This window comes from Balaenoptera acutorostrata, chromosome 6, assembly GCF_949987535.1.
Source record: "Balaenoptera acutorostrata chromosome 6, mBalAcu1.1, whole genome shotgun sequence".
In the NCBI taxonomy this organism is placed as follows: Eukaryota; Metazoa; Chordata; class Mammalia; order Artiodactyla; family Balaenopteridae; genus Balaenoptera; species Balaenoptera acutorostrata.
In genome coordinates, this window is record NC_080069.1 from 18,512,154 (window position 1) to 18,656,332 (window position 144,179).

Sequence of the window (144,179 nt, forward strand, 5' to 3'; positions counted from 1 at the left end):
AAATTGCAGAGCCAACCCAGATTCAAGATGTGAATACCAGGAGGTGTAATTCAGTGGGAGGGTCGTCTTTGAAGACTAGGTGCCATACAGCTGAAGGATTTTAAGTGATGAGTGATGTAGTCAGATGGTTGCTGTATCGAATGGATCGGTGGAAAGGAAGATAAAATAGGGAGACCAGTGAAGTGGCTTTCGAGGATTGTGATTGACTCCAATATCCATTCTGTTCCTCCCATTGTGTATCAGCAAATCATCCCTTCTCTCCTTTACACTGACTGATTCAGGTGTGGACAGATCCAAGTCATGCAGACCAGGGAGACTTGAGCAGAACTCTCAGGGTCTCTTAGAAAATTCGTTCCTTGCCCTTAAGAAAAAAACCTCTTGAAACCAGTCTCTCTCTTTGCCTGGACGTGAACATGGAATCATGCAGAACTGATTACCATCAGCTGCTGTCTTATAGCCAGTGAGGAGTACTGGTCTTAAAATTATCTTGATATTGGTCTTACAAAGAAGTTGATACTGTGGGTAGTGGAACAAAGATCTCAGAAGAACCAGAGGCTTCAATAGCTTTGTTGAGCCACAGGCCTGGAGTTATCCAGGGATGACCTGAACCTCACTTTTTAAATTTTTCACAAATTATTTGATTGATTGATTATCACTGCATATTTTGCAAGGCTACAGGTATAATTAAAGACATTAGAGCAGGTGTCCAGAAGGACAAGGGATGAGAATGGGAGTGGGGACTGGAGACAAAGTGGGGGGAAACGAAAGGATGGATGAATAAAGAGACTACAAGTGATTTATAAACTTAGCAGTCTGAATAACTCAACTTTATACCCCTACAATAATAAAAATAATAATAATGAATTGAGAGCCCTTAAGAAATATTATCTAAGAAAGGGTTGCAGGAATGGATTCAAGGGTGTGTATACAAAACTACCTGTTTGATATACTGCAGGGTAATGGGAGATTTAAGGGATTTTCAGTTAATTTTAATATTATACCAACAAATCTATTTGATTTTAGATCCAAACAGAAATTTTTCTACATCCCACAATAAGATATTTTTCCACTGTTCAATACACATAAATCACTGATAACAGTGACTGACACATAATGCTAAATACGTTAGGTAAAATACTATAAAGAACAATTAAAGATACAACTTTGCTTAATTTTGATTTTTTTCCCATTTAGTACATATACTATATACACATATACATATATACTTATGTATATTATAGCTTAAGAATTCAGATAAAAGCACGAGGTTTATAAAAATAAAAATCTGTCCTGGCCCACCCTTCCCCACCCCAGATTCCCATTTCCAAAAGGCAACTACATCTTTTAGTTACTTCTAGAAATTTCTTTATATTTTTAAGCAGCTTGCTCTTCTTGTATTTATGATGTTTTCATTTTGCTGTTATTCATTAACAACATGTTATAGAAGATGAAGATTCAGGTGTCTTAACATTATCCCTCACACACATTTCAACATTTCACCAACTCCCATCTTCTCAATATAGTTGAACCCATTTTTCAGTTAAGTTCATTCACAGTGTTTCTATTATTAAATGACTTTAAACGTTGTTCACTGTCAAGCCAAATAGTGATTCCTCTCTGTAACATTTTTCTTCTGGGTTTAATTGCCTCTTTTTGTTAATTTTCTTGATGTTGGACCCACTTAGATCCATTCCTTCTGTTCTCCATCCCGTTAATCCAATTTGGCCTAGTCACACTTAGGCCTGCCCACAGCTGTCATCCTGGAATCTCCTTCCCTTCTTTTCTGTGTGAGGTGTCCCATGCCATCTTCTTTCTTGTTTTGCTACTCATTTGGGAGTGGCATATCACCCAGGAGTTTCTTGAGAAAGAGTACCAAGGTGGATCGGTTATTAAGAACTTGTGTGCAGGCATCAGTGCTGTTCTGTTTTCCAGACATGGAGTAACATCACACCTCCTCGCCACATGAGTAGAAGTGGCATGTCACCTTCATGCCACAGCACTAATTGCTAGTGTGAAACTGGCAGTAACACAATGATAGGTGATGTCCAGGATGGTGGCTGTTGTGTTGGCCTGGATCATGAAAAAGGGCAGTGTTGCAGAAACTCCCCTACTCTCAGATTTACAAAGGGGTGTAGCATAAGCAAGAAATAAACTTGTCATAATAAGCCACAAAGATTTGGGGGATGGTTGTTACTGTAGCATCACCTAACTGATGCTAATTGATATACACTGTATGTCTTCATTCTACTTTTATTATTGAGTAATAGTTAATGATAGACTCCTTTGTTGGAAATCATTTCCTTCAGAAGTTTGAAGGCATTGAGGACTTCCCTGGTGGCGCAGTGGTTAAGAATCTGCCTGCCAATGCAGGGGACAGGGGTCCCATCCCTGGTCCGGGAGGATCCCACATGCTGCGGAGCAACTAAGCGCATGTGCCCAACTATTGAGCCTGCGCTCTAGAGCCCACGAGCCACAGCTACTGAGACCGTGTGCCACCACTACTGAAGCCTGCATGCCTGGAGCTGGTGCTCCGCAACAAGGGAAGCCACTGAAATAAGAAGCCTGCGCACCGCAAGGAAGAGTAGCCCCTGCTCACAGCAGTGAAGACCCAACACAGCCAAACATAAATAAAATTAATTAATTAAAAAAAAAAGTTTGGGGCTTCCCTGGTGGCGCATTGGTTAAGAATCTGCCTGCCAATGCAGGGAACACGGGTTCGAGCCCTGGTCTGGGAAGATCCCACATGCCACGGAGCGACTAAGCCCGTGAGCCACAACTATTGAGCCTGCATGTCTGGAGCCTGTGCTCCGCAACAAGAGAGGCCTGCGCACCGCGATAGAGTGGCCCCCGCTTGCCGCAACTGGAGAAAGCCCTCGCACAGAAACGAAGACCCAACACAGCCAAAAATAAGTATAAATAAATAAATAAATTTAAAAAAACAAAAAACAAAACAAACAAACAAACAAACAAACAAACAAAGTTTGAAGACATTGGTCTATGCTGTCTGGCTTCTAATATTGCTAATGAGAAGTCTGACCCTATATTTACACTTGATCCTTTTTATATGACCTGTCCTCCTATCCCCCCCTTTTAGAAGATTTAGAAGCTTTCTTTATTTTCATTTTTCTTTAACTTTACAATGGTATAAGTAGTTGTGGGACTTCTGATAATCAGTATGTTGGGCACTTGAGGGAGCCTTTCAATCTGTAAACTCATGTCCTTTGGGGAATTTTCTTCTATTATGTCTTAGATTGTTTCCTCTCCATCTTTTCCTATGTGCTGTCTTTCTGGAACTCAAGTATATGAATCTTGCAATTCCTAAACTGTTTCTCTCATCTGTGTGTCTTTTGTCCCTAATTTCTATCTCTTTGTTTTTTGGTTATATTTTCTGGGACATTTCTTTAACTTTATCTTTCAATACTTTTAACACATTCTTTCATTTCTGCTTCCATGTTTTTAATTCCCAAGAGCTCTTCCTTATTACCTAGATGTTCCTTTTTATGACATATGGCTCTTGCCTCATGGTTGCATTATATTCTTCTTCTTTCCATGAAACTATATTTTTTCCTTCTTCATTTCACATTAACCCTGTTTCCCCAAGTTCCTTTTTTGTAAAATAAGCTTTTTATTTTACAATAGTTTTAGATTTACAGAAAAAATTGTGATGATAGTAGAGTTCCTATATAACTCACAACTAGTTCCCCTATAATTAAACAGCTTATACTAGTATGGTGCATTTGTCACAACTGCAAAGCCAGTTGTGCCAAGCTCTTTTTATTCTTTGTTTTGGTGTTTTTCTTTCATGTTAAATTATTTTTTCAACTCTGCAGTGACTCTTGGATGACCATTAATATTTAAGAGTTAGGAAAATCCTGATATATAAAGTAAATGGGCGGAGATTAACCAAGATGGCGGAGTAGAAGGACGTGCTCTCACTCCCTCTTGCGAGAGCACCAGAATCACAACTGGCTGCTGGACAATCATTGACAGGAAGACCCTGGACTTCACCAAGGAGGACACCCCACGTCCAAGGACAGAGGAGAAGCCACAGTGAGACGGTAGGAGGGGCGCAATCAGAGTAAAATCAAATCCCATAACTGCTGGGTGGGTGACTCACAGACTGGCGAACACTTATACCACAGAAGTCCACCCACTGGAGTGAAGGTTCTGAGCCCCACCTCAGGCTTCCCAACCTGGGGGTCCGGCAAAGGGAGGAGGAATTCCTAGAGAATCAGACTTTGAAGTCTAGTGGGAATTGATTGCAGGACTGTGACAGGACTGGGGGAAACAGAGACCCCACTCTTGGAGGGCACACACAAAGTAATGTGTGCATCGGGACCCAGGGGAAGGAGCAGTGACCCTGGGGGAGACTGAACCAGACGTACCTGCTGGTGTTGGGGGGTCTCCTGCAGAGGCGAGTGGTGGCTCTGTTTCACCGTGGGGATAAGGACACTGGCAGCAGAGGTCCTGGGAAGTTCTCCTTGGCGTGAGCCCTCCCAGAGTCTGCCATTAACCCCACCAAAGAGCACGGGTAGGCTCCAGTGTTGGGTTGCCTCAGGCAAAACAACCAACAGGGAGGGAACCCAGCCCCACCCATCAACAGTCAAGTGGATTAAGGTTTTACTGGGCTCTGATCGCCACAGCAACAGGGAGGGAACCCAGCCCCACCCATCAACAGTCAAGTGGATTAAGGTTTTACTGAGCTCTGACCGCCACAGCAACAGTCAGCTCTACCCACCACCAGAGCCTCCCATCAAGCCTCTTAGATAGCCTCAACCACCAGAGGGCAGACAACAGAAGCAAGAAAAACTACAATCCTGCAGCCTGTGGACCAAAACCCACAGTTACAGAAAGACAGAGAAGATGAAAAGGCAGAGGGCTATGTACCAGATGAAGGAACAAGAAAAAACCCCAGAAAAACAACTAAATGAAGTGGAGATAGGCAACCTTCCAGAAAAAGAATTCAGAATAATGATAGTGAAGATGATCCAGGACCTCGGAATAAGAATGGAGGCAAAGATTGAGAAGATGCAAGAAATGATTAACAAAGACCTAGAAGAATTAAAGAACAAACAAGCAGAGATGACCAATACAATAACTGAAATGAAAACTACACTAGAAGGAATCAATAGCAGAATAACTGAGGCAGAAGAACGGATAAGTGACCTGGAAGACAGAATGGTGGAATTCACTGCTGCGGAACAGACTAAAGAAAAAAGAATAAAAAGAAATGAAGACAGCCTAAGAGACCTCTGGGACAACATTAAACGCAACAACATTCGCATTATAGGGGTCCCAGAAGGAGAAGAGAGAGAGAAAGGACCAGAGAAAATATTTGAAGAGATTATAGTCGAAAACTTCCCTAACATGGGAAAGGAAATAGCCACCCAAGTCCAGGAAGCGCAGAGAGTCCCATACAGAATAAACCCAAGGAGAAACACGCCGAGACACATAGTAATCAAAGTGGCAAAAATTAAAGACAAAGAAAAATTATTGAAAGCAGCAAGGGAAAAACGACAAATAACATACAAGGGAACCCCCATAAGGTTAACAGCTGATTTCTCAGCAGAAACTCTGCAAGCCAGAAGGGAGTGGCATGAAATACTTAAAGTGATGAAAGGGAAGAACCTACAACCAAGATTACTCTACCCAGCAAGGATCTCATTTAGATTTGATGGAGAAATCAAAAGCTTTACAGACAAGCAAAAGCTAAGAGAATTCAGCACCACCAAACCAGCTCTACAACAAATGCTAAAGGAACTTCTCTAAGTGGGAAACACAAGAGAAGAAAAGGACCTACAAAAACAAACCCAAAACAATTAAGAAAATGGTCATAGGAACATACATATCGATAATTACCTTAAACGTGAATGGATTAAATGCCCCAACCAAAAGACATAGACTGGCTGAATGGATACAAAAACAAGACCCATATATATGCTGTCTACAAGAGACCCACTTCAGACCTAGGGACACATACAGACTGAAAGTGAGGGGATGGAAAAAGATATTCCATGCAAATGGAAATCAAAAGAAAGCTGGAGTAGCTATACTCATATCAGATAAAATAGACTTTAAAATAAAGAATGTTACAAGAGACAAGGAAGGACACTACATAATGATCCAGGGATCAATCCAAGAAGAAGATATAACAATTATAAATATATATGCACCCAACATAGGAGCACCTCAATACATAAGGCAACTGCTAACAGCTATAAAAGAGGAAATCGACAGTAACACAATAATAGTGGGGGACTTTAACACCTCACTTACACCAATGGACAGATCATCCAAAATGAAAATAAATAAGGAAACACAAGCTTTAAATGACACAATAGACCAGATAGATTTAATTGATATATATAGGACATTCCATCCAAAAACGGCAGATTACACGTTCTTCTCAAGTGCACACGGAACATTCTCCAGGATAGATCACATCTTGGGTCACAAATCAAGCCTCAGTAAATTTAAGAAAATTGAAATCATATCAAGCATCTTTTCTGACCACAACGCTATGAGATTAGAAATGAATTACAGGGAAAAAAACGTAAAAAAGACAAACACATGGAGGCTAAACAATACGTTACTAAATAACCAAGAGATCACTGAAGAAATCAAACAGGAAATAAAAAAATACCTAGAGACAAATGACAATGAAAACACGACGACCCAAAACCTATGGGATGCAGCAAAAGCGGTTCTAAGAGGGAAGTTTATAGCTATACAAGCCTACCTAAAGAAACAAGAAAAATCTCAAGTAAACAATCTAACTTTACACCTAAAGAAACTAGAGAAAGAAGAACAAACAAAACCCAAAGTTAGCAGAAGGAAAGAAATCATAAAGATCAGAGCAGAAATAAATGAAATAGAAACAAAGAAAACAATAGCAAAGATCAATAAAACTAAAAGTTGGTTCTTTGAGAAGATAAACAAAATTGATAAGCCATTAGCCAGACTCATCAAGAAAAAGAGGGAGAGGACTCAAATCAATAAAATCAGAAATGAAAAAGGAGAAGTTACAACAGACACCGCAGAAATACAAAACATCCTAAGAGACTACTACAAGCAACTTTATGCCAATAAAATGGACAACCTGGAAGAAATGGACAAATTCTTAGAAAGGTATAACCTTCCAAGACTGAATCAGGAAGAAACAGAAAATATCAACAGACCAATCACAAGTAATGAAATTGAAACTGTGATTAAAAACCTTCCAACAAACAAAAGTCCAGGACCAGATGGCTTCACAGGTGAATTCTATCAAACATTTAGAGAAGAGCTAACACCCATCCTTCTCAAACTCTTCCAAAAAATTGCAGAGGAAGGAACTCTCCCAAACTCATTCTATGAGGCCACCATCACCCTGATACCAAAACCAGACAAAGACACTACAAAAAAAGAAAATTACAGACCAATATCACTGATGAATATAGATGCAAAAATCCTCAACAAAATACTAGCAAACAGAATCCAACAACACATTAAAAGGATCATACACCACGATCAAGTGGGATTTATCCCAGGGATGCAAGGATTCTTCAATATACGCAAATCAATCAATGTGATACACCATATTAACAAATTGAAGAAGAAAAACCATATGATCATCTCAATAGATGCAGAAAAAGCTTTTGACAAAATTCAACACCCATTTCTGATAAAAACTCTCCAGAAAGTGGGCATAGAGGGAACCTACCTCAACATAATAAAGGCCATATATGACAAACCCACAGCAAACATCATTCTCAATGGTGAAAAACTGAAAGCATTTCCTCTAAGATCAGGAACGAGACAAGGATGTCCACTCTCACCACTATTATTCAACATAGTTCTGGAAGTCCTAGCCACGGCAATCAGAGAAGAAAAAGAAATAAAAGGAATCCAAATTGGAAAAGAAGAAGTAAAACTGTCACTGTTTGCGGATGACATGATACTATACATAGAGAATCCTAAAACTGCCATCAGAAAACTGCTAGAGCTAATTAATGAATATGGTAAAGTTGCAGGTTACAAAATTAATGCACAGAAATCTCTTGCATTCCTATACACTAATGATGAAAAATCTGAAAGAGAAATTATGGAAACACTCCCATTTACCATTGCAACAAAAAGAATAAAATACCTAGGAATAAACCTACCTAGGGAGACAAAAGACCTGTATGCAGAAAACTATAAGACACTGATGAAAGAAATTAAAGATGATACCAACAGATGGAGAGATATACCATGTTCTTGGATTGGAAGAATCAACATTGTGAAAATGAGTATACTACCCAAAGCAATCTACAGATTCAATGCAATCCCTATCAAATTACCAATGGCATTTTTTACGGAGCTAGAACAAATCATCTTAAAATTTGTATGGAGACACAAAAGACCCCGAATAGCCAAAGCAGTCTTGAGGCAAAAAAATGGAGCTGGAGGAATCAGACTCCCTGACTTCAGACTATACTACAAAGCTACAGTAATCAAGACAATATGGTACTGGCACAAAAACAGAAACATAGATCAATGGAACAAGATCGAAAGCCCAGAGATTAACCCACGCACCTATGGTCAACTAATCTATGACAAAGGAGGCAAAGATATACAATGGAGAAAAGACAGTCTCTTCAATAAGTGGTGCTGGGAAAACTGGACAGCCACATGTAAAAGAATGAAATTAGAATACTCCCTAACACCATGCACAAAAATAAACTCAAAATGGATTAGAGACCTAAATATAAGACTGGACACTATAAAACTCTTAGAGGAAAACATAGGAAGAACACTCTTTGACATAAATCACAGCAAGATCTTTTTCGATCCACCTCCTAGAGTAATGGAAATAAAAACAAAAATAAACAAGTGGGACCTAATGAAACTTCAAAGCTTTTGCACAGCAAAGGAAACCATAAACAAGACGAAAAGACAACCCTCAGAATGGGAGAAAATATTTGCAAATGAATCAACGGACAAAGGATTAATCTCCAAAATATATAAACAGCTCATTCAGCTCAATATCAAAGAAACAAACACCCCAATCCAAAAATGGGCAGAAGACCTACATAGACATTTCTCCAAAGAAGACATACAGACGGCCACGAAGCACATGAAAAGATGCTCAACATCACTAATTATTAGAGAAATGCAAATCAAAACTACAATGAGGTATCACCTCACTCCTGTTAGAATGGGCATCATCAGAAAATCTACAAACAACAAATGCTGGAGAGGGTGTGGAGAAAAGGGAACCCTCTTGCACTGTTGGTGGGAATGTAAATTGATACAGCCACTATGGAGAACAATATGGAGGTTCCTTAAAAAACTAAAAATAGAATTACCATATGACCCAGCAATCCCACTACTGGGCATATACCCAGAGAAAACCGTAATTCAAAAAGACACGTGCACCCGAATGTTCATTGCAGCACTATTTACAATAGCCAGGTCATGGAAGCAACCTAAATGCCCATCAACAGACGAATGGATAAAGAAGTTGTGGTACATATATACGATGGAATATTATTCAGCCATAAAAAGGAACGAAATTGAGTCATTTGTTGAGAAGTGGATGGATCTAGAGACTGTCATACAGAGTGAAGTAAGTCAGAAAGAGAAAAACAAATATCGTATGTTAATGCATGTATGTGGAACGTAGAAAAATGGTACAGATGAGCCAGTTTGCAGGGCAGAAGTTGAGACACAGATGTAGAGAATGGACATATGGACACCAAGGGGGGAAAACTGCGATGAGGTGGGGATGGTGATGTGCTGAATTGGGCGATTGGGATTGACATGTATACACTGATGTGTATAAAACTGATGCCTAATAAGAACCTGCAGTATAAAAAAACAAACAAAACAACTAATACTAAACTTTCATTGGGTTATTTGTATGGAAATATGTTAATATAAATGTTTCAGACATTACATGAAATTTCTAAAAATCTTATATTTGCATTTGTATGGAAATATGTATGGAAATATGTTAATATAAATGTTTCAGACATTACATGAAATTTCTAAAAATCTTATATTTGTATTTGTATGGAAATATGTATGGAAATATGTTAATATAAATGTTTCAGACATTACATGAAATTTCTAAAAATCTTGTATTTGTATGGAAATATGTATGGAAATATGTTAATATAAATGTTTCAGACATTACATGAAATTTCTAAAAATCTTATATTTGTATTTGTATGGAAATATGTATGGAAATATGTTAATATAAATGTTTCAGACATTACAGGAAACGTCTAAAAATCTTATATGTTCTGGTATAATGTTATAAGTAATAATCCTAGTTATTACTTTAAAATGTATATCTCAGAAATAACTAATTTTCTTGTCAACTGCATTATTATGAACTTTCATCAAATCTTTAACCATGGTCATTTTTAAGTCTTTTGTCATTTACAGACAGTTCTGGGTGTACTCTGATGATTTTGCAAATATGTTCCTATAAAAGAGTTTCATCTTCAAGAAATTCATGGAAAAGACTCTGACAAGTACAGGTTTCTGGTAACTGACTGTACTGCTGAACTGAATGAATAAGCATTTTCAGAACTCTAATGAAAAACTGATGAACTCATAAAAGTGCTAACAAAAGATCAAGATGAAAAAAAAAGAAATTAATTACATGGGACTGAGTGAACTGATGAGGATGAGTATAATTTTTGTGACTTTCTGTCTGAATTAAAAAAAAAAAATCCCACAAGGACTCAGAGGCAAAGAATATACAAATCAATTTTCACTGCAAAGTAAAGGAGCTGTTACAGTGGAGGATTACTGGACTGAATGTCAATATTATGACATAGTATAAGTGTGTTTCATGTTTGGTAATTGCAATCATTGTTGCTTTTGTTGTGGTCATCCATGTACAATGCTTGGTGTCAGTCTATCTCTTGTAAAAATAAAATACAGTGTGTGTGTGTGTGGAACAAAAAAAAAAAAAAAAAAAAAAAAAAAAAAAAGTAAATGGGATTTTACTGGGCTTTAATAAAAAAGTCTTTTCAGTGACTATGGTAAAGTCTGTCACTATATTAACATTCACTTTATTCAGTGTCTGAGTGGGCAGCAGTCCAAGGTAGGAAAAAATTAAAATTTTAGAAAAATTTTTTAAATTTTAGAAATTTTTTCAAATGTACTGGAAACTAATACCTAATATGACCAAATAGAAGTAATATCTGAGGAAATATGGTTAATAGGGAAAACAGGAGGCCATCTTAAAGTAAATGTAGTTAATATACCCAGAAAGTGGTGCTTTAAGGCAGAGCCTTTATACCTCTTTTCTCCTGTATCTACACTCATTTCCATTTCTATTCCTTACCTCTCTTCTGAACTTCAGATCCAAACATCCACCTGCCTATGGGACATCTCCATGTAGATGTCTAACATCTGCTTTCAAACTTGCTCACCTTCAGTCTTCCCCATCTCAGAAAATGGTAATGCCATTCACTCAGTGATTCAGGCTAAAGACCTTGGAGAATCCTAGATCTACTTTTCTCTCCCATCCCACAGTGGCAAATCTTATCAGTTCTATCTTGAAACTGTCTCTGGTATGATGACTTCTCACCTCATCCAACTCTACCACCAGCGTCTAACTAAGTCAGGACCTTTGCAGTAGCTCCCCTCACCCTACACCAGCCACACTCTCGTCTTTGGTATTTCTTGAACTCCCAAAGTATTTTCTCATCACTTGGTCTTTCCCCTACCTATAACACTCTTTCACCAAACATTCATAAATTTCATTCCTTTATTAAAAGTTCTGCCCAAACAACAACTCTTTAGAGAGCCTTCCCTGTCCACTTTCTGTAATTCTTTATCTCTATACATACTTTCCCTTTCTTCATAGCATTTCATGACATTAAGCCATATATTTTGTTGTTTATCTGTTTATTACCTGTCTACCCACTAGAGCGTAAGCACCAGGAGGGCAGGGATGTGACATTTTTTGTGCATTTCTATGCTCCAGTGCCTTAGGAAGTAAGTGCTCAATAAATAAATGTTGATGAATTCCACATCTAGAATTTTAAATAATTTACTTCTCTAGAAATTAAAAATGATCACTGAAATTAGATTTTAAATCAATGACCTGATGGGCTGAATAGGCACAACTAAAGACAAAATGGTGGACTAGAATATTGACACCAGGAATTTTACCAAAATGAAGCTTAAAAGGACAAAAATTGGAAATTTTGGGAAAAAAGTTAATCTATATAAAATTTAAATACATACATATAAAGAAAAAGGAGTTCTTTATTGTGGTAAAACATACATACATAACAAAATTTACCATTTTAACCACTTTTAAGTGTATAATTCAGCACCATTAAGCATCCTTTTATGTGCTTAGTGACTATTTGTATACCTTCTTTGGTGAAATATCTGTTCAAATCCTTTGCCCATTTTTTAACTTGGTTGTTTGTTTTGTTGTTTTTGTTCAGTTGCAGGAGTTCTTTATACATTCTGGATATTAATCTCTTATCACTTATGTAGTTTGCAAATATTTCCTCCCATAAATAAAAAACTGTTTTAAAGGTAACATAAATAATGAGGTAGAAATAGTCAAAAAAATTGTTCTAGAACTGAAGAAAGACATAATGCTTCAGCTTGAAAGAAACCACCTAGTACCCAGCAAAATAAATGAAAAATGTTTAACATTACTACATATAATACTTGTGTGTATGTGTGTTGTGTTAGTCTCAGACTCTTGATAGTGATGCTTATGGTTAGGAATGCCTGAGACACTTGCCCAGGGCCTATATTACAAGCAGCCAGTCCCCACAGACATTTCCCTGACCTGAGCCAATGTTGTGGCTGGTCTGGTCCTTGCAGTACTTATTATGATTGCAGGATGCACTTCAGCAAAAACCATTAGGGAAATTTAAGGAACAAAGTTTGTTACTCACAGGTCTTGGAGGGTACATGGCAAGCTCCAGGGCCACACTGTGAGGTCATGGAGAGGGAGGGAGGGAGGGAGGGAGGGAGGGATGGCAGGGGGAGAGAGAGAGAGAGAGAGAGAGAGAGAGAACCTAGCAAGAATCAGGGGCTCTGCCTTTGTTAGGGTCCAAGGTTGGGGTGTGTAGGGTTTTGCAGGTTCACTCTGTCAGGAGGAAGAAATTTTTCTCTACCCTTCTAGGTTCTTCTGGCTGGTCTAAGAATTAAATTGACATGAAACAGATTAACAGGAGAAAATCACACAAAATTTTAATAACATGTATACATTGGAGAGACCCAGGAAAACCGGATAACTCACCAAAATGGCAGGAACCCTCACCTTACATATCATCTTCAGCTAAAGACAAAATAGGATGTTGGGGATAGCAGTTTGGGACTTCAAAGAGGGGGAAGGCAATTTACATGGAGATGGAAAAGCAACTGTTTGGTAAACAAATGTTTGCTGGCCATGCAGAGACAGTGAGACAGAGGAATTTTAAAAAACACACTGTTAGGTTCCTCCCTGTGTACACACCCAGTTCATACCATAGTTATCTATGGTGATAGCTCCCTTTCTGAAACAGGTCCTCTATCTACATTCTTTAGGCAGTTAGAAGGAAGGTCAAAGGTTCTTCCTGAGTCTTTTGGGCTTTGATTTTTTTCAGCTCAAAATAATCTGCATGCCAAAGAAACATTTTGGGGTGAGAAATTTTGCTCCTCTGTCGTCCCACTTTTGAAACTTAAGTTTCACAGTCCAGAAGTTAAGTTGATAGATAGCTTTATATCTCACTGAACCAGTGTCTTAGTCCTGATCAGTTCAGTTACTCATTTCAGGAAGCAGAGATGCAGGTGGGCTCCCAAAGCTAGGCCTATAGGGTGTGAGAAGTTGGGTATTTAATAAGAGGCATTTCTACGGAGACAAAAGAAAAACAATGGTTAATGATTGGAGCAAGTTATAAACTCACTGTCTGAGTGAGTTCTGATTGCCGCCAGTGCAGAAGATTTCTCGATGTCAGGATTGAAGCATCTTTTGCAGTTTGAAATGTCTCTGAGGATGTCATCAGGTGTTCAGGTAAACTTTCTGAGTGCCTTACACAGCAATAAGCACAGAGATGGTCTAAACATGGGCTATTGAGGTAACCTCTCTTAAGTTTATATCAAGTTGTTCAGTTTCAGTTCACAGGGCTTCAGGAAAAGGGCAGTTTTAGTTCTCAACGATTCCAAGTCCAAAGTGGGAGAAAAATTGGAAACATTAGTTTGAAAAGTTGTAGTAAAAGATTTGAGTAAACTAGAAGAATTCAGGATCCAGACCAGCTAATGAGTAGAAAAGCAAAACCTTGAAGACAATTAACAGAACTAGAATCTAATACCCATGACTGTGTATTAAGGTTCTACTGAAAAACAACTTTTTTCTCTAAAGTCATCCTCATTTCTAACAAAGATAGCTGAATTAACATTTAATTTGTTTGCCAAATAACTTTAGTTTCATTAAACCTAGCCTGATTACTTAAATCCAGAAAGAATAGTGATTGACCATAAAGACTATTTTAAATTTGCTTCGCTGGAACTTTTCACAAGGAATCCCAGATTAAATTTTTATTAGCCTGTGGAGGCCAGGAAGTCATGAAGCCACACCAAGGACTTGCCATCTGACTTGCCTGTAATACCTATATATTTGGGTGAATTCCTCTCTTCTTGAGGTCCCCAAAATATTCTGAGATTCTTGTGCCTGCCAGGAAGTGACCTTCCTTACTCACCTGGTAAGGCCACTGAGAACCTGTTAGCAGGGGTACCAGGCTAACTTTCCAAGGGATTTTATGGCTCCCTAAAGTCAGCCTCAGTTCCTTAAGGCTGTCTGGTTGTATCTGATTCTATGCACATTCTCAAATATGACTTTCCAGCCAAAGCCATAGCCAAAGTTTCCAATTGGGTCCTGTTATAAGGGGAACATATTCTCAGTGAACTTATACAAATAACTATATTGCCATGAAAATAAGAATACTCACTAAGAGTCTCCAAATTCTGGAGCAATCAGGTAGGGAGAAAAAAAGATAAATGTTTCAATGCTACTTACAAATGTATAATTTACCAAGTAGCTATAATATTGTCAGCTTAAGAGGAAAGATTTCCTTATATCTGGAAAGCAAAGATTAAAAAGCCTGTAATAGTTCAGATGAAAAATCATAAAACTTATGATCATGTTCATCAGTTCATTCAGTTTGGTATAATTAATTCTTATTGATCTTGATCTTTGTTAGCAGTTTTATGAAGCCATCAGGGTTTTCATTAGAGTTCTGTAATTTCTTACTCAGTTAAGTATATGATTTGAAAGTTATCAGAAAGGTATGTATGTCAAAAAATTCTTTCTATAAATCTTCTTGAACATGAAGCATTTTTGTAAAAGCATCAGAGTAAAACAGTAACTGTCTATAAATGACAAAATACTTAAAATGGTGTGGTTTAAGATCTTATTATAATGCAATTGACAAGGAAATTTGGTTATTTCTGTGACATACAACATTATAAAATAGTAACTAGAATTGTGATTGATATTATACCAGGACATATCTGAGTTTTAAGAATTTTATATAATTTCTATAACATTTATATTAGTAACATTCATTCATACAATATAACCTAAGGTTTATCTCAAATTATCACTCATTTGACAATGCTTTCCATGTAATTTAACATACCAAATAAGCCTAATAAGTTTAATATCTCTGTTTGAGATTTTTCAGGGGCCCTCTGAAAACCTCAAAGTTAGCTAGAGGTCAAAAAGACTTCATCTAGAATTTGATTTGGGGAAATTTGTCAAAGATATCAAAAGGTTTAAAACACTTGGTCAAATAGGATCATAGGTCACTGTGAAAGAATACTTATTCACTTAACCAAAGTGACAATAAGATATTTCAAAGGCAAATACAGAAACTTACAACAGATTATTTAAAAGGTAAAGAAATTTTACAATCTGCTATCAAAAAAAACAGATCAATATTGCAAGATAACTTTGTCCACTTAACAGAGAGAAAAATTCAAATTCTAGTTTTGCAACAGCTTAGTTTTGTTTTTTTTTTTTTTTTTATTATTATTATTTTTATTTATTTATTTATTTATTTATTTTTGGCTGTGTTGGGTCTTCGGTTCGTGCGAGGGCTTTCTCCAGTTGCGGCAAGCGGGGGCCACTCTTCATCGCGGTGCGGGGACCGCTCTTCATCGCGGTGCGGGGACCGCTCTTCATCGCGGTGCGCGGGCCTTTCTCTATCGCGGCCCCTCCCGTCGCGGGGCACAGGCTCCAGACGCGCAGGCTCAGCAATTGTGGCTCACGGGCCCAGCTGCTCCGTGGCATGTGGGATCTTCCCAGACCAGGGCTCGAACCCGTGTCCCCTGCATTAGCAGGCAGATTCTCAACCACTGCGCCACCAGGGAAGCCCCAACAGCTTAGTTTTAATATTAAAATTCATTCACTCAATTAAATTTATTATATTTATTCAAAATTTATTCTATTTTATTCTTAGCCAGTCCTAACCACGCACAAAAATTTTTCTCAGGGTTTCTTTTCCATAAACCTCTATAAAACCTTTCTTTTGTATATTCAAATTTTGTCCTATGCTTTCCCTTTCTCTCTCTCTCTCCTTTTTTTTTTAACTTCTTTTTAGGACAAAATTACTTGTTTTCCCCTTAACAAAATGCATTTCCATTCCTTATACTTTTTTCCCCTTACATATAAAGATGTTTTCCTTATTAATTTTAATAATTTTAATTATTTATATTAATTAGAGTTCTTAACCCTTAGAAACCTTAATTTCTAGTGAAAACTAAGGAGTAAGCAATTGTGACCTGTTTGTTATACCAGTATTTTTTGGTTGGCAAACATGTGAATACATTTCATAATTTCTAGAAACATACATTTCCTCATAACATAATAATTTTTTTTCAATGTGGTACATGACATGTTTCTAATAAATCTAAACATATTTAGCTTTTCTGTAATAAGAAGACAAAAAGTAGGTATATTTATACTTGTTTAGCAATTAATATTTCAGCAATTTATCATATTTGTAAATGATCTAGACATTCGATGAATTTTCATCATTTAATTTAACTTAGCAAAACTGTACAGTTTTGTTACCAAATTATTTTGGAAGCTGTTTTTAAGATTTAGCTTACTTACATTTATCTGCATCACTTGTTCCCAAAAATCATGTTTAGATCACCCTTGAAAACTTCAGGAGACATTAGACAAAGTCGATCAACATCCCAAGCTATTTTTCTTGCTGGCAAATTTTGTATCAGAGATAACATAAACTTATATGACTTTTAATACATTTTTTGGGGGAATTATTTATTTATTTATTTATGGCTGTGTTGGGTCTTCGTTTCTGTGCGAGGGCTTTCTCTAGTTGCGGCAAGTGTGGGCCACTCTTCATCGCGGTGCGCGGGCCTCTCACTATCGCGGTCTCTCCTGTTGCGGACCACAGGCTCCAGACGCGCAGGCTCAGTAGTTGTGGCTCACGGGCCCAGCTGCTCCGCGGCATGTGGGATCTTCCCAGACCAGGGCTCGAACCGTGTCCCCTGCATTGGCAGGCAGACTCTCAACCACTGCGCCACCAGGGAAGCCCCCTTGACTTTTAATAAACCTAGGCTGAATAAAAGTTTTACATTTAATGCTGACAACTCTAAACACATGCCTATTTTAATTGAACTGATAACCTTAAATTTACTTTTATTTGTTAAAGATTAATCCTGGATCACATGAACTTGAAAAATATTTGGGTTTGTTTCTATTACATTTAAAAATATTTAATTTGTAAGCACTTTTAAGCAAAGTAAACAGAGCTCTTTTACAAATTAATTTCAATAATACTATCAGAGGTAGAAAAAAATACCGTATCTCCAACATACACCACAGACATACAGACACAACCAGTGATCTCATAGCTTCATTTTAAAACTTTAGTCATGAATCTTTTACAAATTAATTTCAAAAATACCATCAGAGGTAGAAAAAATACCGTCCAACATACACCACAGACATACAGACACAACCAGTGATCTCATAGCTTCATTTTAAAACTTTAGTCATGAATCAGGTAGTACAACATAAAACTCACTAGTTTCTAAATAACAGTTGGAATAAGTTGTTTATCTGCTCAGAAGACTAAGGTTTTTTACTATTTGTGGAAGAGACTTTTAAGATTTGCATTTGTCCTTGAAAAATCTTTACAGAGAGTATGAATTAGATTTTGGGGCAAGGAAGTCTTTCCAACAGGTTGTACTTTTTTAAAGCTCTCTTTCCCTCTTTTTTCCCCCTTTGGTTTCAGGTACTACCTGACTGAGGTCACAGGGCCCAGTCTTAGGCAATAATGAGCTGTGTTTACATTTCTGATTAGGCAGAGATTACAAGACAATGTTTTCAATTTCCCCAAAGAACTGGGTTGCTGCCTAAATGATATGAAAAGGCTGACTTGCTGGTCCAATTACATTTTCTTTCACTTGCTTCTTTATATCAAGGAGATTTCCAACAACTAAAATGGAAATCAAAATATTTCTATGTTCTAGAATTTCGGGGTTTATGTACCACATCTTTAAAAAATCTGCACAAGGCATTCAACAAAGGCCCTCTATCTGAGTGCATAAGTTAACCCTAAACCAGTTCACCCTAGGGATAAAAATCCTCCGCTACTACTCCTGTCAACCCCCAGTTTCCACCTTACACTACGTGGGATCAGGCAACCCTATTGACTTCTTTTATATGTTCAATTCACGTACGACGTTGCCCAAAAGGTGGATTTATATGGCCTGTCTTACAATACCAGGCAGGGGAAGCATTCCACAGTGAGACACAAAGTTCACTCCCACAAAACAATCAGGCAAAAGAGACACAACCATTTTACATAAAGCCCATTCAAATATTCCCATGTTCTCCAAACTGAGGTAAAGAGAGCAGACTTGTTTGGGGCCCTTTAATGTTGGGGGGATGAGTAGGGGAGTAAGTACCCATATCAGTGTTTGTTTTATATATCCCACTTCTTAATAATTATCAAAAGATTTTCATTCCTCTGTGATGAATCCCATGATTCTTCCTTTTTTGATTCCTCTTTATTCTGCCTCTAGCAATATTTGTTAGACGTAGGTTGTTGTGAGGTTGCCCCTGAGCAGAGCTATTTACTTAGGTGGCAGCTGCCATTAAAAGTGCTAAAGAACTTCAGGCAGGGCAAGCTTGACTCAGAGCAAAGTGTCAGGTTTGCTTTCTCACCACTCAAGTGGTTTATTTTTCCTTGTTAGATCCTAGCTGATACATTGCTTCTAAAATGATCCCATCAATCAATTTTCAAAGAGCTGGCAGAGAAATCCTGGCAAATGCAAGCCAGAGCATGTCTCTCTTCTGTTCAGAACCCTCCAACAGCCCCCATGTCATCTGGGAAATGGCAGAGTCCTGAGAGCGACCTACAATCCCCATAAGACCAGGCTTCTTCCTCACTCCTAACCTCACCTCCTACTCTTCTGTCCTCTGGCTCAACCCAATCCAGCCAGATTGGCCCCTCATTCTGCCTTGAGCATTCTGAGAATGCTCCAACCTTAGGGCCTTGCACCTGTTAGTCTCTCTACCTGCAAAGTTCATAGGAGCTGAGAAATTTTTGTAGTGTGTAGCACAAAAGACAATAGTATTGACTAGGTATCTGCATGGCTAGCTCTTTCATTTGCAACTAGGATTTAAGTCAAAAGTTAACTTCTCAGTAAGCCTTCCCTGGTCATCCGATCTAAAATATCAACCTCGCAAACAATTTATAACCCCCTTTCCTGCTTTATTACTTTCTCTCTAGCATTTATCACTATCTAAGACACTATATATTTTCCTTGTCTGTCTTGTTTCTTTCTGGTTCCCTTAGTAGGATATAAGCTCCAGGAAGAAAAAGATCTTTGAAGATTTTGTTCACTTCTTTGTCCCTATCTCCTTAGGCTTATAGTGGGTACTGGTTAAATATCAGTTGAAAGAGTAAATGAAAAGGAAATGTAACCTCATGAAAGAAGAACTGACTGTTATGAATAAGAAATAATGAGCCAACTGAATTGTTACATTCACCAGAACAAAATACCACAAAACTACAGTGAATTAAAAAAAACATGGTGCAAACTACTTAATGGCAAAGGAATAGTATCTAGATTACACAAAGAACTCCTAAAACTGAACAGTTAACATAAAATCCAGTTGGAAAATGGGCAAAAGACATAAATAGACATTTTACCAAGGTTGATATACAGACCTCTCTCATCCTTATTTAATAACAAATAAACATGTGAAAATTGGAAAATGCAAATTAAAACTACAGTGAGATATAATTACATACCTATCAGAAAGGCCAAAGTAAAAAATTGTGACAACACCTGGTGAGGATGTAGAGAAACTAGATCACTGATACGTTGCTGATGGTAAAGCAAAATGGTACAGGCACTCTGCAAAATAGTTTGGCAGGTTTTGTAAAACTAAACATAAAATTACCATATGACCCACCAATTTCACTCCTGGGTATGAATCCCAGAGAAATGAAAGTTGATGTCCACACAAAAATCTGTACACAAATCTTAATAGGAGCTCTAAAACTGGAAACTACTCAAGTGTCCTTCAACATGTGAATGGCCTAACAATGAGCAGAGCTAACAATGGCCTAACAATGACCTAACATCTATATCACAGAATACCACTCAGTAATGAAAAGGGAAACACGATTGATACATGCAACTTCCTGGATGAATCTTAGGGAATTACGCTGAAATTTAAATGCCAATCTTAAAATTTCCCCTATGGCATGATTCCATTTATACAAAATTCTAAAATGCAAAATTATAGAAATGGAGAACAGATTAGGGGGTGTCAGGGGACAGAGACTGAGGAGGGAGAAGGGGAAGTTGGTGTAGCCATAAAAAGGCAAAATGAGGGATCCTTGTGGCAAGGGAATGCTTCTGTATCCTGACTGTATCAATGTCAGTACTCTGGTTTTAATATTGTACCATAGTTTTTCAAGATGTTATGATTGAAGAAAACTGGGTAAAGGGGACATGAGATCTCTCTGATTTATTTCTTACAACGCCATATGGACCTGAAAATATTTCAAAATAAGTAATTTATTTTTTTAAGTAATATTGTATCAGAATGGGCACAAATAAAATAGATTAATGGAATCAAATAGATGCTCCAGATACAAACTCTATCAAGTATGGTTTTCCAGAAGCAGACTACGAGGCAAGGATATGTGTGAAAATGATTTGTTAAGAAGCATTCTCGGGAAAAACTGGTGGGAGAGATTGGTGGTAGGATCAGAAAAGAAAGGAGGCTGTAGTAAATTGAATAGTGGCCCCCAAAGACATGGTCTTATCCCAATCCTAATCCTACATTGTAAATGTCACCTTATTTGGAAAAAGGGCTGTAACAGTTGTAATTAAGGATTCTAAGATGAGATCATCCTAGATTATCCAGATGGGTCCTAAATCCGGTGACAGTATCTTTATAAGAAACACAGAGGAGACATACACAGAGAAAGAGGAGAAGACCATGTGAAGATGGAGATAGAAATTAGAGTGATGCAGCCACAAGCCAGGGAATGAATAGAGCCACCAGAACCTGGAAGAAGAAAGGACACATTCTCCCCTAAAGCCTTCAAAGTGAGTACAGCCCTGCAAACAGCTTGATTTTGGATTTTTGACCTCTCAGAATATAAGAAAATAAATTTCTCTTTTTTTTTCTCCCACCCCATTCGTGGTAATTTGTTATGACAGCCCTAGGAAACTAATACAGATTTTGGTACTAGGAAGTGAAGTGCTGCTGTAACAAATACCTAAAACTATGGAAGTGGCTTTGGAATTAGGTAATGGATAGAGGTTGGAAGAATCTTGAGGTGCATGAGAGAAAAAGATTTGAAGAGTCTACAAGTAGAAATATGGGCTTTAAGGATAATCCTGGTGAGATCTCAGAAGAAAGTGAAGAGCATGGTAGAGAAAATGTCTATCATCTTAGAGAATGGGGATCCCATCATGACCAGAATGTTAGTAAATATGGATGTTAAAGTCCTTTCTGTTGAGGGCTCAGAAGGAAATGTGGAACATGTTATTAGAAACTAGAGGAAAGGCAATCGTGGTGATACAGTGGCAAAGAACCTAACTGAATTGTGTCCTGTAGCTACGGTGGAAAGCAGAACTTTTAAGTAATGAACTTGGATAATTAGCTGAGGAAATTTCTAAGCAAAGTGTTGAAAGTGTGGTCTGGTTCCTTCATGCTGTTTCTTCAAAAATATGAGAGGAAAGAGGTAAATTGAGGAAGGAACTGTCAGGCAAAAAAGAACACAGCACTTGATGACTTGGGAGGTTCTTGGGTTATCCATATTGCAAAGGATGAAAAAATTAGTAGAGTCACTGTTGGGAAAGTATGCTCTGGAGAGAGGGCCAAGGATGCAGCTGGACAAACTTTTTGTAAAGAGATTAACTATGTGACTCATGGATCCACTCAATCATCTCAGCAGAGCCAGAAGTAGAGACGGGGTTATTCAGACAAGATCTCTGGAGGACTCTCTGTTTATGGCACAGTCTCATGACGTACATGGGAGACCCACAAGGTTTCTGAGAATGTTGTATCAGCAGAAACACGGTCAGGTTGGCCTGAAGGGACAGAGACAGGACAAAGTGAAAGAGTGCTGTTGAATTTCCAGAATTCTGTTGAATTTCCAGAGTTCTACAGGGCTGTTAGAGCTTCTTAGCTATAAGCATATGCTCCCCTTCAAGAAAAATGAAGAATGACTATAAGGGCAGAGCCATGGACTCAAGAGGTAGAAACTGGAGGTGTAGGAGCAGAGGCCTATGGAGCTGTGTGCCCAGATGATGTAGCTTCATAACACAGAATTATTCTCAGGTCTTGAAACAAAATGAAACTGGCCCTGCTGGATTGCTAACTTTCTTGGGACTGAAGACTCCTTTATTCCTTGCATTTTCTCCCTTTTGGAATGGAAATGTCTATCCTATTCCTGTCCCACCCTTGTATTTTGTATGTGATCTTCTGGCTTTACAGGTCAATAGATGGAGAATTTTGCCGTTGGATGGGTTATACCTAGAGATTCATTCATATTTGATTTAGATGACTTAGATGATGAGATTTTGGACTTTTTGAACTGATTTAGATGAGGGTTGAAACTTTTGGAAATGTTGGAACGGAGCAAATGTATTTTGCATGTGGGACAGATGTGAATTGTGGGCCAGAGATTGGACTGTAGCTGAGTTGAATGGTGGGCCCCCAAAGTACATGTCCATGTCATAATCTCTGGAACCTGTGAATATGGTCTTATTTGGAAAAAGTTTCTTTGCAGATGTAATTAAATTAAGGCTCTTGAGATGACATCAGCCTGGATTATCAGGATGGGTCCTAAATCCAATGACAAGTGTGTGTAAAGAGACACATATAGGACAGAGAAGATCATGTGAATACAGAGGCAGAGATTGTAGTTGTGCAGTCACAAGCGAAAGAATGCCAGGAGCCACCAGAAGCTGGAAGAGACAAGGAAGGATTATTCCCCAGAGTCTTTGGAGGGAGTGCAGCCCTGTCGACAACTTGATTTTGGACTTCTGGCCTCCAGAACTGTGAGAGAATAAATTTTTGTTGTTTCAAGCCACCCAGTTTCTGATAATTTGTTATGGCAACCTTAGGAAAATAATACAGGGACCATGCAAGAGTGCAAAAGCCTGCAAGGTTCCACAGGGTACCCATTCCAGTGATCTATTGTAGCAGATAACTTCTACATAGCAACCAATCCCAAAGCAGTGGCTTAGGACAATAACAATCATTTGTTTTGCTCACAAATTTTGGGGTTGTCTGAGCTTAGCTAGACATTTTTCACTCAAAGTCTCTCAGGTGGTTGAACCAGAGGGTGATTAGAGCCAGGGTCATCTTGAAGGCAACTTCCCTTACATGTCTGGCACCTGGACTGGTAAGACTCAAACAGCAGGGGGCTGGAGCAGGTGGGGTCACTTCGCCATCTCTTTTCCTGTGTATGAGGTACCCACATGATCTCTCCACATGGCAGCAGCAATCTACTGTAGAAGTTGTCACAAGGTACACCCAGATTCAAGCAAAGAGAACATAGACTCTACCTCTTGATGGGTGTGTCAAAGAATTTGCACACAGTACCCTTGACTCAATCTAGAGGAGATGGTGAGGTTCACCCCTTTGAATCGTCTTGCTCTGTGCGGCCAGGAAGCTCCAATATTTTACACCCCAGCAACCATCAGTCACCCACCCAGTAAAGGGCTGCCTGAGAAAACATGTTCTCAGATCCTTCCAGTTCTCCATGAGAGTAGGAAACATGGGTTCTGGCAGCCTGAAGGTAGGCCTCTGAAAATTGCAGGAGCTGGCTGTTGGGAGTGAATGCACCTGGGCGAGGCAGCGTGCGCAAGCATGGTACTGGATCCCAGGGCACCAACATCATCGGGTACATAGTGGCAACTTCATGTGCAGTGCATAGTGCTGGTGCCATTTCACAGAATTTGGGAAAATCAGGATTACTCAGATAAATGGCACTGAGAAAAATGGTTATTCCTTTAGGAAAAAATAAAGGCCCATACCTCTCATCATACAAAAATATAATTTCCAGAATAATTAAAGAGCTAACTATAAACAACAAACTGAAGCATGGGAGGAAAACCTAAGTGTGGTGAAGATGGTCTTTCTAAGCAAGATACAAACCCACAGGCAATAAAGGAACAGACTGACACATTACATAAAAATTAAAATATAGGTATGACAAAAGACAATGTAAACAACTATACAGAAATTGGGCAAAAATAATTGTCACATATGAAATAGGAAAATATAAGATATTCAGAATGCATAAAGAACTTCCATACATCCATTAGAAAGTGAAAAATAACTAATAGAAAACTGGGCAAAGAATATGAATTGATGATTCACAAACGGACTACAAATGCCAATAAACATATAAGAATAACCAGCAGCATGGAAAGTAAAATTCAGTGGAGACATTTTATCTCCATTAAATTAAATTGGCCAAAAATTTTAAAAGATTGATAATATCCGTCATGAGATAGAGTGTGAATACACTTTCAAACATTTAAAATTGGTTGAGCCATTCTGGAGAGCAGTATGGCAGTATTTATCGACATTAGCGTGCATATTGAGTAAAATTCGACTTTGAGGAAACTTGTCAGATATACCCCAACACGCACAGAAAGACAATAGGGCACATCAATGTTTACTGTAGCATTGTTTGTAACAGGTGAAAAAGTAGAAAAAACCTAAGTGTTCACCAATAGGAAAATGTTTAAATAAAACGGAAAGAGAAATACACATAACAAATTATTCCAATAAATAGGCTTCTTCGTTGATTAAAAACACAAGATTTATAGCCAAAAAAAGAATGGAAGAAAAGCAAATTGTAGAACAATATTGTCCCTATGCTCCCGGTTATATTTAAGAAATCCAACCGAAGTGTGTGTGCACACCACGTTGGGATACAGAGGCTCTTGAAGGTTCCACACCAAACTCCTATATGGCTTAATACCTGCAAAGCCTTAGGCTAGGCTTTATACACAGTAAGTGCTATATAAGAGTTTTCTATTTTTTTTTACGATAATGCATTCCTGCATTACTTATGTAATTTAAAAGTAAAGAATATGTTTGCGATTGCATTAATAACTCCCTGCACCCAACTGCCTAACAAGCGCGAGGGCCATTTATTAAAATCTCTCCATCCTGAGAGCCTAGCACGGGGTCTGGCACAAAATGGCCACGTTGTGAACACCTGCTGCGGGGACCAGCTTGCCGCTTCCCACCCCTCCCCGCACCCAAGCGAGACCTCAAGTTGACCTTCCACCCCGAAACTTTGCTCAGCCAGCGCAGCCACCGGCCGCCCAGTACGCAGGCGCGAGAAGGCGGGGCCCAACTCACGGCAGCCCCGCCTTCCGGGCGTGTAGACGTCACTGGACCGCGCCGCGCAATATCTGACGTGCGCGGCCCGCCTTCCGGAAGGAAACCCTGGCGGCTAACTATGGCGACGGTGGCGGAGCAGTGGGTGCTGGTGGAGATGGTACAGGCGCTCTACGAGGTGAGCTTGGCGGCCCCAGGGGTCCACGACCACACCCAGCCCTGGGGAGGTGGGACGGTTTGTGTGGATTTTTGGTCTGAGGCCTGGGCAGGGCTGGCCCGGTTACGCCCGGACCCCCGGCGTCCCTCGCTTGCAAGGCTCATAGGCGCACACATTTCCCAGTGGCGGAATGTAGGGAGGCACGGGCGGGAGCCGGAGCCGGGGGTCTCGTATTGCGCTGCTGCGAGCGCGGAGCCCTCTCCAGGTCCTGCCCGGATACAGGAGAGAGGCTAGTCAAAAACAAGAGTTGGGACTGATGGTAAAACGGAGTGATGAAAGTAGAGTGGAAAATCTTAGTCTGGAGAGGTCCCAGGGAAGACAGGTTCTCGGAACTGTGGAGCAGGGAATAGGGGAAAGAATTGTAATAAGTTGGACTTTGTTTTTGTTGGGACGTGGGGTTAGAAAGGAAGCCGAATGATTTAGGTATGTGAAATAGTTTGTCATTCTTCCCGCCTACGTCCCATTTTCTGTCTTGTAAAGATAAAATTATTTTAGTAAAAATTTAAAGAAAGACCAGTTAGGAGCTTTTTTGAAAGGCCAGAATGTTCATTCATTTGACATTTAGTGAGTTTCCATGCACTGTGCAATGGAACTTTCTGCGTGTTCTCTGAGCTGTTCAGTACAGTAGCCCACTAACCACATGTGGCTGTTAAGCACTTGAAACGTGGCTAGTGCAACTGAGGGGCTGAATTTTTCATTTAATTTAATTTAGATGTGTATTTAAATAGTTGAATGATGCTAGTGACTACAGTATTGGACAGCAGAGATCTAGATGCTAGGAATAGTGCAATGAGGGAACAGGTAGAAGTCCCTGTGCTTACAGAGCTTACGTTCACTTAAAGTGAATCTGTTTCCTTTTGATAATTTTCTTAAAACTTAATATAGCGTTTACTGGTAAGGGTGATGATGCAAGATGTATTATTGCAAAACCCATCAGGACTTTTTGAAAAAAAACAGGAGAGCAAATAGAGCTTAGGTGATGTCCAGCCTTAGGTAGATTATAGTGACTAAGAAGAACCACTAAAATCTAAGATTTCTTTTTTAGAAATTAATAATTTCTACTATATGTTGTTGCTGCCTTTTTGAAGACTGCCCTTTGACTATGTAACTTCTCATACCCTGGTATTGACCGTGAGTGAGACTTGAGAGAAGGTCTCCTTGATGTAACATTTCCTAGGGAAGAAAAGAAGCCACATTTGTGATTTTTATTAATTCAGTAGACATTTCAACTTTTCTTAGGATTTCTTTGTGGAGTGGAATGTTTAGTGACTTGGACTTATGTTTGTCAACTATAATCCAATTATTGATAAAACCAAAAGGATTTTTTTAGTAGAGTCCTCATTCTTAAATGAATTATAGTCAGGAGGGATCAGCAAATTTTAAAAATAGTCTTAGATTTCTGGTTTTGCTTCTAATTTCTGTGCACGGTGTATGCAGAATTTGAGGAGTCTTGCTGTGTACCCATACGTATGTAACATGTATGTAGTTTTAAAGTTATTTGTCCAATGACCTGAAAGTTTATTTATGAAATAGTCAGCAGTTTCCCTGGTCCCCGCTTCTGAACTTTTTTAACTATTGTGAATCATCATTGCTTTTTTTTGTCTAATATTTGAAAATAATTTGTATTTACGTTTCTAAATACCTCTTTTTTTTAACATCTTTATTGGAGTATAATTGCTTTACAATGGTGTGTTAGTTTCTGGTTTATAACAAAGTGAATCAGCTGTACATGTACATATATCCCCATATCTCTTCCCTCTTGCATAAATACCTCTTTTAAATGACTTTTCAGTGACAACCTATTGGAATGTAGCACCCGATAACTGACTTATGGAGGTTTAGTTGATATCTGGAATCTTTTATATGCACTTACTGTATCTAGTTGTGTAAGACATAGAAGTCAGCCTGGCTTTTATCCTGGAAATGTTCAGTTGAAAAGAAGACCTGATGTGGATAATTTCATTAAGGTACCTTTGTGGATGTTGACATGGAGCACACTACATAATTTTGGAGAACTGTGGGAGAAAAGAGACCTGCTATTTCTTTAAGCACTTATAAAGTCTTTTTTTCTCTGCCACGTTCCAAGGAGAATTTAAAGAGGCCTATTGGGGATACTGGAAGTATAATAAGTTGTGCAAAAGTCTTTGAGAATTATGGAAACTGGTGTCCAAATAATTCTCAATTTATCCATGGTATGTGGGGGTTGTAGAAGGCTTGTGAAGCTGTGAAATGTTTGTTACAGTCATTTCCCACCAGTAAAAATATAAATTACCTGAAGGATCTGATAGTTGATATTGTTTGACTGTTGGAATTCTGGGTCAGATTTAATTTTAAAAATTAATTTTGTGGCTTCCCTGGTGGCACAGTGGTTGGGAGTCCGCCTGCCAATGCGGGGGACGCGGGTTCGGGCCCTGGTCTGGGAGGATCCTACATGCCGCGGAGCGACTAGGCCCATGAGCCACAATTGCTGAGCCTGCGCGTCTGGAGCCTGTGCTCCGCAACGGGAGAGGCCGCGATGGTGAGAGGCCCGCGCACCGCGATGAAGAGTGGCCCCCACTTGCCGCGGCTGGAGAGAGCCCTCGCACAGAGACGAGGACCCAATACAGCCATAAATAAATAAAATTAAAAAAAAAATAATACCATTTCATAAAAAAGAAGTAATTAATTTTATTCCTAAAGATGTTTTTATTCCTAACACTGCAGTTTTAGAGATTTTTCATGTAGGAGAAATTGCCTTCTGTTAGAAATGGGAAAAGGAATGAGTAGAAGTGAAGTGAGCTTTGAAAGTAAATTTTAAGAAGTAATAAATAGGTTAAAGGTCATGGGAACAGTATATGCAAGTGAATTAAATTTTATGTGCAGGTTTTGGAAATGTTTATTTCACTTCTTGTTTTGCTTCTGTTTTTGACTGACTCCTAGGCTCCTGCTTATCATCTTATTTTGGAAGGAATTTTAATACTCTGGATAATCAGACTTCTTTTCTCTAAAACTTACAAGTTACAAGAACGATCTGATCTTACAGTCAAGGTAAGAAGTTAAATCTCTATTTTATTATTTGGTGTATGATTATAGTTGCTACATCTTTCGAAAAAGGACCTGTGGTGGCTCAACTATAAATGTTAAAATATTTTCTGGAATGTAAGGAAATCAGGGTAAGCAAAATATGGGGAAGCCAGGGATAAAGTGAATACACAAAGGAGTACCATGTTACAGGCCTTTATACTTTGCTAGGAGTAAACAGCAGCCTGGGAACGTACTAGATGCTGGACGGGAAGCATGGATGCGTGCTGCATTTCAAATGTCCGTATACAAGAAAGATTACATGAGTTGCTCGGGAAAAGCACCACTATTTCTGAAGCCTCAATGAAAGTTTTCCCTGTGGTCTTTATAAAGGAAATTCAGAGTTAGAAAGAATCCTCCCCATCCCACTGCTCTCCACCTTCCCACCCCAAATCAAATTTTGATGTGTTCTGTATGGTAAGGGACCCAGCTCCAGCCCAAGCTAGGCAAACCTTAGGAAGCAGAAGTGTCGAGAGGACTTGCAGTCCTGCCCACTTCGAGTCTGTTAGTATGAGGGACCAAGGGGTTTGTGGAATCCCCTACCTTCTCACGCAGGTAGGAACACTTAGTAACTGTGCCCCAGGTGTGAGAGGAAGAGCAGTTTTGACTGCAGTGTGGTTTCTGTAGCTTGGATTGTTTCCTTATCCGGCCTCTGTAGCAGTGTGCCAGAATACTACTTAGGGATACAGAGACGGTGAGAGATCTTTTCCCACAAAAATGCCTGAAACTTTGGTTCACAAGGCAGCATTGAGTGCGGCACAATGATGGAGCACTGCTCTCTTCTGGAGCATTCACAGAAGGAAGTGCAAGTGGAATGGAATTACAGCAATGTGGCAGTTGTTTCCCTGGTTTCACTGGCTGCCCCTGCTGTCCTGATCGTTCATATTTGTCATGAGATGGTCAGGCAGTATCCCCCCTAGGGGACAAGGGATATGCAGCAAATGGTTCTTAGGGCAAATAAGTTTTGGAAACCTGGGTAAAGAAGACTAAAGAGGTGTCTCATTGCATGATTTCTTGTAACCTTTAATATGACGGTGGCTATCTGAACTGCTGTTTGGAGAACTGCCCTAAACTTGACCGTAGATCCGCAGCCCCGCCTGTGTTTTATGAATACCGTGTGAGGCGAGTGTGCCATAGAACACACCTCTGATGGTGTCGCAGCAGGATCGGGCTCTCCGGGCCAGAAGTCCTGTCGCTGCTCTTTTCCCTTGGTATTCAGGAACTCCACGTGAATGACCGTGAGGCCATGGAATAGATTTCTAGCCCAGCTTTTTAAGGGGTTGATCATTCCTAATATTCTTAGTTTAAGTTTAAACAAGTCAGTCCACACAAATATGCATTTTAAAAGAAGGATACTGAAACATAATTTTAGGATAACCCTCTAAAAGCAGAACTTACCTAGAGCAAGATTCAGTAATCACTGACATCTTACCCTAAAAGCTGTGGAAGAAAAAAAAACGATATGAGTGTTTCTAAAGCTTAACTTATGGCAGCAAAGAAGAAATGCCCTTCTCAGTTTTATAGGTCTGCAGAGTCTCTTTTTTTATTATTAATTAATTAATTTATTTTATTTTTGGCTGCGTTGGGTCTTCGTTGCTGCGCGTGGGCTTGCTCTAGTTGCAGCGAGCGGGGGCTACTCTTCGTTGAGGTGCGCAGGCTTCTCATTATGGTGGCTTCCGTTGTTGCGGAGCACGGGCTCTAGGTGTGCGGGCTTCAGTAGTTGTGGCAGGCAGGCTCAGTAGCTGTGGCTCACGCGCTATAGGGTACAGCCTCAGTAGTTGTGGTGCACGGGCTTAGTTGCTCTGCAGCATGTGGAATCTTCCCAGACCAGGGCTTGAACCCATATCCCCTGCATTGGCAAGCGGATTCTTAACCACGGCACCGCCAAGGAAGTCCCCTGCAGAGACTCTTGAATACCAGGCAATCTTGAGTTGATTCTCAAATCTGTCTCTGTGGTAGCAAGTGGACAGTATGATACATACTTCAGGCTTGTTCAGGCTGCTGTTCTGTGCAGTCATTGGCAGAAATAGATGAGGAATTTATTGGCTGATTTATTCAGCCAGCATTTTTGAGTGCCTGAGCATCAGGTGAATATGCTCCTAGCCATGCCCTAGAATTGCCTATTAGGAGAAAAGTGCACAGAAGCATTTAACAGGAGTGTGAAAATAGAAGTATTGAGAGTGGGCCTATGTAAGGCAAGAATTGCTGTGGCTGTCATGTTCATCAGGTGCCTCATCTCATCCTGTACATCCAGACTACATTTTCAAAATTACATTGTTTTCTAGTTCAAGGAAGGATAAGAAACTCAAAATAGTCAAAATACTTGGAATGCATGAAATAACAGGTAAAAAGAATAAAGTGGTTTTTTATGAGAAATTTCCAAACAACTAAATCCTATTACAATAATTATAAGAGAGTCTTTTGGTATATTTCAGTTACTTCTGAATCCTTGCCAATGGCTTGTAGAAACAGTGCTTTGTAGTCTAGTTGATCCCTTCCTGTGACAGTCATGCCTGTAAGAACTTAAGGCATGGCTGTCTGTCATATCTTGCAGTAGAGGCTGAGCTCCCTTACCTGCAGTCATGCCTCTCACCTTTGTGTTACAGACTTTTTGTTTTATCATCAGTAGCAGTTATACTTCCTACTTCCCACAGTGAAGAATCCTGAACATAGAAATACAGTTTTTAAGAAATTTCCAGTCAGCCACAAAGCTTCATGGAAAAAGAGCCTTTAGCCTGAGATAAGGAAAGAGGTGAGGGGTTAAGTGCACAAAACTCAGTAGTGATTCTGTGTCATTTCCAGGCACAGCAGCTGGACGTGTGTGTCTAGCAGTGTGTTCATTATGATGGTTCCATTACAACGAACAGCTTAGATACCGCTAGAGTTGCTGTCCAGTAATTAGCACTGCACTGTATTTTAACTGCTTTTCTCCTGTAGGAAAAGGAAGAATTGATTGAAGAGTGGCAACCAGAACCTCTTGTTCCTCCTGTCTCAAAAGACCATCCTGCTCTCAACTACAACATCGTTTCAGGGTAAATTGTTTTTGCTAGTCAAGGGCTTATATTTGGTTTCCTGTAGGTAAACTCAACAAAGTATACAGTGGTTTATATAGTATTCCTTTTTTAACTGAAATAAGATTTTTAGAAATTTCTGGAGATCAGAAACTGCTTTTTTTTTTTTTTTTTTTTTTTTTTAGGATTTTCTTTATTTCTTTATTTATTTATTTATTTGTTTATTATTTTTGTCTGTATTGGGTCTTCGGTTCGTGCGAGGGCTTTCTCCAGTTGCGGCAAGCGGGGGCCACTCTTCATCGCGGTGCGGGGACCGCTCTTCATCGCGGTGCGCGGGCCTTTCTCTATCGCGGCCCCTCCCGTTGCGGGGCACAGGCTCCAGACGCGCAGGCTCAGCAATTGTGGCTCACGGGCCCAGTTGCTCCGTGGCATGTGGGATCTTCCCAGACCAGGGCTCGAACCCGTGTCCCCTGCATTAGCAGGCAGATTCTCAACCACTGCGCCACCAGGGAAGCCCAGAAACTGCTTTTTAATAGTCTCCAATTTGGGTTTCTGAGTTTGTCCCTTTTTAAAAATATATATATATATATATATTTTTTTTTTTTTAAAGTAATACACACATGTAATATTTCAAATGGGAAGACAGTTAAAATGAAAAACAGCATTCCTACTTTTTCCCACCTGGATTGTTTCTGATTTTAGATCTGTTGAAGGTTAGCTTCATAACTAGATATTAGCAGTATGCTTACACTACTGTTTCTTGATTGATTAATGATAGGCAGTGCCTGTTGACTTTCACAATATGAATTATGAAACTTCAGCTCACTTATGCTACCTACCTCCTGGCTTCCAATGTTTTATTTATTTTTATTTTTATTTCTTAAATTTAAGTATACAGAAAATATCAGGCACATATGTATCTACCACCCAGAAGTAATAGGTATTAACATTTTGCTCTCTTTACTTTAAATCTATTTTTTAAAAGAAAACATTAGAAATGCAGTTGACCCTTGAACAGTATGGGGGTTAGGGGCCCTGACCCTCTGGGCAGTCAAAAACCTGCATATAAATTAGAGTCAGCCCTCCAGATACGCAGTTCCTCCAGATATGTGGTTCTACATCCATGGATTCAACCAACTGTGGATCATGTAGTACAGTAGTATCTACTGTTGAAAAAATCTGTGTATAAGTGGACCTGCACAGTTCAAACCCATGTTGTTCAGGGGTCAAGTGTATCACTAAAGAAATCCCTTCCCATCTATCACTTACTCTTGCCTCCCAGGCAAGATAACCACCATCTTGAAGTTGGTAGATGTTTTTCCTTTGCTTATATTTATACTTTTGCCACAGCATGCCTGTTGCCATGAAAGTGTTTAGTATTCTATTTAAAAATATGTTGTAGGATATTCTCCTGAGTATGTCCTTCTACTTCTGGTCTGATCTGAGAGAGGCTTGTATTCTTCACTTTCGTGAATTTCTTTGGTCTCGTGAAAGTTTTACTTGTCCTGAAATCAGACTTACCAATCATTAATGTTATGGTTATAAAATCCTTCCTACCACAAAGGTCTAATTTGCCTGTTTTCCGTATGACAGTTAGTTGTCCCAACATTATTAGTTGAATAGTCCATTTTTTACCTACTGATTGGAAATTTCCCTTCTTTGATATGTCAAGTTCCCTTATAAAGGATCTGTTTCTGGCTTTATTTCTATTCTTTTGGTATATTTATCTCTCCCTGTGCCAAAACCTCGCTTATACCACAGCTTAATAATAGGCCTTGACTAGAGTGAGTCCTTCACCTCCTTGTTCTTCACAATTGTCTAGACTATCCTTGACTCTTCACTATGAGTTTAGGTTTAGCTGCTCAGATTTGACCAGAAAATGGGTTTGGGTTTGTGACTAGTAATGCATTGAATTTATGGATTAATTTGGAGAGAATTGGTATATTGCTAATACTGAATCTCTTCACCACGTACCTTGTGTGTCACTTGTATACTTAGGTCTTTTATGTCTCTGAGAGAAGTTACATAACGTTCTTCATAAAGATTTTGCTTAACTTTTTTTTCCCTACTTTTTATTTGGAAATAATAGTAGATTCACATGCAGTTGTAAGAAATAATACAGAGAGATTTCATATACCCTTCATCAGTTTCCCCCAATGGTAACATCTTGCTTAACTATAGTACAGTATCACAACCAGGAAATTAACATTGCATATCTTTTAATAGCTTCGTCTCTGGGTTCCAGAGAGTTTTCACTTCTGTCATGAGGCATCATTTTCTTCTTGTTTCTGTGTTATTGCATTTGCTAGGATACCTACCATGCAGTGTTGAATAGGAGTGGTAACAAGGGCCTCTGTATCCTGTTCCGGATGGCTTTTAAGGGATAACCTGTATGGTGTTATAGGCCTTCCTTTCTCTTCCTAGTTTGCTAAGGGAACTTTTTGTTAGTTTTAAAGTCAGTGTTAAATTTTATTAAATTTTTTTTTTTATCTATTGAGATGGTTGTGACTTTTCTCCGCTAATCCATTGCTATATTAAATTGTACTGATCGATTTTTTTTACATTAATTAAGCATATACATAAATTTTTATGAGAAAAATTGCAAGCAACCATGCCACTCATCCTCACCCCAGATCTCAGCTCTGTAGACTTGCAGAAAGATGGGAGATTTACTCTCCGGAAAGGCTAAGTATCAATTGAAAGTCCTAAGAATGTGTGAGGAGGCGGGTGCCATTCTAGAACAGAAAGCAAGTATATAGTGAATAATGGGATGCTAATCCCGTTTCCTCCAACTCAGCTTTCAGAACGTTGGCAACCAGATTTATATCCTCATATACACCTCACTGGAGGATTCCTCTCTGGTGAAACTCAAAGTCAAGAGAATAAAAACAGAAAATTTTGAGTTTGGGGTCTCCACAGATGAATAAACAAGTCTGTGTCTCATTATCATAGAGTGAAGCCCACCATTTACAAAGAAGCCAAGCCCATTTACACAGTGCTTGCAATTAGCATTTCAGTGTCTTATTCTTAAAAATGTGTGGACAACCTTAAATTATGGTCCATTGATTTTCAACAGAATGCTGAGACAATTCAGTAGGGAAAGAATACTCTTTTCAACAGATTGTGATGGGACAACGGGATATACACATGTAAAAGAATGATGATGGACCCTGACCTCACACCATGTGTAAAAATTAGCTCAAAATTAATCATGGGCTTAAATTTAAGAGCAAAAACTATAAGTTCTTAGTTTAGAAGAAAGAAAACAAAAGAGTAAATCTTCATAATCTTGGATTGGCCAGAGATTTTTAGATACCACACAAAAGCACAAGCAGCAAAAGAAAAAATAGACAAACTGGACTTCATTAAAATTAAAAACATTTGTGCTTCAAAGTCCACTACTAGAGAAATGATACAAAACCCCACAAAATGGAAGAAAATATTTTCAAGTCATATATTTGCTAAGGGGCTAGTATCCAAAATATTAAATATATAAAAAGAACTCTTACAACTCAGTGATAAACCCTATTTAAGCATGACTATTTGGTTAATTTTTATTAATTTTTTTTTTTTTGCGAATATTTGGTATTTTTAGCATCAGTATTGAAAAATGAGTTTAGTCTTTTTCTTTTCCCTTACTGTGCTGGCCCAGCTTTGGTATCAGAGGTATATTAGTCTTATAGTTTTCGTGGCAACACTATTTGTGTTTGTTCTGTTGAGCATAGATTTTTAATCATGAATTTAATGTCTTCAGTGAGTTTTTAAAGCTGTTCATATTTCCTTTTTGAGTAAGTTTTGGTTACTGCCATTTAGTAATTGTTCATTTCTTCTTTTGTTTTCAAATGCATTGGCATGAAGTAGTTCATAGAAGTAGTTCATGAAGTAGTTCATAGTAGCTCCTTTCGTATTACTTCTTCTGCCCTGGGTCCTGGAGTGTTTGAGATTTTGTGTGCAGTCTCTGTTTCCCACAGCACTCTGGCTCTCCCTAGAGAAAGCTCCACTGACCTTCAAAACCAAATGTTTGGGACTTCCCTGGTGGCCCAGTACGAATCCACCTTACAGTGCAGGGGACCCGGGTTCAATCTCTGGTCAGGGAACTAAGATCCCACATGCAGTGTTGCAACTAAGCCCACGCACCACAACTACACCGAGCCCACGTGCCTCAACTAGAGAGCCCATGTGCTGCCAACTACAGAGCCCATGCGCTCTGGAACCCCTGCGCCACAACTACAGAGCCCACACACCCCAGAGCCTGCACGCCACAACTAGAGAAGAGAAAACCTGCACACCACAACTAGAGAGAAGCCCACGTGCCACAACGAAAAATCCCGCATGCCTCAATGAAGATCCCACATGCCTCAACTAAGACCCGGTGCAGCCAAAAATAAATAAAATAAGTAAATAAATAATAAAATTTTTAAAAAAACGCAAATGTTCTGGGGGTTCATCTTCCTGGTGCAGGACATCCAGGCTGGGGAACCTCTTGTCGGGCTCAGACCCCTCACTCCTTGGGAAGGGCTTCTGCAATTGTAATTATTCTCCCATTTGTGGATCACCTACCTGCGGGTATTGGTCTTGACTATACCATGTCTGCACCTCGCCTGCCCATCTCATTGTGATTCCTTCTTTATATCTTTTGTTGTGGAAGATCTTGTCTGCTAGTCTTCAGGTCATTCTCATTGATAGCTGCTCTGTAAATAGTTGTAATTTTGGTGTGCCCATGGGAGGAGGTGAGCTCAGGGTCTTCCTAGTCTGCCATCTTGGCCACTCCCAATGCAATAAATTATTATTTATTTATTTATTTTTGGCTGCGTTGGGCCTTCGTTGGTGCACGCGGGCTTTCTCTAGTCGTGGCAAGCAGGGACTACTCTTTGTTGTGGTGCACAGGCTTCTTGCTGTGGTGGCTTCTCTTGTTGAGAGCTCTAGGCGCACAGGCTTCAGTAGTTGCAGCATGTGGGCTCAGTAGTTGCAGCACACGGGCCCTAGAGCGTGCAGCTTCAGTAGTTGCAGTGCGTGGGCTCAGTAGTTGTGGCTCGAAGGCTCTAGAGCGCAGGCTCAGTAGTTGTGGAGCACGGGCTTAGTTGTTCTGTGGCATGTGGGATCTTCCCTGACCAGGGATCAAACCTGTGTCCTCTGCATTGGCAGGTACATTCTTAACCACTACACCACCAGGGAAGTCCCAATAAATTATTTTTTAATTAAGGTGTGTACATTGTTTTTTAGACATAATGCTGCTGTACACTTAATAGACTACAGTATGGAGTAAACATAACTTTTACATGCACTGGGAAACCAAAAAATTCATGTGGTTCTCTTGATTGCTATACTTGCTTCATTGCGGTGGTCTGGAACCGACCCCGCAGTATCTCTGAGGTGTTCCTGTATGCACAATTTTCTTGAGTTCTGGATTCTTTCATTCGTCCGGTTGTCTGTTCTCCCTCAAGTGCCAAACCTGTTGTTAATGGGGGTCTGTAGTATTTGTTTCTTTCTGGTAAAGCACCATTGTCTTATTTCTAAGTTCACTTATGTAATTACTGACTCTCACTAATAGTGTGGTTGTGGGTTTTGGCTGGGAAGGGTTTTATTTTCCCTCCTTTGACTCTTCTGAAGCCTTGTTGTGGAGATGTCTTTCTGTATTGGTTTTATTTGCTTCTGTGAGGAACTTTGAAGTGTCTTCAGCTCCAGTATTCCTGTGTTAAGTGCCCTGTCTGGCTTGCTGCTGCAAGCCTGCATGGGGCACAGGTGTTAGCCTTCCACTTCTCATGGAAACTGTTCTCCTTTCCTGCCCCATGTGCTAGGCAGAAACAAGGTGTCTGCATCCCTACGTCATGCTGGCAGCTTATCGACTCTGGTCAGGGGCTCTGGGTGTACTTATTCCTGATAGTTTGATTTCTCTGTGTGTCACAGTTTTTGTAGAATGGCTTCAACTTTCACAGCAGCAACTGTTAGTACAGACTTGTCTATGTGGATATTTTGTTTTTTCATCTTTTTGTGGGTGCCAACACCTCCACATCAGGGAGGACTTACAAAACTAAAGAAGTCCTGGGAAGTGGGAAACTAAATAACAGTGGATTATTTGAAAGAGAAGAAGCTCTTGAAGCAATAGGAAAAAAGAAGAAAATATGTAATGAACACCTCTTATAATGACAAGTTGAGAGATGAAGTAATTGAGGCTTATGCAGGCCAGGTAACATCCCTGAGTTTCTGAAGTGGTCAGTAGCCATAATACTGATGGGATCTGCCTGACTCCACAACCATGTTCTTTTCACCGAGTCTTGTGTGAGTTCATCTGCTTTTGTGAATTTACTTCAAGTAGTCATTCTTTTCCTTCCCTGGTTTCCCAGCATCTTTCGTTATTTTTCTCATAGAAAACCAGTTCTGTTAAAACATACCAGTGAGAGTGGTGTTCCCCCGTCTTTTCTGACCACAGTGCATTTCACAGAGCAGCCCAGTGCACAGAGCAATGCATGTGTAGAACAGTTCCGTGCCACCGTCCTTTCCCTGGCCCTGTTGGTGCATTTCCATTCCGTTCTATTCTTATGGTTTACTTTAGGTGAAATAGGCTGGCTGTGACTAAGTGAATTGATCTCACAACCCTTTAATAGCTCATGTCCCATAGTTTGGCCAGTGTTTTTGAAGCATGACTTAAAGCTAGAGTATTTGTCAGCAGAGGACATAATAGGTTGTCTCCTCAAGAGCCCATCTCTTGTCTCAGCTGAACTCAATCCATGCTTCTCCTATGCAACTGGCCACTCTGTTTTCCCCCCTTTTTGGATGAGGGGGATTCCTTTTAAATGGTATTCCAGCATTAACTTTAGAAATTGGGAACAGTGCTTACTTATTTTGGTGGCTTCCTGTAGGTAACATGTAAATTTTTTTTTAATATTTATTTATTTTTATTTATTTATTTATTTTGGCTACGCCGGGTCTTAGTTGCTGCATGCGGACTTCTTAGTTGCCGCATGCAGACTTCTTAGTTGCAGCGTGCATGCGTGATCTAGTTCCCCACCAGGGATCAAACCCAGGCCCCCTGCATCGCGAACGCAGAGTCTTACCCACTGGACCACCGGGGACGTCCTAGTAACATGTATTTTTAAACCACTTAACTGTAAGATTGTTGCTTGCTCTGCCTCTTCATACCTTTGATCTTGATCTTTTTATGTTTCCTCCCTGTGTGTCTCATTCCAGGTACTTTATTTAGCAGCTTCTTTCTTAAGTGAGTTTTAGAGCTAAAGCAGCGGTGTGCCAGTAATCTAGTCGCCGTGGACTTCTAGCTCACTTCTTTATCTGAGTAGTGCGGGGCGACCTATTAAGAGTAGAGCTGATGACCGAGTGTCTGACTTTTAATATGCTACTGTCTAATTCTACTTCTTAAGAATAAAAAGAGAGAGAGGAGGCTAGAGTGCAAACAGAGTAGAATGGCAACACTTGGGTGTCCTGTCGCCTTCCCTCTTCTGGACAGCTGATAATGTGTGTCCTGTAACAAGAATGACTGCTGAAGTATACCACTCTTGTCTCTTTCCCCAGCCCTCCAAGCCATAACATTGTGGTGAATGGAAAAGAATGTATAAACTTTGCCTCATTCAATTTTCTTGGACTGTTGGATAACCCTAGGCTCAAGGTAAGTAGCACATATGCTGAACTGGACAGATAACATGACTGACATAAGCATCTGGACATAAAATAAGAGACAAATGCAGAATATCAGAAAGGGCTGTGTAAGTACTTACTCTTGACTCTTTAGTGACAGAGCTGTAACCTAGTTTTCAACAAAGGGAGGCAAGGGTGTCCTAATGTGGCTTAGTGTTGGGTGACAACCAGAGAACTATATGAACCAGACCCAGGTAATAGTTGGAGACGTATCTAGGAAATTGCTTCATCTCCTGTTGGGATTGTGGGCCAGTAAACATTTTTTGAGGAAAGACCTATGCCCACAAATGCCAGAAAGTGCGAATGCATTGAGTTAACCAGGTTTTAATGATCAAGCTAATATAACTTTTCCATGTTTTAAGTCGTATACCTAAGTCTTCCCACCCCTCTTTTCTTTATATCCTGTTAGAATGGTCTTAGTACTAAGAAAGGAAAAGCCAGGGTACTGGGGAGCTGTGTGGGTTAAAGAATAGGAAATGTCATTTTTAAACTGTTGAAGATATATTATTACAGTCTAATTTTTTTTTTTACTTTCACAAAGGCGGCAGCTTTGGCATCTCTGAAGAAGTGTGGTGTGGGGACTTGTGGACCTAGAGGATTTTACGGCACATTTGGTATGTTTTCTGTCATATTTTTCAGACTCCTGCTTTCAAGAATTAAGATTCAGTTTGATTTCAGAACTCCTTGGAAAAGGTACCCTTAATGAGTTGTGGTAATAAGCTGGCGAACTTTCTAGATTTTGTGTTTGAGATCATTGGTAGGAGCTGCACTGGTCTGGGGCTGACTGTCCCTGTGGAGAAGAGCCATAGGTACCTAAGGCACACTGTCTCAGTAGGGCGGAGCCCGAGCTCTTGCTGCATTTGCCCCAGGAGACAGTGGTGTGAGGAAACTGTTTCTGCCGGGCATGACAGTTGTAAGGGGAGGCGTCCGGCTGTGAGTGGCTCTGCTCTTGGTAGTCGTGCAGGAGCCCAGATTCTCCCTGTCTCGTTGCTCTAGGCCTGAGGGCACCATCTTTGTCTGTGTGGCCGAAGCCAGGTGATGAGTATGGGGGAGCAGGCGTGCAGGGCATGGGTACCTGTTCAGGTGGGCGGGTGGGGTTGCTCATCATTCTGCCCACATTCTGTTGGTGAGAACATAACCCAGGTCACGTCTCCCAGCAGAGGGGCTGGAAAGTTGCTCTAGCTGGGCAGCCACCACGTGCCGGGAGGAAAGTGAGAACGGATTTGGGGGATGGGGCAGGTCATACACTGTGTAGCCCTTTTCTTTCTGGAATGAAGACAAAGGATCATTGATTTCCTTGTGTGTGAATGACCTGGAGATGGGCTAACTACATATTAGGATGAGAGTGTGATTTCAAACACTATGAACTCCCTAAATCAGAGTCATCAAAGAAGACCCTGGAATTTTATGGTGGTTTTTTATTAAACGTATATTGTTCTTTGATTCTGAAAATTTCAAAATGTTGTTAAATAATTTTCCAAATGAGTGTATTACTGGAAATAACATTCTGGTTTACAAAATGTCAGAGGGTAGGGACAATGGGGCCAGGGAAGTCTCTTTTGTCTTCTCTACTTATTTTCATTTCTGGGTCTTTGTTGTTTTCACTTTAACAGTTAAGATTGTTTTTATTTAAGGGAGCACCTTTCTTTATCCCTTAGCTAATTTAGTGGTTAAATTATTTTTATTGGAAACAGATGATGGGAGTTGGTGTCCAAGAATCCTATAGCTGGAAAGGATCTTTAAAATCTTGTATTCCAGCATCCCAGCTAGTCAGAAGAATAGAAAGCTCAGAGAGGTTAAGTGACTTCCTCATGGTCACATAGCTAATTAATTTCAGCCCTAAAACTAGAAAATAAGTATTCTGATTTGCAATATTAATGGCAAGCTCAAAGACTTAAAAGAGCTCAGATCAGAGGCTCCCTCTTTCCTCTAGCCTAGTGCAAACATGATTTGTTTGCCTGCTTTTTATTGGTAGGGTATTATTTCCTTCATAAGAATTAGAAAACTAGAAAAGGCATTTTTTTTTACAGGGTTGTTTGTTGTAATCTGATCAACAAGGCTTTCTTTCCATGATCTGCTTGTGGGGTAAAGAAATTTTTTCTTGAAAGCCTCTCTTTCTAGTAGATTTTATTTGCATGTGTGGCCTTGGCTCTTGCTCGGGAGTTAAATCTGAGAAGACGGATAAGAGATTTATTGCTAAATTTAGTGGAAAAAAAGTTTCAAATCTTCAAGACCAGTTTTCCCAGAGCTATGGAAATATGTTGTTTTAATTGCCCAGTCAATTTTTCATTTGGATCACCTGAAATATGTGTAATAGGATGCTGTGTGCCTCTAAACTTGGGGGGGTCGTTAAATTAATGATTTAAAAATTTTTTAAGTTAAATATAGTTGACATACAATATTATGTTAGTTTCAGGTATACTATATAGTGATTTGACATGCATACATTATGAAATGATCACCATGGTAAGTCTAGTAACTGTCTGTCCCCAAAGTTATTACAATATTTTTGGCCATATTCCTTATGCTGTATGTTACATCACCATTGCTTATTTATTTTATAACTGGAGCTTTGTACCTCTTAATCCCCTACACCTAATTTTCCCCACCCCTGATCCCCTTTCCCTCTGGCAACCACCCCTTTGTTCTGTGTATCTATGAGTCTGTTTTCATTTTGTTTTATTTTGTTTGTTTGTTTTGTTTTTTAGATTCCACATATTAGTGAGATCATATGCTATTTGTCTTTCTCTGTCCAACTTATTTCACTTTTCATAAAACCCTCTTGATCCATCCTAAATTAATTTTCTTGATTGAATAATTCAATCCATGATATAAACCTCAAAGATTTAAAGAGATAGTGAAGTCTTCTCCCCACTGCCATTCCACCCCCAAAAAAGCCAGCTGCTATCAGTAGTTTCTTGTTATTCTTCCAGGCTTTTTTCAGTGTGTGCAAACCACTTCCATACATTTTCCCCCCCGTTTTACAAAAATGGTAGCATACCACATACATGTGGTGTGCTGTTCAAGTGTGTTTTAAATTTAAATTGGATTTCATCTTTCAAGTGTCTGAATAGGCCACCAGAGTCAATATAATGAACACATAATTGTGTATTAGCTACTCTGAACTACTTATTGGTCACTGTGTCATCCTTATCCTAATGTAGTTGAAGGTTCAAACAGACTGTGGTATCTGGACAAAGGTTGAAGGTTAATTGGCAGTGTGATGGTTTTGTAATAAGACACCAAACCTACAGCTTGGAGTAATGTGTATTGTTTTTTGAGTACATTGTCCTTCCTGTAAACTTGTTTTGTTCCTTTTCAGCAGTTGCCCATGCTTGCTTATCATCTTTTTTCCTTTCTTTATGTGTATATCGTATGTATTTTTACTTGGTTTTCCAACAGGGTTATTTTCTATGTTTTTCCTTATTCTGGAACTAATCACTTAAATTACTGTAGTTATGTTAAATTACCTTGAAATTTCAGTGTTAGATAAGTTCAAGAAGCTACTTGAGGTCAGCTAAGGCTATATTTTAAATCTCTAAAATACCCTTGGGACTTCCCTGGTGGCGCAGTGGTTAAGAATCTGCCTGCCAATGCAGGGGACACAGGTTCGAGCCCTGGTCCAGGAAGATCCCACATGCCACGGAGCAACTAAGCCTGTGTGCCATGACTACTGAAGCCCGTGCACCACAACTACTGAAGCCCGCGTGCCTAGAGCCTGTGCTCTGCAACAAAGAGTAGCCCCCACTCGCCACAACTAGAGAAAGCCTGCGCACAGCAACGAAGACCCAACGCAGCCAAAAATAAATAAATAAATTTATTTTAAAAATAAAAAAAATAAAATACCCTCTATAATTAAAGTATTCTGAATATTTAGGGTACATTTGCCCTTTGTACTGAGCATTAAAGCAGAAGTGAACTTCCCTTTCCTCTCATTTTAGTAGCTTACATGTGAGGCTAGAGTCTCTTTCCCAGGCCCACCAAAAGGTTGCTTTTGATTTTGGCTTTTTCTTTTCCTGGAAGTACTAATATCACTCAGGCATCTGTTTTCAGTGATGAAAATGCTCCCTCTTTTAGCTCTTTTCTCAACTTTTCAGATAGTGAATGAAAATCACTTATTGGAAAAGTAAATTTCCTTATTAAAACATTTTCTGTTTATTATTTCATAGTAACATATTAGATGATGCTAGATGATTAACACAGAAAAAGAAAATTGACAGTTGAATTAAAATTCTTCTAGTTTCTTAGGCTAAATGTTCTCCTGCCTCCTGAAGGCCCGGCAGGTTCTTAAAATAGTCTTGTGAGGACTGTGTGGATCCGAAGTTTTCCACCTTCTCATCTTATTGTTTTAATGTGTAGTTTAGAATCAGTCAAGTGATTTTATCAGGTTGTGGAGCCTTCCTTTCCTCTAAGGCTAATGGGGCCCCTGTGCACTTTGATAGTTTCTCTTGTTGAACCTCTCTGATTGTTTTGTTTGTAATGCATTCAGATCTCATTTACATGTGGTCTATCCCTGTGCTTAGGATCTGCTTTGCATACATGATGCCTTCTTGACTCTTTGGTCTTACACTAAATCAAAAGACAATTAGTGGCATAGTTTCATGGTGAGAGATAGTGGCATGTAATTGTGTTCTAGAGCCAATAGTAAACAATTGTTCATTTGTTTATTTTAAAAAATATTTTCTCTCTGTTGTAGGACCATGACTGCATGTTTTAGTAGGAAGGGCATTTGGTCATAAAATTCCTAGATCTGCCACTTCTTCCTACCAGTCATGGAATTGTAGTTTTCGCAGTGTAGGCAGGGAATGATCTTAGTTGCACAACTTAGAACATTTTGGTAAGAATCACATAAGATACCGTATGTGAAAACATTCTGGAAAACATTCAGCACTGTTTTTAATGTTCTAATGAGTACATAGGTGATATTTGTACTTTTAAGAAAATTGTCCAAGTCTCAAGGGATTTAAAAAAAGTATGTAACACAAAAATATGGAGATTTTAAGAGAAAATATAGTTGGTTGTTTTTAAACTGTTCTAAAGTTGGGTATTTCATAGTCTTTCCTCTGAAAAACAATCAAGAAGGCCATAACACCTCCTTTTATTCTGATAAATAGGAACTTGAACAAGTGGCTTTAATATAAGATAGTCCTTAAATATCCAGGATTTGGATAACTTAATCAGCAGATAGCGTACCTTTTTTCCTTCTAAAAGATTACTTTTTTTTATTCTACAAATATTGAGTTAATTGAACAAACACCAGCATGTTGCTTTTTCGATGCCAGACATTGTTCTGAGTGTTTTATAAGCATTCTCTTGCGGTTCTCCTAACAATCCTTTGAGGCAGGTAGAACTGTTAACCATTTGACAGGGGAAGGACCTGAGAGGCACAGAGCAGTTTTGGGCCTGTCCATGGTTCACACCTGGCAATGAGGGAGCCCAGATCTGAACCCCCTGTGATGACTGCCATGGCCAGGCCTTGTGTTTGGTGTGGGGCATCCTGCCCTGGCCTTGCCTCCCATCTGTTACATTCTGGTGAGGGAGCAGGTGCCAGAAAGGGCAGCAAGTGCTGAGAAGACACAGAGGCTTTCTGGTCACCTTCCTCCGTGGCCTCTTGCTTACCATATTGGTTCCTAACAGTGAGTGAGAGAATGACGCATGCAAATCTGTGGCACTAATTGTTGAAATGGATCATACACACAGAAGATAGGCATCCAAAGTTAAAGAACATGCCCTGGTAGTTTTTCTGTTTGCTGCCTCCCCCGCCCTTGGGTTAAGAGTTTCTTCCTTGCAGAGTAGCTATCAGACATCAAAAGAAGTTATGCAACTGTCCGTGTTTACCTGTCACAAAACCTGCTTTGCAAGGCTGACATCAGCTAAAACCCAGTGTCTTTAGATAGGAGGAGGAAAGGCCCATCTTTTTTAAACTTTTGGGACTAGGCAAGAACCAGTAAGTCATTGATTTACTGTAGAGGGATTCTTCTTACCACTTTATGGTAATGACATAAAAATGGCTATGAGTATGTATAATGAGAATACTAACATAATTTTTATCAACTGGGTAGCTAACTCTAAAGCCCTAAAACAAAGCCAAGATTGTTTTACTGTTTTATTGCTAATCAATGAAGAGAGTCATTTAGAACTACAGAATGATTTAAAATCCTTTTTTGTAGTTGGCAAAAACAGTTTGTCTGTATCCATAGCATGTTTTTTCTTTTTAAAATGGAGATACTGAATGAGAGCAATTCACTGTGGCTTGGGTTGTCCATCTGCTAGCTAAATTGTTGAGATTTGGGATAGATAATTCCCAGTTCAGAGGCAGCATTGTAATTTGAAGGAGGCCTCCTATGGGGGACCTGCCCTCCTATCTCATCAGAAGTGAGAGGCAGCAGAGTGGTGGGGACCTATCTGTGGGCAGGGTGCTCAGAGAGCACTAACAAAGAGGAAAGGAAGACATGCCTGAGACACGCCCGTGCTCAGCTGCATGGACGTAGCTGGTTCTCTGGTGCTTTGCTGCTTTCCTCGTTCTTGCCAGACTTTGCCTGCAACACTTCCCTGGCAGCATATCTCGTGGAAGGGCGGGCAGTCAGGAGCAGGATCAAGTCTTCAGACTTGGTGGTGTTGATGTCACAGATTTGATGCTTGAAGAGCTAAGCACTCTTTTGGTGCCATTTTGATCAACCGGGATGCATTCTTCTACACGTTACTGTGAAATCTCATATTTATTTAGTGTTGCTCTAATGAAAGTGTCACTTCTATAAAAATGACTACCTGATTGGTAATGGAAATCAAATGGTATTTCATGTGTTTTTTATGTAATAAACTATGTTGGTATACATTTTAACTTATAAATGGGAAGAAGCATGGCTAGTTGTTTATCATTACTTGATGGGATAAATTGGAATGGGATAAATAGTTCATTTTCACAATTCTATATCATCCTTTAAGAAGTCTACAAATGAAGTGGTCTTCAGTTTATTTTATTATTTGGATATTGCTGCTAAATTTTCTAATTCCTCACTATACCTCTCTTGCCATCAAACTGAGGTGTCGTTCGGACCCTCTGTGTCGTCTCATCTCTCACTCAGTAGCTGGCGCCCACCCCAGCAGCCTTTGGTTCACAATCGAGGGACCTCTGCGCCTTTAGTCGGAAGTCACTGTGAATGTGTTGTAGTTCTGAGTGTAGAAGGGACCCAAGTGCTTCAGACCAGGGGAGTGAAGGCACAGCTTAGCCTTGTATCTGCCCTCTGGGCTCCGAGTTCTCCATTGACAGCTGCCAGATGCTTCTCTTAGCTGTCTCACTTTGTCAAGTGGCAGAAACCCTATATTTCTCTTTGATCCAGTGCTTATCAGAGTATTTTTATGTGATACTTACTAAATGTTTGATTAACAATTGAATGAGATTGTTGGACAGCCCTCATTTAACTACTTATTAGAATTTAGTCCTTTGTGAAGTTGTATCTTTTATAATTCTTAATTTTGTCTTTTACTAGTTAAAAAGCATCACAGTAAGATTAACTTGCCTCTGATAAATCAATGAGTGGGTTTACAGATTTTAGACACTTTATTCAAATGTTCTAAAAAGTTGTTTATTCCTGTTGCTGAGCTGACCTTACTCACTTGTTCCTCCCTGGAAGTTGGTGGAAATCTCACACTTAACAGCTAACCAGGTCTCTGTTGGAAATATTTAGTCCACTCAGTGTCCAGCCTTGTATCCAGCTGGGTTAAGTTGTTTCTTTTGTATATCTCAGTCCTGCAGGTCTTTTCCCTCTCCCCCTTCTCACCAGGAATGTCTCTGGTAGGGAGGGGCATACTTGGAGGGAAGGCTGATGCTGAAGGGGTCTCCTGGAGCGAGGCTCCCAGCCACAGGTCCTCGACATCTGAGCCGGAGGGCTCTGCCGGGCCATCAGCCCTCTCCACCGCCCCTCACTGGGGAACGTCTGGGTCCCCCTGCCACTGCCTACACTTCTGAGTTCCCCTCAGTGGACATGCCACGGCTCTGAAAGTCTGCCTTTACTCCTCAGAGTTCCTCGTTTCTCCCATGAAGCTCCAAGGCTGGAGGGGCCTGGCTGCATCCTTCCTGTATCAACTTCTGAGTTCTCTTTGCGCAGAGCATGTGGTAAAACTCTGATCTCGTTCTCCAGACTTGGGTCCTGCTGTAGTTAAAAGAGCTAAAGAAAGTTTTAAAAAATTTTCTCTGCCTCATTTTAAGACACTTGGAAGTTTTCCAGTTCACAGCCAGCTGGTACACTATTTATTTTAGACATCGCTGGTCCCTCCATCCCAGGGTGTGAAGCCTCATGGCTTAGCCTGGGAAGGTGAAAGGCTATATGGAACGATGATGTAAGAGAGAAAAAAAAAATACCAGTTTAATAATTACAGTTTATCCCTATAATTACATCAACATTCTTCTTAAGCTGCTTCCATAAAAGGACCATATTTCTCTTTGTACTATACGTTTGAATTCACCAGTACACTGCAAAAGAAATTTAGAAACTCAGTACTGCAGAGTGATGGCAGGTGCCACAACTAAGTGCTGACACAAACTGTTAGAGGAGTGACCACCACAACTGAAAAAGTTCCTGTCTCTTGATGCAGAGTATGTGGGGTTCTTTTTAACTTAACTACTTTTCTTTTTTCTTTCTTTTCCTTTTAAAAGCTGGTTGACAGTTGTCTTAATGCCTGGTTTGGTCACTTCTCCTAAAATGCAAAACGGCATTAATAAGTTAATGTCGTACATTGGTAAAGTCTTGGCATTGTTGGTTGAGGGAAGTTAAAGCAGGCAAGGTCACTGGACCTTGAATTCTTATTGCTAGAGTGATATAAAAGCAAAACCTAGAGTCAGAGCTGTCCCAGTCACATATTTATAGACAAATGAGTAGCTGATTCAGCTCACAGAGTATAGAAACAGTTTTGGCCCAGAATTATCTTAGTAGATATTGTATGACTTGTAACTTAAGAACAATTACATTTTGACCACAAGGTGACAGTATTAATAGCTAAACTGCTTATGTTATTTTATTTATTCTTTAGTCAAAGAAAAAGAATTATGAGACAGTTTAACCATTTAACTTTTTGCTCTTGAACTAGATGTGCACTTGGATTTGGAAGACCGCCTGGCAAAATTTATGAAGACAGAAGAAGCCATTATATACTCATATGGATTTGCCACCATAGCCAGTGCTATTCCTGCTTACTCTAAGAGAGGGGACATTGTGTTTGTGTAAGTAATCTTTACTGACATTTCTTATCAGAATTCCTTTGGAAATAATATTGGCCCTCCTAGAGAATTCCTTTGTTAGAGGTCATCTGCCTAAAATAATATTGATTTTTTTTTTTCATTTTTAAAGAAATATATAGTCACCCAGCCAAGTAGTTCTGCAGAACTAGTGAGACCTCCACTGGAAGGATGCCTTAAGGTGTCGGTACTTTGTTATCTGCCATTATGATTTTATTTATTGATGTTGAGAAGACCAAACTTATGTAGGAGCGGACCAGCCCTCTGTTTTCCCTGTGCAGCTCTGTGACAGTGTGGTGTCCTTGTGAGTCCATGGTCGTAGCCCACATAGCCACTCATACTACCTGATAAAGTCACTCCACTTCTCAGTACCCTCGCTGCAACTCTTGGTCTCTGCTGATCTTGCTTCATGGCTTGTTAAGAATATAGAAGTCATGAGTTGCAGACTTCCTTAACTTTCCAGGAACAAATTACACACTTGCATACATGTGCACTAGATGTATGGTGTTGCTTTTACTGTGGATGGGGAAGAGCAGAGAGGAGTAGAGTGAGGGCTGGCATAGCCCAGGCAGCTGGTTATACCCGTCAGGAGCACCTGCCACTAGCCCGAGCCTCTGTTATCTTTTGAGTGGACTATTAAATGACTCTCTTCATTTAGGTCTCAGAGTGACTTTTGTTTCCTCTTTTCCTTTTTGACACCATAGCCAGACACTCCATTTAAGAGCTTCCATTGTTCCTAAAATAAATATCCAAGTTCTTATTATGATCTTGTACATTCTAGACTACTGTTTTAGGCCCATTTTCTACCATTTCCCCTTAGGTGGTCATGCTGTGTAGCCTTACCAGCCTTATATGCTAGTTTCCCCTCAAGGCCTTTGCACGTGCTAAGACCCTAAGTCCCTACGCCTAGAACGTTGTTCCTCCTCTCATCTCCTACTTAATTCCTGCTCATCCTGCACATGTACCACCTCTGCAGGAAAGCCTTCCCCAAGCTCTCAGACCAGGTCAAGACCCCTTGCTGCATGTGGAGAAAATTTTACAGCCAGAGGAGTTTGGTATCCTTGTGAATCCATGACCACGCAGGCATTTACGTGCCTGTCAGAATCACTGTTTCTCAAGCCTCCCTTAACTTACATATGCAGGTGTGTGCGTGTGTGCTCATGGGCGCCCGCACCGTCTGCTCTTGGCTCAGCTTGCCTCACGCTCACTGTACTCTTTTACACCACTTTCAACGGTTCATACCAGCCCGTTGCCTAGGATAGCATGTGCCATTTAGTGGTGCTCAGTAAATACCTTCAGTAAGAGAATGAATGGAGGCTGGAGCGCAAAAGAGGGGTCCAAGTGACTGGACTTCAGAGCCCGGCTCACCTCAGTCCCTGTACCATCCTGCTGCTTCTCACTCACTGTCGGAGCACCTGTAGTGCAACAAGCTCAAGCACACGCTGCAGGGCTGGCTCTTCCTGGGGGTTTTCAGCACGCTTGTGTCCCATTCTTCCCCACAGCCCTGTGACAGTTACCTGGGAGCACTCCAGCACATGGCCTGGGCCTGAGTAGAATTGTTTCCCAATGTGACCATGAAAATGAATGTTTCTATTAATTTCTTGCACATAGTTTAAAAAATCAGTAATAATAAAGACTCATCACAAATTTGAGAGCCAGTGATTTAAACAGTGATTCTAGGTTTTTAATAAAGCATAGTTGCAGACAACTACAATACAGTGTCAGCCAATATCGCTTTATACAAGCCCCCACCATAAATTCCTTTTTGAGTTTAAAGTCCAGAAGAAGTTTACAGTTACAGTTGAACTTGTATGCTTCCTTTGTCAGATAATAAATACTATAGTGTCCTTTTGGTTTTCACTGCTAGGAAACCTAGTCTAAACTCACTTTCAAATCTTATGCCTGGTGTCTTAGAACTTCAGTTTCTAATGAGTCATTAGACAACTTAATTATTCCCTTATACATAATTTTAAATATTCCACCTGAAATTCATTTGAAAGTAGGAACACTAGAGGTAAAAATGGTGTTTAGTAAATTATTTGACAAATTGTTTTTGATAAATTCATTAGGCATAGACAATATGTTCGATGTTTTATTTTCTTTCTTTTGTAGTAAACAGTGATAATGCTTTGCCAGTAGGTCTCAGAACAATGGTTGTTTATATACCTAAGTCTTTCCTTGTCACTCTGTCTTTATATTACTTTGTGTACCCTTTTCTAATGAAATGTTTTATATTGAGATAATTGTGGATTCACATACACTTGTAAGAAATAATACAGAGATTTTATGTGCCCTTTACCCAGTCTTCCCCAATGGTCACCTCTTGCAAAATACAGTTTGAAAAGTGGGATGTTGACATTGATAAAGTCAAGATAATCCCTCTTGTTGCCACACCCATATCCCTTCTACCCTACCCACTCTTTAGCCCCTGGCAACCACTAATCTGTTCTCCATTTCTGTAATTTCATGATTTCAAGATTGTTGTACAGGGACTTCCCTGTTGGCGCAGTGGTTGTGAATCCGCCTGCCAATGCAGGGGACACGGGTTCGAGCCCTGGTCCGGGAAGATCCCACATGCCACGGAGCAACTAAGCCCGTGCGCCACAACTACTGAGCCTGCGCTCTAGAGCCCGCGAGCCACAACTACTGAAGCCCGCATGCCTAGAGCCTGTGCTCTGCAACAAGAGAAGCCACTGCAATGAGAAGCCTGCGCACCGCAACGAAGAGTAGCCCCCGCTCGCCGCCAACTAGAGAAAGCCCGTGCGCAGCAACAAAGACCCAACACAGCCAAAAATAAATAAATAGATTTAAAAAAAAAAAAAAAAGATTGTACAAATGTGAGTCATACAGTAGGTAAAACATTTGAGGATTGGCTTTTCTCATTCAGCATTAATTATTTGGAGATTCTCCAGGGTTGTTATGTGAATCAAGAGTTTGTGCCTTTTGATTGCTGAGTCATATTCCATGGTATGGTTACACCACAGTTTGTTGAACCATTCACCTATTAAGGATATCAGAGTTGTTTCTAGTTTGGGGCTATTACAAATAAAGGTGCTGTAAATATTCATGTATAGCTTTTTCTGTGAACATAAGTTTTCATTTCTTTGAGGTATATGCCAAGGAATGCAGTTGCTGGTCATAAAGTATTGTGCATTAAGTTTTTTAAGAAATTGCCAAACTTTTCCAGAGTGGCTGTATTATTTTACATTTCCATGAACAGTGTATAAGTGATCTAGTTTCTCCAACATCCTCAGGAGCATTTGGTGTTGTCGCTTTTTTTTTTTTTTTTTTTTTTTTTTAGCCATTCTCATAGGTGTGTACAGATATCTCATTGTAGTTTTAGTCTATATTTCCCTGATGCTACCATACTTACTGTTTTTAGGCTTTGGTCTTGGCATCAGGGTAATACTTCATAAAGTCAATTTGAAAGTGTTCCCTCTTTTATTTTCTGGAGAAACTGTATAAAACTGTTGTTAATTCTTTAAATGTTTGGTAGAGTTCTCCAGTAAAAACAGCTGGACCTCGAGATTTTTTTTTTTTGGAAGTATTTTTACTATGAATTTAATTTCCTTAGTACTTGTAAGGCTATTCAAATATTGAGTGAGTTGAAGTAGTTTGTGTTTTTCAAGGAGTTGGTCCATTTCTTCTAAATCGTCAAATTTGTATGTGTAGCATTGTTTGTGATATTCCCTTACTATCCTTCTAATATCTGCAGATCCCTGTTTCCTTCCTAACTGGTAATTTCTGTCTGCTCTCTTTTTTGTCATTTTTGCTAGAGATTTGTCAATTTTATTGATCTTTTAAAAGAATCAGCTCCTTGTTTCATAGATTTTTCTACGTTGTATTTTTGTTTTCATTTCTACTGATTTCTGGTATTATTTCCTGCCTTCTGCTCATTTGCAGTTTAGTTTGCTCTTTCTAGGTTCTTGAGGTGAGAACTTCAATTACTGATTTGAGACTTTTCCTCATTTCTAATGTATTAGTGCTACGAATTTCCCTGTCATCACTGCTATAGTTGTGTTCCACAAATTTTGATGCGTTTATTTTCATTTTCGTTTAGTTCATTTTTGTGTTTTATTTCTCTGACCCATGAGTTATGTAGAAGTGTGTTGTTTAGTTTCCAAGCATTTGGAAATTTTTAATTTGTTACAGTTTGTTTTATGGCTCATGATGTGGTCTATCTTGGAATATGTTCCATAGTCACTTAAAAAAGAATATTCTGGCAAATACAGAGAAAAGGCCACATGAGGACACCAGTGAGAAGGTATCACTCCATGATAGGACACATGTGATTAATTTCCTTCTTTATACGTTTCTGTTTTTCATATAATAGTATTCAATGATCAAATGTTACACTGATCAGTATTTTTTAAAAGTCACTGATATGCAAATTAAAAACCAGAAAAAACATACAAATTGTTCATTTTCCACTTCTATCCTTTAATCCCGTAAGAGAGAGCGCTAGTTTTGCATGTCAACTTCTTAAGGTATACTTATATAAACGTTTTAGTGAGACAAAAAGCAATTTACATATGAAACTTTATTTACCTTTTGAGAGAAATTTTTTTTTGTCATTATCATTAAATAGAAAAAAAAATATTCTGCTGAATGGAGTGTTCTATAAACGACAATTAGATCTTCCTAGTTGATGGTGTTATTAAGTTCTTCTATATCCTTGCTGATTTTCTGTTTGGTAGTTCTGTCAGTTGTTGTAATTTGTCAGTTTCTTCTTTCACTTTTATCAGTTTTTGTGTCTTATCTTTTGTAGCTCTGTTATTTGGTGCATATTTAGGATAAGTTTTCCTGGTTAATTGAGTCTTTTTATCATTATATAACATCCTTCTCTGTCTCTGGTAATTTTCTTTGTTCCAAAGTCTACTTTATCAGATATTAACATAGGCACTCTGCTTTCCCTTGTGAATGTTTGCATGTGTTTATTGTATGTAATATATATGTATACCCTTCCTACCTATATTATTGTATATAACATACATACATATATATAGCATATAACTATATATATATATATATATAACTACATGTGTGTGCTCATGTGCGCCCTCAGTGCGCCCTACACACACACATTCCCTTACTACCCATCTCATTACATTTGAAGTGAATTTCTTATAGGCAGCATGTTTAATCCACTCTGCCACTCTGTCTTTAAATTGTATATTTTAGCCATTTACATTTAATGTAATTATTGATATATGGGATCTTAACCTCCCAATTTTTATTTTTTGTTTCTTATTTGTTCTCTCTGTTTTTTGTTTTCTTTTTCCTGCCTTTCTCAGGGTTAATTGAATGAGTTTTGGAGTTCCATTTTTATTTATCTTATTTATTTTATTTATTTGTTTTCAAGTGTTTCCCTCTGTATAGTTTTTTAGTCATTGCTGTAAGTATGATGTTGTATGTACGCATAAGTTATCACATTCTACTGGTGTTATTTTACCAGTTCAGTTATAGAATCCTTTATCTTCTTTTACATCCCCTTACTCTCCTTATTTATAATACAGTTGTTTTAAGTATTTCCTGTAAACACTTTGAGAACCACATCAGATAGTGTTATAATTTTTACTTTAACCATCCACAATGACTTAGAAAACTCAAGAGGGGAAGAAAAGCCTAGTGTGTTTGTTCATACTTTTTACAGTATTCTTTCTTCCTTCCTGATAATCTAAGATTCTTTTATTTATTTATTTTTTCTATGTGGAGAGCTTTCTCTAGCCATTCCTTTAGGGGAAGTCAGCTTGGGACAGAGTCTCTTAGTTTTTTTTTTCAACTGAGAATGTCTTCTCCCCCTCATTCCTAAAGGATATTTTTGCTAGTTTTGGATTCTTGGTTGCCAGGTCTTTTTTTTTCAGCATTTGAAATACATTGGGACACTTTTTTTCTGGTGTTCATGGTTTCTGATGAGAAATCTACTGTCACTCAAATTGCTTTTCTCTTACATGTAAGGTGTCATTTTTCTTGTGCTGATTTCAAGATTTTTTTCTTTGTCATTAGTTTTCAGAAGTTTGACTATAATTGTATTGGCATTTATTTGTTTGGGTTTACCTGCAAGAATTTTGCTCAGCTTCTTTAATCTATAGTTTTACGCCTCTTCTTTAATCTATAGGTTTTCAGCCATTATTTCTTTAAGTACCTTTTTAGTCCCACCCTCATTCTGTTCTTTAGAACTCTACAGACTTGAATGTTGCATATTTTACTGTAGTCTCACAGGTCCCTGAGACTGTTCTTTTCTTTCTAGTCTACTTTCTCTCTGCGATTTACATTGACTTGATTTCTACTGTTACATCTTTCAGCTCACTGATTCTTTCCTCTCTCCATTCTGCTGCTGAATTCATCCACTATGCTTTTTCTTTTGACTATTTTGCTTTTTAGTTCTAATATCCCCACAGGATTCTTCTTTGTATCTTCCTTTTCTCTGCTGCAGCTTCCTGTTTTTTCATTTGTTTCAAGCATGTTCATAATTACTCATGAAACATTTTTATCATGACTGTTTTAAAGTCATTATCAGATCATCCTGACAACTCTGTCATCTTAGTACTGGCATTTGTTAATTGTTTTTTTTCTTTTTTTTTTTCATTGTTTGATATTTTCTGGTTATTGGTATGACAAGTGAAACATGAACAGTTTCATATTATGCTGTTATAGTTTATGCTTTATTTAAACTTTCTGTTTGAATTGGCTTTCTCTGACAGTCTTCCAACAAGGGCAGGGGGGCACTGCTGCCTCATTACTGTCAGGTGGAAGTACAAGTCCAGGGTCCCCACGGGGCCTCCACTGACACTGAGGTGGGGTTATTTTCATTTCTTCTGGTTGTTGGTGAGAGTCCTACTCTTGTCTGAGCCTCCCCTAACACAGCCTAAGCATAGGCAGGGGAGAGTGTCTCTCCCTGCAGGAGATTGGAAGTTAGGTCTCTCCACATGGTCTTCACTAACACCACAGTGGGAGCCACTTGTTACTACCCAACGGAGATACAAGTTCTGGCTCCCTTCACTGACAGCTCCCACAGGGGTATTGGGGAGCCTTGTTATGGCCTCGTGAAGGCTAGAGTCTGGGTCCCCCTCTCAGCCTTTGCTAGTGTGGAGGGGACAGGCCCAGGTTTTTCTGTGGTTTGGCTGCAGTAGAGACCTTTGCTGGGCTGCCCCCTTTCCTGTCCCTTTGGCTACAGAGAGCAGACTTTTGTCAGAGCTTTTCTGTCTCGCCTGTTGGCATTTCCAGTTTGCCAGCTGCATCAGTTCCAAGTTAGGAAAATCCAGGAACTTGTTTCATGTCATTTCTCAGATCCCTCGCTGGTCTGCCTTTTCTCTCCATTTTTCAGCATCATCTTATGTTTGTCTTATACATGATGTCCAGGATTTTTGGTTGTACCCAGTGAGAAAAATAGGGAAAATATGTCTATTTTCTCAGAAGCAGAAGTGTTACATGTACTTTTAAATAATACACTTAATTTAAGAAATATATCCTGCCCCCCATTAACTCAATTTAGGAGATCTTACTGAAGATTAATCTGCATGAGTTCTCCCCTGGGTTATGTAGAGTCAGTAACCCAGTATTCCTTTTGATGGCAAAGTAATGGCAGAGTGGTGGCCAGTCAAATCAGAGATGCCACTGATGGTGAGATGCACCAATATTTCATTTATTTTTCAGAAAGAGGAAAGTACTTTGAATAAACTAATATGCCATCTGTATAGTAAGATGCATGCTGATTTCTCAGAGGTCAAAAGATGGCAAGAGTTTGCTTCGTGGAACAGAATCAGTATGGTAGTTATGTGGAAAGGTTTGCAGAGTGAAGTGCAAACAATATATTAATGTTCAAACATGTTTTATTTATTTGCCATGTTCAGTTTAACAAGTGGATGTTGGTCAACTTACAAAAGCAAGCATTCCTTTTCTGAGAATGTTGACAAGACCCTTTAAACCCCAATTTGGTGGGTCTTTCTTCCTTGCAGAGATAAAGCTGCCTGCTTTGCTATTCAGAAGGGATTACAGGCATCACGTAGTGACATTAAGCTATTTAACCATAATGATATGGATGACCTGCAGCGACTATTGAAAGAACAAGAGATTGAAGATCAAAAGGTATGATTCTTTTGAAGAAAATTACACAGTTCTTTTGTACTTTCTAACCAGCTAAATTATAAATGAAATGGTAATTTGTCATGAAAACTTGCCTGTGGATCACATGTGGACATTAAATAAGGGTGTTTCTGCTTATTAAATGTACCTCAGATTAGAGAGTCAAGCCTGATAGTAATTGCCTCATCATTGCCATAATTATATATGGCAAATTTGGGGGAAGGTTATCTAGGCAGCTTTCTAAAAGAGAGAGAAAAACAGCATGCATTTTGGGGGTGGAGGGATGTACACTCAACTCTACAGAAGTAACAACAGAACTCATTAGGGCATTAACAAGATGTATCTAGTGAATTCAAAATAGGCTTATTCATATCAGAATAAATCATGTATCAATTCACCAGAAGAAACCATGGCGGCAGATCTTAATTAATGAATTTATGAACAAAGTGAAGACTCTTTCTCCCTACCCCAACCTCATCCCAGATCTCTGAGCAGCTGCTGCCTGTGGGAAGCAGCTGCCTCAAGCATGGTTTCCTTCTACGTTGCAACCTATTTACACTTCTTCTCGAGCACCTGTGTAGTCCCCTGGGACAGGGAGGGAATTAGGCAGGTGGAACTTGCTCCTTGTTGCCCTGATAGAGACTGGAACAGAGGAAACGTGTTCAAAGCATCACTGTTAGAATTAGCATTTATTTGCCCCTGACAACATGAACAGAGAAGGTAGTTCTGTGGTCTGTGGTTCTGCAGCAGGAACCACTGTGTGAATTGTACTGGGAACCTGGTCACCACATCCTTTGTCTCAAACACCACTTTCAAGTGGACTTTCCCAGTGTAACTCATCCGTTACTAGAGTAACTGATAAAAATGCTCATCACATCCTTAATTTTGTGTTAATTTCCATTTTCCCAGATATTTGAGTTATTCCTTTTGGATTCTGCCATCTTTGTTTAGGTGATAGCCTAAGAGCAGCACTTCATGATTATACACATTCTTGTTATGAATACACATAGACTTCTGCTATTTTATGCTAGGTGTGCTACAGACAGTGTTTTATAAGTATACAATTTAGAAGAATGTATAGGGAAAATCTTAAAATTGAGACCGTTCCACCAATGAATTCTTTCTACAGATTGTAAAAAGATGTCCCTTTTCTGATTCAGTAATAGAATGCTACCGTATTGAAAAACACTGCCTTAGAAAGTGTGACCAATGAACCAGTCTGCTGTAGAGTTATTTCGCCAAGTTAGCATTGTACAAATTTGGAAGACAACATATTCAATTTCTCTGTGTGTGTTGTATAAGATTTATAATCTGTGGAACTTTTTTTTTAATGAATAACAAGAAATAAAGTTATCTTAAAATTTATTTCCATTTTATAGTTTTTACCTTTTTACTAATTAATTTATACCACATATTCCTGCCAAGAGTAGGCTTTCTAAATTACTTTACATTTTGGTTTTTAGAAATAATTCTTTTTTAATTTTGTTTTCACAAAAATAATAAATGTTAAATTTTTAAATATTTTGTACTTAGATGCTTATATTTCCTTTGAAAGTAAGTTAAATAATCTGAGTTTGGATCAAACTCTTTTTGTCAGTTTCCCAACTAATGGAGTTCATATGTTTTTTCATTCCTTTTCTTATAGAGTTCTCTTATCCCATATTAATCCTTCTTAAAAAAAAAAGATAATAAGTAAAAACAGCAGTTCATAGAGGAAATGCAGATAACTGAGCAAATAGAAAATAGTCTGATCTCACTAACAGTTACAGAAATTAGGGTAAGAGTTTTTGCCTGTCCAATTAGGGAAAACTTTTTATGGTAATAATCAGTGCCACACTGATGTACAAAGGGCCTTCCAAAAACTCTGAGGAGAGCTTCAGTTGGCACAGCCTTTCTAGAGGGTAAATGGGCAGGTATATTCTGGGATTCTTAAATATCTATACCCTCTGGAGTGCTATCTTTAGAAGAGAATCAGAAATGGTGTCAGAGATTGAAGGGTATTCACGTGATGTAAAAAAACAAAATGAAGGAAACAACCTAAATCCAACACTGTGGGAATAGTTAAATAATTTACGGTGTATCTACAAGGTGGAATATTAAATCTCCATTAAAATCATGGTTTAAATAATATTAAATAATGTGAGAATGTTCACAACATAATATTTTAAAAACTCCGGTCCTAGAACGATTGCAGTAAAATCCTGATTTGAACAAGGTAATTTACAAAGATATGTATTTACAAGAAAAAGTTACCAGTGTGTGGTGTAACGAGCTCATTTGTTAAATTCTTTTTTGAACTTTTCCATTTCCCAAGAATATTCCAAAAATAAAATATTCCTTCATTGAGTATTTTAAGATCATAAGAAAGATACTTTGTGTTTTAAAGGCAGGGAGAGGCGGGATGCCCCCAGGTCCTCAGCTGTGACCTCCCAGCAGACCCGCAGCCTCAGGTTTGACTTAGGGACGGAGTGAAGATGACCAAGAATGATGTAAACTTTCGCATGCTTCAGCCGACACTTTTTTCAGTATTACATACAGCTGTGGGTTCTAAAATACCCCTTAAAGAATAGCTCTGATATTTGAGTTTCTAGTTGTTCATTAGAAGCTTAGAGGCAAGAAACCTTTGAGTAGAAAGGTGGCGGCAAACTCTGTGGAATTTTTTCAGTGCAGCGTACCTGAAACATCTACAGATTCAGCAGTGGGAGTGGTTTATTAGTGATTTGACATCAGTGGGGTGTGGGAAGGTGTGTGTTACTTGAAAGAGTCCCTCCACTGCACCACCCCCGAACATGACTGGGTGAGGTCATAGTCCAGTTTTACTTGAACCAGTAGTGAGGAGGAAGGAAGGAGAAGGGTTTCATCTGTTTTTTGGTAAGTAAGGGAGGTCAGGGTTTGTCTGTTTTTTAACTTTTTATTAGGAAAATTTCTGGCACATTCAAAGGAAACAGTAGTATAGTGAAGCCCCCTGTACCCTTCTCCCAGCTTTGTTTTCAATATTCTGCCACTCTTGTATCATCTGAACCTTCACCTAACTCCCCACTCAATCTCTGTGATGATGATGATTATCATCATCATCATTAGAGTTCTTTTTATTTTAGGTAAAATTTACATTGAAATACATTAGTCCTAGTTATACAGTTTTGACCAGTGGTTATACCCATGTAGCCCAGGTATCATGGCCCCCATCATGACATAAAACGTCCCCATCTCCCCCAGAAAGTTCCCTTGGGTCCCTTCCCAGTCATTCTGGGCTTGGAGGGTTTTGTTTGTGTTTTAGTATTCTCAGTGTCTAAACAGTTTGTGTTTGTGTGTGAGGCCTCCTAGTTGACTGTGTGACCTGAAAACATGTCTGAGAGAAGAAAGCACTGTTTTTCATCTCAAAATAACAGGATCTCAAACCTTAAGCTTGAAATTGATTTAGTCTATCTATTTGTTGATTTATCTTGGTGAATAAATCTTGTAGGGTGAAAGTGCTAGAGAGCACATAACAGATTTTGTATTTGGAGTTACTGAAATTTAAAACATCTATTTTTTTTTCTTTTAAAGAATCCTCGCAAGGCTCGTGTAACTCGACGTTTCATTGTAGTTGAGGGGTTATATATGAATACTGGAACTATTTGCCCTCTTCCAGAATTGGTGAGCAACCATGTTTATTTATTATTTCAGTATTCAGACTATTTGGCAGTTATGCCTTTTGTTTATGACCATTTTTAATGTATAATGTCTGCATTGCTTTGCTTAATAGGTATCATAAGCACATTCTGATCATACTAGAGAAGTAGATTAACATTAAATGCCAACCCTGACCTTTAAAGAGTAATCAAGACTGAATTTTATAAAACCAACTTTATTGAGGTATAATTGACACATAATAAAATATACTCACTTTAAGAGTACAGTTTGATAAGTTTTGACAGATGTATACTCCCCTATCACCATCACCACAGTCAAGATATAGAACATTTCTGTCACTCCAGAAGTCCCTCATGCCCCTTTGTAATGAGTACCCCATTCCTGGCCGCAAGCCACCGTTGATCTGCTTTCTGTTCCTGTAGTTTTGCTTTTTGTAGAATTTCATATAAATGAAATCATATAATATGTATTTTGTAAAACTCGGCTTTTTAAAAGGGGATACAATACACTGTCTTTAGAAACCATGACTATTGAGATTTTTTTTTTTTAGGTGAAATTCACATAACATAAAACTAGCCATTTTAGAGTGTAGAGTTCAGTGGCATTTAGTACGTGCACAGTGTTGTGCACTCATCAACTAGCTAGTTGTAAAACCTTTTTGTCACTCCCAAAGAAGACCCAGTACCCATTAAGCAATCACTCCACATTTTTCCTTGCCCCTAGCCCCCACCAGTCTGCTTTCTGTCTATATGGATTTACCTATTCTGGATATTTCTGATAAATGGAATCATATAATATATGACTATGGCTTCACTCACTTATAATGTTTTCATTGTTTATCCAATTTGTGGCATCATTTATCAGTACTTCATTCCTTTTTTCTTCTTTTTTTTAAAATTTATTTATTTTTGGCTGCGTTGGGTCTTCGTTGCTGTGCGCGGGCTTTCTCTGGTTTTGGCAAGCAGGGGCTACTCTTCGCTTCATTCCTTTTTAAAGCTAAGTAATATTCCATTGTGTGGGTGTATCACATTTTGATTTTTTTGTTAACAGATATTTGGATTGCTTCACCTTTTGGCATTTGTGAATAGTGCTGCTGTGAACATTCATGTACAAGTATTTGTTTGAATCCCTGTTTTCAACTCTTTCATGTATGTGCCTAGCAATGTAATTGCTGGATCATGTGGTAATTCTATTTTTAACTTATTGAGGAACTGCCATACTGTTTTCCACAGTGGCTTGTACCATTTTACATTCCCACCAGCAATGGAGGAGGGTTTCAGTTTCTCCACATCCTTACCAATGTATACTTTTTTTTTTTTTTTAATTTTTGCCATTCTAGTAGGTGTGAAGTATATTTGCATTTCTGATTTGCATTTCTTGAATGACTAATGATGTTGAGCCACTTTTCTTGTGTTGGCCATTTGTATATCTTTGGAGAAATGCCTCTAGAAGTCCTTTGCCCATTTTTAAACTGGGGTGTCTTTTTGTAAAGTTCTTTATGTATTCTGGGTACTAGACCCTTATCAGGTATGTGATTTGCAAATATTTTCTCTCATTCTATAGGTTGTCTTTTCATTTCTTTGATAGTGTCCTTTGATGCACAAAAGTTTTTAATTTTGGCAAAGTCCAATTTATCTAGTTTTTTGTTGTTGCTTGTGCTTTTAGTGTCTTATCTAAGAAATACATTGCCAAATCCAGGGTATGAAGATACACCCCTATGTTTTCTTCTGAGATTTTTATAGTTTCAGCTCTTATTTTAGGTCCTTGATCCATTTTGACTTAATTTTTGTATATTCTGTGAGAGAGGGATTCAACTTCATTCTTTTGCATGTGGTTATCCATTTGTCCCTGTACCATTTGTTGAAGAAACTATTGTTTTCCCATTGAATGGTCTTGGCACCCTTGTTGAAATCAGTTGACTGTAGGTATATGGGTTTATTTCTGGACTCTCAGTTCTATTCCATTTGTCTATATGTCTAGCCTTATGCCAGTACCATGCTTAATTACTTAATTCATGTAGCTTTGTGGTAAACTTTGAAATCAAGATGTGAGTTCTCCATTTTTGTTCTTTTTCAAGATTGTTTTGGTTATTTGGCATCCCTTGAAATTCCATTTGAATGTTAGGATCAGCTTTTCCATTTCTGTAAAAAATGGCATTGAGATTTTTTATAGGGATTGTAGTGAATATTTAGATTGCTCTGGGAAGTATTGCCATCTTAATGATACTGAGTCTTCTCATTGATGAACATGGAATGTATTTCCATTTATTTCAGTTTTCTTCAATTTCTTTCAGTATTGTTTGTGGCTTTTACTGTAAAGTCTGGTACCTCTTTGGTTAAATTTATTCCTAAGTATTGTATTCTTTTTGATGCTAAGTATTTTATTCTTTTTGATGCTATTATAGATGGAATTGTTTTCTTAATTTCCTTTTTGGATTGTTCACTACTAATTATAGAAATACAGATGACTTTTGTGTATTGATCTTGCATCATTCAACTTTTGCTGAACTTGTTTATTAGCTGAAACAGTATTTTTGTGGATCTTATTCTGTGTATAAGATCATGTCATCTGTGAATAGAGCTAGTTTTGCTTCTTCCTTTCCAAGGATGGATGCTTTTCTTTTTTTTTCTTTCCTGATTGCTCTGGCTAGAACTTCCAGTACAGTGTTGACTAGAAGTGACAAGAGTGAGTGTCCTTCCTGCTCTTTAAAGGGAAAGCTTTCAGGCTATCACCATCGAGTATGATTTTAGCTGTGGGTTTTCCGTAAATGCCCTTTATCAAGTTGAGGAAGTTCCCTCCTATTTCTTATTTGTTGAATGCTTCTCTCATGAGAGGTTTGGGGTTTGTCAGATGCTTTTTCTGCATCAGTTGAGTTAATCATGTGGTTATCCTTCATTCTATTAGTATGGTGTATTACACTGATTTTCCTGTAATAAACCACCATTGCATTTGACCATTAAAATCTGAATCTATGAGTCCATCAATTGAATAGGGATTCAAAATAAAGGTTTCATATCTCATTTTTTAAGTTTTTCACTATTTCTTGAGGAAATCTAGATACATCCTAAATGTCAATAAAAGAGATTTGTTTTCCTCTCCTTCCTTTTGTGAGTGTCAAAGACTGAGAATAATGTAGGAGAGATAGTCGGCCACAAGATGTTAGAACTGTACGTTACAGGGGTACAATAATAAATCAGTACTGATGGGCAAATATACAGCCAGTGAAACAAAATGTAAAGTGTAGGAACAGATCAAGTACCTAAAGTACTGAGTATGTAAAATTACAGTATACAAATTAGGGTTTGACAAAAGGATTCCTGTTTTGTTTTACTTGTCTGTTTGTGTTCCAGTACTGTGATAATATTATTAAATATTTTCTAAAACATGGTTTTTAGAAACTATCTCACTCATATAATACCTCTTATTAATGGATGGGAAAGAATTAGTATTGAAAAGATGTAATTCTCCCCAAATTAGTTTGTTCATTGTTAATGAAAATTCAGGTAAAAGCCCAGTGAGGACCCCTCTCCCAATCTGATGTTGATTCACAAGATTAGCCTGTAAAATCTTTTTTTTTTTTTTAATGAAAGCTTCTTTATTTATTTATTTATTTATTTATTTATTTATTTATTTATTTATGTATTTTTGGCTGTGTTGGGTCTTTGTTTCTGTGCGAGGGCTTTCTCTAGTTGTGGCGAGCGGGGACCACTCTTCATCGCGGTGTGCGGGCCTCTCACCGTCACGGCCTCTCTTGTTGCGGAGCACAGGCTCCAGACACGCAGGCTCGGTAGTTGTGGCTCACGGGCCCAGTTGCTCCGCGGCATTTGGGATCTTCCCAAACCAGGGCTCGAACCCGTGTCCCCTGCATTGGCAGGCAGATTCTCAACCACTGCGCCACCAGGGAAGCCCTAGCCTGTAAAATCTTGATGGTTAAAAAATAAATTATCAGACGCATGATATGAGACATCAACCCATCTTATATATTTCTGTGCATTATTTCTATAGTTTCAGTGGAAAAAATCATAGTAATTAAACATTTAATAATTAAAATTATGATTCTGGCACAAGAGAAGATTACATGAGTCATGGAAAGATTTAAGAGCCCAACTTCTCATGTTATATATATAAAAATTTAGTGGTTGATAATCACTGTATTTTAATTCAGCTGTGAAACTTATCACATACATATCATAAAGGGGTAAATCAGTTAAACACTAGGGGGAAAAAATCTGTACATATGTTCAGCCTCCCAATGTATAAACCAAAAAATTTATGAAATAATTAGAAGAACATATAGATAAATATGCATCTAAACCTTAGATGGGAAAGGACTTTCTTATAAGCCGGAAAACAAAGGGGGAAAAAAAAAGATTAAAAAACATATTAATGAAAACTTTTTCTGGATTAAAAAAATGAATCTAAATTGGAATAGTGCCTCTGAGGGAAGAATATTTACAACATTTCCCTAGGAGTTTTTATGTATAATCAGACCAGTATTTAACAGATAGATTACATGTCTATACTCATAGTGTCTTAACAGTTCCTTCTTTAAAAATTGGCATTGTGCTGTCTATATTACTGAGTTAAATTGAATCATTTTAGAGCATCTAAAGTACAGTTAATTTTCATTATTCATGGTAGTTATGTTCTATAAAGTGTGTGTGTATATGTGTGTATGTGTGTGTGTGTGTGTGTGTGTGTGTGTGTGTGTGTGTGTATATATTTATGTTCTATAAACCTGCTGCAAATACTGAATTACCAAATACTGAACTTTTGCTCCTAGGGCAAATACAGAGTTAGTTTTCTGCAACCCTCTAGTCACCACGTTTTCATCAGTTACTCAGTACATAACCTTGTTTTATATGTGTTTCTGGGTAAAGACACCTTATTTAGTGTACATCGTTGATGTAGCCATATTGAACTCACAGCCGGCAGTGCTCTAACTCCGGCCTGAGTGCAGTTTATGTAACACACGCATGTTTTCCGTAAGGCACATCACAGCCTTCTTGCGCTGAGGCCCTCTGGGCCGAACTTCAGCGCTGTGCTTGGGGGCCATTGTGAACAACAGAATCACAAGGAAAAGCACAAAATGCGAAAAATGTGGCAGTAAACAGAATGTGAGAAGGACACTTGTTTGCAGTATAAATAAGCTGAAGCAGTAGCCTGTTACCTCAGCTGGGAAGGTGCATTTCAGGTGACTCAAAGTTTTTCACCACCCTGCACATATGCCCTAAGTATTGATTTGGAGGTTACAAATAAATTTTAGCAAGTAGGCAGATTCACAAATACGAATTTTATGAATTTTCAGTATTTTAAAGTTGTGTTTATTTACCACTTAGGTTAAGTTAAAATACAGATATAAAGCAAGGATCTTTCTGGAGGAAAGCCTTTCGTTTGGAGTCCTGGGGGAGCACGGCCGAGGAGTCACTGAACATTTTGGAATCGATGTAAGCTCTCCTTTTTTGGAACATTCCTTCATATAGTAACCATGCAGTTCCATCCTGCTGGGCAGGTTTCATGGGCACAAGACAGTGTTCCTCATCGATGTGCAGGGTGCAGCTTTGGTGTCTGTCACTTCACTGAGCCCACAGAGGATTGGGTCAGCCAGACCAGGGTCCCCATCTTCCCTTGGAACTCAGTGGCTAATCATAGAATTTGTGTTCTGTTTACACGGTAACATTTGATCCCAGCTTTCCGTGTTTCTTCTCTAGAAACAGTTAAATTTGCCTTCCATTTTTTCTTTAAAATCAGTAAGAATTCTCTAAGTTGTCCTTTAGAAAGTATCATAGCAGTGAAAAGATGTTCTTTCTAATATTTAAAATTCTGTATTGTTATTTGTGTGTATGGGGGTGATTTATATATATATATATTAGAAATACCACCAGCATGGATTCACAAAGCCGCTCAAGGTCCCAGACAACTGGAGTGAGTTTTTTATGTTTTCTCTTGCTGAAAGGAAATGAGCCTCAACTAGCCCTACTCTTAGTGGGTTTTGCTCCTAGAGCCTCGGAGAGGAACAGTGTGGGCCCATCTGCAGAACCTGTCCTCACCGACCACTGTGTAACCTGCCCTTACCCACCGCTGTGTGGTTGATGTGAAGGAAGCTTTTCTCCAAATCTTGTGCATAAAAGTTTTGCAGCTTGTGTTAAAATGTTGAACTATAAAATATAAACTCACCTTAGATTATTTGCATCCCTCTACCCATACAGACCTAGAGAAAAATGTAGAGCAGAATGACTATCACACCAAGTTGACTGAAGCATACTCTTCAAAGACAAACTGACATTTGGCAATGAAATGCACTGAAGAATTTAAGATAAATGGAAATTAATTCAAGTAAAATTTACACCAGAGCAATTTTTAAGGCATGAAAATTTTAAAGGAGGAAAAAGCACTATCTAATTTCACTGTTCTAGTTTTCTCACTGCTTCCAGCAGTTGTCTCAGAGGTAGTATTTATAATGGCTTGAGTAAGAGTGCAGAATGTATGGACCTTATTTGGACCCTAATTCAAACAAATACTGTGAAAAACAAGCTTTGTGAGACAGAGATACTTGAACACTCAGTATTTGATATTAAGAAATTTTTCATTTTTTAAGTGTGGTAATGTTTTTGAAAGAGTGCATATCTTTTAGAAATGCACACTGAAATATTTATAGATGAAAACATGTAAGGTCTGAGATTTGCTCCAAAGAGATGAAGAGGGCAGTAGGGGGCTTATACGTGGAAAAGGATTGTCCGTAAGTTGATAATTATTGAATCTGGTGATGGGGATTCTTTATACTTTTGTATATGTTTGAAATTTTTCATAATGAAAGGTTAAAAAAAAAGAAGAGTGCGCAGGTTTCCTTGTTGGATCTGTGGAACACTTGGAAAAACACCAGATGTGATCTGACCAGTCATTATTATGGCCATCAGTGAGTAATTACAGAATGGCTACTGTATGCAGGATGGAACTTGGTGCTGGGGGCTGGAGCAGACGGTGAGGACCAAAGGAGTGCTGAGCCGTTGAGAAGGTCGTGGGTACTCAGGAGCCCAGTGGGCACATTAGGTTCATCCACTGCCCAGTTGGTCCACTTTGGTCAGAGCCCATGATGGCCCATTGCCATCATGTTTGGATAAATTGATTTCATTTTTGAAAAGGTGGAAAAGGTAAATGGAATGTAGTACTTGTTCCAAAGTGCTCAAAACCCTGATAGATTTCTTTTTATTTCTCTCAAGTACCTTCTATGGAGAAGGACAGCTGAGACCACTGTTTTAGCAAGGAAGTGATCTTATCTTTTACCTCTGAATATGTTTAGTATCAAACAACTTTAGATTTCATCTTTTATCTAGCTCTTCCACTGTGAATAAATTGTCGATGAATGATGGAATGGCAAAAAAGTATAAAGTGAGACATCTTCAGAGGTGGGCTATGAAACATCGGTCCTTTTAACAATTGATTTTGTATGACTTACCCTTTATTTTCAAGGATGTAGTTTGAATCCAGATGTTGACATTAGTGCCGAAATTTTGTCTCTAGGATTGACATTGGCCTTTTTTTTCCCCCCCTCCTTTTCTTTAAATTGAGAAATAACTCCCACTGTCCCTCTTTTCTGACAGATTGATGATATTGATCTTATCAGTGCCAACATGGAGAATTCACTTGCTTCTATTGGGGGTTTCTGCTGTGGCAGGTCTTTCGTAATTGACCATCAGGTGGGTTCTTTTTAAAAACAAAAGCAAAAACTGAAACCCGTTGCTCCATTGGTCAACTAAAAATGTAACCGCTATTACAAAATTTCATTCTAACTTAGTTTATCACACAATTTTTATTTAGAAGTAGATTTGTTAAAGAATCATTCAAAATATTTACATTTAGAAATTATCTCCCTTTCTAAAAAAGTTTTGGTTTTGTTACATAACTTCTGTACATGCCTGGGTCTTACCACCTCACCATTTGTACGTGCTATTTGGTAGGGAGTGCAGAGATTTGGTGCCTTTAGATTTTTTAGCCAAAGAAAAACAGAGACAAAAAAAAGTGTTTATGTTTTATAACTTGTTTGTTTCTTCTCAGCGACTTTCCGGCCAGGGATACTGCTTTTCAGCTTCATTACCTCCCCTCTTAGCTGCTGCTGCAATTGAGGCCCTCAACATCATGGAAGAAAATCCAGGTATAACCTTTAAACCCAGGAAATCAAAGATATTTCAAGTCATGTTAGCCATGCTGCTGGTTTGCCTTTTTGGAGAAATCAGCTGGAGGACATGATTTCCCAGACAAAGCTCTGGCTCTGAATTACATTATCTGGCAATTTATGGGAAAAATGATGGTGAAGAAGTTTGTCCCTGCCTCAGGGTTTCCGGGTTAGAGCTTCTCTCATGTTTCTGGAGATGAAGCCAGAGCCAAAGCAAAGCTCGCTCCCTTGGTGGGCAGAGATGCCAGAAAAAGGAGGGACTAGCTCTGGGCCAGTCATCATTTAGTTTATCGGGATTTTTTGAGAAATTAGCTGAAGTATGCTAATTTTTGGTACTTATAATTTTATAACTGTTGTCTAGTTTTCCCCATCAGCCTTTGATTCATGAGTTGGTGCTGAGGCCATACAGGTTTACCAACTATTAAAACTTGCTTAATGGGCAGTCGACTCAAATTAAAATGTGGTTCTGGGCTGTGATAGCGCCTCCTCACCAAAGACTAAAAGGAAAATGGAAAAGCAGGCCTGGTATTTGTAATTTTAAATTTTATAAATTTCTAAAGATTCAGCATTGGTTTTAATTCAGAGAATCAGTAAAAGTGAGTGTTTCTGTGTGCACATTCATATACTTGTCAGATACCCTGCCACTCCTGTCTCCTCAGATATTTCAGTTTGTGGATTTTCCTTAAAAGAAAGTGAAAATATCAAGAAGAGATCATAAACATGACTGCAGTGTCTATTTTTTTCCCAAATTGTTTAGGGTCCAGAAATATTTAATATACTTGTACCCTTTTGTTCTTGGCCAGATAATTTATAGTATCTTAATAAGAACAGAGCCATTGTTTTGTTGTGGAAAACTTCATCCCAGATTTTGCTGAAAGTTGGGTGAGCAGGTGCCAGCTAGTATATGCCACAGATGAAAGTTGGGGGCCTTCAGAGGAGTTACTGGCTGTCTATTTATGTGTTTTTAGTGGGCAGAAGGATTTGCTGCATTGAACTGGATCTTGAAAAACATTTTTAGATTAGTATATCCAATCTTCCAAGTGTACTATCAAATGTATTTGTTTCCTTCAGGTATTTTTGCAGTGTTGAAGGAAAAGTGCAAACGAATTCATAAAGCTTTACAAGGGTGAGTTTTATATATTTTCAACCAACTCAAAAGTTTATCTGCACAACATTTAAACAACTTGTGAAAAATTTTGAGTGTCACCTCTTTGGTTTTCAGTGCATTTAATAGGCTTGAGTCAGTTTGTCTAAATTGCAACTAAGAAACCAAAAACACAGTTCATTCAAATTTGTCTCTGTGTGTGAAACCAGAGCATCCATTTTGTCATTGTTTTAAAAAATCATAACTTTGTTTTTCTAAAAATGATACAAGCTCATTGGTAAAATATTACAGTAGTACAGAAGATAACAAAGATGAAAAGAAATAACAACATGCTGCCACCAGAAATAACCAGCATAAACACTGGAGAATTCCCACACATCTGTACGGGTAAAAGGATGTAATTAGATGACAGTGGGTTCATACTGTCCATGCTGCTTTTTAGAAAATTACTCATTTTTTTAAGTTACTTCAAGAAAAAGAAACAAGTGAAATCAAAGTGAACCTTACGAGTGTTCTGTTTACTTTTGTCTTAACTACACAAGAGTAGTTCTTTAAGATTCCTCTAGAATTGAGAAAAACATTGAGGCTAGTGACATCTTCAGGCAGATTTCTTATCTTACAGAAAATGATCTCACCTTGCCTGTGGTTTCTTTTTGCCTTTCCAAGTTGAAACCTGCCTTCTCAGTCGTGGAAGTCCTATCCCTATTGCCAGATATGGAAACTAGAAACTTTTCTAAAAAGGACAGTTAATAAATAAGCGGGTCACAGATGTTCCAGATAAAGTAGGGGGAGAAATAATTGAAGTCTGGGTCTGACTTATGATCCTAACAAAAGTTCTTGCATGATTTGTGGTAGAGAGATATTATTGTTTCCAGTTACATTAGCTTATGAAATCTTAATAAACCAGCTCAGCCTAGCACATTGGAGTCACTGTCAATTCATGAACACCTACCTCAGGTGCCCTTTATTCTATGAGTGTTAATGTGTTTATTTTTTAAGTCCAGTCCTCTACTTTTCCCAGCTCTCTCTCACTTTTTCTTCTCTCCAAAATCCCTAACGCTCTGTCTCACTCCACCCACTTTTAGCTGACAGCCTTGCCTCATGCTGTCACTTGGGAACTCCCTCATTTTCCCTCACAAACCTGTACACCTGCGGGTATCCGAACCAGTCTTCCCTCGTGTTATAGCCAAAGAAACGTTCCTCCATCCATCACAGCTCTCCTTTCTTAAGGACCGAGTGCCTTTGGTTGTCTCCTCTCCTTTCTCTTCAGTCTCTCCCCTTTCCTGAGTCATTTGATTAGCATTCAAGTACACTCTGCCCTATCTTGTCTTAAATTCTTCTTTCCCATGACCCCATACTCCCCTCTAGCAACTAGCCCATTGCTCTGCTTCTCTTTGTAGCCAGTCTTTTTCCAGAGTTGTTTATGCCCTCTCCACATCCTCACCTCTCATGTACACTTGAAACTACTGAAACCCACCTCTACTCCTGCACTCTACCCAGTGTTCCTGTGACTACCGAGGGATGACTGTATTTTCTGATGTTAAAACATCCTTGCTTTCCTGAGTAAACCCCTCCTTGATTACAGTATATTTTTCTGCACTGTTAGTTAGGATTTTGAATTTTTTTATATCCATATTTATAATTTAAATGGGCCTATAATCTTTTGTTACAACAACCTAATATAACCTAGGAATCAATGTTGTGGTAGCCTCAATAAAGTATTGAGCAGTTTTTCCACTTCCCTGCATTATGGAGCCATTGTATAAGACCAGGCTTGATTATTTGTTTCTTCAAAGTTGAGCAGGACTCCTCTGTAAGACTCTCTAGACTTGGGGCCTTTGGGCTGGGTATAGTCTGTGATTCTCTCTCTTGTGTCTGTATTATTTCCCCTTTTTATTTTCTGTTTCTGTCGTTTTCATTCTTACGATAATCTTTCCAGGATTTTGCCCAGCACATTTTTTTAAGTTTGGTTTTGTTTTTTACTCATATTTTGTTTTCTTTGATTGATTTTTTTCCCTTATTTTTCTGCTTCCTTGTTTCATTGAATTGTGTTTTTTTACTCTTTTTTAGCTTTTTACATTTAGGTTATTGGTGTTATTATTTTCCAATAAATAGCTTAAAGATAAACATTTCAAAGGCAGTAAGTATTTTCAGTGTTCAGTTCTAAGTAATTTTTTTTAGTCTCCTCTAATCAGTGATTTGCTTCTCTCATCTCTGAGGTTGCATTTGGGAGAGGAAGTCAGCGGCCTATGCTACTTTGGGTCCTTGCTGGAATCTTGAAGAGCCCCTAAATTCTAACAGATAATTATTCATGTCCAGCGCTTTCCCCACACTAAGCACATGATGGAGACCACGTCTGAATTGTTGATTGTTCTATCCCTAGGACCTAGACCAGTGTTTAGTATTTCCATTTGGTAAAATGGGTAAAGTAATATGGTAAATAATGTGCTCTCCAGAAACGTTTTTTTAAGTATAACAGGCTCTGAAACACAGCTTCTTACTTTCTGAACTCAAGTTGTTTATTCTCTGTCTGTTTGGTTTTAGTTAAACTTTAATGCGACATTCAGCATCCAGGCAGCCAGAAAGAGAACATTTTGTTTCATTCCTTCTCTCACCAACTTGCTCCACCTAACATGTGAGATGAGCCCATTTGATCGAATAATAAGCTCAATTGGGTTTGTAGGTGCCTTGTTTGTATCAAGGAAAATCCAGGCCATTTAATTCACATGAAATACAATTTGAAAAGTAATTTTTTAAGTTCTCCCTGAGAGTACATGACCTAAAACAATTAATACTTCTTTGTGTACAAGTTTAACACATTCAGAATTCACCTAGGAAATGGGTTTTGAAAGCATATTTCTTAGCTTCTACAGTAGTAAAACAACTGATCTATAAGGTTTCCCCATATTCCAGAAGCCCTAGAGTCTGAGATTCCATGATACAAATCTGCAGCCTGATTTATTGAGAGATCCTAGTGTGATGCATTACATTTAAAGAAAGTAGACACAATGATGTTCAAGGGTGGTTTGAAAGGCAGGTGAGCTTAGCTTCCTCACTTCATGTGATACTCGGCACAGGTAGTCATTCAGTAAAAACTTGTTGAGTCCTAAACATATTTGAAGAATCGAATATGCTAACAAGTGCTTTTTGTGCTCATTTCATTCTAAGGGAAAAGCAGATCTTTCCAGGTAAAGCAGACTAAAGGAAAGCCATTTAAAATGTTTAGCCCAATTTCAAATAGACATGTATCACTATTTTTGTCCTAGGAGATAGGTCAGAAATCAAACCATACCTGGCTAAATTATATGGCCTACAGTTCTCATAACACTGCAATAATCATTTGAAAATACAGGCTTTCACCCCTAAAGAAATCTCTCTTCCTTCCTGAGAAACAGCAGATTTCTGTGCTGTTAATCCTAAGAGAGAAGAAAATCATCGTAATTCAAGAAAAATTTAAAATTAAACATGTACACAAGAAGACAGCTTTACAACCTAAATATATTGTTGGTGACCAAAATATAAAATTTTAGTGTCAGAAATCATCCCTGTAGTTTATAAAAGACAAGATACAAACTAAAGATTTAGCAAATAAGGAAGCAGCATTATCAATTATAATATGTTATCCATGGAGGAAACAGAAGTAATAGAAAATGATGGTGCAGACACTTCCCTAAAGTGGGTGATGAGGGAGGCCCTCAGAGGAGTGACCCTGGACCTGGGACCGGGCGGGTCTGGCGCTAGCCGTACAAGAACAGGAGAGAGCAGGTGAGGAGAGGAAGTGACAGGGCTGAGGCCCAGGGCTGAGTGGGCCTGCAGGGGGCCCCTTGAGGAGGGGGTGGCCCCAGCCAAGGTGGATGAGGCATGTAGACCGTCTGGTGGGAGGCTGGGGATGACGCACGTGTTCTCTGTGAAATGTGAGCCGGAGGGTCCTGCGGGACCGGGAATCCTCTTCCCCGCCGTGCTGCAGGGTGTCCTAGACTAGGAAGCACTGCCCAGAGCGTGCGTTTTTACCTCCCTTTGTCAGATCTGGAATCCCACCACATGATGTTTCCCATGGAAGTCCCAAGTTTCTGTCACATTCATTAATGCAGACTTTGTAAAATTATTTATATGTGAGAAATCTGAGCTCGGAAGAGGATTTATGCTTGTGTGTGTGTTTCCCTTCCTCAGCATTTCTGGATTAAAAGTGGTGGGTGAGTCCATTTCTCCAGCATTTCACCTCCAGCTGGAAGAGAGCACTGGGTGTCGAGAAAGAGACGTTAAACTACTTCAGGAAATAGTAACTCAAGTGAGTATCCAGTTATTCGGGCGAATCTCTTCGTACCTTTCTACCCTGAACCCAAGGAATTTTTAAGGTCATTTTTAAGAATGCTCTCTTTGCCCTAAGAGATTGGGTACAACAGAAGTTGTGGTTACCCCTCTGGTGACATGGAATTGTTCTGATGCCCAGCCTTCCCGACATCTGTCCCTGCCCAGCGGAGTCTGTAGCACGTCTCTACTGACAGGCTGCAGGTTATTCCACTGGGTCAATTTTCAGCTCACATTGAAGTTGTGTTCTTTGCCACATTGTATTAAAATACGCTTTGCTTCCACTCTGAATAATTAGTCTTCCAGAAAACCCAGTTGCTTACTATTTACAAAGCCAGGCTTTCGCACATGTAGGTGGGGATGGCATTCTGTGTGGTGATGGCGCACAACACCGGACAGCTGACTGTCTGGGGCTGAACACCCAGCATAGCTCAGAAACAGGTCGAAATAATCTTGTAACCAAAAAGGAAGGAAGAAGAGCCACTTCTTTACCATGCCTAACTTGGGAGCTTGATTTAAATGTCTGACTTCTGAAAGTCTTACTACTAAGTGTACCTTAGTTATTAACTAAGAAACGCATCACCAGGGAAGATCCCTTGGCCTTTACTGTTCAGTAGAGCTGCGTTCACCCAAGTCCTCTCTCCTCACTTTCCTCCTTCTGAAGAACGGTCAAGTGGCCCTGCAGCACTGAGCACCGAGGGTGGTGCTGCCTTGTACTTGAATCTGAAATACATGGCGTATGTATTTGAGAATGAAGACAGGCTTCACCCTGCTTCCCTGTCCTGCTTGTCCTGACGGTTCCTTTCAGAGGCTCCTTCCCTGAGTCCGTGCTGCCAGGCGTCAGGGTAGTGGTGCTGGTCAAGTCTGCCGTGTGCCCCTGCCCGGCTGTGGCACAGCAGGCAGTCACGTGGCTGCTCAGTGTGGAGACTGTGGTGCTAAGCCAGCCTCTGGCTTCACCGCTGGCTTCAGCTGACCTGTACCCGACGATGTGTGAACCACGGTACCTGCAGTCATTGATTCATGGAGAGCTTCTTGCAACTTGTGGATCATTGATTCGTGGAGAGCTTCTTGCAACTTGTGGCCTTCCAGAATCAGTTGTCCTAAAAAAACAAAATAAAACCAAACCCAGAATATGAGATTCCTAATTAAGGAAACGTGTCAGATTGTGAATGAACAGGCTGGAGTGGCTCTCGCCTTGCTGAGTGAGGAAAGGTCACAGATGTCTCCTCCGGTGCAGCTCTGCAGACTTGAAAAAAAACTCTTTAAAGGGGAAAAGCACCCCACAGACCTTTTTTACTGCCTCGGTGTTTTTATTGTCATATTACTTAAATGTATAAGCTATAAAAGGAAGTACAGCATCCTTTTAATTAGAGCTCCTGTACAAATGTAATACCAAAACAAATTTATAAATTAAGTATAAGCAGAACAGACAAGCCTAGTAAGAGTCAAATTATGACATTACCTTCATGTGACAGCTGAGTTTGTTTTCTAACTGAGTTGCCGGGTGGTGTGACTGATGCTGACCACCGCCAGAGCAGCCTTGTGAAGCTGCATGTCCTGTGTTGGAGTCTGTGGTGACGCCGTTATTATCCCAGAGCCTCCCCTCGAACCCCCTCAGGGTGCTTCTCTACACACTTTGTGTCACGGGACGTGGGCCTTCTCTAGGTGCCAGGGTGTCAGTTCCAGTCAGATCCACCTCAGTTCTTTTCTCACTGGGTAGCAACAGCTAAGGTCTTCCTGCTACTCTGTTCCAGAGGGAGACTCAGAAAGGGCATGTGAATCAAGTGACTCGATACTTCTCTTACATAGGTTATCCTCATAACAAAAAGAAAAAGTGAGTCTGGACAATTCACAGATCCCAAAATTACATCTGTGGGCTCCCACTGGATATTGGCTGTCTTCAGGAAATCACCTTGAGAGTTGAATGAGGAGAGAACAGGCTCTGGGGAAGGGAACAGAATACTATCTGGAAACTGCATTTGTAGGAAGGAGGAGGAAAGCTCTTAGAGTTTCTTTGCATCATTGCAGCTTCCATCTTAATAAGTCTTTTGTCCTGTTCCTCTTTGCTTTTTCTTTTCAATATTTGAAAGAGAAAAAAGGATCATGACACTGTAGTTCTTGTTTAAGCTTTGCAGAACTGAGCAGTTCTGCCAAATTTTTGTTGACTTGCTTGATAAAACAGTTTTTACAAACTGAGCTATGGTTTATACTGTTTCTTAACTAGACAGGACTAGAAACGGAGCCAGTCCAGATGTTTGCAGAAGGAGTTAACTTTTCCAAGTACACTTCCAGAATGTAGAACCAGCAAAAGACATTGCCTGCCGTTGTTTTCCATCTTTTCCTAGCAGAGGAAAACCTTACCTCACAGCTTACAGAATGGCCCCTCTTCAGGCAAATACCTGCACTGCCACACGCTGGCAGTGATTGTTCTTTGCTTTACAGCACCCCTTGCTCTAGCTGGTTGTTCGTGTGTTTGTTTGTTTAAAAATACGATTCACGTTCCATAAAATTCACTCTTTAAAGTATACAGTTGAGTGGTTTTTAGTATCCTCACAGGGTTGTGCAGCCATCACTCTCTGATTTCAAAACATTTCATCACCCCAAGGAAGAAACCCTTACAAACCATTACCCTCGTCTGACTTTATGCTTTATTTTGATAGTGATTATTTAATTTTTAAAAAAATGTTGGCAGGTAGCTGATGTATTGGAAAGCTGTGCAGAATGTGACACCAGATTCTTCTGTGCTTGGTAGCACTGTGTCCAAGTGTAGCACATGGGAATCAGAGGTGTTGTTGATACCTGACGTGTGAGCAATTCCTCTCTGAAATGATTCTGCTGGCGTTATTAAGTCCAGCTCTTGGTTAGCCTCCGGGGCTTTGTTGGTCCTGTTTCCCCTTGTCCTAACGCTGCTTTGCCTAAAGGGGTAACCACTAGTTACCTATGGCTGTTTAAATTAAGTCAGATTCAAAGTTCAGTGTTACAGTTGCACTAGCCATATCTCCAAGTGCCCGAGAGCCACGTGGGCCCCTGGCTGCCGTCGTGGACAGCACAGGACGGACACCTCCATCATTGCAGGAAGTTCTGTAGAGCAGTGCTCTCAAGATGATAAGATGATTCTGTGGTGTTTTGTTTTGTCTTCTAGCAGTTATAGTTGGAAAGGTGAATTAAAACTACTCTTGAGAGGAGCATTTCAGTGCACCTTCCTGTTTTTGTTTTTGTTTTTTTTTTAATGGGATTGAGTTTTATTTATTTATTTATTTACGGCTGTGTTGGGTCTTCGTTTCTGTGCGAGGGCTTTCTCTAGCTGTGGTGAGTGGGGGCCACTCTTCATCACGGTGCGCGGGCCTCTCACTATCGCGGCCTCTCTTGTTGCGGAGCACAGGCTCCAGATGCGCAGGCTCAGCAATTGTGGCTCACGGGCCCAGTCGCTCCAGGGCATGTGGGATCTTCCCAGACCAGGGCTCAAACCCATGTCCCCTGCATTGGCAGGCAGACTCTCAACCACTGCGCCACCAGGGAAGCCCAACACCTTCTTGTTTTAATGACCAGTGTCTGCAGTCCAGGCTGCAAATGTATTCCTTTTCCTCACACAGTGCATGGACAGAGGCATCGCGTTAACTCTGGCGCGCTACCTGGAGAAAGAAGAGAAGTATCTCCCTCCTCCGAGGTTGGTATACTTAAAATTATGACCTGAGTCATTGTTTTCTACTTTAAACTTTGTATGAAATGTATTATGTTTTGAAATTTTTTGAAAGACTGTCACAGGATAAGGAAGAATGTGTATTGTTAAAAGATAGAACATCACCTGTTTCTGTTCTTAAACGAGATGTTTTCCCATTTTAATTGAAAATCCCCTCAGGACTCTGTAATTAACTTAATGAAACATCTGCGATCCCAAGAACGACCTGGGACAGCCCAGGTTCGCATTGGCGACGACCTGCCACTGTGCTGCGGTAGCGTGTGCTGGGCCAGCTGTTTCCACCACCAGGATAGTCCTTACGGGGGCGGGGGGGGGGGTTGGCACAGTCGGGGGGGCGCTGCTCATCCCACCTCTGGCCCAAGTGCTGTGTGTTACTTCATCTGACAAACACGTATTAAGCACCCAAGGAAAAGCAAAGTGACAGTGGGGAAAACCTCTACAGAGGTTCAAGCAGCCCTCAGTGGGGAGGCACCTCAACTCATGATTTAAAATTGGCGTTCATTCAACACCTGATTCTGTCCCCTAAGCACTTAAACAGTGTAGTCCAAGAAGGTAGACACCCAGAGCTTGAGGGTTTCAGGGTCATGACACAGGTCAGGGAGGTCACAGAGAAGGAGGGCATGGTTAGCTCTGGCCTGGGAGGGACTGAGGCTTCCTAGAGCAGGAGACGCTTAAGCCGAGCCTGCAGAATCAAGCGTATCAAACAAGCTGGGGTGGGCATCGGGCCTTCCAGCAGGGTCTGCGGTGGCGTGGAGACCTACAGGTGCATCTGGGGAGCCCAGAGCATGGGTGTGATGGAGGGGGAGCCTGGAGGAGTCTGGGAGAGACCCAGAGAGCACTCAGAGTCAGCGCTGTGCAGGCGTGGGGCCCTGGGCTGGGTTCTGGAAGGCTGTTCTGGCAGCAGCTCGAAAGCACCCTAAAGATCCTGCTCTCTCCGTTCCAATTACACCATCCAAAGTTGTGATCCTGTGTTTCATGAGGACGGGGGCCACCCTCGTGCCCTCAGGACTCTGGGCCCAGCCCAACTCAGTGTGTATGTGTCCAGTGGCTGATGCAGATGTTTGCAGAGGGGTGTGAGAGGGACCCGGGTAGAAGTGCCCTGTCAGCGACGGTGAGATGCCCGCGCACCGCGATGAAGAGTGGCCCCCCACTTGCTGCAGCTAGAGAAAGCCCTCGCACAGAAACAAAGACCCAACACAGTCAAAAATAAATAAATAAATTAATTAATTAAAAAAAAAAAAGTAGCTTCATCTATCATTAAAAAAAAAAAAAAAAAGTAGCTTCATCTATCATTAAAAAAAAAAAAAAAAAAAGTGCCCTGTCAGGCTGATATTTCTTGTCTTCAGTTTCCTGAAAACTTGAAAATTTCTGCCCCGCATCAAAGTATTGTAGGACTTCTGTATGACTTACTGAATTACACTTGTGAACAACCACACACTCATTAATATGGGAAACGTTGACTTCCTGCTTTGGGCCTGATACTGCTTGCAGCGGTAGATTTAAAGGACAGAGTTCCCTGCCGGCCTGGGCAGAGCCCTACTGCAAGGTTACCTGGACTAGATCGCTACTAGTGCAGGCAGGGAACGGCAAACTCCTGTCAATAGCAGGTAGTAAAGTGCTTCCAGCTTGCAGGACACAGGTCCCTGCCACAACTACGCAGCCCTGCCGGGGCAGTGAGAAAGTGGCTAGGGACAGTAGGCCATGTTCCAGTAGAAGAGCTTCATTCACAAAAACAGGTGGCAGGCTGACCCTTGGTATAGACTCTCATTTGACTATCTTTTGTGTCCCTTATTATTTCTCAGCATTAGGGTTGTGGTCACAGTGGAACAAACAGAAGAGGAACTGGAGAAAGCTGCGACCACAATCAGCAGGGTGGCCCAGACCGTGCTGCTTTAGTCTGGGGCCTGGTGGCCTCTCACCACGCAACACGCAGACAGACCTGAGTCACTGCACAGTGAGCCACAGGGGGCCTGCGGGTACCAGACAGGGTGTCACTAGATGGTGTGGATATCGACTCAGTATATGACCATGAGAAGGATGCTGGGTACTTGAAAGAAAACAAATCCAAAAGCCCAAGAACTGATTTTCTTAAGAGAAAAACTAATGACAGCATATAACTGATATTTAAATTGTGCTATTTAGTACTATTTAAACGTTTTATTAATACTAGTATTTTATATTCTTTTTTTGTTGTCATTGTTTAAAAATGGAGCTTCAGTGTATCTTCTTTCCCTTCTAATGATAAAGATTGTGAGCACTCCTTAATATCTCATAGAAAATTGTCTGCAACATTAAGGCTTAGAGGCACTTCAGCATATATGATACAAAATGTATTGAAGATCTAATTCAAACACATCTTTTTCAGTCTTCGTCATGTGAAGCTCAATGTATATATTGGCTAATATATAAAGGAATACTTTATGTGTGATTATTACAAATTTTTCATTATAATATATTTGAATCCTAGAATTTTTATATACACTAAATACTGATGTTGCACCATTTCAAACAGTGAATCTTAGCATCCCTAACCAGAGAATAGTCATTATACTTCCTAAGTGAGCAATAATTTAAATCAAATACTATTTTATTTTAGTATAATTGACCTTTACATTCGTTATGTGTTGACTTCTAATCTTTTCAGAAGAGGATTATTGTGATGATCCCAAAATAGAAATCATGTCCTTGATATTTTAGAATATCTAGAATGTATTCTTTTTTGTATAGGGACGTATAACTACAAGCTTTTTTTCTAAGCTAAAGAAAATGAGACCTTTATTTCTTTTCAGCTTATGAATTCCAAATATCTAAAAAAGATGTGAAAGCACTAAAATTAAAATTTTTAAGCTGTGCTTTAGCTATCTGTTTTTTCTTTAGCAAACCAAGTAGTGTGGTATAAATGTTTGTGATATGTGCCACAAGGTAGTACATAAATATTACACTATTACTCCATCTCTTATTAAAGGGAAAGGAATAAAATTATATTAAAAATGTCATTTTATAATATATGTTCATATTAACAGATGGTCTTCAACATCTTTTTAAATAACATATTTTTTTAATGTTTAGTTTCTATTTTGCTTGAGGTATTTTGTACATATGTGCCTTGTGATTGCTGCTGCTTTAAAGGATACAGTACTCTTTGGGGGATGAATCTGTTTTGTTTTGTTTTTGAATGAAATAAACCTACATTCCTGATAATCAGTCTTTTGCATATATAATCTATTCAACAGAATAGTCTCTTGATTTTAAATTCTGCAGACCTAGGGTAGTATTCTGTGTGTGTGTGTGTTTGTGTCTTGGGGGTTTTTGGAAAATATTAATTTCTTAGTGCCTTTCTTCAATGTACAGTATCTGAAATTTCCTTGGTTCCTACTGATTTAACCCTTGGCCACTTATGACTACAAAAGTACCAGACCTATTATTATTTTTTTTTTTTTTAAAGGATTTTCTTATTTATTTATTTATTTATTTATTTATTTATTTTTGGCTGTGTTGGGTCTTCGGTTCGTGCGAGGGCTTTCTCCAGTTGCGGCAAGCGGGGGCCACTCTTCATCGCGGTGCGGGGACCGCCCTTCATCGCGGTGCGCGGGCCTTTCTCTATCGCGGCCCCTCCCGTCGCGGGGCACAGGCTCCAGACGCGCAGGCTCAGCAATTGTGGCTCACGGGCCCAGTTGCTCCGTGGCATGTGGGATCTTCCCAGACCAGGGCTCGAACCCGTGTCCCCTGCATTAGCAGGCAGATTCTCAACCACTGCGCCACCAGGGAAGCCCCCAGACCTATTATTTTTATAAACAGATTAGGATTGTAACTTTTCAGCTACTTTTATAATACTCTATAAGTCAAAATTGCAATAATCTAGTTGTTTACTGCTACGTTTAAAAAATGATTGGACGTTCCTGGAAAAGATGGTGGACATTATTTAACTTTATTAACATTATTTAATGCTCACACATTATTTAACTTCAATCCTTGAAACACATCAACACGAACCAAAAATAGAGTCTTTATATTAAAGCTGTAGAGTGACCACAATCTGGTAATATACACCACAGAAAATATCTACTGGAAGCAGTAAATTTGTATGAAGCAAGCAAAATGTTGAGAAACAACAGTCATCTCAAACCTCAATGCTGTTTTAGAAACAGTGAGAGAGAGAGGGTTCTGAAGTGCTCTATCAACGGACCTCTGTTTAGAAAGGCAGTGGCTGGGTGAGCAGCATGGAAACCTTTGGAGCTGGTTTCCACTCAACAGTTGCCCCCAGGGGAGAAAGAAGCCACCCACAATGGGTCCCTTTCTGTTGTCCACAGGAAGCTCTAGCTCAGGAAAAGTGGGGCTTTGAGTCAGGTTAGGACACGTGGACCACAGGCCTAAATATAAAGCTTAAAACTACAAAACTTCTAAGAGAAAGCACAGGAGGAGATATTTTAAATCTTTGGTTAGGCAAACAGATACAATACCAAAAGCGTAAGCCATAAAAGGAAAAATTGGTAAATTAAGCTTCATTAACTCATTGTTTAATTTGTTCTTCAAAAGACAGCTTGAAAGAAATGAAGACAAGTCACAGACTGTGAGAAAATATTTGCCAATCATATATAATAAAAGATGTGTATCCATAAGTATAAAGAACACAACCCCAAAATAAGAAATCCAAAAGCATAATTTTAAAATGGTGAAAGACTTGACATTGCATCAAGAGAGACATTCAAATATCTAAACTCATGAAAACGTATTCGACCTCATTAGTCATCAGAGAAATGCAAGTTAAAACTACAAAGAGATACTATTACACACTAGAATGACTATAATCAAAAAGATAACACCAAATATTGGCAAGATATGGAAAAAATTGGAAACTACATTGTTGGTGGAAAGGTAAAATGGTACAACTACTTTGGAAAAGTTTGGCAGTTTCTTAAGTTAATACAAATTTGTCATGTGGGCCAGCAAATCCACTTCCAAGAGAAATAATAACAAACGTTTGTGCAAAAAATTGTACACAAGTATTCATAGCAGGATTTTTTTTAAAATTTATTTTATTTATTTATTTTTGGCTGCATTGGGTCTTTGTTGCTGCGCGCGGGCTTTCTCCAGTTGCGGCGAGCGGGGGCTACTCTTCATTGCAGTGCACAGGCTTCTCATTGCAGTGGCTTCTCTTGTGGAGCACGGGCTCTAGGCGCACGGGCTTCAGTAGTTGTAACACGTGGGCTCAGTAGTTGTGGCTCGCGGGCTCTAGGGCACAGGTTCAGCAGTTGTGGCGCATGGTCTTAGTTGCTCCGCGGCATGTGTGATCTTCCCCGGCCAGGGCTCGAACCCGTGTCCCCTGCATTGGCAGGCAGATTCTTAACCACTGTGCAACCAGGGAAGCCCTATTCATAGCAGGATTATTCATGATATTCAAATGTCTGCCAACTGATGAATGAGTAAACAGAAAGTGGTATATTCATACAATGGAATACAATTCAGCAATAAAAAGAAATGGATAAATAAGTCTCAAAAAAAACCACATTTTGGTAAGTGAAGAAACCAGATGAAAACAACCACGAAATTATGTGATTCCATGTATATTCAATGTCCAGAGAAAGCCAATCTAAAAAGAAGATAAGTTAGTGGTTGCCTGCGGCTGGGGGTGAGAATGAGATTGACTGATGAAGACTGTCAGCACCGGAGACCTTTCCAGGAGGTGTTCTAAAACCGGATTGTGGTGATGAGTGCACAACTCTCTGAATATACTAGAAACCGTTCAATCAAGTATGAATCTCTGATAATGAACATAGCTACTAATGAACTGACTTTCTTCCAGTCATTACATCAAATACTTTCTTATCTGTGTTGTCCATGATGAACATTTGGAAGTCTATGACTTGGAGGGGGTGGCAGGCGTCAGCACAGAGGACAGTATGCCAGAACGGAACAGGAGGCAGCCCAAGGCAAATTCGAAAACAGAACAGGGTCTGGTCGTAGCTCATTTACTCAATAGCCATGAGTCCTTGGACAAGACCCTACTCCTCACTGAACAAGTTCTTTCTGTGAAATAGAGAGTTGGGCTGAAGGACTATATTTGAATTATCTTAAATCCTCCTGCTGTCTTAGTGTTTCCCAGGCCAAGTTGGAAAATTCTCCTTGTCTCCAGACAGACCTCTGTCACTGAGAAAGAACTACCCATACACACCTTTCCCGCAGGGGATGTGGAGGCCCCTTTGTTCGGCCTCACACCAACCAATGTCCTATTTTGATGACAATGCACAAGCCAGAAAACTTCAAATCTTGGGTTCCATTCCCCCGATTGTTGGTACTTATCCTCAGAGTGACTGTCCCCTGAGCCCCACGCCATCCCTCCCCTGCTTAATGGCTTCCAAGAACTTCCTTGGAGGCACCCTCCATGCTGCTCGTCACCATGGGCCCCTTTGTCCTCTCACCCTCATTTAGTCCACAGACCCCGTGACATCTGAGGAGGCTGCCGATGGTTCCATGCACAGTGCAGAGGAAGCCCTGGAGTCAGGTCATCTAGAGGACAACCAGCATCACCACCTGCCATCCGTGTGAACCTGGAGAGTGGCTTAAACTGACTGTGCCTCAGTTTCTCCATCTGTGAAATGAGAGTAATCGTGACCCAGCCCACAGAGCCGTTGTGAGAATTAGGTGAGACGATACATGGAAATACTTTAAATTGCACCTGATGTGTAGTAAGTACAAAATATGTGTTATTATTATTATTAATGATAATAATGTGAATGAGACAAATTGGCAAAAAGAACTCGGTACAGGAGTGCAGATCTCTTACCTCTTACATGATCCAGTAGGAAATCACTCCAGGAGGGCTTAGGACTTACATGACATCCAGGTCCGTGATTTTTCCTGCAACTGCTTTATGGAAGCCACCCCAAATACTGAAGACTGAAGGAGTATTTCTGTTCCCTTAATTCACATGCACGGCTTAGAACCAGCTTCCTGCATGTTCTGTTGACAGTCCAGATCTCCTGGCAGTTAATTCCAAGCCCACCCCTCCATCTCCCACACGGGGGCTGATAGCTGAGAAACTGAGTGTCCCACCCACCCTGGGGGCTGGAGCTGAAGAGAGAGACCTCTGTTCAAATTCCCAGCGTGTTTAGGCTCTGATGCCAGTGAAAGTGAAAGAGGCAGTTAAAGTGTGGTGTGTTGTCGGGTTTCCCAGCTCCTTGCAGGTAAGAAAGACTTGTATTTGCAGCTTAGCCCTTTCTCAGCTCACAAGCTCAGAACTAGTAGAGGTCTGGAGGCCAGACCTCCCAACAGGCTGCCTCCATGCAGGCAGGCCTGAGTGCCCTACCGGGATAGCAGAGATGTCTCTCTATCTGCGCATCCTAACACTGCTGCTGCTGAGCTGAGTTGAGTTAGAACAGGGCTGAGTTGCCATTTCCACGGCTTCAGATCTGTGGGTGATACATCATTTTATGGCTGTCACATCTGCCTCTTCCACATTCTTGATTTCTTTTGTTCAAGTGAAGAGAAAACCCTCATTTGCCCTGTGCAATCGACCCACAGTCTCTGCTTGGAGCTGAGCACCAGGGGATTGGTGAGTGCACGTGGCTCACGGTTCCTCCACATCTGTTTTCTGTCCCTTAGTGGCTGGGTGGCCTCCCGGCTCGTCTGACTCCCCAGCTTAGATGGATGTGCAAAGTCCTTATTCTTCGTCCCTGGGGATGAGGAGCCTTGCTTCCTCGTTGTTTACATTTTTAAAATTACACAGTGATTACATGTTCAAATTAAACATCCGAACAATAAGGAGGCATGAAGAATAAAACTTGAAAATCCTATTTCCACCCATTCCACTCCCCTTCCCAGGGGTAACTCTTATTCACAGTTCATTGGAGATCCTCCAGGACCGGTTTCTATTTACATATATACCTATATTCAAATAGATTTTTTTAAATGCAGAACAACAGCCTTGTTCTTGTTCCTTGTTCTGACTTAACCTAGGAATTTTTCTATACCAGGCCTTCATTCCTTTTACTTTATGAAGAGTATTCTGTAGTTTGGATGTGTTACAATTTATTTGACTAATTTTCTTTTTGTAGACATTTAAGTTTCTTATTTTTTTCCTATGACAAACAATGCTGAAATGAACATCCTGGAACATGTAACTCTATGTGCCTCTGTGGGAATTTCTACGATGTGGATTTTAGAATTGGAATCTTGAGTCCAAGAGTTTGCAAAGTCTTTCTTTGGATAGGTACCAACAAATAGTTTTATCAGGTATCTATATGACAAGTTTTTTTAAATTTCTTTTCTTGACTTTGTTATCTTTCTCTCTACAACTATTTCAAATTTTTATACTATCAAGTCCGCCAGTGTCTTCCATTATGGCCTGGAAATTTTGCCTTGCTAAAAAGGTGTCCCCACTCCACAATTATAAAAAGGCCATCCTTTCTCCTTCAAATACTTCTTCGTATGGACCCATAGTCGCTTGGTGAGCGGTTTGTCTTGCCTTGGCTAATGTCAGAACTTTCCAACTATTGTTGATTTCTAATATGTTTTTGTATCTGGTAGGACAAGTCTCCTATCTTTCTCTTGTTCGAAATATTCTTTGACATTCTCACACTTTTTCTCTTCTGGAAGAATGTTAGAATCAACTTACCATATTTTAAAATCGGCACAGTTGTATCTGCATCATGCAGCCTTCAAACATGTTGATGGAGACCTTAATTCTCTCAGGTACAAACTACCTGATGAGATCAAATGCTCCAACCAGCTGTGTTGATGGAAACCTCTTCTGAACATGCTAGAAGATCCACAGGGAGAGACTTCCCTGGCGGTCCAGTGGTTAAGACTCTACGCTCCCAATGCAGGGGGCACAGGTTCAGTCCCTGGTCGGGGAACTAAGATCCCACATGCTCCACAGTGCAGCCAAAGAACAAAATTTTTTTAAAACAGAAGATCTATATTTATTAATCTTTGTCCCCTCTGCCCCCTGCATCAGTGCATCCTGACCCTCATTGACCCGGTAAACACTGAGTGAATAGATTCTAGGACAAGAGCAATGAGCTCTTGTTATAGACTCACGGCGTTGGCTCTTCCTTACAGCCTTGTACAACCCTGAGCAAATAGCTTTACTTTATGACAGTTGGCTTTCTCATCAGTAATATGGTCACAGTCTTACAAGTCCTGCCTACCTCTCGGTGATTCTCGAACCAAATGTGTGCCGTGCGGTGTCAGAGCACGAAGAGAATGAGCTAAGGTGAAACTCCCTGTCTAATGAAATGAAAAGGGGACGAGGTGGAAAGACAGGTAAAAGCTCGACAAGAAAGCACATGTTCTCCTTGGACTGTTTGCTACCCATCCCCCAACCACCCACAGAAGGCTCTAGAAGAGACAAAAGACATCCTGTTCTCAGGATCCCTGGAAGTCTTAGGGAGCTGCCTGGGACCTGGGGGAGTAAAGCACCTCCAAAAATGATGGATGAACTTCTGCTTAAAACATCTGACAGAATTGCAGAAGAGTGTACAGAGCCCAGACCCAGCAATGACTCCTTCTCTCCTTATCCTTACCTGTCTCTGCTCCTCCTTGGCCTTCTGTCTGTTGGAAATCAGACCGAGGAAAACGATGGTCCTTAACTGAAAGCTTACACTGTACCAGATGGTGTTCTAAGCACGTTTTCATCCTCAAGGAAACCCTGTGAGGTGGGGATTATTGACATCCACAGTTTATGGTTGAGGAAATTGAGGCACAGAGAGGTGGAGTGACTTGCCCATCATCACACAACCAATAAGAGGTAGGATCTACATAGAACCCAGGTAGTTGGGCTCCAGCGACTATGTGCCCATCCACCAAATCACACTGCTTCTTATGCAAAATCACATTTTCAATGTGCCTTCTCTCTCTGTTGGTTACATGTATCTGAGGATCCTAAGAATCTTAGATATCCATCTAAGAGGTATATATTGATACTTACCTCCAAAGTAAGGTGTTTGGAGTGATGTTCAGCTAATGTTAATGTTAATTCATATTCAAAATGAAAATGCTTTGGAAACTATAGTGTACTTTAAACATAAAAGATTTATTTGGTTTACGAATCACTGTGCTGTATACCTGAAACAAATACAGTATTGTAAATCAACTAAATTTCAATTTTAAAAGTTCATTAGTTAAAAAAAAAAAAAAGACTTCTGCATCCTAATTCCAGGAATCTGTGAATGCTACCTTATTTAGAAAAAGGATCTTTGCAGATGTAACTAATTTAAGGTTCTTGAAATGAAGAGATCACTCTGGAGTATTGAGAATTGACGGGGGGGTACCTAAGTCCAATGATAAGTATCTTCAGAAGAGAGACACAGGGGAGATGAGAAGACGTGAAGACAGAGGTAGAGATCAGAGAGATGTAGCTACAAGCCAAGGAAAGCCAAGGATTACCAACAGCCGTCACAAGCTGGTCATCTTACCCCAGAGCTTCTGGAGGGAGTGCAGACCTGCCAACATCTTGATTTTGGACTCTGGCCTTCAGAACTGTGAGAGAATAAATTACTGTTGTTTTATTACCTATCCTCCCCCCCAAAAAAATGATTTCTTGGTTTATATTTTTATGTACTCTCGCATTTGTATTTCATATCTATTTCATTTTCAATATAATTTTTTCTGTTCAGTGTATTTTTGTGTTCTTGTAATCTGCTAAAAAGTCTTATAAAATATGATATATTTAATTCCTGTATAAGATTTATTAGATCTGTTTTTTATTTGTCACTTATGTGTACCTATTTGAATCCTATTTTGTGAATAGTATGTTGCCGTCATTTTTGAAATTATATCTTAAAATTTTTATTCTTATGCAACATTTTCAGTGTAATTACTACTGACTAGATGACTCTAAGTGAGATATTTCCTTTAATTTTTTGAAAGATATGGATGAGGCTATTTGACATTAGTTCTTTTTCTTTTAAATTTAAAAATCAAATTATATTGAAGGATTTCTACCCCAGATGTTCCCATCTTCAGCCACACTCTCACGAGGCAACCACTTAAACCTTTTTCTCTTTATTTCTTCTGGAGAACCAAACATTTATCTAAATAATGTTATGTCTCTATTTCCTCATTTATCAGCCTTAATTAGGATCTCCTATTTCGAAAATATTTTGTACATATCTTTTCCCCATTTCTCTATTTGAATTACTACCTTTCATCTGTTCATTCTTCTAGGAGTTCCTGGTTTATGCCAGGTAATAACCCCTTATAGTTTCATGCAATTGCATTACTATCTGTCCTCTATATCTTAGCTGTCTCATTGAGCAGAAGCGTGCATTCTGATGTAATGAAAGCTATCAACTTTTTTCCTTACAGTTTTTGCTTTTGAAGTTTAGTTTAAGGACTTTTCAACACTCTTAGCTCTCCACTGATTTCAGATCTTTATTTTCACATTTAGGTCTTTAATCCAGCTAAAGTCTATCCCTGTATCAGGGTTAGGTAAGGGTCAAATTTCATTTTTATTCTTCTTCACATGGTGAGATTGTTTTCCCAAATCATTCACTAAGCAAACTGTTGTTTCTCCATTAATTTATTCTTATAGTTTATCTTACATTAAGTCTCATACAAACAAGGATCAGTCTTTAAGTTATTATGTTCCCTTGGTCTGTTCATCTGTTCTTGTGCCAATTTCACTGTCTTTATTAAATTATCATCTTTCAACATTTCTTAATATTTGGCAGGGCACACTCACCCTTTGTTTTCTCTAAAATTGACTTCACTATTCATAGATTTTTATTCCTTCATATATGTTTTAAAATAAATTTAGTTGAGTTCCTCAAAAAATATCCAAGTGTAATTGTCTGATATTGCATTTCATTCATAGATTAATTTAGGAAGAGTCAACATCTTATAATATTAAATTGTCCAATCTAAGAAAATGGGATATCTTTGTAAATATTTATTCAGATCTTCAATCTCCTTTATTAGAGTTAAGTTTTCCCATAGAGGGATTTTTGGATTCTTGGATAATTTCTAGATATTTTATACTTTTAGTTATTGTAATTTGTATTTTACTTTTATAGTATTTACTGGCCAGTTTTACTGGTGTAGGAAAGCATTGACTTTTTTTTCAAATTTATTAGTAATTTATTATAGAGTAAATGCTCCAAGTAAAAGAAAAGAATTTTAAGATTGGATAGCAAAAACTTAGGTATATTAAAACTCCACATAATGTCCACTGTGTGTAAAGTGACATTAAAAAAGTAAGGTAGGGCTTCCCTGGTGGCACAGTGGTTGAGAATCTGCCTGCTGATGCAGGGGACGTGCGTTCGAGCCCTGGTCTGGGGGGATCCCACATGCCGTGGGGCAACTGGGCCCGTGAGCCACAACTGCTGAGCCTGCGCATCTGGAGCCTGTGCTCCGCAGTAAGAGAGGCCACGACAGTGAGAGGCCTGCGCACCGCGATGAGGACTGGCCCCCGCTTGCCGCAGCTGGAGGAAGCCCTCGCACAGAAACGAAGACCCAACACAGCCAAAAATAAATAAATAATAATTAAAGGTGCTAATAATTAAAAAAAAAAAAAAAGTAAGGTAGTATAAGATTGAGCAATTAAGGAAAAGCAAACTGATACAACTACTGATATACTTACTGATGAGCATCATTAAGAAGTAGGACAGCAGGGATCCTTGTTCCCTCTTCTTGCCCCAAACACGGGCGGATGTCTAGGGGAAGAGTTTTCATAACTGGATTCCAGATGCTTTTCTGTCTTTCCACCCAGACTGGCCACTACAGTTCTGCCTCTTCCAGGAAGCCACGTCTCCATCACCAAAACTGTTGGACTTGTGACTTGATTATTCCCTTCTTCCAAGGAAAGTTAGCCTGTTTGTCTTGGTTCCCTTTGTCTCTGAGTCTCTCCGGGGTGACACAGAGGGCCCACGTGAAGTCTGCACATACACTTGGTTGTCTCACAGGAGAGGAATGCTGAGGTTGTGGGATTTATTTCAGTTTCTTTGAAGTAGGAACCAAGCCTGCTTGTTGTCTCAATGGGAGAGATGAGCTCGTCTTTCCAAGTTCCTCGCTGCATTTTTCAATTCGATGTTACTGCTTCAATTCCAACAGATGTTTTTCCCCCAGGATTATCCTGCTGAATTGCTGGGTCTTGGGGGACTCCTCTTCTCTCCACTGTCCTCAAATCTTCTTCTTGTTCTAACCAAGAGATCAGAGTGGGTTTCAATGATTGATACCCTGCTGTGGTCAGGTTCTTGTAGTTCTCCAGCATTACATCTCTGAAAAGAGTCCAGTAAAGTCCACTCTTCCTGGGTGAAGTCCACAGCCACATCAGCGAAGGTCACTGAGTCCCAAGAACAATTTCTCAGACACTCAGTCATCATCCTTTCTGCCTCTGTCTTTTCCTCAGGAAGGCAGAAAGGGTCCTTAGAAAAGACACTTTTTTCCATTTTCATTTCTTGTAGGTACTGAAAACAATTCATTATATATATGATATACACATCGTATTTGTATTAGACACCACTGGTTAAGACTGCAGCTGGACATTTGAAGGGAAGAAAGATGAAATGTTTTATTCAGTTGACATTCTTGAGCTTCCTTGATGGATGTTGGAGAAGCTTGAGGCTCTGGGCTTCCCTTTAATTTATCTCTGGCTTATTCCTTTATGCGTTCAGTAGATAATTAAGAAGTTATGAGCAGTTGAGAGCAGAAACATTCAGAAACTGTCTTGGCATTATAATTCAAAGTTCCAAGCACACTCTGAACCACACGATGACCAGCATGACTCCAGCACTGATTTTTATAAGTTGATTTTGAAAACTTACTGAATCATTTGCTGACTCTTTTGTTTTTTTCTAGTTAGATGTTCATTATACCTCTTATTTCTTTTTCTTTCGTTGTAGCATTGTCCAGGATCTCCAGAACACGATTAAATGGTGGCAGTGGTAGTGGGCACGTTTATCTTGTAATTAACCATAAAATAAGTTGGGAAGTGTTCTCTCCTCTTCTCTTTACTGGAAGAGGAGCAATTTGTAAAAATTGGTATTAATTCTTTAAATGTTTGGAGAAATTGTCTATTTGAAAACATCTGAAACCTGGGGGTTTCTTTCTCAGGAGCTTTTATTACAAATTCTATTTCTTTAATGATTATAGAACTATTCATGTATCTATTTTATATTGCTGAATTTTGGTAGTTTGTGGTTTTTAAGGAATTGGTCCATTTCTTCTACGTTACCAAATTTATGAGCATTGAGTTTCTTGTAGTATTTGTTTCTTATTATTTTAATGGCTGCAGGATCCTTTGAGACATTGGTGATTTGTGTCATCTCCCTTTTTGTCAAGAGGTTTGCCGATTTTATTGATTTTTTTTTGACAAATGAGTTTTTGGTTTCATTAGTTTTCTCTCTTGTTTTTATTTTCATTGACTTCTGCTTTTTTGTTGTTGCTGTTTGTTTTGTTCCTTCTGTTTGCTTTTTGTTGTTGTTTTCTCCTTTCTTTTCTATTTCCAGTCTTTTGAGTTAGGAATTTAGACTACTGATATATTTTCTCTTTTCTAATGTAAGGATTTAGTGCTATAAATCTCCCCTCTCAGCCCAGCTTTAGATGAATCCCACCAACTTTGATATGTTGTATTTTTTATTTATGCAATTTTTTAATTTTTATTTTAAAATTTCTTTTGAGACTTCCTCTTTGACCCATGGATTATTTAGAAGTGTATTGTTTAATTTCCAAGAATTTGGAAAGTTTTCTGTTGTCTTTCATCTACTGACTTTTTTTTTTTTTTTAATATCTTTAGTGGAGTATAATTGCTTTACAGTGTTGTGTTAGTTTCTGCTGTACAACAAAGTGAATTGGCTATATGTATACATATATCCCCATATCCCCTCCCTCTTGAGCCTCCCTCCCACCCTCCCTATCCCACCCCTCTAGGTCGTCACAAAGCATTGAGCTGATCTCCCCTGTTCAGCTACTGACTTCTTGATTTGATTTTGTTATGGACAGAAAACATACTCTCTATGATTTCAATTCTTTTAAATTCATTAAGGTTTGTTATATGACCTAGGACATAGTCATCATGGTGAATGTTCCATGAACACTTAAATAGAATGAGTATTCTGCTATTGTTGGGTGGAGTGTTCTATAAATGTCAGTTAGATCTACTAGGCTGATGGTATTGTTCACTCATCTGTATTCTTCATGATTTTATCTCTGGTAGTGCTACCAAATACTGCAAGTTGGGTACTGAAATACCCAACTACAATTGTGAATTTGTCTATTTCTCTTTTCATCTCTGTCAGTTTTTGCTTCATGTATTTTGAAATGCTGCTAGGTGCTGCATACATACTCAGGATTGCTACATCCTGGTGGGTTGATTAATCCTTTATCATTATGCAATGCCCACTTTTGTTCCAAATAATTTTCCTTGCTCTGAAATTTACTTTATTTGATATTATTATGGTCACTCTTACTATTTTCTAATTCCTATTTACATGATACATCTTTTTCTATCCTTTTACTTCCTACTTATCTATGCTATCTGTGAAGTCATTTTCTTAGTCTGTATATAATTGATAAATGTGTATTATTCACTATCTACTTTTAATTTTTTTCCAACTTCTGAAGAATAATTGATCTCTTTTAGTTGGTTTATTTAAATTAATCATTGATGTGTTAGAGCTTAAGTTCTGCCATTTGGTATTTGTTTTCTATTTGTCCCTTTGTTTCTTACTCCTCTATTTTTTTCTTGCTTTCTTGTGAGTTACTTGAACGTTTTTTAACATTATATTCTTCTTTATTTGTAATATTTTTTCATATACCACTTTGTATAACTTTATTGGTGGTTGCTTTAGGTAAATTACCTATGTAATTTATCACCACCTATGGTGTCAGGGTTTTTACCCTTTTGAGTGAAGTATAAAAACCCTATTTCCATTTAGATCCCTTTACCCTACCCACTTGTTAAATATAATTGTCTTAAGTGTTTTCCACTATATACATTGAGCACCATATCAAATGGTACTATGATTTTAGCTTCAAACTTAAAGTATAATGAAAGAAACTCAAGAGGTGTAGAATAGTCTGTTGGGTTCACCTCTATATTTCTTCATTCCAGGGTTCTTTCCCTCTCTGAAGGTCCCATCATTTGTCTGCTGTCATTTTCTGTCTTAGTCTGCTCAGGCTGCCGTAACAAATACCACAGAGTGGGGCGGCTTAAACAACAGAAATTTATTTCTCACAGTTCTGGAGCCTGGAAGTTCAAGATCAAGGTGCTGTCAGGTTTAGTTTCTCCTGAAGCCTCTCTCCTTGACTCATAGATAGCTATCTTTATGCTGTGTCCTCACATAGACTTTTCTATGTTCATGTGCCCCTGTGTCTCTTCTTCCGGTAAAGACATTAGCCCTATCGAATTAGGGCCCCACCCTTATGACCTCACTTAACCTTAATTATATCTTTAAATATCTTATCTCCAAATACAGTCTCATTGAGGATTGGGGTTTCAACACATGAATTTTGGGGGACACAATTCAATCCATAACATTTTTTTTTATGTTTGGAGAGCTTCCTTTAACAAATCTTTAGATGTAGATCAGATAGCAACAGATTCTCCTAATTTTCTTTCATCTAAGAAGTCTTATTTTCCATTCATTTCTGAAGGATAATTTTGCGAGATATAGAATTCAAGGTTGACAGTTCTTTTATCACTTGAAAGGTGTTGTGCTGCTAAGTTCTGGCTTGATGGTTTCAGATGAGAAATACAGTGTCATTAATTTGGTCTTCCTGTATAGTTAATGCATCATTCCTCTCTGATTGTTTTTAAGATTTTTGTTTTTTGTCTTTAGTTTTTCAGGAGTTTAATGATGATGTGTCTTAGTTTGGACTTGTTTGGGTTTATCCTATTTGGGTTTCACTTAGCTTCTTGACTCTGGAGTTTTATGTCTCTTGCCAAATTTATGAAGTAATTAAGCATTATTTCTTTGATATAATGAAAGAACTATTTGAGTATTTTTTCAGCCACACTCTCTTTCTCATTCCCTTCTGGGACCCTGATGATAGAATGTTATATATTTTAAATATTTAGTTACATATCTGTTTCATAGATCCCTGAGGCTCCGTTCATTTTTTTTCAGTCTATATTTTTGTTTTTTTCATACTGTATAGACTCAGTTGATCTGTCTTCAGGTTCATGGATTCTATCCACTGTCATCTTTACTCTACTATTGAGTCTACCACGTGAGGTTTTTTTTTTTAATATTCGTTATATTTTTCAGTTCTATAATTTCCATATGGCTGTCTTTTGTATTGATAATTTCTATTTTTTGCTGAGATTTTCTATTTTTTCATTTTTTTCAAGAGAATTTATAATTGCTTGTTGAAGCATTCTTATTAAATACAAGGATTTTTAAATCCTTACCAAATAAATTCAGCATCATAGTCATTTCAGTACTGGCATTTTTTAAATTTTAGTATTGGATTTTTTTTTCCTCATTAAAAGTGTGGTTTTCCTGGTTATTGGTATAATGAGTGAAATTTTATTGTATCCTACACATTTTGGTTATTATATTAGGCGATGAGTGAACTTTTATTGTATCCTACACATTTTGGTTGTTAAGAGACTTTTAAATGCTATTTAAATCTATTTTATTAGACACTCACCCTTTTTAAGTTTAATGTCTAGGTTCTGGCCTATTTTTGTGAGCTGTAGTTCCAGTGACAGTTCAGTTTTCAGAGCCCTTGACATTCTATTCTGGTCTGCTTCATTCTTTGGCATTTCTGGGGCTCTTGCTCAGTCCCTGCAGGTGTTGCCTGAAGGGGTGGAAGTTGCTTTCCTGGGTCACCTAGAGTGCAAGGCCATGTTCAGCCAAGGGAGGTGGAGGGACTGAAGCCACAGGGCCTGGATCTTCTCATGCCATTGGGTGGAGAGTGGAGCCATGCCAGGCTGTGCTGATGCTGCCCCGCGGTGGATCAGTCTACCCACCAGTGCCCAGAAGAAGGGGTGGAGAAGGGGTTGGGTCAGCCCAGTGTGACTTTGAAGGCAAGTGGCACCCTCTGCTGTGCCCCCTTGTGAAGTGGGAGTTAGCATTCCACCCCACCCCCCACCATTTTGGCTCTGTTGGGTTTCTCCTTTCTGGGTTCTTAGGCCAATGCCTTTCTTGTCTGTCTGTTTGTTTGTTTGTTTGCTTGTCTGTGCACATTGGTGATTCCAGGTTTCAGGCCTCTCTGGCACCCATATGAGGCATATAGGAGATAAAAGAACTCACCACATCATCAGTCCTGAAGTCCTGAGGTATCTAACTAGTCCACCTCTTCTTTCCAGCTTTCAGAATCCTTTATTCTTGTCTGTTGGATTATTTCCAGGCTATTTAGTTGCTTTTTGGGGGGGGGGTGGGGTGGAGGAGGGATAAATGAGCCTACACTTTCTTGTTCTGGAACTGGAAATGCTATTAAAGATTTTGCATATGGAAAGAGGAATGAACCATTTAAATTGCATGGCTGCAAGAGCCATTTCTGGGCTTTGGTACAGAGTGGGCACTCTGTAATCATTATTGGTTGAATGAATGAAAAAAATGGAGTTTTCATACTTTAATTTCAGTGTCCTGGGGGCATGTGTAAGACAGAGCCCTGTTTTTCTGAATTCTTGGACAAGTACTTCTCAGGGCTTTTAGGCTTCATCTTTCTGAGAAAAGACCACAATGAACTGGTGGCCTGAAGGTAGGAGATTGCTATTGTTCAAAAGCAGATGACACTACTATGTCCTTATGTCTGTCTATCCATCCATCCGTCTGTCCATCCATCCATCCATCCATCTCTCTGTATGTATATAATCACCTCGAGGATCATTATTCTTTTCTCTTTTCCAAAAAGAAGAAAACTTGCTCTTAAGTATTCAGACATACTTAGCATAATAAGTCAGGACTCGAAAACACCCCCTTAGCTAGAAACTTTCTTCAAGAAAAAGGCCAGTATTTAAGATACAGAAATGATAAAATTTTTGAAATTTTACTCTTAGTAACACCAGATTAACATGACAGAATGTCAGCATTTTTTAAAGATGTTAATGTTGAGATTTCAATGAGATTGCCTTCAGCTCATATTCCCTTTTCTCTGTGAATATTATGCTGCCTCTCAGATGTGGCTTTTTAAATAAAAACATCTTAATGAAGCAGTAAATAATTCTACAGTGAGGGGATCAGCTGTGAGGGGTGTGTTTCACAAAGGATCACACTCGCAGGTTTTGTTTTTGTAAATCTGAATTTTACTCCCCAATGGATACCCCACTTTTTGTATTCAAGAGATGAAATACATAAGGAATTCATTAAGAAATCAGGCTTTGGTGGGACAGCTTTGATTTGACACTTTTGAAATATGATCTAGGTCACAGTGGTGAATGGTGCAAACCTCTTTTTTGGCAACGGCATCTGGACTCGATTATTTTAAATTAGGTTGTGGGGTGCTGGCATCCACCCCTCTGCAAAACTGCTACTGCAGACAGCCCTTGTTCCCCGAGATGCTATGACAGATTAGATGAGTTCTGAATACTTAGAAATAAACTTTTATATTAATTCTCAACTTTGTTGTTTCAGTACCCCGTTTTTATAAGCTTTTAGAATGTCACCTATTATCTTTCATTAGTAATGATGGCTTTCATGCCAAAGATAAATTAAACCTGGAGCATTTTATTAATATTTAACTTCTTCCTTCAGAAGGATAAGTGACACTAAATAGGTTCTTCAGCAAATATTTATTAAACAAATGGAAAATTACCCCAAGGTAATCTACCATTAAGAACACGCAGTTGTGCTCCAGGAGGTCCGTGGGCAGCTTTGTGGCTACCTGCACACTTTGTCCCACGGGCTTCACTCCCTTTCCATCTCCAGTGTTCAGGAATTCAAAACCCAACTGTCTCCTTCATTCCACCCTGACTGCAGTCAAACAAGAGGGTGTAAAATTGGGTTTAAACCCAGTTTTCGGCAGCTAATACGTACAGTTTTCTGATTTCAGGAATGTTTATATTTGAAGGTTGATTTTTCAGAATCAGAGTCTGGTTAAAAAAGAAAGAAAAAAATACACTTTAACATCTAAAGAGTTTACCAACTGTATTTCCTCTTTTATGTTGTTTCAGAAATAGTCACACAGACATTTCTTAAATAATTTCATAGAAACCAAATTCCAAGTGTGTTTATGTTTCAAAGATGAATGGGTTATTTTGATGAGCTTTCAAATTTGAAAGGGCTTTATAACAAATATTTTGGGAAGAGATTGTGCACCAAGAAGATATGGAATGCGGAACTTCATTTGTACCCACATGTCAGGGTGACACAATTGGATCCCACTTATTCTTCTCCCCAAGACTTAGCTTAAAAGCACCCAAGGGTGTAGACTATTAGCATCTGTCATATTATATCTCAAAGCTCTCCAAGAAACTGAACTCATTTAAACCCACCCAAAACCCACTTACAGATGAGAAAAGAGACAGGGAAACTAACTTGCCTCTCGTCCTACAGCCAGGATGTCACCAAGACCTGTTCTTTTTTTTTTTTTTTTTTTTTTTTTTATTTATTTATTTATTTATTTCTTTATTTTTGGCTGTGTTGGGTCTTCGGTTCGTGCGAGGGCTTTCTCTAGTTACGGCAAGTGGGGGCCACTCTTCATCGCGGTGCAGGGACTGCTCTTCATCGCGGTGCGCGGGCCTTTCACTATCGCGGCCCCTCCCGTTGCGGGGCACAGGCTCCAGACGCGCAGGCTCAGTAGTTGTGGCTCACGGGCCCAGCTGGTCCGTGGCATGTGGGATCTTCCCAGACCAGGGCTCGAACCCGCGTCCCCTGCATTAGCAGGCAGATTCTCAACCACTGCGCCACCAGGGAAGCCCCAAGACCTGTTCTTGACTCCTATTCACTCCATTTGCTTTACTTTTCTCTCTATCACACAGCAATCCAAAATGGGCTAAAAATAGCCCTGGAAGATAAAATCCTGGGAAAACAATAATTTCCAAAAGGGCCCTCGAATCTCCCTTAATTTCTAACCAACGTGACTTTCCTTTGTTCCACTGAACTGTAACAGTCTTTGTGTCCCACTCACTTACTTTTAAATTTGGGATTTTTTTTTCCCTTCAAATGATGGTGTTTGGGGTTTTTTTGTGGGTTTTTTTTTTTGTGTGTGTGTGTATCAAAAAATAACTTATAAATCACAAAGTGAGAGAAACGCATTTATTTGTTAGAGAATAGCTGTTTAGAGTCTTGGGAACATTATTGATATTCCTGGGCTATTGTTTCCGAATCCCTTTTCATCTGTTTCTGGACAGGCAGGGCAGACTCTTCCACGTTAAGAACAGAGGACTCTGGAGTTTTTCAGGAAGATAGAATTTCAATAAGGGTCTCCCAGTTTCTTAGCTCTATGACCTCAGGCAACGTTTTGAGCCTCAGTTTCCCCTTCTATGAAATGAGGTGGGACAAGCTGCTTCCCAGAGGTGTGAGGCAATTCCACAAGGCAGAGGTAATCAGATACCCGACCCACTTAGGGCAGAGCCCTGATTCCAGCGATGGCCAATCAGAATGGAAGCACACAACTGACGGCCAATCAGAATGGGCGCCCACAGCCAGCCTCAAACTCAGCTCTGACTAAGCGGGTCACGCAGGGCATCCAGCCTGGTGCTGATTGAATGTCTACTGACTGACTGTGGCTGAGCTTGGGCTCCCTCAGAAGCAGACCCTGAAATGAAGATGAAAGTGACAGCAGTGTATCTGGGAGGTGATCCCGGGAAGCACCTGCAGGGGAGCGGGAGGCACTGACATCTCTCCAGGGACGGATATCAGTGAGAGGGTCACGCTGTGGACATCAGGGGCTCAGTCCTGCTGGGAACCTCTCAGTTGACTGCTTGGAGAGTCAGAAGGCTGGTTAGTGGCCCTACTCCTGCCCCTCTGGCTGAGGGCTGCTCAGCACATTCTTGCCCACTCTGCACAAGCTCCCGCAGCCACAGGCGCTGGCTGTAGGTGTCACAGATGGGCAGACATGAGCTCTGAGAGAATGTGGCATCCACAGCGTCTGCTATGACTGCTGTTACAGGTTTTGCAAAAGAGGACTCAGCATTTAGCAAGTCTCCAAGGGGACAGTGGTCACTTTCAGCAGAGGGTTAAACCTAGGACTTCGGAGGACCTGGAAGCGCCCTGCCTGGTGTGCCGCCTCTCCCTGTTCTCTGCACGGTGAGCAGGCCTGGCCTGATGCTCAAGTTCAACTCCAGGCACCGACAGCAGGCCTCCACCCCAATCAGTCACTGGGCGAGTTGCGCTCCCAAGGAAAGGAGCTCGCTACAACTGAGACAGACCCTGAAGGAGCTGACAGCTAGGGGCAACAAGCCCTTCCTTCAAGGAGTAACTGGATGGCGTGTCTGTCCAGTACGTTCTAGAATTCTGGCAGGCAGGATCTCAGCTGCCCAGGGCCACCCCCTCTGAGGGTCCTTCTTTGGAGAAAAAACCTCCTAGCACTGACATGTGGAGTGAAAGAACTGGCTCACTCCTAGGAGGCCACTAGCCCCAAACTCCCTCAGCCGGCTTCTCAGCACCTGACTCTTCAATACGGGCAGACGGATGAGGGTCACCGTCGTGGGCGGGACCAAAACAAATGGACAAATCAAACATAATCAGGTAAAGAATTATTTACACACACATTCCCGTGGTTGGATATCATCAGATATAGAAGAGAAAATTCTGCATTTGTGAATTGAGAAGAATTATCAGAGACCCCAAAAAAACAGCCGAAATTAATTTTTTTTTTAAGTTCAGTAGGTGGCATGGAAGATAAAGTTAAGGGAATATCAGGGTAAGAAGGATGGGAAAAATGGAAAATATAAGAAAATTAGAGAATCATTCTAGGAGGAACAATATCGAATTACCAAAGGTATAGAAAGAACGAACAGGAAAATAAAATGTTAAATGTTAGCAGATTCGCATTCACTTGGGTTTTTTAAATTAAATGCTTCCGCTTCAGCCAAATATTCTAGCCGAAGCTGAATTAAAGAATATGGGGCTTAGAGTTATCTACTTCCGCCCAAAACACCAGGGAGAATCGATAATCCTAAACTTCCATAGAGAAAAAAATACAGATCTTCTATTGTGACAGACACTGTGGATGTCCCCAGATCAGAAGCCTGCAGTATGGACCCTCCTGGGGGGGATAATCATATCCAGGCCAGGCATGGTCAGCCAGGGCCCCTTGGCCAGTTACTGGACAGGGTGTGTTGTGGCACAGCCCTAACCAAGGAAATGCAGGGAGACATCTACTGGGACTGTTTACTCTTACTGCTACTCTCCTTGTTGCTCGGGCTGTGATGTGTGGAGCTGGTGCAGCCGTCTTATCCCAATGAGGAGCACCATTGCTGACACACTGAGGAGGGAGGAGCAGAGCTGGAATGAACCTGGAGCCTTGAAGAGCATGGGAAGGTGCCAATCCAACCTTGGGATTGCTTCCTTCTAGACCTCTCCTTAAGGGAGCAATCAGTGTACTCATGCTACTTTTAGACAGATGTTATGTTCTGGGGAGAATCAGAACCATGCACCCCAAAATATGCCACTTTGGCATAAGGATTATTTTGAGCTGAAAGCAGTTGAGAAGCAGCAGATATAGGAAAGGCTCTCTAGCCTCCCCCTATCTGCCTAAAAACAGGGCATAAGCTTCCCTTCGTGAAGCTGTACCCCTCTCCCCTACCAGGAAGGGAAGAACCACCTTTATCGCTGGAGATGGAGGTGATAAGTCTGCATTAAAAAACCTTACTAAATAATCCTTATCTTTCACTACTTTCTCCCGTATATTTACCTCCCCAGAATTTACTGCCTCTAGAAGCCTAAACCCCTCTCCTTTATCTAATTGCATCTCCACAATTTATCACTTTGTTAAAATGACATAGAAGTCCCCAGGTCTAACCACTCCTTGGGGCCTTTACTTTTTTTCTGTAGAGGTCTCCATGTACACATAAAAATTAAAATGAACATCAAATAAAATTTGTGTGTGTTTTCTCCTGTTAATCTGTCTTTTGCCAGTTTCATTTGCAAATGCAGCTACAGAAACTAAGAGGGTAGAGGAAAAGTTTTGCCTCCCCTACAGCTCCTTGCTACCCAAGGCAGCTTAATTAATACACATACAAACAATCAGAAATAATAGTAGCATAGAACTTTTCAGCAGCAATATGAGAAGTTAAAAGAGTAAGAGATTAGTAGAGAGTGCGCATTTCCCTCTGCCCTCACCAGCACTTCCAGTGGGTACCCCATGGTTTCTCATTGTCATTTTAATTTACATTTGCTGATAGCCAGTGAGACTGAGCATTTATCCCAGACTTATTGGCCATGTAGATTTCTTCTTCTAGGAACTGTCCACTCATTTCATACACTTTGAATTCCTTGCTCTTTCCTTACTGATGTGTAAATTTCCTTTTGTCTTCTGGTACTAATCCCTTATTCTCTATGTTGAAAATAACTTCTCAGTCTGTAATTTGGGGAGATTAGGGCTTGCATTCTGGCTGTGTCATCTTTTTTTTTTTAAAGACTTTATTATTATTATTTTTTTTAGAATTTCACTTTTTTATTTATTTATTTATTTATTTATTTATTTATTTATTTATTTATTTATTTATTTATTTTGGCTGTGTTGGGTCTTCGTTTCTGCGCGAGGGCTTTCTCCAGTTGAGGCAAGTGGGGGCCACTCTTCATCGCGGTGCGCGGGCCTCTTACTGTTGTGGTCTCTCTTGTTGCGGAGCACAGGCTCCAGACGCGCAGGCTCAGTACTTGTGGCTCACGGGCTTAGTTGCTCCGCGGCATGTGGGATCCTCCCAGACCAGGGCTCGAACCCGTGTCCCCTGCATCGGCAGGCAGACTCTCAACCACTGCGCCACCAGGGAAGCCCAAGACTTTATTTTTTAAAGCAGTTTTAGGTTCATAACATAATTGAGAAGGTACAGAGATTTCCCATATATCCTCTACCTCCTCACATGCATAGCCTTCCCCTTATCAACATCACTCACCATAATGGCACATTTGTTACCGAGGATGAACCGACATTGACACATTATAATCACCCCCAAATCCATAGTTTACCTTAAGGTACATTCATTTTTCATTTATTTCATTTATCTTTTTCATCGAAGTATAGTTGATTTACAACATTGTGTTAATTTCTGCTGTACAGGAAAGTGACTCAGTTATACCCATATATACATTCTTTTTTATATTCTCTTCCCAGGCTATTAAATATAGTTCCCTGTGCTATACAGTAGGACCTTGTTGTTTATCCATTCTATATATAATTGTTTGCATCTACTAACCCCAAACTCCCAATCCATCCCTCCCCCACACCCCCCTCCCTCATAGCAACCACAAGTCTGTTCTCTATGTCTGTGAATCTGTTTCTGTTTCATAGATAGGTTCATTTGTGCCACATTTTAGATTCCACATATAAGTAATATCATATAGTATTTGTCTTTCTGTTTCTGACTTACTTCACTTAATATGATAATCTCTAGTTGCATCCATGTTGCTGCAAATGACATTTTTTCATCCTTTTTTATGGCTGAGTAGTATTCCATTATATATATATATATATATATATAGAGAGAGAGAGAGAGAGAGAGAGAGAGAGAGTACACTCTTGATAATTGTACATTTTATGGGTTTGGATAAATGTATTATGATATATGTTCATCATGATAGTATTATACAGAATAGTTTCACTGCCCTAAAAATCTTCTAAGCTCTGCCTCTTCATCCCTTGCTCTCTCCCCCTTCAATGACAACCACTAATGTTTTTAATGTCTCCATTGTTTTGCCTTTTACAGAATGTGGTATAGTCAGAATCATCCAGTATGTAGGCATTTCTAGATTGAGTTATTTCTTCCTTTTTTTAATTGAAGTATAGTTGATTTACAATATTGTGTTAGTTTCAGGTATATAGCACAATGATTCAGTTATATATATATGTCATATATACATACACACATATATATGTGTATATATATATATATATATATATATATATATATATATATATATATATTCCCTTTCAGATTCTTTTCCCTTATAGATTGGTTGTGTCATCTTTGAGACTGAACCAACTCCTTTGTGATCTTAGGCAAATTACTCAACTTCAGCCTCCTCTTTTCTAACCAGGTGATATAACCCAACTCACAGGATTGTTTGGGGCATTAAGTGAAATAAAGTATGTCAACAGGGTAGTAGATTAATATATGGAAGTAGCTTTTGTGATTTTTAGAGCAAGAAAGAACCTTAGAAATCATTGAGTCCATTGATCATCAAATCAATGCTATTTAGACAACACTTACCAGCTACCAGGGGCAGTTTTGAGAGTTTTACACATATTAGCCTGTCTAATCCTCACAACCACGCTATTCGATAGATACTATTATTACCCCACTTTTAGTATGAGAAAACTGAGAAACAAAGAGACTAGGACACTTGCCCAAGACATCTTGGAGTGGGTAAGCAAGATAAAGCTATTGATACAATTTCTGCTCTTTCATCAACTGGGAGGAGTGCTCGCAACAATTCAGTTAAGAAAAAAAAAAAGAATGTTGTTTAAACAGGAGATCATTTGAAAAGGACTGATAACCACTCCTTAGCTATTGCAAAGACATCTCAAGTTTCTAAAGAACTATTGGTTGGGACCTACACCAGGGTGCGAGGAGCCATGGACCCAGACCTGAAGTATCAGCTACAGTCCTCCTCCCAAGCCCACAGCATCCCAGGCAGTGTTCCCTGATCATTTCCCATAAGTTTGCAAGAAATGCCTTCGGATGCTGTAAGGAGGGACCACCCACCCTCATTATACACAACTGTGCTCTTCTGGGAAAGTCTGTAGCTTCCATCAGATTCTCAAAGGGGCTTATCATCCCAAACAAGGTTAATTTACTAAACAAGCTACCAGTCTAAATCTTAAGCTCCCCCCCAAAACCTAAGAGACAGAACTTTCTTCTTTTTACTTTTACAATGAAAAGAGCTCCAGTTTCCCTGAGCTGCAGGGGCTCCTTGAGCAAGATTTACTCATGTGGATAAAGGAGAGTCAAGTGGTGGTGTAATGAGAGGGGGAAAAAAATCCATTTTTTCACACTCTTATGTTCAGTTCCTGGGATCCTGCAAATTAAACTGACAAAAAAAAAAAAACAGATTAAGGTGAGAAAAATATGTCATATACAAATGAGGGAGCCTCACAGAAATGAAATGAAAAAATGAGTGAAAGATTGTGGAAACAGGACAAAGGAAAGGGGGTTTATGTTTCTAGGGGCAGTAAATTGAGGGAAGATAAATATATGGGAGAAACTAACGGAAGATAAGGGTTGGTTTAGTAAGGTTTGTTGGTGGGGATCCATCTCGGTATTGACTCTGTGATAAGAATGTTCTCTGCTTAGTATGGAGAGAGCACTTTATCACTGGAAATTGATGACCTGCTTTTAGGTGAGAAGGAGGAGGCCAGAGCCCTTTCTGCACCTGCTGTTTCTCAAGTGTTTGCAGCTCAAAATAATCAATATGCCAAAGTGGCATTTTTGCGGTGGCATATTCTGATTTTTCAGTGAGGGGTGTCTCCATCACTCCCCTCCCCACCTGCCCCATCCCACCAGCCTTCTCCCAGGACAGGGTCATTCACTTTCATTAAGCAGGTAAACAGCCTGGAGATTTTTAACCAGAATGGATATTCTATGCAAACAAATGCTCTGGGGACTTGGATGAGCTCTGCTCAATGACCAGAAGTTGTGAGGCCCTGGGATTTGGGCCCCTGGGGGGACCTTCCCAGTGTCAAGGCCTCCGCTGCCCCCCCCCCCCCTTTCCCTGAACCATCACGGGCACTGTTTACAGCCACTTAGTTCATTCCACCTCAACTGGAATTCAGGCTGGGCAGCTATATTCCAAATGCTTTCTTCAATGCTTTCGAGGTTTATTGCTATAGAAAGAGTTTTCTGAATTAAACCCATCTAGGTTAAAATTCATTCAAGGTTTTAGCAGAGCTTGGTGAACAAATGCTAATTCGCCTATACGGTTACACTTAGGTAAGGAAACTCGGGCTTGTTGAATTTAATCCAATACTTGGCCCACAGCACTCCAAGGTCTGGAGGGAGTTTGTTTAAGCAATCCTATTTCTCAAAGCCGAAACATAAGTAAATTAAAATTCTTTACTGTATTGGGGAAATTTGAACAGATCACATTTTCCTGGTGGTACTATTTTCAAAAGGAGAACGATGAATCCAATTGTGTGTATTTTACAAGCTAACATAATAATCTCCCTAACACCGTTCTGATGTATAAACAAACAAGTGTGGGTGCCCAAGGGGGAAACAACTGTGTATTTCAATATGAGGAGCAAAACGGAAAAGACATCCTGTCTCTTCAACAAAGGGAGATTTCTAGTTCATTTTGAGCAGGGTTTAAGGGTTACACTATAAAATCTTTTAAATAACATTTTATTATGATAGAAATAAATATATGTTCATTGTATAAAAACTTTAAATTGTTCAGGAAAGCATCAAGGGCAAAAATCACCCTTGATCCTTCCCCACAAAGGTAACAAACCAATTATTATTAATACTTGCAACGAGTAACTTGATTAGTGATAGAGTTAGTTTAGGGGGTAGGGGAGTAACATTTAAAGAAGAAATGCTTGAAGATGGTCCACATAACACTTAAAATCAAAATAATAATAATAATAGTTATATATATATATATTAAATATATATTAATTCCGTGGAGTAGGTATTCACCCCATTGTATAAATGAGAAATGTTTTTCTGAATGAATTTCTGCTGGCATCTTTATGAATTGTCCTATTTATAATGATACTGTTCCTGAGTGATTGGAGCAATAACCATAATTAATGATTAGCATTTAATGAGCCCTACACTTTGTCAAGCACTTATTTGATTTTTTGATTTTTTTGTCAAGCACTTATTTTGATTTTGCCTCAAAAACCAGGCAAAACCTCTCACGAATAACAAACTTTTTATGACTAAAAATTTAATCGTTAGGTCAAGATTAATTAGCAGGATATTATACTAAGATATTAGAAAAAATCCAGTGCCTTTGGCATGGAGCACCCGTTGAAATGGTAACTAGCGTAAAACAAAGGCTACCTCTGACTTTAGAACTGTTTTGCATCAGTTACACACACCAGGAGGGAGGCACCGGATTTTGGACCCAAGGGATGACGAATGCAGCAGCCGCGTACAGAATGGAGTCTAACCCTTTGAATAAATAAATATCTGCAAGTTCATACTGGTGCAAATAAAAACTTGAATAAGTAAATAAATGGGGAAGTAGCAACAGCTCTTTCTTACAGGTGAATTCCAGTTAACAATGGTATAAGGAACGAGGGAAATAGAAAATCAACATTAGGTGGATACAGACATAATAATCGTTGTAGGCAAGATCCGCCGATGGGTGTGAAAATTAGTGAGGAAACGTTTGAGAAGAAATAGGATAGTTGCATTGTCTCAAAATATCCCCCCCCCTCCAATAATGACACTGCATAGTGGGGACCCCAACAGACAACCTTCCCCAGGGGACTGAGGGTGACCTCACCAAGGATCGGACAGACCCACATGAGGAACCCGGAGAGGGCACCTTGCACTAAGAAAGGTGCAACACCGCTTGGGTGGTTTTCCTGCTGAAAATGTGTAACCTCAACCTAATCATGAAAAAGCATCAGACCCAAATCAAGAGGCATTCTATAGAAATAACTGACCAGTGCTCTTCAAGACTATGTTAAGGCCATGAAGGACAAAGATGACTGAGGAACTGTCCCAGAACCGTGGAGACTAAGGAGCCATGATAACTAGATGCAAGGTGGGATCCTGGAACAAAGAAGGGACGTAGTGGGAAAACTGGTGAGACTTGAATAAGGTCTGTAATTTGTGTAGTAGCATCCTTTCAATGCTAATTTCCTGGATTTGATCACCATGGTTTGGAAGATGTTACAGGAACCTGGGTGATGGTATGCAGGAACTCTCAGCCCTGTTATACAACTTTTCTGCAAGACTAAAATAAGGTCAAAATAAAAAAATATAAAGAAAAGAAGCAATGGCAACAGAGAGAATGGTTTCCTCCCACTTGAGCACCAAATCACGAGTCCCACGGGTGGCCGCTCTCCGTGGCTGGCATGGATTTGTGATCAGTGATCTGGCTGAATCTCTCATGGGCAACTGGAACATTCCCAGGAGAATCAAGGGCAAGATTTATTTAGTCTCATGAAAAATGGAAAGGTGCCAGTTATTAGTAATAAGAGAACTGGCTCTTGATCACCAAGACTGGCGTATGACTTGAACAGAAAGTCGAATTAAGGAATCTTCAAAGATATGCCAACAAATTGACTAAAATGTGTTCATAATTTAAAATGGAAGGCATGCATGATGTTCTCAAGCTTGTGTTGAGATTGCTGGGGGGCAGCAAATAATACCCCTCTTTTCTTCTCCTGAATTCTGAACTAATTGACAAATAAGACAGTCAGTGACCAGGATACCAGTTTTACAAGTGTTAAAGTGGATTGGAGAAAAGAGTTTTTCCTTTACTTTCTAAGGGCTTTTTGCTTAATATCCTCCCCCAGCCCCATCCAGTCACAGGCAGATCTGAGCCACCACAGCCCCTGAGAAGGCAGAAGAGCCCAATGACCAGATCTGGAGAGCCTGTTACCTCCAAAAGTCATGGATGATCCAGAAACCCTCGGCTTCCCCCAAACACCCATCAGAGAAATTCGCCTCTTCCCTTGTGCTGACTGGAGTGAAGGAGAAGAGATTCCTTGCTCCTGAGCTAAGCTCAGAACGCTGGGGGGAGAAAAAGGGAGGATGATTTCCCTGCAGCTTATATCTAAAAGTCTAGCAAAACTACATGAATTAAGGTTGCCAGGGGCTGGGGGAGAGGGATGAATGCAGAGTTAGTGTTTGATGGGGACAGAGTTGCAGTTTTGCAAGATAAAAAGAGTTCTGTGGAGGGATGGTAGTAGCATAACAACGTGAATGTACTTAATGCCACAGAACCATATACTTAAAAAATGGTTAAGATAGTAAATTTTATGTTATGTGTACTTTACCACAATTTTTAAAATTTTAAATTGAAAATGAAAAAAAAGGTATATGAATTAATAACATGGCCACAAATCAATTATGACTTTACTGTACCAGTACTATTCAAAAGCAAAATGAAATGCCATCACTATGTGTGGATTTATGCCTGCTCTGGAGAGAAGCAGAAAATGGTCTCAGAAACTTTCTTTTAATTATTCTTTCTCCAAGGACCACAGCATAGGGATGACCAGAAAAATATTCCTCTAAGCCTTTGTACTTGCTTCAGGAGTGAGTGAGTGAGAGGATGCCGTGAGTTTCCCAGTGATGAACAGGGAAGAAGCTAACATGGGGTCCTAGCAAAGATAAAGTCAGTGGAGACAGTGATTGTGGGGAAGTCATTCAGGATAGCGTTTTGTTCTACATCAAAGGCACAGATGATGGACCCTGATCAAGGTCGCATGGGGAGGTAGAGGGGGCACTGCGTCCCCTTCCCAAGACCCCATCTTGACTCCTCTGGATACAAAGTGGCTCTGAGACGGCTCCAGATGGAGACTGAACCCATGACCTCTCCACATAAAGACATCATGACACCCACTACGCCATCTGGGGCTCATAAAACCACATTCTCTATCTTTTCTTGGCTCTCAGGCTAGTCAAAAGCTGAAGGGCAATATTTGGGACGGCTCTGGTTTATTCGTGGGCTTTAATTCAGAACACATTTCCACAAAGAGAGGCAGAACAAAGCACAATAGCACTAAAGTTCAATTTACATTCTCAGTCAGTGAAACAAAATGGAAATAAAAAACAGTTGTGCAAGAGTCATTTATAACTAAACTATGGCTCCAAAAGAGCCTTTCCTATAATGTCATGGAATAAAAGACATTTTTAAACCACCAGCAAGAAAAGCTTAAGTGACCAAAAAAGGAGAGGTGAAGGCTTTCTATTAAAAAAAAAATTTAAATGAAATTAGAGCACCCATGGCAGCGTGCAATCTCTCTCTCCTAATTTGGCAGATACAAAGTCATTTCAGTATCTCCTGATTTAAAGTGTTTTCCTCCTGGTGTTGTTGGTTTTGGTGCTGCTAGGCATTGGGAAGTCAGTGCTGTCACAGGAAATTCTGCAGGTTTCACTTCACAGTTTGGCGAGACTCCTCCAAGACCACAGCGCTTGTCTGCCATCACATCTCCATGATTTCCAGGTACAAATTTGCCATAGTGAGTTATGTCTGGCTTGTTCTGCAAAAAAAATTTACCAAGTGCTAGCAGATGGCTACAATTGCAACCACCATTGGCAGCTCCGCAGTTAAGAACCAGCACACAAAGCACGAGTGTTCTTACAGGATGGGAACCGTTCTAAGATTGCAGTGCTAAATAAAGGGACTCCCTGAGTTAAATTTCAAACTTGATCTCCCACAGCTAGTCAGCAGCAGAACCAGAAGGAGACTCTTGACTCCACGTCTTGCACATCTTCTGCAAAGCTAAGAAATGAAAGTTCTTAGAAGAACACACACAAGCCCTCACAAGACTGGTCCATAAAGCCGCTCACAGCTCCTCGGGGTGCCAAGCTATCCTCACCACCAGGCCTTCATTTGTGCCGTATTTTCTCTGAAACGTTTCTGAGTCCCCGTGCTAGTTTGTCACTGTCTGTTTAGTGTTTCTTTTACAGGACCTTTCCCACATTATATTGTAACTATCTATTTATAGGCCTGTTTCCACAGTTGTACTGTAAACTTCCTAAGGATATGGGACATCCTTCAGTCATCCTTGTCTCCAGGGATTTCAGCCCAGTGCTTGGTACGTAGTCAGGGCCTTGTGAAATGTTTATGGAATGGATTAATGCTCCATCCATACTAAATGCAGTAATTTTTCCAAGTTAGGTTTTTTTCCATTTTTGTTTTCCTTTAATTTCTGTATGGATACCTACTAAAGAAATCTACTTAGAAGATACATTTCGATAGGGTAGGAAAGAGTTGGATGGCAAACTTGTTTGTTAGCTCCTCCAGAACCCAATTCATATAGTCAACTCCTTTGCTTGCCCCTAAGAGAGTTTAGAATGGCTTAATACTTGGATAAACAACAAGGTCCTACTATATAACATAGGGAACTATATTCAATATCCTGTGATAAACCATAACAGAAAAGAATATGAAAAAGAATGTATATATCTATAAAACTGAGTCACTTTGCTGTACAGCAGTAGTTAACACAACACTGTAATTCAACTATACTTCAATAAAAAATTTAAAAAGAATGGCTTAATACTTGTTTCCCAGACTCCCTTGCAGCTCAGTGTGCCATGGGAGCAGTTATGGCCAAAGATATGTCAGTGAAGGTCCCATGGGAGGTGTCCCCTTCTTCTTGCACTGAAGGTCACCGCAGCCACCTCCAAACAGGGAGCAGCAAATGTGAATCTGAAATCCATCACACCAAGGATGGAGGAGCAGGGAGACAGAAAGATCCGGGATCTCGGGGTACATCACAGAGCAGCTGAACCTACATCAGCAACTGTTACCTCCAGACTTCCTGTTCTATAAGAAAAAGAAGCCCTTCTTTTTTTGAAGCCATATTTAGCCCAAAGGTGGCCTAATGTCTTTGAACATTTTCAATTCAACAAAAAATAGTGGAGCAATTGCTCCGAGCAGAGCACTGTGCTAGTTTGAGGGGAAAGACATAGTTTGACTAAGACAAAGCATCAAGGAAGAGGCTTTTTGGAATTTATAGCAAAGCCTATTTGAGAGTACTGTCATGTTCCCAAGTCTTATAATATTTTGTTTTTTCTGCTATGACTCCCCAGTATAAGGCTATGTATGTATTTTTTCTGAACAATTATAAAATAGGTTGTAGCTTTCATGACACTTTACCCCTGAATACTTCATAAGGAATCATTTCCAGATATAATCTAATGCTCAGTCCATATTCAAATTTCCCCAGTTGTCCACCCCAAACATGTCCTATAGTTCAGCCGTCCCCAACCTTTTAGGCCCCAGGGATGGGTTCCGTGGAAGACAATTTTTCCATGGACAGTGGGTGGGGTTCAGGCGGTAACGCGAGTGATGGGGAGAAGCAGATGAAGCTTCTCTCGCTTGCCAACCGCTCACCTCCTGCTGTGCAGCCTGGTTCCTGTTTCCTGCTGTGGACCACTACCCGTCTGCGGCCCAGGGGTTGGGGACCTCTGCTCTAGTTGGTTTTTAGAACCACGATCCAAGCATTGCATTCTGTTTTTATCTAAACTAGCCCTCCCAACCCCTTATATCTGCATGATATTGGCTTGTTGGAGAGACCAGGCCAGTTGTCATGAAAAGTGGCTCACTTTAAGGATTTTTTCAGATTGTTTCCTGTTGGTGTTATTTTATTTTATTTTTTTACTTTTTTTTTTTTGGCTGCATTGGGTCTTCATTGCTGCGCGCAGGCTTTCTCTAGTTGTGTGTAACTTCTATTTTGTTACAGACCAATGAGGCACATCCCTTGGCTTATACCTGATTGCGGCCACAGTAATTGAATTATGTTCACTTCACATCTCTCCTTGGTGCCCTTACTGGGTTCCACTTCCCATTTTGTACACTTTGTCTTTGGTATGTTCCCTTTGAACATACCATCTACTTGATCTATTGATGATGTGTTCGTTTTTTGTCTGCTTCCCAGCCCGAGGGCAGAGATGCTCCTTCCCTTTGTTGATGTATCCCCCAGGCTCCTGGAAGGGCATCTGAAGCATAGTGGGTGTTCAGGACATGCCTGCTGAGTGAAGATGTCAGCTTCCTCCACTGGACTCTGCCCCTTCTCCCCTCTCTGCATTCTCATGCGGGAGGGTAAAGCACAGTGCTTATTCTCAAATACATACAAAGGCCTAAAGTTACAGAATAAAAATGTACATCGTAGTCCCAGAATTTTCGAATCAGACAGTATGCTCGATATCAATATTTGGGTCCTAATAAAATCTCATATGTATTTCACTAAGGATTAGATTCTTTTCTAACATTTTATGAGTTACTCCAAAGGGGAAAGAAATATCTCTTCAAACTTTCATTTAACACAGAGTGTCTTCTTAGGGGTTGTGGATTTCTGGGCGCTGGGGAGGGCCTTTGGTTACTTGCAGACATTCGGGGTAGGTGGCCTCAGTGGGGCAGATGCGGGGCAGCGGGGGGGGGGGGGGCTTGGCTGCTCAGAGCGGTCCCAACCAGCTCGTCAAACATGTTGCAGAAAAAGGCACGTTCAGTAAATGTGGGAGCTGACAGTCGGTCGTTCTCTCCCTCAATTCCACCCGGTAGTGCACAACAGACACTGTAAGGGGTGCAGAGGAACCTTTCCAGTGAGGTCAGAGGAAGCAGAATCTAAGACTGGGTGGGGGGCCTGGGTCCACCCCTTCCACCTTCCCACCTCCACCTGGTGGGCTTAAAGACCTGAGCACGCTGGTGGAAGCAGCTGGAATGAGAATTTGTATCGCCAGCTGTCAAAGGGAACAAGTTTGTCTGGAGACTTGGCTAAATTGGTATTGTAGGAACCCAGGTTCATGTTTGGTAAGAAGAAAAAAAATTAAATGAGGCCGTTAAACATGTGAAATGATCCTCTGAGATTTTTGAGTGACATTAATACTGGAAGTGAGGTGGAGGGGTGGAGGGGGAGGAATAATATTTGGAAGGCTATAAATCTCGGGTTAGTTGTTCAGATAGTCCTGTGCTCAGAGGCAGAGAGGGATCTGTGGGTTTATTGAACCGTTATTTTTACAAGCTGGCCTTTGCTTTAATAGGAATTTATACTGGATGAGTTTGGTATTTAAAGAAAGAATGGACTCAGAGAAAATAGGCTCATGTACAAATCCGGAGCACATCATGTTACACAGTTTGGCTGAGGAATTTTGGTTGCCTGAGAAATCAGCTGTTTAAAAGCAAGGGATCTTGTGTAAAAATCCTAATTATGTTAGTAGCTATAAGGAACACTTACTGAGTGGAGAAACTGACTTAAATGTGCTAATTTTTCCAGGATTTTTTACTTTTCAAAAATTAGGAACTGAGGACAAGAGATGCACCATTAATTTATTTGAGACAGTTTCATAATTAAGCAAGTACACTTAAGGAACATATTAAACTACTACTTTGGGAATAATTTTAGAATAACAGCAAAGTTGCAAAAATAGTACAGACTGTTCCTTGTACCCAGTTTCCCCTAATGTTTCCATTTTATCTCTACACTTAATGAACATATTAAACTACTACTTTGGGAATAATTTTAGAATAACAGCAAAGTTGCAAAAATAGTACAGACTGTTCCTTGTACCCAGTTTCCCCTAATGTTTCCATTTTATCTCCTCACTTAAGAGTGTAAGTTATACTCCTTAAATTTTTTATGGTTTCCTTAGAGTTTACAATATGCATTTTTAAAATAATCTAATCCCACCTTGAAATAACACTACACCACTTGATGGGTGCAGGAACTTTATAACATAGTATTCCCAATTCTTTTCTCCCATCCTGTGACGTGGCTGTCATTAATTTCACTTATCCATGTGCCATAATTCCTTAACACATTGTTACTATTGTCCCTTAAAACAGTTATATGTTATCCATTAGGCCACCAGGGCTGATAAAAGTTATTTTTTAGATTGATTAAGAAGCAGAAAACTCAAGGATTTCATTTTACCAGCATTCATTTCTCCTTGGAAGTTCCTCCTTTATGTAGATATAATTTTCTGATCTTTGTCAGTTGCTCTGTTTTTAATGTTTGTGGTAACATAGGTGCCAAAGGCTTCAAATTCCTCTAATGTCCTTGTTTTTGTCTCTCCTCTTTTTTTTTTTTTTTTTTTAATACTTATTTATTTGGCTGAGCCGGGTTTTAGTTGCGGCATTCAGGATCTGGTTCCCTGACCAGGGATCAAACCTGGGCCGCCTGAATTGGGAGCACAGAGTCTTAACCACTGGACCACCAGGGAAGTCCCTTGTCTCTCATCTTGATTTGGGGGTTTCCCTAAGTACTGTTGCTCAGCTTGAGTCTGTGTCTTGCAGTTCTCTTGGCTGTGATCTACTCTTAACTATCCTGGAGGCCTGCGGGTGTGATGGTGAACTGTGCGGGAGGGAAAACATTCTATAATCTTGCAGTAAATCCCAGTCTCTAGTGGGACTCTGTTTGAGGGTGTGGCCTTCACAACTGTTTCTGACTCTCCCCAAGGATATGGCTCTTTCCCCTGCCCCTACGCCTTCCCTTGGCTGCAGCATTTCCTTGAAGCCCTATCCCCTGCTGACATGTTCCCCCAACACACCGCATCACATGAGAAAGGAAGGATGTAGAAGGCTGAATTGGGGGAGAATTTATTTCCTCTAGCTGGGATAAGATTTCAGAATTGCACTCTGGCCAAGTCCTTTCTCTGGAGAGTAAGATTCTGCTACATAGAAAGCTCCATTGCCACCCCTTCGTCCCCACCCCCTCCAGAGCCACCAGGGTACCTCTCTCCATCCTCACCATGAGAGCCTGCAGGGGTTCCTGAAGGTAATGCCCTCCAAGAGTCTGGCTCCCAGGATTTTCTCCCTCTCAACTAGTCATCCTTGGCTTCAGCAGTTTGTCAAAATTACCTTTTAAGTCATCCTGCTAGTCTATGGCTCCTGCTGCAAGTAAGCAGATCTTGGCTCCTATATCTCTCTGGATGTGCCTGTCTCTCCAAATTTTGGGGTGACAATTAGCCTTGCAACTTTAGTTCTTTGATGAGTCTATGAAAACTTGCTGATTTCCAGTTTTTCCAGATTTTCCTTATCGTAAGGATAGGAGTGATGACTTCTGGAAACTGCTTCTCTTAATGTTAACATCTTATATAACCATAGTACAGTTGTTAATACTAAGAAATTAACATTGGTACTACACTATTAAGTAAACTGCAGACTTCATTCTACTTTCACCAAGTCTTTCCATTAATGTCCTTTGTCTGTTCCGGATCCAAATAAGAACATGTTGCATTTAGTTATCTATCTGCCTAGTCATCCTCAATCTGTGAGAGCTTCTCAGTCTTTTCTTGATTTTCATGACTTTTTCAAGTTTGAATATCTCTCATTTTGCTTTTTTCTGATATTTTCTCATGATTAGACTTGGGTTATGGGTTTGGAGGAAGCATAGTACAGAGGTGAATGCTTTTCTTATGCATCATATCAGAGGGTACATGATTTCAAGATGACTTATAATTGAGGATGTTATCAGGACCACTAGACTTAGGTGGTACCTGCCAGGTTTATTCACTGTAAAGTTATTCTTTTTCTCTCTCAAATCTCTGTTAGCTAGAAACCCACCACTAAACCCAATACATGATCAAAATAAAACTCCACTTCTTGGAGGCAGGAATATCTAAATATCTTTATATATTATTTGTAATTTTTCTGTAATTTATTTTTCTGGTCAATGATTTATTTATATAAGTATGGACTCATGGACATTTATTTTATTCTTTGGTTTATAATCCGGTATTTGGTTGTTTGTTTTGTGGCTCAATTTGTTAAAATTGTCTAGTTTAATCTCTGGGCTTATAATTCATTCAGTCTGTGTCTGTTTTAAGTAAATGAATGTCAAGTTGCTGTTTCTCCCTGCAGGTGCCTGTCACTCTCTAGAGTTCCTGTTGGTTGCTTGTCCTGCAACCTCAGTTTTAGGAAGGGTTTGAAAAAAGTCATTAATTTCCAACAACACTCTTTCCAGCTCTCTACATCTCTGAAGTCAATTGTAAAATGTTGATATCTGCCTTTCCTGCCTATCAGGAACACCTTTCCATTTATTCAGAAAAATGTTTCAGAAAAATACCTGGTAAAACATGATCTAAGAACTCACATGAAAATAATGGATGTATAATTACAATATAATTTTTGACTCATTGGTTCTATGTGCTTTGAAGTCTTTTCATCCAGGCTGGTGACATTAAAGAAAATAAAAATGGACAGATTATTTCTTAGTTTCATTTCCATTCTCTCTCTTTGCATCACTTCCATTTGTCCCTCACTTGATGGAACCTATTACACACATGAGGACCACGACTCTTGGCTTGTTTTACACCCACCTTATCAATCATGCTGTTTTGCCTTACAGCAATATGCTCACTCCCTGCTTTGTCCACAGTGGAGAACATAGTAAATTATCTAAAACAGAAAGCTCACATTACTCCCATAAAGCACAGAAAACAAGCAGGGGAATGTTCATGTGACACCCCCATCAAGCAGCCCTCGCAGAGAGGTATAACAGTAAATATCAATGGCGATAAAAAGTGAAAACTTTTCAAATGGCCACACCTCCCAGGATCTTAGAAAGAGATGCAACGTGCATCTAGGACTCAAAGAGGTTTAAAGGTCAAAACAGGTCAGAGAGAGTAGACCTAAAACCATCTTATAGATTTGAGCAATTACCTGAGGGAAAAACCCATTTCCTAATATACCTGACAGATGCTGAGGAAGTAGTAGGGAAATGTACCATCTTGTATGATAAAACACAATAAAAACGTATTCTGACAGGAGACCAATGACATTTAAATTGTAAAAAGCTGTTTTCATCTTTCTCTCCAGACAACATTAATTAGAAAGAGATCCATACCTATGGCGGGTATTATCCAAATGAACTGGATAATCCGCAGACCACTTGATTTAATTAAAAAAAAAAAACTTTTGATTGTTGAGGGCTCAAATTATTTGTCAAAAAACAGAAAACTTAATTTTCTCAATTGAATATTATCACAACATTAAAGGATGACTCCAGAAACACTAAAATTGGAAAGGGAAGCAAAAAGTGTACTGCATATTAATGGCCTTCCTATTGTATCTTCAGCTTCTGCTGAAATAAGTAATGATTCAATAGGAGAGAAAGGGAATCTTTCTGAAATTCACCTTAATAACTGAGCAGCAGGCACTTCCTATACTTATGGCTTCTTTTATTACAGAGATAAATATCATCACATAGGTCAGGGAAATAATCCAATATAATACTGATTAATTTTTTAGGGGAGGGGTCTTTATTTAACACGAGGGTTCCTCTCTACTATACACACTATCCTAGTTGGATTAGGTTTTCTGGAAGAGTTTTCTTATTGATTTACATTCTAAACACATGCCCTAAAGGTTTCATAAGAAATATACATGTAAGCCTAGAAAAGTACTGAGCAGGATTAGGTTTTAGAGTTTGTGAAATACAAGAAACAACATTAGGATTGTCAAGAATATGATGCAATAGAAAAATAAGTCATTTAACATACTGGGTTACACCAAATTCTTTTTCTGCATCTACTAAGGTGATCATTGGACTTTCCTCCTTTATCCTATAAATATGATGTGTAATAATGATTGATTTTTTTGAATGTGAAAACAACCTTGTCTTCATGAAATAAACTCTCTTTAATGGTTTTTGTGTCCATTCCCATTTCCCCAAGATTTTTCACTTCTTAATTTCTGGCAGTGCTAGATTTCTCTCATCCTCTTTCATTCCTTCCACCTTGCTGGAATTTACATGTGTCGCAATCCAGACATTAGCATTGTGTGTCATAGCAGAGAATGCTGAGACCAAAGAAACAGGCAAACTGGAAGACTATGGTGGAGGTCGTGGCATAGCTGTTAATAAGACCAGGAACCTTTCATTTCACGAAGAACCACAATCTCCCTCATAAACATAGATGCATAATTCATAAACAGATCATAAGCAAAATATAGCACAGTGAAGATAAGATCTGTGATACTAAAGTCAACACATACATTGTCTTCAGATCCAATGACAATTCATATCATCTGCGGTGCATAAATGAGCAAAGGTAGTGGGCTATTTCCCCAAACTGGTACTTTACTATAAGGATGAAGGCTAAAAAATTCTATTTGGTGGCATAATAATAAATACATGATGGTTCTTATTAGTTTTCTTTTATTTCCTCCTTAGTCCCATGCTGCTATGTTAGGCATATTTTAGTGCCCAATATCTACTTATTGGCTTATTGGAAGGCCATCTTCATTATACAAGGACAATCAGGTCACAGTTGGCTTGAGCTGTGTGGTATAAAAATACAGGACTAAGAGTCAAGGGACTGTGTGATAGGCCTATTTCTGCCACAAACTAGACATATGATCTTGGGCAAGTCACCCGGCTCAAACCCTACCTAGGCCTTGCATGCAAGAGGGACGCCTGGGCCCACAGAATCTCAGGGTTTCTCCATGTTGCTTGAATCTGCCCAAAACTGTCCCTGCTCTCCAGAAATTTGCTATCTAGGAGAAAAGTCAGACATATCCATAGATGATTCCGCTATCAAGCAAATGCTAAGTGGTTTGACAGAAGTAGGATGATACATGTGGAGAAATGTACTTTGCAGGATTCTCTAAAATTCTCTTAAAGGAAGTTTTTAAAGAACTACACTTTGAATCATGCTTATGATGTTACAGTACTGTTGTAAAAGTGTAGAAAGAAGGAAAACCTTGATCAAAACAGCAAAGTAGGGTTGAAATGCATATCATCAGAAGTTTCAGTGAAAAGTGATACACTGGGAATTTCATAGTAAGAACACCTTGACAAACTGCACAGTTATGGTCTGACATTGCTAAGAGCAATTCTATTTTCAGACATGCTTGTGATGCTCTTTTTTTGTGTTAGATCCCACAGATATACATTATTTATGTCACACATAAACTATTAAACTATTAAATGGTCAGTATTTTAAATGGAACCATACCTGACGCTTCACAAGTGTTATGTGTTTTTAAATACGAAGTAAATAAAATAACTCACAGTATACCCACTATCTTACTTGACATTCTTCTATATTTTTCTTAATTTGTTCCTACATCATTTGATGAGAAGAGGCAATAAAGTAGCAGACTTGAATTTCAGTCCCAGCTCCAGAAAGAGACCTTTGTTTGACTTGTTAAGTATAAAGTTGTCTTATCTCTTGAGGAAGACATTAAACATGATTTTGGTGACTACTAAGAGAGTTAACTATGCAATAAATTATTCTGTGATCAAAATATGCATAAATTGGAAATAAATATACTAGCTTAGGGTAATAAGAACAACTTATACAAGACCTCTTTTGGTATAACCAAGATTATCTTTTTATCAAGTAAAAAATCATCTTTCCATAATCTGTAAGTGTTTGTATGTGTAACTGTCTAATACCTACAAAGGTGAATATCTAAGCACTCATGTGTACAAAAGGGTTCAGAGAATCAATAATTTGTACTCAGGAAATGATGCCCAAGACCCCCTCCTCGGGTTCCATTAATTGGCCAAAGTGGCTCACAGAATTCAGGGAAATACTTATATTTACCAGTTTATCGAAGGATATGAGAAAAGATATAGATGAACATTCAGATGAAGAGATACATAGGATGATATCTGAGAAGGTCGCAAACTCAGGGGCTTTTGTCCCCGCAGTGTTGGGGTGTGTCACCCTCCCAGAATGTGGATGTATTCACCCACCTGGAAACTCTCCAAATCCTGTGCTTTAGGGATTTTTACGGAAACTTCCTCATGTAGGCATGTGATCAGTCATTAACTCCCTTTTTAGCCCTTCTCCCTTCTCAAGAGAATAGTGGGGTGGGGCTAAAAAGGTCAAGCCTGCATCATGGCTTGGTCTTTCTGGTGACCAGCCCTCACCCAGGAGCCATCCAGGAGCCCACCCAGAGTCACCTCACGAGAGCAAAATGAAACCAAGCCCAAGCTCACTCTGCTCGCTGCACGACAGACCAGTACATCAGGAGACGAGGTGTTGGGGTAAGGAATAATGACTTTGTTCAGAAAGCCAGCAGATTGAGAAGATGGTAGACTAGTGTCTCAAAGAACCATCTTCCTCCAGTCTGAATTCAGGCTCCTTTTAAACAGAGGAAGGGGAGGGGGAGGGGCCCACTGCAAAGCCAACCAGTGGCTGAGTGGGACTGCTGATGGTTGCTCGCTCATAGCCACGTGCCTGCCCCATCCCTATCACAAAAAGACACTTTTATATAAAATAGATAACTAATAACGACCTACTGTATAGCACAGGGAACTCTACTCGATACTCTGTAATGACCTATATGGGAAAAGAATCTAAAAAAGAGTGTGTATATGTCTATGTATAACTGATTCACCTTACTGTACAGCAGAAGCTAATACAACATTGCAAATCAACTATAACCCAATAAAAATTAATTAAAAAAAAAAAGACTCTCCTATCACCCAGGAAATCACAAGAGCTTCAGGAGCTCTGTGCCAGGCACTGGTGGCAGAGACCAATATATATTTTCCATTATCTCACAGAATCATATTGGAAGGTGATTCCTTGCATGCCCAAGCCTGATTTTCTAGGTCAAGATGAGACTCACATTTCAGTCATAAGTCCCCCTGCAAATGAAGCAGAAATCAGGACCCACCATGATCTCCATTGATTCTAGTTGTCTAAATTAGGGACCTCCATGCTCCTCAGGTGCCTTAGTTGTTCACACTGAGGACTGTCATGCCCCAGTGACAATATCATAAAGGGTGAAGAGACTGTAATAAAAGCAACAGTAGATGCTAGAGACATGTTCTTGAACATGTACATTCATGACAGTATAGCCAAATAAATATTTCACATATTAAGAAAAATTAACCAGCTAGTGATTAAAAAGTACAATCCCTAAGTGAATACCCAATTCCACCTGCCAAAAGGGATGTCCAATGATGTCATAGGGGATTTCCTATAAGACTCAAAGTGCCCTCTCTATAAGGTACAGGCAAGACTCGAAGCTCCAGGGTCTGGAGAGGGTAGGGTAGGAGGGGGAAGGCAAGGTATATTATGAAAAAGAGAATATGTGTAGAACACACTAGGGATATCAGAAAAGGCTACTGTAGATGACTTTAACCCAGGCCTTGGTCCTCCAGTCCCAGTGTCTACTCTAAAGATGAGAACCTAAGCTCACCTAACCCATTTCTGACTTCTGGGTGTTCCACACATGTTTCTAAACTCTGGAGAATGGAGACTGTCTATTTTGGGCAGAGTGAGAAGAAATGTGGTCAAGACAATATACAAAAGATTTAGAGAAAATGAGGACATGCTTAATTTTTGGATTTGAATATACTGCATTCGTCTGTCAAAATTGTGTGTGTGTGTGTGTGTGTGTGTGTGTGTGTGTGTACAGTTTTTGTGAAGCTTTTCTAACTTCAGAAGTATATAATGTTACTAACACAAAACATATCATTTAGAGGTTAAATTACTTATCTTTTTGTTATACTTGGTTTTGTAAATTTGAAATAATCATCATTAGTTTGAATTTTTGTGTTAATTATTCTGAGTGAAGTCGGCAAAGGTGGATGGAAACTATAACAAATTAAATATTCAAAATTAAATAAGTATAAAAAAAGTTCTATTTCTGGGTTGATGAAAGTAAAAAACTTATTATATGGGAAAAGTGGTGTTCATATTTGCAACAATGTGGATGAATCTAGAGGACATCATGCTAAGTGAAAGCCAGACAGAGAAAGGCAAATACTGCCTATTATCAATTATATACAGAATCTACACAGAAAAACGTCAAACTCATAGAAACAGAGGAGTGTTTGCCAAGGGCTAGGGTTGGGGGAAATAAGGAGAGGGTGGCAACAGGGTACAAACTTTGTATGAGATGAAAGTCTTAGGATCTAATGTACAACATGGTGACCAGAGTTGATAATACTGTATTGTATAACTGAAATTTGCTGAGAAAGTATTGATACAACTTAAATGTAAATATGCGAGATGAAAAAACGATGGAATTGTGAACAAAGGAGATTCTGAGAGTTAAAATCGTTGGGAAACAGCCAAAATTCTGGGAGAATTTCAGTTTCAAAGGCTATGAAAATGGTGGGTTCAAGCCGAGATCCCCAAGAGATCTGAGGAACCAGGAAAAATGTGATTTCCAGGTGGAATGGATAGAAAATTGACTAAGGTCTAGAAGACCCATGAGGGTGAAGGGATAGAGCTGTGGGGCGGATGGTGGGGAGGGGCCGTGGTCCAGCCTCCTCCTCTATTACTCCCTCCCCCACCCTCAGGAGCCCTTTGTGACCAGACCACAGCTCTATGATGTAGGCCTAGGACATCAGTCCCCAAGTACACATCCTGTGCTCAGTTGCCTGAAGCCAGCAATGTGATTCAGATGATGGAGAATCCTCTCTTTTCTCTGAAAAGCACTTTTGATACTTGGCTGTACTCCAGTCGCACTTCCTGGGCGAGTGCCACCATCCTTGGCTTTCTGTGTGGACTGGGGCTCTATTTCCTGTTAGTCTCCTACCTCCAGAATAATCTATCTTCACCACCTCCTAGGAAACATGGAAACATCACGAAGGTAAGGAACCCTTGGGCCAGACCCACAAGCACATGCTTCTCCCTTCTTTTCTATTATTATTTCCACTTTTCTGAATCACCTACAGAGACTCCTGAAATGGGAAAGAATTGTTGATTTCCAGTTTTTCCAGATTTTCCTTATCGTAAGGATAGGAGTGATGACTTCTGGAAACTGCTTCTCTTAATGTTAACATCTTATATAACCATAGTACAGTTGTTAATACTAAGAAATTAACATTGGTACTACACTATTAAGTAAACTGCAGACTTCATTCTACTTTCACCAAGTCTTTCCATTAATGTCCTTTGTCTGATCCAGATCCAAATAAGAACATGTTGCATTTAGTTATCTATCTGCCTAGTCATCCTCAATCTGTGAGAGCTTCTCAGTCTTTTCTTGACTTTCATGACTTTTTCAAGTTTGAATATCTCTCATTTTGCTTTTTTCTGATATATTTTCTCATGATTAGACTTGGGTTATGGGTTTGGGGGAAGCATAGTACAGAGGTGAATGCTTTTCTTATGCATCATATCAGAGGGTACATGATTTCAAGACGACATAATTGAGGATGTTATCAGGACCACTAGACTTAGGTGGTACCTGCCAGGTTTATTCACTGTAAAGTTATTCTTTTTCTCTCTCAAATCTCTGTTAGCTAGAAACCCACCACTAAACCCAATACATGATCAAAATAAAACTCCACTTCTTGGAGGCAGGAATATCTAAATATCTTTATATATTATTTGTAATTTTTCTGTAATTTATTTTTCTGGTCAATGATTTATTTATATAAGTATGGACTCATGGACATTTATTTTATTCTTTGGTTTATAATCCGGTATTTGGTTGTTTGTTTTGTGGCTCAATTTGTTAAAATTGTCTAGTTTAATCTCTGGGCTTATAATTCATTCAGTCTGTGTCTGTTTTAAGTAAATGAATGTCAAGTTGCTGTTTCTCCCTGCAGGTGCCTGTCACTCTCTAGAGTTCCTGTTGGTTGCTTGTCCTGCAACCTCAGTTTTAGGAAGGGTTTGAAAAAAGTCATTAATTTCCAACAACACTCTTTCCAGCTCTCTACATCTCTGAAGTCAATTGTAAAATGTTGATATCTGCCTTTCCTGCCTATCAGGAACACCTTTCCATTTATTCAGAAAAATGTTTCAGAAAAATACCTGGTAAAACATGATCTAAGAACTCACATGAAAATAATGGATGTATAATTACAATATAATTTTTGACTCATTGGTTCTATGTGCTTTGAAGTCTTTTCATCCAGGCTGGTGACATTAAAGAAAATAAAAATGGACAGATTATTTCTTAGTTTCATTTCCATTCTCTCTCTTTGCATCACTTCCACTTGTCCCTCACTTGATGGAACCTATTACACACATGAGGACCACGACTCTTGGCTTGTTTTACACCCACCTTATCAATCATGCTGTTTTGCCTTACAGCAATATGCTCACTCCCTGCTTTGTCCACAGTGGAGAACATAGTAAATTATCTAAAACAGAAAGCTCACATTACTCCCATAAAGCACAGAAAACAAGCAGGGGGAATGTTCATGTGACACCCCCATCAAGCAGCCCTCGCAGAGAGGTATAACAGTAAATATCAATGGCGATAAAAAGTGAAGGCTTTTCAAATGGCCACACCTCCCAGGATCTTAGAAAGAGATGCAACGTGCATCTAGGACTCGAAGAGGTTTAAAGGTCAAAACAGGTCAGAGAGAGTAGACCTAAAACCATCTTATAGATTTGAGCAATTACCTGAGGAAAAAACCCATTTCCTAATATACCTGACAGATGCTGAGGAAGTAGTAGGGAAATGTACCATCTTGTATGATAAAGCACAATAAAAACGTATTCTGACAGAAGACCAATGACATTTAAATTGTAAAAAGCTGTTTTCATCTTTCTCTCCAGACAACATTAATTAGAAAGAGATCCATACCTATGGCGGGTATTATCCAAATGAACTGGATAATCCGCAGACCACTTGATTTAATAAAAAAAAAAAAAAAAAAAAAAACTTTTGTTTGTTGAGGGCTCAAATTATTTGTCAAAAAACAGAAAACTTAAGTTTCTCAATTGAATATTATCACAACATTAAATGATGATTCCAGAATCACTAAAATTGGAAAGGGAAGCAAAAAGTGTACTGTATATTAATGGCCTTCCTATTGTATCTTCAGCTTCTGCTGAAATAAGTAATGATTCAATAGGAGAGAAAGGGAATCTTTCGAAATCCCCAAGAGATCTGAGGAACCAGGAAAAATGTGATTTCCAGGTGTAATGAATAGAAAATTGACTAAGGTCTAGAAGACCCATGAGGGTGGAGGGATAGAGCTGTGGGGCGGATGGTGGGGAGGGGCCGTGGTCCAGCCTCCTCCGCTATTACTCCCTCCTCCACCCTCAAGAGCCCTTTGTGACTAGACCACAGCTCTATGATGTAGGCCTAGGACATCAGTCCCCAAGTACACATCCTGTGCTCAGTTGCCTGAAGCCAGCAATGTGATTCAGATGATGGAGAATCCTCTCTTTTCTCTGAAAAGCACTTTTGATACTTGGCTGTACTCCAGTCGCACTTCCTGGGCGAGTGCCACCATCCTTGGCTTTCTGTGTGGACTGGGGCTCTATTTCCTGTTAGTCTCCTACCTCCAGAATAATCTATCTTCACCACCTCCTAGGAAACATGGAAACATCACGAAGGTAAAGAACCCTTGGGCCAGACCCACAAGCACATGCTTCTCCCTTCTTTTCTATTATTATTTCCACTTTTCTGAATCAACTTCAGAGACTCCTGAAATGGGAAAGAATAGGACATCTACTCCTAAGAATAGGACGTCATCCCTCTAAGGGCAAGCCAGCCTGGGCAGGGGATAGAGTGAACACTAGGATTTGTATCCAAAGATCTCAGACCAGTTGTCCAGGTGTGGTAGAGGGCTCCAGGTCAAGTCTCACACACAGTGACCAGAGGTCGAGGACTGGATACTGAGTTCAATCTCAGCCAGAGGACAGGCCCATGAGCAATGGATCACCAGCTGTGAACACGTGTCTCAGATGAGGGCTGATCTGCTGGCAGTGCTGAGGCCCTGAGAGCCTCAGAGCGGGGGTTGGAGTGGCCCTGGCCTCGGGAAGCAGAGACCCACCTGCTGAAGCTCAGATGAACCCGTAGTTCAGAGAACGTGTGTGTTTCTTGAGCAGAGGAACAGTGACAAAAGAAATCCAGGGTGAATCTCACATTGAAAATCCTTCTTTATGTTCTTCACAGAGAAGGAAAACAGAAAATATTTTTATCCTCTTTAAAAATGAGTGAAAGGAAAGAAAAACCACAGAGCTCTGTTAGTTAAATGTAAAAAGTCCTATTATGTATGGACACTGAGTGTCTGATGCTTGTCTAGAGAGGGGAGAGTGAGAATTGGGTCCCAGGTCCTCGTTTTTTCTGTCTCTCAGCATCAGACGGAGTGGAGGGGGAAACGCAAGGTTAAGATGAAAAACAGAGCTTTGAAAGGTAAGTTGTGCCATCCAGCCCTGTGTGCCCCGAGGGTTGGGCCCCATCTCTCCCAGCCCTGAGGGCCCACTCCACAGGCTCCGAGGAGGCCAGGGGCAGGGCCTGTGCCTCAAGAAACAGAACCCTCAGGGAGGTTCCTGGGAAGGAGAGCAGAACCCAGATACTTCCCAGAGTCCATGTGCACAATGAAGCAGTAAGGGGCCCGGAAAAGGGTGTGGCCCAGCAGGGGTGTGTGGGCTACAGTGGACCAATAGCGCCTGGATTGGGAGGTGGGACCTCCAGGTCCGACCGTGGACAAGTTGTTTAACTTTGCTCAGATTCCTCTGTGATGTGACCCCTGCCCATTGTCCCCCACAGGGAGGATGGGAGGGCAGCAAGGGGTAATGGATATGGAAGTACTTTGTAAATGATAAACCCTTTCATGAGCTTCGCCATCACTGTCAGGGATCATGTGGCCCTGGACGCTGGTGCTCGGGCTCCAATCTCCCAATGGTGTCCCCTTAAAGGGACACAGCACTTAGCCTCCTGTAAGACCCCCTAAGCCCTTGCCTTCACCACCATGACCCAGTCTGCTGTTTTCCAGTTTTCAGAGATTGCCTGGAAGAGGTTCGGGCCCTGACTTCACGTCTACAAAGGTAAAGAATTTTCCCCTTCTCTCCTGGGTTCTTCTTCCACCCAAAGCCTATGGTGTGACACCTGGGCTGCAGGCAGCCTGGGGCTGAGCTGGGAGGGGGAGCGCTGAGGGTGGGGTACGGCCAAAGCCCTGGGGTAAGGGACAGCAGGAGCACTGTGAAGTCAGCATGGGGGCCGTGGAGGGCCGTGGGCCACAGGTGCCCACCCCTGCCTGGCCTGCCCAGCCCTCCTGGCCCTGGGCGCTCCTGGCTGCAGCTTGTGCCTCATGTCTCCTGAAGCCACCTGGGCAGGCTCCCTGACAAGGGCAGCTCTCATCAGCTCTCCTATCAAGACTCCCCTGGTGAGGTGTTCAGAGCAGCGTCTGCTGGAGCCCACCCGCCCTGCAGGGAACCTGCAGAAGAGGCTGTTCCTGCCACGTGCCCATCAGCTGCCCTGGCTCCTCTGACCCAGGGTTCTTTACCTGTGGCCTCCACCCTGTCAAAAGAACCTCAAGACCAATCCAACTTGAAGAAAATCACCCTTGGCACTGTTGCCAAGAGCTCACCTCCAGGTAACTCTTTTTTGGCATCTACCATCGCAGCCATCTTGAGTCTTGGCCTCGCATGCTATCCCATTTTGTTCCTGTCCTTCTGGTGGAAGACTACCAAGGCCTTGTTCTTCCCCACCTCATCACAGAGTGAGTCCCGGCAAGAACACCTGTCCCACCAGCCACCAGGGGCCCCGTTCCAGGAAGAGCCCACAGACAAGCAGGTAGAGACTGGTAGCCCCTCACTTGTCAACCCCGAAGTCCAGAAGCTGCTGGAGATTCTAATCACCATGAAAGTAGAACTAAAGATTCATAAGGGGAAAGAAAAGGATGGGTCATTCTCGGAACAAATGAGCTCAGACTACCACCTGAACACTTTAGGGAATGTGTGGAAATCACTGGGTGCTGAGCAGGACAACACAACCCCTCAATCTTTCTGGAACAGGAAAGACAAAACAGAGCAGCTACCCGGTCCTCGGCAGCTCTTACACTCCGAGGTCTTGAGGGACCACTTGGAACTGACATACACCCAGCTCTACTGGGGTCACCCCTCTCTGCATAGCGAGCCCCTGGTGGCTACTAGGAGCTCTACTCAACAGCAGGCACCCTTTGTTTTATTCAGTGGAGTTTCTAATGGCTTTCCAGTTTCAATTCAACCTAGAATACCTTTAGGCCCTTCCCAGGCCGCAGTCTTGCCCTGCCCGGGGGTCCCACCCCAGCCTTTCACTCAAACCTTGCCTCCGTGCCAGTCCCCACCTCTGGCTCAGATCCAGGCCCAGCCCTACCTCCCATCTTCTCTCCCATTCAGACCACCTTATTCTCCACCCCAGATGAGTACCTGTGGACTAGACTGTCCTACATTTCAGAACAAGACACCATATTTTATCCCAACTGAAACTCAATGGCTGAAATGCCCCTTGTTGCAGAAGCAACTGAAAAGTGGGAAGCCTTCATCCTCTGTGGTCAAAAGATCTCAGAAAGGCTTTAGCCAACTCAGTCTCAACCTTCCCCAAGAGAGGGGGCGCTCTCAGGCCCAAAGGTCAGTTTCTATTCATCATGAGGACTTAATTGGCCCTGATCTCCAGAAGCAACATCTTCAAAAGAGGCTCATCAAAGATCAAACCAAGAGGGGCCTGTGCCTCAGTATCCACCTGTCTCTGTCTCTGGAATTGAGTTCCTCTCAGTGCCAAGTTTTAAGGACTTATCAGGCACAGGGCAAGCAGGGACCCTGGCAGCCCTCTGCTTTTACAGGCAAAAGGAGACTGGACCCACAGAAGATAAGGTCCAGGCTCCCTAGGAGATCCCATAGGAAGGGTCAAATGCAATTTCAACCAGGGAAGGATTTCGGCAAGGGTCTAAGGCCATGTCTGAGGAGGATCTCAAAAGCTTCCTCCAGGGCCAGGCTCCCAGGGAAGTTTCTGCAAAGAAACTCTGAAAAGGAGTCTGAAAGATACCTGATGAGGCCCTTGATGAGTGACTCTGGAAACTGTTTACCCAGTAGCCCAGAGAAGAAACATCTAGAAGAAATCTTGAAAGCCCATTTGAGCACAAAGTCGACGCAGATTAATCAAGGTTTGATCCCTGTGATTGTGCGTGAATCCTGCCTTGCTGCCAACTGTGTTTTTCCTAAGCCCCACCCTCACGAGGGAATCAGAAATCTAGCACCCTTGAAGTCTTGGAAACCCTGTGTAAACTCCTCCCGTATGCTTTCCTTCCTCAGTCCAAGCATTCGGCAGATGCTGGAAGCACATATTCTAAGGTGGCGGGTAAGGCACAGGTGGGGCCTACCCAAACAGGCCTTTGAGCCCATAAATCTCAAGCCATGTGGGGCTCAACCCTTGTCCTCTCCAAGGTCCACCTTTTCCCCCTCTGCCACCTGGCAATCTGGGGCACACTCAAAAGCCAACTTTGCTAATAAGTTCTTGGGAAAACCTCAGCCCCATCAGGGAATGAAAGTGATAACAAAAGCAACAGTTCCCACCCTGGTGAGTCCCCTCCCTGTTCCCTCACCTGAGCATACAGAAATCCAGAGGGCCCTGGGAAAGACTTCACCTGGTGACAGCTATGGACCCTCAGAGGCCCCTCTGACTGGACAGGAGGGCAGACTGCCTTATCAGATGCCCACAGTCAACCTCATGGGCAGAAGCTGGGAGAATGGGACTGTCTTGGGGTTTCCAGTCGCTAGGAAAACCCTGTCACTACCAACAAAGTCAGTTGCCCAACATCCAAAGGAGCCATGCCTTAAAACACGGGTGGCTCAAGGCCGTGCCACTGGGGAGCTCCTTCAAGACTCTCACGCTGATGTGCTCCTTCCTGCAGACACCTTGGCTTCTCATAGGTCTCTTTCCAGTTCCCAGAGGGAACATGCCAGTGAGGACGCGCCCGCGTTCCAGGCGGTGCCATGTGACCTCAACGCGAGTGAACGGAGCAGCCGGGGGCCGCGGGAGTTCAGAAACCCGACACGTACGGACTCATTCAAGAGCCAGGGCGAGATGTCTGCCCCAACCGAGGAGCGGAGGGGCTCTAAGAGGCTCCAAGCTGGAAAGCATGAAGAAATGAGGAGCAGCCAGGGACAAGAGGAACCCAGGAAACCAAAAATTAGGGACCCGTGTAAGGGCCAGTTTCCCTCAGCTGATGAGGGGGTGGTCTGTGAGAGGCTCGAACTACAAGAGGATGAAGAAATGAACAGCCAGAGCAAGATGTCTGCCCCAACTGAGGAGCGGAGGGACTTTAAGGGGCCCCAACCGAAAGAGCATGAAGAAATGAAGGGCCAGACGGAGGTGCTCGCATCAGCTGAGGAGTGGAGGGGTTTCACGAAGCCCCAACCAGGACAGCATGAAGAAACAAGAAGCCAGAGCGAGACGCTTGCCCCAGCTGAGGAGTGCAGGAGCGTTAGGAGACTGCAACCAGGAGAACACGAAGAAACGAGAAGCAACCAGGGACAACAGGAACCCAGGAAAGCAAAGGTTAGGGACCCGTGTAAGGGCCAGTTTGCCTCAACTGATGATGGGGAGGTCTGTGAGAGGCTCAAACCAGAAGAGGATGAAGAAATGAACAGCCAGAGCAAGATGTTTGCCCCAACTGATGAGAGGGAGGACGATTGGAGGCCCAAACCGGGAGAGTATGAAGAAAGGTCTTCAGCACTAAAGGCTTCTCAAGCAAGTGGGATGAGCCACGCTTCTCAGGTCAGGGAAAGAGGAGAGTCCCTTGGGAGCAAACACCCCCAGCTCTCGCCAGAGAAGAGAGAGCTTTCACCAGAAAGCAAAAAATGGACAAGGCGCTTTCTGCAGTATCTTAGCCGCAATAAAAAAGGCAAAGGAACAGAAGAATCCCTTCAAAAAGGCAAGCCTGTATCAGCCACTGCTCACCACCAGGAGCCAATCAAAGGCAAATCTGTTGTAGAGAGCAGGGCTATTGATCCTCGGGCGATTGGAACAGCTGTTGGACAGGCCCTAGTAGACAAACTGGGGCTTCACCAAGGACTCTGTGCCTCAGAGTTAAATCAGCACCCAGAACAGCTCCAGGCCCCAGAAGAGGGGCATTCCCACTACCACAGGGTTCTCTCCTCTTCAGAACAGAGAAGAGTGTTGAAAGATACAGCCTACAGTCACCAAGCCACCCGCAAGGACCACAGCTACCTTAACAACAGCAAGCATACCAGAGGCAGGGGCGACAAGTTGGCCTTCCCACCCAGGGAACTGGAGTCCCCAGTCAGACCCTGCCAGCACAGACCAAGGGTGGCAGGTGACTCAGGCCACCTGCGCCATCTGTGTTCCCTCTGGTCAACCAGAGCGTGCTTCTCATGCCTCTCCCGGTAGGAAAGCAGTGCAAGAAAAAGTGCAGTTCATAAAAAGAAAACCTGTTTCTTCTCATGTTAACACATTGTCTATGTGTTAATGGCTTCTTCCTACCACAATTTTTGTTTCCCAAAATAAATGTTTCTTCTCATGAGAGGTGGTGGCCTCTGTCTGTGCCCTGCTGGGGGGAAGGGAAGGGATCAGGGTCCACTCTTCCCAGGTGCCTGCTTTGGCTTCCAGATGGGATGGGGCCATGGAGGGAGGTTGATCCCAGCATGGAATACCCATCCTCACCTCAATTCCCTCACTGCATTTAAGTTTCCATAATAGCAGCATTACAGAAACAAGCAACAGCATTCAGGACGTGTCAAGGTGAACTAAACCTAAAGACCTCCCCCTTCTCAGGAACCGGCTCAGTCCTCTCCTGCTCTCTCTCTACCCTGAACTTGTGGGACTGTAGGGGAGGGGTCTGCAGAGGCTGAAATTCCCCTCAGGCTCCAGAAAGTGTCAGAGACAAGTTCACATGTCAGAATAAGGAGGGAGCCCAGAGTCCAGACTTGGCAGAAACCTTGCCCCCATGTCTTGGTGGGGATAGATGATGCCTGCCCTGGAAGCTCCTTCTCTCCCCGATGGAGCTGGGATTGAGGTGGGCCGGGAGCGTCACCCGTCCTCTGTCCTTCTCACACTCTGGAGCAGCGGTGAGGAGGAGGACCGCGCACTCCCAGGTCTGAGGGTGTGAGGTGACGAGCATGGAGGCTGCCGAGGGCCGTCCACCCCTGCCCCGGAGGAGAGGACAGCCCTACTCACAGTGCTCACCGCCCCCTGGGGAACGAGCAGGGGTGTGACTGTGTGTGCAGTCACCTCACTGTCTGTCATGTGCCCCTAGGGTGGGATGCAGGGGAAGGAGCCAAGTGGCAGAGGCGCCCATAAATGGCGCAGTGACCAAGGAGCCCCTGGCGTCCCACCACCGTGTACAGGCCCAGAGAAAAGAAGTCAGGGGCCAGTGGCTTATGGTGGCCCCAGCCCAGACTCTCCCCCTATTCCAGCTCCCAGAGCCCAGACAGAGGGAAGGCCCCTGGAGCTCCTCCACGGAGGGCCAGGCTCCCAGAGGCCGTGGAGCCCCCAAGCAGGGAAGGTTCACTTCCCCACAATGTATTTAATCAACTTTCACAGGACTGGGAGCTCACGACAGACTCGCGGTCTGTGACCTTTACCTACACGCGTGGCCCAAGGAGGCCCCCAGGGGACAAGTGGGACTTCACAGGCTCAGGGATTGTGCTGGGGTCATAGCAAGTCTCACCTGCTGTCAGCCTTGCTCACCCCAGAGCCTGGAGGGGGAAGAGGCCAGCAGACAGGATGTGTCACCCAGCGGGCTGGAAGTGACCTGCGGAGAACAAGGGTGCCGTCAGCTTTCCTCCCCGGCCCGTCCACACGGGAAACCAGGGAGACAGGAGCAATTCTACAGAGCAACCCGGGGCTCTGTGTCACAGTCACTCCCGTGCTGCAGAGTCCTGCTCCAGGAGGGTCCCCTGATCCAGGTGACAGCTTGAATGGCCCTGCCCTACGCCTGTCAGGACCCCAACATGCGGGACCAGGACCTGCTGAGGGGGAGCGGCCACAGGCCTGCTTGTGCTGTGCTTTCTCCCTGGAGCCAGGTCTCACCTCTGGGCCCCTCCTCCGGGGCCGACACCGCACTGGGGGCACAGCCAGGGGCCCTGGGAGGGGCTGGGACCCAGAGCACAGCACAACCTCCAGAGCTCAGCAGAGGCTGGCACAGAGCGGGGCCCCTGAGCCTGACTGCTGCCGGGTCCTCTCAGGGGCATCAAGAGGTGAGTGCTGGGTTTGAGGGTGCTGGACGCCCAAGGCACCTGTCGGGAGAAGTGACACAGAGGGACACTGACAGAGCAGCAAGAAACAAGAAGCTGCAAGTCCCTTTGCCCTTCTCCTTCTGTGAGGTGCAGAAAGGCCAGCAATGGAGGGCCCCCCACTAAGAGTCCCCACAGGGGGACCCACACTGACCCCACACGGGGACCCACACTCACCCCACACGGGGACCCACACTCCCCCCACATGGGGACACACACTGATTCCACATGGGGACCCACACTGGTTCCGCACGGGGACCCGCACTCATCCCACACGGGGACCCACACTCACCCCACACGGGGACCCACACTCACCCCACATGGGGACCCACACTGATTCCACATGGCGACCCACACTGGTTCCGCACGGGGACCCGCACTCACCCCACACGGGGACCCACACTCACCCTACACGGGGACCCACACTCACCCCACACGGGGACCCACACTCACCCCACACAGGGACCTCTCAGAGATAATACATAGACTTCACAGAGACCTCTCACAGGAGCCTTATACAGAGCCCTCGCTGAGAAGAGAAATCGCAAGGGACCTGCACACAGTTCCATGCAGTCCACACACAGGCGCCCAGCGCCCCAGCGAGACCACAGAGACCCTTCAAACAGCGGCCTGACACCCACTCAAATGAGCCTGAGCCACCAGCCGGCTCCGAGTGGATCCCAAGCCATGTAGCAAACTGAAGGTGCAGGAGGAGATCAGTACCAGTGCCCCCAGAGAAAATTCTTGTGTAGTTTTTAATTACTTCTGAAAAAGAAGAATTACAGATTCCCCATGAAAACCCGCAAAATCCTTTCCTTCACAGGTTTTAGTTAGCTTGAGCTCTGACTCACAGTTGAAAGAATGACAGACTTTGAAAAGAAGTAAAACTCTGCCAGCATCTAATGAGGGAAAAATCTTTGTCCAATTTTAAATATCGTTCAGTCAAATGGCATCAGGGGGTCACATGCTTTGTTTTGCTGGGGACAAGTTCCTGCACTCAAAGTGACTTCTCTCCTTTGGAAACATGATGTAGAGAGGCCTACAGCAAGTGGGATCCATGGTGAAATGAACCAGCAAAGAGGCATCTAACCCCTACTTCCTAGCTGTGCAGATGGCATGGGATTTCGCACAGAATAGCTTGCGTCAGGTTTGTGAGGTTTGCTTTATTTTTCAATGAAGTGAGCCACCTTATCAGACACACGAAGCTTATTCACAAATGTGACAGATTTTTGGCAATATCTCTACTACATTATCTGGCATATTTGTACTTAACTGCCTAATATTAAATGATATTGTTTATTTTACTCCTTTTAAAATACAGTAGTACAGTCAAGATGGTTGTATGGTATGCATGTCTCTAGAACGTGAAAAAATCCTAATGTTCACCTGTGATAACTTAAACTTCTGAACCATTTAGAAGAATTCATATTTTATATAATTAATAAGAAATGTGCATTTTCCAAGACTCAGGAAATTTATATTTTATTTATTTATTATAGGGCTACAAAAAGGATACATTGCTTAAAAGAATTTTGAAATCTTAGAAAATACGTCACTTAATTGGTGCTTGAAATATATATTACCTCATATCGCTTGGGAATTGGCATTTTAACATCTGTTAAAGAAAGTATATCTTTAATCAGCATTTCTATTATAATAATAATAGAGGTCTCACTGTCTGCCTAATACTTTCCAAATTTTGCACTCAGTTGAGACTACATATTTCTCATTGGTCATAAATTCTGTTGCCCTTTACATGGTAAAAACTGGATAATGTACAGATGTCAAGTATTATGTCTGGTTAAGTCTCTCAGGTCACTCTGTGGGGTAACAGTGTCATGGTCCTTTCTCTCAAAAGAGAGGAGTGAGCTGATGTGAGGGCCCTGTGTATTTTCTTTAATTAAGAAAAACAAATATTCAGGCTGTAAAATATTTTACAAAATCATAGCTATTAATTTTTTGAAATGTGCTCCCTTTGTGACATTTTCTTATATTACTGAATCACAGAACTTTGGAAAGTAGCCACAGATGTCCTCTAATAGCCAATCAATAGTATTTACTAACTAGACTAGCTCGTTGTTTTCCTATAGATACCCACAACTACAACATCTCACATTCATGAAAATGACACTCTCTTCTTGGAAGTTTAAGCCAATATTTCTAAACCATGTGTTTGAGATAAAACTAAATTCTAGTAAGAGGCATTATAAAATAATGTAATTCCCAACAAAATATATGAGGATTTAGGAAATACTGGCATCTTTCATAGGAAAACACAGTTGCCTCATCTCATCCTGATAACAAGAAATTTGAGTGACACAGCTCTTTGGTCTAAGCATTTGTGTGTGTGTGTGTGCTTCAGCTGGTCCTCTGGATGGGATGCATTAACATTCTTTTTTTAAGATTTGTGGGCTAGAATAATTTTACATAAGGGATGCATAGGATATGCGGTTTATAAATTAGGCTCTATGGCCATTCTCATCCCTCATGGAATGGAACATGAGGGTAAACAGAACAACCGGCACAAACAGTTTCTGGAAAAACCATTACATTTCCTTGAACTTTCCCAGTAGAAGAAAAAAGGTGGGGACTTCAGGTAGGCAGCTGAGATACATTTGCCCCACAAATAAGTACATAAATTTTAGTCTATTAAAACTGGAAGGACTCCCCCAAAGCTATCTGATGAAAGGATTTGCAAAGAGTAGATCAAGAAGGACAGGCAGGTCTAGGGTCTGCTGGCCATGGCCAGGATACCACCTAAAAGATTTGTCCATAATTGAAGGAGGAACTACAACTTGGCCAAAGTGATGGGTGCTGCTCCTTCCCTCTATTTACTCCTAGATGACCCTGCCTTTCACCACCCTACACCCTATAGCCCTCCTTCATTGTCTGTCTGGGGACTTACTGCGGACTTCAGATGAAGGAGATTAGGTGAGGAAGAAGAAGAGGAGAAGGAGGAGAGCAGGAGTGGGGAGGGAACAGGAGAAGGAGGATGATGAAGGAAAGTCATTACCAAAAAATGACTGTGGCCTCTTCTGTAGTCTGGTCACCTAATGAACAAATGGGGACCCTGAGACAGAGAGGGATTCCCCAAACCATACAGATATTCGCTTTCCACAACTGACGCAGACCAAATGCTTCCTCTCCTACATCATATAACCTGTGTGAAAGAATCCTTTTCATAGATCATCCAGATGATAAACCTAGTGTAAATTATTTCCACCACCACGAGGTTATGGCACGTATTACTGTTTTAGCAAAAAAAAAAAAAAAAAAACATTCGTTTTGCCACTTAAAGTATTTAAGAGTATACTACCCTTCTTTGATAACAGTCTGTTATTTTTCATCATAACATGGCTTAAAAGGAAAAGAATAACAAGAGAAAGAAACTTCCAGGAAAAACAATGCAATGTAGTGTGATCCACATCCACCTCTCTGGATAGAACTCCATCATGAAAAACATTAACTCTCTGAATCTTGAATCCACCTGCAATTCAAGGTCATCCATGCAGATTTCGAGAGTTGAAGGCAAAAGTACACAAAATCCAGTTCCTGGAAATACCATCCCTGCTTTGCCCCCATGTCCCCACACACCCCCTCACCTGAGCGGCATGGAGTTTCACTAAGAGACTTCTTGATGGGGAAGCCCGCCAGTCAGAGTGGACAAGACAGTATGCTAGAATGCAGGAAGAAAATGTTAGAACTTCCATTTGCATTCCTCCTCATCTCATTCTTTTAAAATTCCTATATCTGTATAATCTTTGTCTTGCATATAAATTACGGAACCATAGTACATGCATTTAATTTGCAAATGCATAAATATACACACTGGATCTTCATGCTCAGAAAACTTTTTACTGAGTAGGAGAAGGATAGAAATGTTGGAGAACACTGACATGAACCAGATTCCTGGCCTTTTCTAAGGAATCAAACCAGAATCCAAAACAGCCATGGGCTCTGGGCTCTGTCAGGCAAAGCACATGTGTGTGGCCTGTCCAGGGAGAAGGAGAACCATGAAGAAACTCTAGAATATCTGTTTCACCAAACTCTGAAACTCAGAGGGACCCCATCAGCCCTGAGTTTCACCTTGTAGGCAGAGGGCAGATAACACACGTAAGTGGACCCCCCCACTTGCCTGCAAACACCATGCAGCTGTGGATTGGTAGGGACCCCAAGTCTGTAGTAAGAGCACAGATCCAGTTAGAATACAGTGCAGGAACTTCCGGACCTTCCAGCAGCATCAGAGCTGCAGGGGGAATGTGTGAGGGTGTAGAAGCAAGGGGGACCTCAGGCAGCATCTAGCAGAGATTGGTGAACAGCAGCACACACCATACCCAGGAGAATGGCTTTTAGTTAAGAATGCAGTGGTTTGCATTTACATTAGATTGTTGAAAGCATCCTGTTGCTTTCGAGGCAAAATTCTGAAGGCAGTAGTTTTATTTACTAATTTAAAAAACAGGTTTTACATATAGAAAATCCACTGGAAGGTGTTTTGGATCAGATAAACAGTTCTGAAGAAAGAAAAGAAAAATGGACTCATTAAGTCAAATTTATGGATATAGTGACTTGACTAGTAAGCAGGAGAGTAAAAATATTAGACAAAATTAAACATCAGATCAATATACCTAGGGTGCACAACCACTGATCACACTCACAAGCTGGCATATTGAGAAAGGGTCTCAGCTATTAGGTCAAGCAACTGCTGTGATCCAGCTTAAGCACAGGCAGATCGGATACACTTTCTCCCAATTCAGGGGTTTTAAGCTAAGATGAGGGGAGTTTAGTCAATAATGAAGTTTTAGTGAAAGCAGCATCTGTAGTTGTCAGCACTTGCCATTGGAAGATAATGTGTGAACAGCAAGTTGAGAAAGAGAAGTATTTCAGTTTTGATGCCAAAACCAATCACTTGAACACATTACTAGATGTAGAAAATGGACTTAAGAGTCTATACTGGTCGATCCACTGCACACTGTCTACATTACCCAGTAATCTTCAGTAGTTGTCAATATTTCCCACACTCTGATCTCTAACACAGCGGGAAGGTCAGATATACTTGTCAAGGTCAAGCTGGATGTCAGTGAAGCACTCAGTCAAAGTGTGAAAATCTTGCAACTTGCTCTCAGATAGATGACCATCAAATGAAACATTTCATGATATGATATATAATAAATGATATATAATATGACATGACATGATTAATGTATCAATACACAAAGGAATGGTAAAAAATACTGATTGATATGATATGATATGACATATAATACAAAATATATGATATGATATGACATGATTGATTTATCAATACAAAAAGGAATGGTAAAAAAAATACTATACATTACAAACTTGAAAAAAGTGTTGCCTGATAATCTCTGGAGACATACTCTATTTTTAATTTCATCCCACATGGCTTCATGGGCTATCATGTCTACACTCTTTTTATTAGGGTAACATTTTTGCTTTTACTCAGTATATGGATAATTTTGCAGTGGTTAAATTCTTTTTTATTAAAACACTTTATATTCAAATTATGAGCAGACTTTATATACAGTTTATTTGTGCATGTGGATGTCTTCTTTGTTTTATGTCATCCCACTCTGATATCATTTCACCAGTTTCCTACTGAATAGAGTTGGGGAGGTGTACTGATAAGAGATTTAAATCCTAAGCAAAGGGAATCAACGTGCCCAGGCTGAGAAAGTATTTAAGGGAAGATGGATGAACTGAAATCTTACTAGTGGTTTTCACATTTATGAATTTTTACTGTATCAAAATATAACAAGTATAAAATATGGGAGTAGGGGAGCTAAGCAAATCTTAGAAAACAAATTCAAGCTACCAATGCACTTACTCTGTTAATCTGTCCTTCATACAAACAGATGTATGGGTTTGGCTAGAAGACCTGTACTTTTCCATTGATTTCTAAAATTCTAGAATGATGCCTTCCAATTGAAGCTAAATGCTTCCCCCATGCTTCATTTGTCTTGTGAGAGGAAAAAAAAAAAAAAAGCAAAAACAACAACAGCCCTGATGATATCCAGAGGTAAGCCTGGACATAAATACCAAAAGGTATCACAGAATACCAATGCCAAGCAAGATTACTCTGAGATAATGATGAAGTGAGATAAAGTGAAGGCAATTCACAACTGTTTTCTAAGTACAGAAAAAGAAGTCACTGTGCCATCCCCCCAAAATACCAAACACTCCATTCTCTTGGTTAAAATGAGTGACATCTACTTTGTTTCCAGTAATGGCTTTATTTTGACTATAGTCTTCCCTCTTGTAGCTAAAATTTATTGAGATGAATTATAGAATTGCCTTGGCTTTCAGCATCCAATTTAAAGTGGCCCATCACTTTTAGACCCTCTCCCAAGTCACCCAACTAAAGCCCAAATCTTGTAGTAGCTCTTTTCTAACACCCTCTTACTGAGACACCCCAGGATTCCCCATGGTGTGTGTCTTCCCTCACTGCCATGAGTAATAAATCCAACTTGTTCTAGACTAAACTGGTTCCCAGGTATGTTCCTGGTTGTTTGGCTGGAGAACATAGACGTTGGAATGATCTCATCCTAACCAGCTAACTCTGGCACCCCGTGGAGAACACCCCCATTCTTCAGCCCTTTCACTAAACACTGCTTACTGCAGAAAGCCTTCTCTACTGCCCCAATGAGGACTGGTCCCCTATGCTGTGTTGCCTAGACCACTTTGCACTTCTCCCCTGTGACAACCATTGCATATCTTTTTTTTTTTTTAACATCTTTATTGGAGTATAATTGCTTTACAATGGTGTGTTAGTTTCTGCTTTATAACAAAGTGTATCAGTTATACATATACATATGTTCCCATATCTCTTCCCTCTTGTGTCTCCCTCCCTCCCACCCTCCCTATCCCACCCCTCTATGTGGTCACAAAGCACCGAGCTGATCTCCCTGTGCTATGTGGCTGCTTCCCACTAGCTATCTATTTTACATTTGGTATTGTATATGTGTCCATGCCACTCTCTCACTTTGTCACAGCTTACCCTTCCCCCTCCCCATATCCTCAAGTCCATTCTCTAGTAGGTCTGTGTCTTTATTCCCGTCCTGCCCCTAGGTTCTTCATGACCTTTTTTTTTTTTTTTCCTTAGATTCCATATATACGTGTTAGCATACGGTATTTGTTTTTCTCTTTCTGACTTACTTCACTCTGTATGACAGACTCTAGGTCCATCCACCTCACTACACTGAAAGCTCCTTGCAGGCAAGAGAGAGGAGTGAAGCATGTCTGACCACATTGCCAGTACTTACTCTAGTCCCTGATGAAAAGTGTTTATTAAAAGTTTGTTAATTAATGGACACAAGAATTAAAGTTTTCTAACTTACCTTCTGTATAAATCACAGGAGTGTAATGACGTCTCTCAAGTAGCCAATATATTTTGAGAAGAATCTGTAAGAATAAAACAGCATTAAAAATTGATGTTTAATAGGGCAAAGAAAATTCCCAATTATTGAATTTATCATTTATTTTATATTTCAAATATGGATATCCTTGTAGCTTTTGAAATTTTTCATTGTAAAATTTAGGTGTTCACAGAATATGGATTAAAAAGCAAATTTACTTCGAGGTATTGTTTCTATTTTGACACAAAGTCATAAAAAAAAAAACTATTACCAAAGAAGATGTTTAAAATAATTTAAATATGTGACTTGTAACAGCTACATATATTGTAAATCTACTGTTCTAAAAATAAGGAGCAATTATCCCTTGTTTACTTTAATATTTAATATGCTGAACAGTCTGGAGAACCATTTATTTACTAACAAATATATGTAAAATAGGGTAGTGAAAAACAACTCCGTGTGCTTTTTTGACTGTTTGAAAATTATATTTGAATTATTGAAAAAACTGAAAATGTTTCAAAACATTATTTGAAAGATGTGTAAGAGAGAGGATAGGAAAATATGCCTGCATATTTATTGCCTAACAATTTAAATTACAAATATGGAGAGTACAAACTTTCAGTTATAAGATGAGTAGTTCTAGAAATTTCATGTACAGCATGGTGACTATAGTTAATAATAATGTACTGTATACTTGAAGTTTTCTAGAAGAATAGATCTCAAGTGTTCTCACCACACACACAGACACACAAGCACACACGCACACAAAAGATAACTATGGGAAATAATGAATATGTAAATTAGCTTGATTATGGTATGATTTCCTGATTTCACTTTGTGAAATGATTGTGGAATCATTTTCACAATGTGTATGTAGATCAAAACATTATATTGTACAACCTAAAAATATACAATTTTTATTTGTCAATCATATGTCAATAAAGCTGGAAAAAATACACAGATGTATATATACAGATATATACATGTATACATATATATGTTTTGTGTATGTATATATGCACATACATATGTGTGCGTTTTAGCATCCTTAAATTTGCATTACCTATTCCAGTTTTTGCTGGAAAATACTATTTTTATTGTTCCACAAAACATAGCACACCAAGGTTGATCAGCAGATTTGAATCCCAAGTAACTGTCCTCTCTCTCCAGCAGTTTCTGACAGGTTTGCCTGTCCTTGGGTTTGGTGAATTCCCTCCCTGCTCTCACCTCCACTGGCAGAATCCCCAGCTTACCCCGACCCTCTAGTTACAGCCCTAATCCTCCAAAAATTTCATGAACATAAAGAAAGGTTTCTCCTCAGGAAAACACTGCATGGTTCTACTGTTGACCAACTATGGGTTTATAATATGATCAATTCATGTGATTTGTCTATAAACCTGGAAGGGCAAATTGAATACATTTTATTTTTTCTCAGAATAAGTGAAGGTACACATCAATCTACAATTGAAAATAAAATTTCATTAAAATGTACTTAAAAAAGAACTCCTTGCCTAGCCCTAGATCCCAGAGGTTTTCTCCCAGGATTTTTTCTAAAAGTTTTATAGTATTATATTTTATATTTAATTTTGTGATCCATTTTTGAGTTAATTAGTGTGAAAGGGGTGAAGTTTGGGTTGAGTTTTTTTAGCCTGTGGACATCCGTTTTCTCCAGCATCATTTGTTAAAAAGACTAGGCTTCCTCTCTCAGAACGAAATTAGTAAAGTGAACAAAAAAATGAAACATAAAACTGAAAGTGAAGATTTTTATTCTTTGTAAAATAGTTTTAATATCTCTCCGTTAATAAACAAATAACAATTTATGGATAGAGTTATGTTAAACAATAATTTTGCAATTGAATCATGCTCAAAATCAACCCACCAAGTTTGAGAAAAAGACCTCGTTAACTGAACCGCTATGGAGACCGGCACAACTCCCAGGTATACTGGTGAATTTGAGAGAGAACTTGATAGCACATGGCCGCAGTTTACTTGGCTGAGTGCCACCTGCATAGGCACAAATGACCCAGTTCTGAAACTCATCTGGCTCCTGAGCAAACGAAATGTAAAGGACTATGTATTAGTTTCCTGTTGATGCATAACAGATTACCACAAGCTAAGTGGCTTCAAATAACACCCATTTATTAACGTATAGTTTACAGCAGGCTGGATTCAATGGTCAGAGTATCATAAGGCTGAGAGGAAGGTGTTAGCAAGGCAGATTCCTTGTCTGGAGGCTCTAGGAAGACATCTGCCTCTAGGCTCATTTAGGTTGTTAGAGTATGGTTCCTTGCTGTTGGAAGTGTTAGGTCCCTTATTTTCTGGCTGTCACCCAGAGTCCTTTCTCAGCATCTTAAGACCACCCACATTCCTTTTCATGTGTTTTCCTCTGCCTTCAAGCCAGCAATGATCTATCAAGTCACCTTGTACATCAAATCTCTCTGACCTTCTCTTCTGCTGCCAGATGGAGCAAACTCTGTACGCAAAGTGCTTACCTGATTGGGTCCAGTCCACCTGGATAAACTCTATGTATTAAGATCAATCCATTCAGTTTTAACTACAACTGCAAATTCTCTTCATAGCAGTATCCAGATTAGTGTTTGAATGAAGAATCAGAGAACAGGAATGTTGGAAGACCAGGTTTAGAAATCTTCCTACTATAAGCCTGTAATGAGTTAAGTGCATTTAAGCCCTTCTGGGATTTCCCAGAGGGGTCTTGTAGTTGATGATGAAACATTCTAGTTAGTTACCATGTGATATTTACACATTAATCCTCTACATCTTCCTGGGACCTGCGATGTCCTCCAGCTCTTCCACATTCATCAGGTTCCATAAAGTTCCTCAAAGGCACTACCATCCTCACCTGGTGTGGCCGAAAATTCCACCAGTGGCAAAGCAGGAGATTCCTTGAGGTGCCCCTTGATGAGGGGCAGGAGAGAGGACATGGTCTTCTTTTCTGCTTTGGTTTACAAAATTTAAAGACGTATCAAAATTTCAGAGCTTTTGTTGACAGTTTTTTTGTTTTCACGTCTAACTTTTCGCCCTCTCCTCCATGGGGCTCAGGCATCAATGAATGGACCTGGTCCAGGTGATGAATCTAACTAACAGGAACAACCAGGATTTGACCCGGACCAGACCTCCTCTAAGATGTCTAAGTTTTGGTCTCACTTTAACTCACGACCAATAACTTCACAA

At 40.4% G+C, this 144,179-nt stretch overlaps 1 protein-coding gene and 2 long non-coding RNA genes across 24 annotated transcripts; 2 read left to right on the forward strand and 1 right to left on the reverse strand.

Annotated features, from left to right (window-relative positions):
• The first annotated feature begins 25,920 nt into the window (after positions 1-25,920).
• Positions 25,921-87,954, forward strand: LOC103013143 (serine palmitoyltransferase 1-like). 22 transcript variants are annotated; one of them, XR_009008722.1, is made up of 15 exons: positions 25,921-26,039; positions 28,998-29,105; positions 32,076-32,170; positions 39,677-39,770; positions 40,341-40,413; positions 48,887-49,019; positions 56,993-57,122; positions 60,666-60,755; positions 66,092-66,199; positions 68,354-68,449; positions 68,808-68,904; positions 77,932-78,005; positions 84,468-85,590; positions 86,201-86,270; positions 86,730-87,072. XR_009008722.1 is itself a non-coding variant. In XM_057549022.1 (15 exons), the coding sequence occupies exons 1-15, from the start codon at positions 25,983-25,985 to the stop codon at positions 87,112-87,114; spliced, it is 1,344 nt and encodes a 447-aa protein (XP_057405005.1). In that variant the 5' UTR covers positions 25,921-25,982; the 3' UTR covers positions 87,115-87,954. The 22 variants fall into 22 exon arrangements, 17 of the variants coding, with proteins under 17 accessions (XP_057405005.1, XP_057405004.1, XP_057405002.1 ...); XM_057549022.1 differs by lacking the exons at positions 84,468-85,590; positions 86,201-86,270; positions 86,730-87,072 and adding exons at positions 69,997-70,051; positions 74,201-74,318; positions 87,099-87,954; XM_057549021.1 differs by lacking the exons at positions 86,201-86,270; positions 86,730-87,072 and adding exons at positions 69,997-70,051; positions 74,201-74,318 and having other exon boundaries at positions 84,468-84,621.
• A 98-nt stretch (positions 87,955-88,052) lies between these two features.
• LOC130708474 (uncharacterized) lies at positions 88,053-91,026 on the reverse strand. Its single transcript, XR_009008725.1, has 2 exons — positions 90,619-91,026; positions 88,053-88,517 (listed from the first exon to the last, which is right to left on the reverse strand). It is a non-coding gene; the product is annotated as an uncharacterized LOC130708474 (long non-coding RNA).
• Positions 91,027-126,701: 35,675 nt separating this feature from the next.
• LOC102997873 (uncharacterized) lies at positions 126,702-127,753 on the forward strand. The gene is made up of 3 exons (XR_009008727.1): positions 126,702-126,790; positions 127,374-127,425; positions 127,702-127,753. It is a non-coding gene; the product is annotated as an uncharacterized LOC102997873 (long non-coding RNA).
• The last annotated feature ends 16,426 nt before the right edge of the window (positions 127,754-144,179 follow it).

What these genes read in the sequence shown, in the direction of transcription:
- LOC103013143 (XM_057549019.1), top strand. Translation starts at nt 25,983, where the DNA reads ATGGCGACGGTGGCGGAGCAGTGGGTGCTGGTGGAGATGGTACAGGCG. An exon ending in ATTCATAAAGCTTTACAAGG is followed by an intron (nt 70,052 to 74,200) that starts GTGAGTTTTATA and finishes TCCCTTCCTCAG; the next exon opens with CATTTCTGGATTAAAAGTGG. An exon ending in AAGTATCTCCCTCCTCCGAG is followed by an intron (nt 78,006 to 79,840) that starts GTTGGTATACTT and finishes ATTATTTCTCAG; the next exon opens with CATTAGGGTTGTGGTCACAG.